This window comes from Thamnophis sirtalis, unplaced genomic scaffold (genome assembly GCF_051295495.1).
Source record: "Thamnophis sirtalis isolate CommonGarterSnake01/CBP01778 unplaced genomic scaffold, rThaSir2_p1.2 scaffold_7, whole genome shotgun sequence".
Lineage (NCBI taxonomy): Eukaryota > Metazoa > Chordata > Lepidosauria > Squamata > Natricidae > Thamnophis > Thamnophis sirtalis.
Genome location: NW_028261387.1, coordinates 49,680,001 through 49,810,181, shown reverse-complemented (window position 1 = coordinate 49,810,181; position 130,181 = coordinate 49,680,001). Strand labels below are relative to the sequence as shown.

The 130,181-nt window shown below is 38.5% G+C and overlaps 1 protein-coding gene across 1 annotated transcript; it reads right to left on the bottom strand.

Annotated features, from left to right (window-relative positions):
* Positions 1-70,256: 70,256 nt before the first annotated feature.
* Positions 70,257-121,144, bottom strand: MDFI (MyoD family inhibitor). The gene is made up of 5 exons (XM_014064170.2): positions 120,864-121,144; positions 120,419-120,634; positions 84,801-85,025; positions 74,594-74,869; positions 70,257-71,729 (listed from the first exon to the last, which is right to left on the bottom strand). Exons 2-5 carry the CDS (start codon positions 120,513-120,515, stop codon positions 71,473-71,475), a joined length of 855 nt encoding a protein of 284 aa, XP_013919645.1. The 5' UTR covers positions 120,516-120,634; positions 120,864-121,144; the 3' UTR covers positions 70,257-71,472.
* Positions 121,145-130,181: the final 9,037 nt, after the last annotated feature.

The window sequence follows — 130,181 nt, the reverse complement described above, 5'->3', positions numbered from 1 at the left end:
AGCCAATCAGCTTCTTTTGAGCAACTCCATATTCCGAACATCTGTCTGCTAGAACAAACTTTTTATCTGTATGATTGTTCTATTTTGCTTTGATCAATTGAGATTGCCTTATCATCTCTGTGGTTTTATAAAGAGTGAACCTATTAGGTGCATAGTATGAGTTCAAAGTTCTTCTATGAAGATTCTGACTCAAGTGGAAGCCAAGATACATGCAAATTGCACAAAAAGGTTTTCTTCTTCTTGTCATCTGGATAGCACATATGGATGTGTACAGGTATCTAATATTGCTGGAATGATGTCAGCAGGGGTAATGCTTAATTTTCACATACTTACAATGATTAATATTTGTAATATCTGAATGAGACTAATGATTAGTTGAAATGTAGTTCTAGTCAAACTCTCTGGAGAAACGGAATGAGTCTGTTCCATCTTCTGAAGACAGGCTTCAGATACTTGAAGACTGCTATGATGTCTTCCTTAATTTTCCTCTTCAGGTTGAACATATCAGATTCTTCCAAATATTTCCAAGGATATAATTTTACCCTTTTTAAAAAAAGGTAAGGTGGGAGAGAGAGAGAGGGAGGAAGAGAAGATTCTCATGAAAGATACAATGCATTCTTCCGGATATACTGACAGTTAAATTACGGGGGTGGGGATTGAAAGTGTGTATTAAGAGCATTACTTTATACTATCTTACAGTAATCACAGATACAGGTGTTCCTGAGGAATAATTATAAATTATTTTAACTGCAACAGAAGCTTTGACTATTTAGAGCTCTAAATGGCCCCGCTAGGCATTTCTTCTTGCCAAAACCTTCTGAATATTGTAGGAAGTCTTTCAAATCATACAGGTTTGTGCTGAGACAGGATTAATATTACAGTTCTTCCTTTTCTAATTAAGGGGATATTCAGTATGTTGCCATGCATAGAATACCAAAATGGGGAAGGGTTTGATAGCTAAGGAGGGAACTATTCAAAAAACCTTTCTGCTCTATAATCACTCTTCCTTCAGCCTATACCAAGAGGCTATACGTGGATGTTTTTTTCATTGTCTTGGGCTCACCAATGTACCCTTGCCTGGAGAAGCAAGATTTTGTCCAGAAATTCATACTGAGAGCCAGTGAGAAAGAAGGCCAGGAGGACGGTTTGTCCTGGACTTCAAACTCAGGTGGGTCTCAGGTTAGACATTTCCTCTTTCTGATTTCTTATTTTGTTCTGTGTGAGATCATTTCTTTTAATAGACACGGCGGAGGAACTCAAAACCTGGAAGTGATCTGGGATTCTGTGAAGTTCTAAGAGGATCTATTTATGCTTTAGTCACTTTGCATCTAGATTACTGTAATGCTATATATGGGGCTTTCCTTGAAATGTATTCAAGTAAAAAACGTAACATCAGCATAAGATCATGATGATGTCTGGACTAACTGTACCCTTTTAATGCATATGGAAGGTGAATAAAAAGTTAAAGTTGAAGCACCAATGGCTGTAGCTTCACATAGCTATCTCTAGCTACAGCTTGAGAAAGTATATTCTCCATAAATAACATTATTTGGTGCTAACTTTAAAAATAGACATCAGTAGAGTTATTTAGATTTAAAACAGTAAGTCTTAATATCTCTAGAATTCATTGTGATTTTCCATTTTGAAATTAATGATATTCCACCCTGATCAGTCATTACTTCCTTCATATGTTTTGCAATTTACTATTTTGCATAAAGAATGTGATTAATACCTCTTTGAGTTCTTACAGACTGGAGAAATATATAGAAATATATTATGGAAAGGACAGAACTACTTTTAGAACATGAATCAATGTTTCTTAGCTTTGGATGGCAAATGAGAATCCCTATAAATAAGAAATAACTGGATAGTAATATTGTAACATTGGCTGATTCCAAGTGGGACCTAGAAATTCCTTTTTAAATTTTAAGTTCTGTAACGAGAGGAAAACATCATTTTCATACACTAACCCTAAAAAAGGTAGATAGTATGCAATGAATATTGTTCATTTTTATATAACTTAAATACACACCTGATTTGATAATATCAAAAGGACCATGTATTAGATTAGGCCAAAGGCACTAATGGAAAACCCATAATTAGAAGACAATAGGTGAGCCATGGGTTGAAAAACAACATTGAAATGATATTAGGGCTGTTCCTGAAGTTTTCCTGGTATAGTTTTATCTCTTTATTATGTATTACATTTATGGGCTGCTTTTCCTTCAGGAACATATGGCACCACCTATAGCACATTCCTCCAGTTTTTACCCATAACAATGTAAGGTAGGTTGGACTCAATGTCCCAAAGTTATCCAGTGAGCATTTGTTGTTGAGGCTGGATTTGATTCTGAAATCTTCTGGATACAGGTCCAACATATTACCTATTACATTACACTGTTTGACTTGGGATTTAAAATATCGACACCACCCTGCTATGCAGCCTTTAAAGAAAGAGGATAGGAAGAGAATTGATGTATTTGAACTTGATGCCACAGAAGACTCCTGCAAATACCATGGATAACCAAGAAAACAAATGCATGGATTTTTGAACAAATTCAGGTTTAAATTATCCTACTTCAGACACTTTCTACTGAACTTTTGGAGAAGAACTTTTGCTTTAACTTGAGCAAAACATCTGAGGTCACTATCTGCAAAAGACATTGAGATATTCTCATCAACTCCCTTCTGTATTTGGGACATACTTATCATGTCCTTAGTTGATATACTTGCCTCATCCCCAAAATTATTAGAATAGAAGGTAATCACATCACACTCCATGTACATCAGGACTGACATCTCAAGTATCTATTGAATGAGGAACAGAGTAAGGATACTTCTTAAGGCTGGATAGAACTGATTAAACACACCTTGATTATCCTCTTTGTAAGTGGGATTTGGCAACAGGCATTAGGAAAGTTACTATGAAGGATAGTTTGACAGCTATGTACATAAGTTGATCATGTATACATTGACAAACAACAGAAAAAAAGACAACTGCTTGGCATAATATTTGCAAATGCTAGTTTATATTGTAGTATGTCAACTTAGAAATAATTAGAATAATTTACTTAGAAATACAATAATCAGTGCAGGGAAGATGATTAATATACTTATTCCATCTGCCATTAATGTCTGCTGTTAAAGGACAGTTTCAGACTTTCTACTTTATAATTCTTGATTTTGTGAAATTTTCTTCTGGATATCAAATAGCTAGTTCTCTACTTGACATCTACTTTTTCAGAGATATCCAGCGCTTAAGGGTCAAAGTGTGCAATTTAGCTGACAAACCTTCCCCAGCGGTACAGAAAATCATTCAGGATTTTAGAAACATAGAAAACTGATATCAGAAAAAGATTTTGTGGTCCATCAATTCTACCCTTTGAGGGTTTTTTTTGTTTTTTAATTTATGTATTTGTAATTATTACTTTTTATTTATTTTTATTTTAGTTTATACTTTTTGTTGGGTAATGGCAGTGGTGGGTTTCAATTTTTTTTGGAACCTATTCTGTAAGTGTGGCCTGTTTTGTGGGAGTGGCTCAGCAGTCATGTGACTGGGTGGGAGTGGTTTGGTGGTTGTGTGACTGGGTGGGCGTGGCCAACTTGGAAAAGGTGGTGAAACTCACTTTACAATGCTCTTGCTTAGCAACCAAAACTTTGGGCTGAACTGTGGTACAAGTTCTCTTTCTCTTTCTTTCTTTCTTTCTTTCTTTCTTTCTTTCTTTCTTTCTTTCTTTCTTTCTTTCTTTCCTTCCTTCCTTCCTTCCTTCCTTTTGTGCCTCTGCCCCTTTTTCTTTCTTTCTTTCATCTCTCCCTCCCACTTTCCACTTCTTTCTTTTTCTTTCTTTTTTCTTTTCTTTCCTTTCTTTCTTTTTTCTTTATTTCTTTTTTCTTTCTTCCTTTCTTCCTTTCCTTGTTTCTCTTTCTCTCTCTCTCTTTCTCTTTCTATCTTTGTCTCTCTCTCTTTTTTTTTCTCCCTCTCCCTTCCTTTCTTCCTCCCTCCCTCCCTCCCTTCCTTTCTTTCTCTCTTCCGTTCTCTCTTTTTTTCTCTCTCTCTGCCTCCCCACTCTTTCTCACATCCCTTCAATTATATTCGTAGATATATTCTATGAACTAAAACCCGTGCCCAATAAATCCTATGATCATGGCATTCTGTGTCCTACAAGCCAATTCACAGAGCTCCCAGTTCTGCCTCTTACTGCTCTGGGGGTTAACCGAATATGGTTAGTCGTCCTGTTATATCTTGGCCTTGGTTCCCGCCTTTTTAGCAGAGTGGCAGAGAGGGCTAATTTCAAATAGCTTTTTTTACTTTTGCCGAAGCCAGATTTCTTTGCTGCTTGGCGGGTGACCTGGTGGGTGTTTGAAGGTGTTAGGCATGCCATGGAAGGCACGCATGCCACACACACAGACATCACACAGACACACCGCGCTTGCCGCAATGCAAGGCACATGTGTAAGGGGGACTGGATCAGCTGGGAGGCTGGCAAAAAAGAAGCCTCTCTTTCTCCGCTGCCGCGGCTCGCAAAAAAAAATAGGCAGGGATGCTGGCCAGCACTCTCTTCACTTACCACTCGCCACCACTGCCCCCATGGCCCACCAGCTGCAGCCCTGCCTGGCTAGGTGGCTGGCCGGGAAAGCAGCGAGGGGGCGAGCGCCGGTCATCATCCCCACCTCTTTCCTCTGCAAGCCATGCCAATGGAGAAAGAGGCTTCTTTTTTGCCAGCCTCCCAGCTGATCCAGTTCCCCTTACACATGTGGTGTGTGTGTGTGTGTGTGTGTGTGTGTGTGTGTATGACAGTCGCCTCATTTCCAATGTGGGGGGGGGAATCCATGCAGAGGGAGGAAAAACACACGGATTTCTTCCCCATCCCCATTGGAAACCAGGTGGCTGTCAAAGAGAAAGGAGTATGCACTATGTTGCCTTCTCACAACAGCCAAATCCTCGCCTCCTGTTCCTTCTTCGGCTGTTGGAAGAAGCCCACGTGCTGCGTGCTGCTCCCTTCTCTTTGACAGCTGCCTAGTTTCCAATGGGGGGGGGGGGAAATCCATGCAGAGGGAGCAAAAATGCATGGATTTCTTCCCCACACCCATTGGAAACCAGGCAGATGACAAAGAGAAGGGAGCGCATGCCATGTGGGCTTCTCCCAATCCTCCTCTCCAGCAAAGGAAGTGGGTGGGCGGGGCAAGCCTGGTGTGGACAGGCGGGGCGAGTGAGTGAGTGGTGACTGGGTTGGCGGGGGGGCAGGTGAGGGGGCAGGCCAGGGGAGGGAGCGTTCCGGGATGGGGCCTCTGGAAGCTCAAGTACGGGAAGGCATGCTAAATTTCATGAAGGGGTACGTGCATGATTGACTTACTACTTGGCTGGAAACCATCACTGAATGTTGAAAGTGAAGATCACATGACCTCAGCAAGTCGCCTAGCAATGCAGCAGCAGCCATTACCCTGAAGCAGCAGCAGCAGCCTTCTCAACTTGCATTGGGAGTCATCATGGGTCTTGAATTTTGGACTTTCTGTAAATTAGCTCATTTCAAATACCTTTGTTCAAAAATTGTTGCCCTATAATGCACCTTTTGCTCAGGTAAAGGCCATAATCAGGGGTGGGTTTCAAAGTTTTTAGCAAGGGGTTGTCTACCAGGTTTCTGGGTGGGGGTGGCCATGGTAGGGGTGACCTAGTTGGTATCCTGCACCACAACAGGGGGAAAAAGTTTTTGCCCTCCTCAGGCTCCAGAGGCTTTCCTCAAGCCTCTAGAAGGGTGAAAACGGCCTCCCGAGGCTCCAAGGCCCTCTGGAGGTCAGAAACAGCCCTGTTTCTGGCCTTCCCAAACTTCTGGTAGGCCCATTTTTCACCCTCCCCTCCCCTCTGCACACATCCTGCACTTATCTGCATCCAAAACGGGTTGTGTGGGGACTCCTGGGAGGGGTGGGGTGGGAGGGGCCATCAGGAATAGGATTTGTGGGTTCTCCGAACTGCACAGAGTGTTAGCTAGAAGTTCTCCTGAACCCCTGCAAACCCCCAGCAGCCCACCCCTGGTTATAAAAACAAGAATTTTATAAGCGTATAGATAGATTTAGCACCAGTCTGAAAGCCAACCCTCATCAGCAATATCAGATTTATTTCTGAATCAGCTACTGCTCTGTTGTGAGCCTGGAGCCAATAATCGACGCAAGGTGGTTGGAACTTAACAACTCTTTATTTAGCAACAACAACAATACAATGAGAACTGGTGGGGGCTCGTCTGACAGCTATTTATACCATCGCCGTCAGACAGGCAGCCAATCGGATAGCTGTGATTTTCCTGCTGGATGGCAGGCGCGTCACAGCCAATAGGAACTGCTTCTGCAAAACCCTGCAGCCGGTGGATATATCTCCGAGGACTTAACAGCTACACTACAATATAACTGTAGCTGTCACAATGTTAGATTTGGGGCTGTTTGTTTGTTTTGGAAACCCTGTGTTTCAGTTTCCCCACTGGAGGGAACTCTTGCTCCTCTTCCTGATCTCTTGCTCCTCTTCCTTCTCCTATAGCAGTGGTTCCCAAACTTGGCAACTTTAAGACTTGTGGACTTCAACTTCCAGAATTCTCCAGCCAGCAGAGCAGACTTCAACTCTGGGAGTTGAAGTCCACAAGTCTTAAAGTTGCCAAGTTTGGGAACCACTGTCCTATAGCTTTGACTCCTAGAAGGGAAATGCTTGCTTGACATTGGCAGCTTTGCAGCTCTCCTTATTTTGGACCAAAAGAGCAGGGATGAAATTGACAAGTGTTTTGTTAGTTTCTCCCTTCTCTTTCCTGGAGGAGCAACCACCCCCCAGAGTGCCATATGGTTCCCTCCTCTTTCTCTTTGCCTTTTGTGTAGAGCTGTGGAGATCTTTGTTACTGCAGGACCTACAGCAACTCAGGGCAGAACAGTGATTTCTCGCTCCTTTTTCTCAGCTTTTCAAGGCCACCTAAGTGAAGACTGTAACAGATCGCCTTCAAAGTGCTTCTGATAAATTGGGGAATGAAAATGCTGGTGGTGTGGAAGTGCCCTGGGTGCTGTAGTCATGACAACAACTTTTTCCCCCAGTAACAATCCTCTAATTAATTGCTCAGTATTGTAATTAAACCCTCAGGGAATGTACTGGGTTTATGTCTGACACTAACAGTTCAGAGACATAGCAGAGAAGCCATGTATGGATCTCACACCATCACAATATTTCTTAACAGGGAAGACGAAGAACAGGAATCCTATGGCCAATTATTCCAGTTGGGATAAAATCATTCAAAAATGGCTGGTATATGTGCTATGGCTGTGCTTTATTTTCCCATCATTTTTGTTTTTGCTGTAGCAGCTTTTCATCAGAACTGTGGTGTCACCACCATTGATCTATGAAGCATTCAATATTTGCTACTTCACCTTTTTAATTTGGGGACATTAGGAGGTGTAATCAAGACATCAGGTTTTAAGGCGTAAACTGTTTCAGTAGTTTTAATTTGATGGGATACTATTGAGATGAAAGGCTCCTTGGTGTTTTTTTTTTTTAATTGAAGATACTATGGGCTAAGTTTCCTATTTATTGAAGATTTCCTTGGGAAAAATTATATATGGGAAGTGTATTATATTAAATTGATTCCCCTAAATTTCTATTTTAATGGGGATACAATGACAAGTTGTTGAAATTCATAGGCTAAAACATATTCTCTCTCTCTTTTTATTACTCTGTTTTTGTTGTCACAAAATTGTCACTATGGGCTATTCCTATACCATATATAAACATTTGGGAAAAGCAGAAAATGTTCAGTGAACTGTGTCTTATTCTTATAAAAAGTCAGCAAGCTTCCAAAACAGATTTGCTAGGATGAGGGTAAAAAAACAACAACCCAGACTATCTTGGAAACTTTATTAAAGAAAAAGAGAGTGAAAGAGGGAGAGAGTGTGTGTTCAGACACTTAAAAAAAACCCTCATCCTGATTTGATTTATCTGGGGAGTGTGAACACTAAATAGAGAACAACGCCTGAAGTGTGAATTATTTCCTATATTAACACAGAGGAAAAACTGATAGCCTTTTCATGTCAGGAGAATAGTAAGAAGGGGAGGAGGGAAAGAATGACATTGTTCAATCTCAGGGTTTGCTCACTCTTTATCAGGCAGAGATCAAAATTTATTCCCAGGATGAGGCCTGCGGCCTGACTGAGGCCCTAGAGATTTTTAAGGGCCTAATTAAGAAAACAGGATGAAAATGGTGAAATAAGAGGCCAATTTACTTCTTGCAGAATAGGGAGATCAAATCAACTTATGAGCAATTAATGTGCACAAGGAGAGAATAAAAGAATGCTGGGAGATGGTAGAGGGCCTCATTTTAATGACATGCTCTGGTGTGGGTATAAAGGATTACTCTGAAGGTCAGATGTAGATTGAAACGACCTTGCAAATTCTTAACCCTCCTTCCAATTAATAGAACCAACTCAGAAATGCAAAAGACCAGTCTAACGTTCCTTTGCGATCAGAAGGGAGAAACAGAGGACGAAAGGGGGTTTCCTTCAGTTCAACAGTGGTCACAAAGGATGAGGTTTGGAAGGGCCGTTGATTACAGAATACAAGTCACCCAAGGAGGGGAAATTTGTGTCAAAGCTCTAAGCAAGATATAAAAAGCCAGGTAATATTACCTGGGGTTGAGTTCATTATTAACTCTGCAGAATAAGCCAATAACCTATGACACTAAGAATTGCTACATAGGAATTTTTATCCCCCGGTATATATATGAAAACCATGAAGTTGACTAAATTAATATTTATATTTTTTGAATAGAATGTTCATGAATTTCATCTGCAGCCCATAGCCACATCATATGCGATACTATTCAAACAATAGTGCTGGATGAATTTATCCAAAACATTTTAGTTGAATTATAGATATTTTCCCATAAATCAAATTCTCTTTTTTTGTCATTTTATAGGGAAGAGAGAAAGGTTCATTTGCAAATCTTACTGAGAGGTATATATCCTGTTGAATTTTCATATTAAATGTATGTGACTTATGAATGTAGTTATGCACACTTTTTCTGAAGACTTCCCTTCTGACAACAAATCTTAAAATGATTTGTTCCTAAATGTTGCCTTCAGAATGATTTACTGTAAACTATTTAGTAGATTAACTATGGGAATTGGATTTGTTACTTCTCAATCTCCATTAAATCTAAAAATGTATCATTTGTGTCGATTGATGATATTTGTGCAATATTATACAAATGATGCAAATTACGTCATTTGCATCACATCACTGGTGTAATTACATCATTATATAAATGATTTACATTGACACTAATGACATCACACAATATAAATTTAAGTGCCTTGTCAGCTGCATGATGTATCAATTACAAATTAAAACCCATTATTTAAAATGGCTGCACACAAAGAAGAGAAAGATTTAATATAATTAACAAACGGAAAAAATAATATTACTTTTCTATGTGAGTTTTCTACTTCCAACTGCCCCATTCCAAACTAGCTTGTTCAGTTCTAAAACGTTCTGCAGATTACTTTTTCACATTTTGTATGTAGCAAATAGTTTGGTTGTAATAGCTTAATACTCATTGAGATAAACTCAATTAGCTAGGTGAAGTTAACAGGGGAGATGACCATATCAGCCAGCTGTGATTCAAGCAAAACTTGTGAAAAAAGTGATTAACTTAATCAAAGTCATTTTATTATGATCATAGTCCCAAATAGGATTGCTTCTTTTCTGGGAGGATTGGTTCCCACAGTTATACATTAAAAAAATATACAGTTAAAAAAATAGATTGGACTCCCCCCGCCCTCATTCTACTCATCTTACCCCTGACTCCCAATGAAAGTTGATGTTGAAGGGGAAGCTTGTATGGAACTTCCATGGCCACAAGAGAGAGCCAGATAGTTACTAGAAAAATAAAGTGAGGAGACAGAGTGTCTTGATTGATTCTTAACTAAGTAACTGCTATCACAGCTGAACTGAATGGTTGCAGAGACATTTGTATCTGACAGATTTAGTGGATTTGCATTAGTGGCAATCTGGACATGGTTCTTAATTATATGAATTTCAATTACAAAATGTGAATGATTAATAATTTTAAAAAGTAGGTCAGGAAAAAACAGCCAGAATTTTGCACTTGCTTACTTAATGAATTGAGACAGATTTACTGACATGAAAGCTTGGATGTGTAACAAAAAGTAGATTCAACCCAACATACAATTTACTTCATTATTGACCAGGGAGAGCAGCCTTTACTGCAGCCAAGGTGCACAACCAATTTTGAGGGTGTAGGATGAGCTGTATGATTCCCGTAGCTCTGCACCTTCCAACATTTAGCTACTAGTCCTTGGTCAGTATCTGCTCCAGGTAACTGCCCTGTTCCATCTAATGATGCATCTGGCCACTTTTGAGGGTTGTAGGGAAAGGAAGAAGGTTGCTATAGCATAGGAGACCATCACCTGTGTGAGTGAATTTCCTTCAGATTTCAGTTTGGTTTTGCAACTTCCATATTTATAGACAATAAGATAATGGGGAATGCTCAACTGACTTCTGTCAGTGAGAAAGCACCATTCTTAAATTTCAAGTATTTTTTTTCAAAGAAAGTCTAAGAATCTTGAGGGTTTGAAGATTTTCAGTAAAGGCAACTATTGACCAAATTATATTTGGGAATGAGAAAGACAATAAGACATCCTACCTGTGATAGGATGAATCATAGCAAAGAACTATTTTTTTACTCAAGGAATATAATGCTAGTAGAAATGTCTCAAACTTTTAGTCACTTTGCATTTTACAGAGAGAAAAACAAAATTACTCTGCATTCTATGTAATGGATTACATGCCAAAGAAGATGCATTCCCCCCCCCAAACAAAACAGCCTGACAAGTTCTCTAAAAGGCCTATATCAAGGGTATCAAACTCGCATCGTCATGGTGTTGTCACGTGATGTATTGCAACGTCCCCCCCTTCGCTAAACCGGGCATGGGTGTGGCCAGTGCATAATGCATCTGGCCTGTAGGCTGTGAGTTTGACAGCCCTGGCCTAGATGGAAACTAGAGCATCCTGCTGAAAGAACAGTATCATTGGTGTAGTATAAGGACCTGGATATCTATAGCATATCTGTAATCTAAAGGGCATGACTATCTTCATACAATAAACTTTTGAAAGATTTGCAGTTAGAATAATTATATTCCTAAAAGAATATTTGAAAAAGACCAAATGGCTTAATTTAGATGATAGAACAATGCTCAAGATAAAACATGGTTATAGAGTGCCTTCTCTCAGTTTCTCTTTCTCTCTCACTAAACAATTTTCTTCGTTCATTTTTGTTTTTCTTAGCTGTAACTTTTCATTATCCAGTGATGGGATTCAAATAATTTAACAACCGGTTCTTTGCCCTAATGATTTCTTCCAACAACCAGTTCCCCAAACTGCTCAAAAACTTAACAGCCGGTTCTCCCGAAGTGGTGCGGACTGGCCGAATCCCACCACTGCTTATAGCCATCTTGAGCCAAGAAAGATTACTGATAACCAAGAATGCCACTCAAACCATGATTCATAACCATGATTTGTAGTAGGTTTGCAGGCCAATATTTGGAAAGAATTCTATATAGTTCTAATCATGTATTAGATTCTGATGTTGGCCAACTATAATCAGCCATAACAAGAATAGGTGGAACTACTCTGATACTCTATAATTTATTTTGAATTCTATACATAGTTCAGTTGGAAGGATTTGAAACTGGATATCTGGTTTGTACCTGGGTTTTAGTGTCCTGTGTAAATGGGGATTAAGTAATAAGCTGTAATATTTGGCTATCCATAAATGCTAAAGCAACAAACTGTTGTTTCTACTTCATAGTCTCTTTTGTCCTGATAAATAAGTATCATCAGTATTATCTTTTGGTTGACTTGAGAAATATATAATCACTTATTAGTTCTATAACTGTTGTGAAAGCAGCAGAGTTCATCTAATGAAGGTTACAGGTTCCTGTGTGGAATATAGAAAGAGGCCAGTTCAAAATTTAAAAGATGGAAAATATATTTTCATGTAAATTTAATTGACAGAAATTTATCTAAGAACAATAAGGTTAGATCCACCTTTTGTGATTGTTCTTTCACTTTTGCAAAAGTTACACCAAAAAAGTTATGCCAAAAATGTACCATGTTTATTTTCCAATCTTTGGTATTTAAAAGCATTTCCAATAGAGCTCATAGATATTTCATTGAAAATCAAAATGACTGAGACTGGAGAAAACAACAATATTTTCAGGGGTGATGTGGACATTTTTGAAGGTAATAAATCTGTGAGAAGAACATATTGCATTAGATAGTTCTCAAAATGGGGGAGAGCAGAATGGCTGTTCATTTGGAACATGGGATTGTTATATATTTTTATCTCTGTGAAGATCCTGCCTACAATACAGTGTCACATACCACAACATTCTCCCCAGAAACATTAGTTGTCCCATCTCATAGTATGCAGGCAATAAATGTATATTACTGAATATAATGTAAATTTAAATGAGGAAATCAATGTCTTAAATTTAAAGAGGAAATCAAACTTCTACTTCATGAATATTTTGTATAAAGTGAAGGCCTATCTTTGGAAACATTGGACTCTGATCTCCCAGTAAGTCCCTTGTTTGGCTTTCTTGATTACTGGATGGATTTAGTAGTCAATTACCAATGGAATTACTAAATTACAAGATAGTCATAGCAGTAATATTTGGGTGGGGGAGTTTGAACCAGTGCTTTCTGGAGATTTAAAAAAAGTGTTTTTGTTTTTGTAAAACTAGCACTATAACATACTATTATCCCATGATTTTTACAATATATTATTTGGCTAGAGTCATTACCATTCTAATTTTATCTGTAATATGCTACATAGCTTGGACTTAAGTTATCTGAAGAAACATATTTTCTCATATCAAGGTACCCAGTCTCCCTTCTGTTCTATCACCATATTCATTAGAAAGCAGCTTGTATCTCCTAGAAATATGTAGGTCTTCCATTTCTCTTTAAGACATGTATGACTTCAGCAGTGGTGGGTTTCAATTTTTTTTAGAATCTATTCTGTGGGTGTGGCCTATTTTGTGGGCATGGCTTGGCAGTCATGTGACTGGGCAGGTATGGCCAACTTGACATCACTCATGCACATTCAAGCCATGTGGCAAAAAATTTTGGAACTCCTATGAAGGGGGGGGGAGAAGAGAGGGGAAAACCTCCCAAAAATAGACAACTGGAGGATTAAGGGCCAAAATTAGGGAGAACAGAGGAGGCAAGACAGAGAGGAATCCAGTAGAAAGCTACCACATGCTGGAGAAAGAACTTTGGGAGATCGGAGGAGGCAAGACAGAGGGGAATCCAGTAGAAAGCTATCACACTCTGGAGAAAGAACTTTGGGAGAACGGAGGAGGCATGACAGAGAGGAATCCAGGAGAAAACTCCTGAGCTTGCCTCTGCTGTCTGGTGGATTGTGCTGCTGGACCTCTCCATGCTTCTCCGTTCACCACCTCCATTCCCAGGTATGGGACTAGACACCGAATTGGGCTAGGATAGTGCGAATGGGCAGGGGGAGCAAGCGATGGAGTGGCTTCCGGACGGGTGGGGGTGAGCAAGGAGCGACAGGGCCGGGGCGGGTGTTCCGGAAGTAACTTCTGGGTCCATTGGTCGAACCTCCTCTCACTGGATCGGTAAATTTCACCATCTGGTTCTCCCGATCCGGTGCGAACTGGCAGAAACCCACCACCACTGGACTTCAGGTACATGAAGTAATACTGCTTTCAGGTGGCCTTTGTTTTTCAAAGAGAAATCTTCTCTTGTATGATTCTAGAATGGCCTTTCAATTTTAGAGCAATGAGAAATGTAAAAACCTGGAGTATTCATCTTGAACAACAACAACAAATCAGGGGGTTGGGGAGAAAGTAAAGGAAAAGGAAATGATGGTGCTTCAAGTTACCTATCTAGTTTTGCCATATAAGACCTGTGAAGATGTTTCTCTTTTGATCCAACATGTTCTTAAACACCTGGAAACTGGGCCTAGAATGTTCAGTTTAGCTTTAGGTAATTTGGGTTTTAACTTTCTGGGGATGCTTTCTCTGTCTTTTTATCCTTGATATATATGTTGGAGTTCACAGTTCACATTTCTATCCTTATATATAATCTCAGTTTGAACTCAAATCCTCCCCTATTCAAGAGCCATTTTAGACCTCTCAGAGTTTTCATTTCATGCCTTTCTCTCTCTCTTTCCCCTTTTTAAGGGGGCACTGAAATTTATACAATATTTAAGTAGCATAGCGGAGTCCTGGAAGATATTATTAATGTAAAAGGGACAGGCTGGAAATGCACTTGAACCTGGTTACAATTAGAGGGTGATTTTTCTAAAGGTCAATGAATTCAGATAATATCCAGGGGGGAAAAGAAATTTAATACCTTTTTAGTGAATTAATTAATTATAATATTATATCGGCTTGGGGTTCTTTTCCAGAGTGATTAAGGGAGCGATCTGTCTTCGGAGAGGCTGGGGGAGTCAGCAAGTGAGCGAGAGACTGACAGAGAGAGGGAGAAGGGGGAGAAGTACTTTAATGCAAGAATAATGGAGCCTTTTCTTTCCTTTAAAAACTTACTGTATTTCAAGGCCATGCACTCCCTGCCTTCCTGGATCTATTTCTTTCTGCTCTTTGGCAAAGTATTATGATTATTGCACCAAAACCCATGCAAAGCAAAGGCCATTGTTTCCATCACTATGTGGGTCAAAAGCTCATTATGAAATATGTCTGTGTGCACATTAATGCCTTAATCAGAAATGGATACTGTATATAGATATTATAATACATACATGGCTGTATATAAGTTTGTACACATGTGGCAGATAATGTCCAAGAAAGGGAGAGCCAATCCTTTAGGCTTCCTGACCGGTCCAGGACTCAAACTTTTACTGAAGTTTTGGTTTATTAAACCTCTTCCTTTTAACTGATTACATTGGAATAATTTGCATAGAATCCCAATATAAGCATTTTTGAGCTGTAGAAAGCAGTAACTTATAAAAAACCAAAGCCATCATCACTATTAGAATTAAAGTCTTTTTTGAGACTGTCTCTATTTATTAGCTTCAACAGACAATTATATATTTAATTCTTAGACCTACATATTAACATTTGCTTTATCTGATTATTAACTAAGGTTGTAATCCTTACATCTACATATCTACACATATCTACAAAGCATGGATTTCAAAGCAGTAAAAACGTGTGTGTAATTGATAAATCCATCAACTGAACTAATTAAGGTGCATTTTAGTAAGAAATATTCATAAATCAGAGCTGTCTTCCTAGAAAACATATTTGATTGCATTTTGTTTGTAAACTTTGGAGTCCAATTCTATTTTTCTAATATTGTAGAATCTTATTAATGTCTTCTTTTCATATTTATGATAATTTATATATCTCCAGATATGCTCTGATTGATCTTGCCTTAACCTCTCATGACCATGTCAGGCTGAGAGTCTTCCAGATCCAATTTCTCTCTCATTGGCATCCTCTTTTAAAAAAATTGTGAAGTTTCAAGAGAAATCCCACTTTGCAACTTGTTAATTTATACAATAAGCTTAATGCTTCTGGGGCTATTAAGGTGGTTCCTTGAAGAATGCAGGACTGCCTTGAAATAAATGGTTTCAGAATTGCATTCAGAGTGATTTGATCTTATTGGGCATGGAATGTCTTAGGCTAAGTACCTATTTCAGGTTGTTGCTCCTTAAGTCCAGGATCTTCAGGTAACTCAAAGCAAAATAGTATGGTCATCAAAGTCAATAAGACTAGTAGCAGTCTTGGTTTGGTTTGGTTTTATTAGTTTTGTATGCCGCCCACTCCCGAAGGACACCGGGCAGCTTACAATAAAACAGGGAAAGGGGATAAATAAGACGATACAACAAATTAAAATACACAACATTCACAATTGAAGCGGGGCTGGGTATTTCAACAGCCCCCAGCCTGCCGGAACAGCCAGGACTTAGTAGCTTTACGGAAGGCCGGGAGGGTAGTAAGGGTCCGGATCTCACGGGGAGCTCGTTCCAGAGGGCTGGAGCAGCAACAGAAAAGGCTCTCCCCCAGGGGGTCGCCAGCCGACATTGGCTAGCAGATGGAACCCGGAGCAGGCCAAGCCTGTGCGATCGAATCGGTCTTTGGGAGGTAATTGGCAGGAGGTGGTCTCTCAGGTACCCAGGTCCGATGCCATGCAGGGCTTTAAAAGTAACGACTAGCACCTTGAAGCGTGTCCGGAGACCAATGGGCAGCCAGTGCAGCTCGCGGAGGATAGGTGTAACGTGGGTGTACCTAGATGCACCCACAATCACTCGTGCGGCTGCATTCTGGATTAGCTGAAGTCTTCGAACACTCTTCAAGGGCAGCCCCATGTAGAGCGCGTTACAGTAATCCAGTCTTGAGGTGACGAGGGCGTGAGTGACTATCTGAAGTGCCTCCCGGTGCAGGTAGGGTCACAATTGGTGCACCAGGTGGACCTGGGCAAAGACCTCCCTGGTCACAGCTGACAAATGGTGATCTAAAATCAGCTGTGGATCAAGGAGGACTCCCAAATTGCGAACCCTCTCTGAGGGGCGTATAATTTCACCCCCCAGACTGAAAGATGGAATAGTTAGCCAATCTTTGGGAGGGAGCATCAATAGCCATTCAGTCTTGTCGGAATTGAGTGCAAGCTTGTTCGTTCCCATCCAGACCCTGACAGCCTCCAGGCCCTGGCACATCACTTCTACTGTCTTATTGCTGCTACTAGCATGGGGTTGTCTGCTGTATTCATATTTTAGCCATTTATACCCTCAGACCACAATGCAATGATGCTTGTCTTGCTTAACCAACATTTTACTGAAATTGCTGTATCACCCTCATTTTCTCTGTGACCATGACTGCTGAATTTGAGCTTTGATGGGAAATCCTTTCAAAAGGGGGTTATTTATATCCTCACATAGTCTTCTCTTCAAAAGGGAGAGGCAAAATATTTTAAGAAGGATATCATACGTGCAGTTAGTACATTCAACATTAATTATGATGTTGTTATATGTAGGATACAACTCTAAACCACTATACAAGCTTAGGAAAATGCTTGAATCCAAAATGGCTTGTATCACAATGTTTCCTGGCATAGGTTTGTGTTTGCCCAAGCCAGACTGAAATTTATAGGCTCAGTTAATCTACAAAGCCAGTGAAATTAATTATAACTTTGTATATGAAAACTCAACATAATCTTTCTAGAGATATATACTTGTAAGTAGAGGAGCATGCTGGAAATCTTGTAACTACTGTAATTGGAATTGCTTTTTCCTAAAGCTTTCTAAGAAAGAAAGAAAGAAAGAAAGAAAGAAAGAAAGAAAGAAAGAAAGAAAGAAAGAAAGAAAGAAAGAAAGAAAGAGACAAAGAGAAAGAAAGAGTTCTATATTTGAACTCATTAATCATAAATCCACAGAAGTTGATAAGAGTTTAAGAGCTTGTAATTGTACTCTGTCCTGAAGGACCTGGTTTATGGGGATAAAATAGGGGAATGTCTTATAACTCACGAGTATTCAAATATTCATGGAAGGTGGGGTTCGGAGTTCTAATCGATTGCCTCATTAGACAACCCACCTATCAAATAGAAGCTTTGAATAGGTGGCACAATACTGAAGGTCTATGACTGATTAAAGTACAAAATTTCACACGTTTCAGTGAAGCACTTACCAACTATAGTTGCATCACATTCAACAGGCACACAGGAATGCTCATGATGGCCTAGTTAGTCATCAAATGATTGCTTCTTCTTCACAAATGGTTTGTCATTCAAGCCCCTAACCTACTAGCTCACTCTCCTAGCAATATATAGAGCATTCTAGGCTCTAAATCATCAAATAATTTCTTCACACAGGGTAATCAGTATAGTAAATTCTCCTTCAAGTTGACATTATCTTCTAATGACTCAATGGACACATACTTGGCTAGCGACATGAAAGTGGCTCACCACTGCTTTCTCCCTGGGATGTTTAACAGCTGCTGAATCTAGCCTACAGCCTTGGGATTTCTTGGTAGTCTTCCATCCAGGTACTGAGAGGATTTGACCTTACTGGATCTGACCCTAAATTCTTTAAGAGCATCCAAAGGCAGTCAGGTTTTCATATTTTAATAGTTTTCTAGCAACACTTCATCATAAATATTTTTCAAGCATATATTTGAAAAGCAAAGAAATTTCTATCAGGTGATATTGCTCTTCCAAGAATCCACTAATGTATGAGAATACTGGTTATAGACATATACAATGCAACTTGTCTTTCTTTGAACTTTTTACTGATGTTCCTATTTATTAACAAGGAAAAAGTCATAATTTTACAAGAGGAATGTGGAAAATAGATATGATGCTTAGCCATTTTTAAATGCACAATAGGCCCAAATTAACAAGAATTGTTTTGTGACTGATATCAAAGATGATTACTGATTGGAGACTTTTGAAGTTGTGAAGAATGCTATGTAAAATACTTTCTGAAGATACAAATGGTGTCATTGTAAGAATAAGTGAAATCTCCCTTCCCATTTGTAATACTTTCTACATGCACTCTTTCTATATTCTGTCTAGCAATATTTCTTACACAGTACTTTTTTCTTTCATTCCACCATTCAAAGTTTTTCTTAATATTGTGCAGGGTTTCCCCCCTTTTTATAAGATACACATAAAGGTAATTAGTTGTTTATAACAGTAACATTCCACCTTCTTCTTACACCTTTCATGGGATAGAGACTGAATTGCAAAATTGCTTTGTACATATAACAGTTCTATATTATACTTAGAAATACATCTTATTGAATTCAATATGACCTAACAAATTAGTTTCAAAGTTGATCACAATCAGATATTGAGTTAATATCTTAAATAAATCCTGTAAGCAAATACAATGTGTCTGGAAACTTATTTTGGATATTTATATAAGTGGATTTCAAATGACAGATTATATAGATGGAAATCACATAAATGCTTCTTGATTCTGCACTCACACTCAATGAGTTTCAACTTTAAAGTTTCAGTTTAAGGACTTAATGAGATTTGATTCTTAAATATGCACTATATTAATAGGAAAGCTCAATTCCTTAACTACACCTTTCACTTTAAAACTAGTTCAATAGGGGAAGTGAAAAAGTACGGCAATATCATTAAGGTATTAATGTGAATGATATTGAACTGTATTCTTCAACCAGATGCCCGCCAGATTTGTGGGACTCCAGATTTTAGTGCGACTAAAATTTTTGGAAGCTATAGCCTCAATACATTAGGGGGATACTAGGTTGTAGGATGGTTAATCTTGAAGAGCTATTTATAAAGTGCTCTTTCAGCACTGGTTTCGAATTCTATGTTCTATAACATAATAAATAACTTATATTTTCTAGTCTTCTGGGTGAAATTAATAACAACATCCAATGGGCTGCTCTGGTAGCCTCCATGTTCATTCAAGTGTAGAAGACTGGAATCCAAAACAAGAGAGATCTTTTGCTAACTGGACCAGAGAGAGAGAGAGAGGACAAGAAATCTGATAGAAAAATTCTGATGACGAAGAAATAATGTTTGCAGTCTAGCCAAATCTTGATATTTATTGAACATGGTGTGTGTATATCAAGGAGAAGTAGTCACAGAAACCAGGTTGTATTTTTATAGTATTACTCTTAAATTTCATGGTGAGTAAAGAAGCTTTTTTCATTGGAAATTATTAAATGAAAATTTCATGCGATGAGCAATCTTTGGTACATATGATTCATGTAGTGAAAGATTCAGGCACAAATTATTAGAGTATAGCCTCTAGCCTCTTAAGGATGGCTTGTGTCAATCACCTGACATTTAAGGGCAACCTTGATTCCTTGAGCTTTGTCTGCAAAGTTTTATGCAAAATGTGAGGTACAAATTCTTACTAAGCACAACTGCAGTGCCTTATGAGTTTTTATCTGTGTTGGGATAGACATAACACTTCCACCTCACTCACTGTAAACTATCCTTCCTTCATTTCATCTTCTCAAGACAAAGCCCACCATCTTCCTGCACACAATTCTGTTCTTCCTTCCCATCCCCTGGCCTCTCCCTCCTTCTGCCTACATGGCTGTGAGAGAGAGAGCTTGCTTGTTCCCATTGTGCTATCTTTGAGTCCTAAATTAAAATTTATGACATCTTGAAATGAGCAGTGAGGGTAATTTTGCTTCTGAGTGAAGATGCTAATGAGTCTCCTTAATGGCGTGAATAAGGAGTTGACGGGTCGTGTGTCACTTTGCGCAGCCCGTGCCGGTGGTGTAATGGCCACAGTAAGTGTCTGTAATTATACCCTGTCTTGCTGTATTTTGGCAGCTGTTGTGGGAGAACAGGCGGCTCAGTCACATACATGGGAGGAGGGGGAAAGAGGGGGAACAAATCCCTTGTTCTATGGCACCTTGGACTAGCCCTTCTTCCATTCAACATCCCTTAAGCAGCAGGTTTCCTGGACATGTCCCATAGAGTAATTCAGCTTTGGAACTTGACATTGACTTCTCATTCAAGTTGTCTTTAGGCCTCACAGAAATGGGACACTGCATGGATAGTTGGTAACATCTGCTGTCCTCTTCTTTCACTCCACTTTTCATAAGAACATCTTGTTTTGGATACTGAAAGATCAGATGTTCCAAAAAGATAACCTGAAAAGTTACAATTCACAAGAGAAATGAACCAAGAGAGGGAAAGAAACCTTGATTATAAAGTAGGAGGATGAAGCTATTCATCAAAAGCTAGAAGTTCACTCATCTACTTGAATAGAATAGAATAACAGAGTTGGAAGGGACCTTGGAGGTCTTCTAGTCCAACCCCCTGCCTAGGCAGGAAACCCTATACCATTTCAGACAAATGGCTATCCAACATCTTCTTAAAAACTTCCAGTGTTGGAGCATCCACAACATCTGGAGGCAACTTGTTCCATTGATTATCGTAATTATTCTAACTGTCAGGAAATTTCTCCTCAGTTCTAAGTTGCTTCTCTCCTTGATTAGTTTTCACTCATTGCTTCTTGTTATACCCTCAGGTGCTTTGGAGAATAGTTTGACTCTCTCTTCTTTGTGGCAACCTCTGAGATATTGGAACACTGCTATCATGTCTCCCATGTTCTTTTTTTATTCTTTTCTTTTTTCTATCCTATACAATGAACAATTACAATAACAGCATTTCCTTTGCACTCTAGTTGTTTTGCTAGAGCCTTTTTTAGTTATCTCTGATATAATTTACTCCTTATCCATTTGTTGTTAATTGTTATTTGTATTTCTGCTCTCTTTGTAGCAAATAGAAAGATAGATTGGCTGCAATGTACATATTGGTTTTAGCAAAATGGCTTTTCCCATTTTTTTGGGTGAATAGCTTTCAGACAATACATAAACCAAGCTAACATGTATTACAGTCACTGGGAAAAAAGTGTTCCACATTTCACCTAAACCAATACATAACTATTCTAAGCCGTTCTCTATATTGTTATAGATGGTATTGTGTTCCACCTAACTCAATTTCTTGACTAATCTATGCTCAACCCCTTTGGGAGAGATTTTCTCTAACTCTAATTCCGAGCTTGGTTTTTCTGCAGGCCAATTTTGCAGAATGTATGATTATACAACTGAAGGTGCTGATCTCCCTGATGAGTTTCACGCTTCTAATATATTTAAAAATGCTTATTGTTTTCTTTTAATTGCTTTGCTTTGTCTTGCATTAACTAGTAATTCCCAATCATACTTTCATTTTTTAATATCTTTTCCAGAGTATTTCCCGTAAATGAAGGCTTGCATATTTATTGGGAGAAAAGGCGGAGCTGGAAATGGCTCAACTACTAGGGGTTAGAAGGAGGAATATGTTGCTGCTCCTTAATGCTCAGAAGTCACTATTGAAAGGTGGATGGCATGACAATAAATGTGTCTTGAGGGAAATGATATGACTATTTACCTACTTGTGTTAGACATCATGAGAGAAGTAGATAATTACTGTCACAATGACACCATAACAGAGATGTTTTAATTTTGACATCACTATGGCTTGCTATGGACAGCCAAGCTGGGGCAATATAAACCAAAACTAGTTTTAACAACAAAAAAAGTAAAACATGCTTTAAAGAAGGATACAACTTTCCTACTTTCAATGTCTCTCAGGTTACAATACAAATTTAGTTGTGGATGAAATCTAGGGCAAATATTGATAAGAGAAAGAGAACATTTTTTTTTTCATTTGAAAACTTATCATATGGTCCTAAATCTGACTATGTAGACATATAAAGTAAGAAAGGTGGAGAAGTGGTCCTCAAGGTACTTAAAATGCATTTAAGGCTCAATGTATTTGCGGTCAGAACAGAGGTCGGTTGCTGCCGGTTCAGCCTGGATTGGCTGAACTGGTAGTAGCAGTGGTGGGATGCTTTCCCCACCTACCCAGAAGCGTTTGAGTGCGTGCGGAAGTGTGTCTGAACGGGTAGTAAAAAAATTAGTAACCCAATCTCTAGGCCAGAAGGACTTTTTGCAAATACTGGCACTGGCACAACCAAGCTTATTTTAGATTAGCAAGCTTTAGCAAGCTGAAAAAAGTTATTTCAGGCATCTGTGCCTTTAAGATAAGATCTATAGATCTGAAACATACTTAACATGCACTTTTTCAGAAAAGATGAACCTTTTAAAGTGTCACTTTTACTTTTGAGGCTCTGCAGCACATGGTGACAACAGATGCTGCACAAAGTGCTCCCTATTGCTACCAGTCATTGACTGAATTTTTGATTGAATTGCAATTGATTGTCCACACTTCAAAGGCCTTTCAGGAGGATGAGGGGATCTTCATGTTTTATGTAGAGGGCATGGCATAAAAGTGAAGGTGTGCTCATCCATGATGTCCCAACTAGTGCTAGGTTGCTCCTGTTTCAGTCTGGTTTGGCTGAACCGGTAGTAGCGATGGCGGGAGACCCTGCCCACCTGCCCAGATGCCTCTGCGTATGTGCAGAAATGTTGCATGTGAGCCCACTCGAGCCAGTAGTAAAAGTATTTGCAACCCACCACTGGTCCCAACTTTTAGAAAGCTGTGATTCCCAGGCATCATTTTGACAGCTTGCTTTTTATCTGCATGTTATCATGGTTTTTAAAGTTATACATGTACAGCTTTAATAAGAGTTTCTGCAGTAGCAAGCAGGGAAATTGAAGACGAAGTTACTTCTTAGTAAACTCCACTAACCAAAAACATCTAAATAAATTATTAAGTTACTGCATTTATAGTCCAGTTTATGTTCCGTATTTACTTATACTGTAAGTCCCAATATTTTTTATCCAAGAAAATCCAATCTTTAAAGTTAGTCCAGAACTAATGAAATCAAAGCCATCTAGTTTGGTTCAGTACCAGATTGGAAGCTTCAGGCTTAATTTCTCCATAACAAGGCAGTCTCCCTTTCAGGATGTGCTAGAACTGAATTCTCCTATCTCTATGTTCAAAGAGATTGTATTTCTCTTTTTCGTTAAAGGATTTCCTGTGGACAAAGAGCTTGAACATAAACATTCACTCTTTCAGAAAGTGACAAATTGGCTTAGGGAAATCTCCAGATATGGACCAAGTGCTGAATCAGTACATTGATCTTCCTTTTCTTCCTCCCTCCCCCTGCTACTCTACAACAACAGCAAAGCTCCCAGCCGTTTCCATTACAGAAATGGGAATGCTCTCATAAAGGGATTTCTGTCAACATGAGCTACAACAGAGCCCGCCTCAACTTATGCAGCACCATCCCTTAGCTGTTACGCACTCTTTTTGATGTCAGTGTTCGGCATTCCTCCAATTGTCTTGGCATGTTGTCAGCCAGAGCTTTCTGAGAAGCAAAATTTGGACAGCCCTCTGTTTTCCCTGCCCCACCTCCAGGCTCTGCAAACCAAGACTGTATCAGAACAATTACCCTATGAAAACCTCATTCTACTAATGCCATCTGTCGTGGGAAAACGAACGTGTCAGTGGAATCATGCCTCGACTCTTCAGCACATCAGAGAGCAGGCTTCTTGCAGAATCAATAAAAGTGTCTGTTACAGAGATACAAGCCGCAGTTTTAGAGGACAATATCAATAAACTCTGGAGAGCTGCTCATATACTCAAATCGGAGGTTAGCCAGAAGATTGTTTCCCTGCGCCAGGGAGATCATGGCCATTGAAATATTGAAGTACTTGTATATAAACTGTTCTTTCAAGTATTTTTGACAAGGGTGCTAATTAAATCTTAATTGACACTGCACTAATTAGCTTCTTAATTACACAGAACCACATAATTAGCAGCACACTCTGTGCTAATTGTTAATTAGGAAAACCATGCTTCTCCCGCCCCACTCCTCCTGTTGCCTTTTTAACTGAAGGGCCTCTTGTAGCAGAGAGGCTCTCATAACAATAGGACTGGTAAATCCCTCTTCAGAAAGGCCCTACCCTGGCTGCTGCTGCTGCTCCTCCTCTCTCCATCTAATACTCCTCAGCCTGGCCACTGCTGGTTTGAAGGTTTACACTCAGAAAGAGGAGCTCTAGCTCAGGAGACTCCCCATTCTATGGAGCTGTTGGCAGCCTACCAGAAGAAGGTGTTTAGAACACTTTCCAGCTGCTAATTAATTAATACAGGATTATGATTTAACAACATAACAAAGTAAGTTCATCATTTGGCAAGCTGGCCAATTAACCCCCCCCCCTTGAGGTGTTCTCCATGCAGCCTGAATACTATCCCCCTTTTAATTAACTCTTTCTAAAATCAACAGACCTCAGCTACTATGTTCCAGATTTTATACTTCCTCTGCATTTCTGATCTGGGTAGGATTAACCATTTGACCAAGTCAGAATGATGATGATTGATTTTTCTATTGCTACCCTTTTCTTACTCCTAGCTCTGCTATGTTTTCATGCACAGTGCTTGCATACATGTGTTTTATAGCAGTTAACACCTTATATACCATGGTTTCACAAAGTTTGTATTTGTATTTATTAGTTTGTCAAACATGAACAAGCTAGCAGGTACAAATATAAACATGGATATAAATGAAAGAAATGAATACAAATAGATGGGAACAATAGGGCAGGGACGTTAGGCACGCTGGTATAAAGCTTTGAGCCAGGAAACATTGGATCCAATTCTGGTAGTCAATTTTGGAGGTGGAGAACCATAGCAAGATAGGAGAGGATTTAACTACACTTTGCTATGGGACAGAACACTTCTCATAGGACATCCCTGCAGTGGTTCCATTCTCTTCCTAAATTCCCATCCTAGGATCTCAGCTGAGCAGCCAAATGGATTATTATCTGCCTCAACTGCTTGAAATCTCAAGTGACAAAATTTCCATTTTGTAATTTACAATTTAAACTAGTAAAAATAAAGTTATCACACCAACAGGACTTAAGTATCTTCATAAAGTATAGATTTAAAGGATTAGATTTGATAATTAGAATGCTTGAAGTTTCTGGACTGAGATTTGTGGCATGATTAAAGAAGAAATAAACTAATACCTCCAATTATCAAACAAAACAAGACAAACAAAAACCAAAACTCCCCCACAAAAGTGGCAATTGGTGATATGTTGAAAATAGCTGAAGAATGGCATATAAAAAGCTAGAGAGAAGGAAATTGATTGAGCTAAAAACTGAGTTCCAGAAGAGCAAATATAGACAAGGAATGCAGTTTGAAAGAAATTAAGGATAACAAATAATATAGAAAGGAAAATATATTTTAAAATATTCCAGAAATCAAGTGAATTTATTATGCAAAGATGGGTACTTTTCATCCTGAAGATGAAATATGGAAGATGTACAAATATATGAAAGAACTGTAAATAAATAAGTCCCTTATTTACAAATGTTTCACTGAGCTAGAGACAGATTTCTAGGGAATGAAGTAAGTGCATTTTAGAAAACATTGCTGAACAAAGCTACAAGAATTGTGTGGAAACTTATAAGATGATTGTCAGCACTTCAATAAAGCAGTGAAATGCTACGTGCAATTTTGTAAGCAGGTATGGAAAACATAGCAGTCATCAAAGAACTGGAAAAGTCAGATTTCATTTTAAAACTAAAAAGGACTGTACTGTGCTAAAAGCGCTTGCATAAATGCACTTGTGTTTCATATTCCTAAAAGAATGCACAATATTGTGCAATCTAGACTTCAACTTTGCACAGAATGAGAAATGCCAGATATACAAACTGGCTTCATAAGAGGCAGGAGTACTTGAGATCATATTGATAACTTTTCACAAATAATGTAAAGAGGCAGGTCAAAGAAGTCTATGTTTGCTTACTTAATTACACAAATCCTTCTGACTATGGTAAGTCACCTTAAATTGTGGAAAGCCCTTGAAAATATAGGTGTACCAGGCAACTCATCTGTCTCGTGAATAAGTTTTAAAATGACCAGGAAGCAATATTTTTTTTTAAAAAATGGACCAAACAAAGGTTCAGATTTGGAAATGAGTGCATTAAGTATACATACTGTCCATTTCTATATTTAAGGCATAAAGAAAATATATAATAAAAATGCTGGACTAAAAAAAAACTAGAAAATTGAATTAAAATTGCTTGGAAGAACCATTAGAAAAAGGTTGATCTTTGTCTGAAGTTCCTGATCTTATACTAGCAATGTATCAATAGATCCAAAGCATTATTTTTTTAACTCCAGAAAAGCAGCCAAATTAGCCTATGGTAGCAAAATAAATCTACATCAACTTAATGACTATCTATGTATAATATATTTTACATAGACTGGAACCTCTTCTGGTAGATGCATGAACTATTTAGTTGCAGTTGGGCAGGTATCTATATATGAAGAAAAAAATAAAATTTATAGACAGTAGACCCAAATGCTCATGAACTGCAGTACTTAGCAGTAAGGCAAATGTATTCAAGATAACAGCATTGTGATTCTTTCATTAATAAGAATACAATTTTTCTTGCTACATTAACTTTGTGCTAAAAGAGAATAGTTTAGAATTGCTTCATTAGAATTTCCACAAACTAAAGAATCCAAAGTGATAATTCTGTAATCCAATATTAAGCTTATTAAAATACACAAACAACTGCTTTTTTTTAAAAAAATTAAGAACATTTAGAAGTGTTCCTCTAAAGAGGAGGGAGAAGAATAAAAAGAATATTTAAATAGTGTTTTAATAATGCTTCTAAAGTTCATTGCTAATCCATGGAGGGATAAATGAAATTGCAGAGAACAACTTCAAGCATATTACATCAGCTATTTGAGAAGGAAGCTCAAGATCTGATGACTATTCTCTTCATTCTAGTGGTCATTAAGGGAGGACTGGAAACAGTCATCTTTATCCATGATAAAGGAGTAGTATAAATGTTCTGAATAATGGACTACTGGCATAGAATTGATTGCATCCCATAAAGATGTGTTTCTCAAAGCACTGCAAATTTGATGAAGAAAATCTAAACTCATTTCTAAAGTTCAAACTTCAGATCAAGACCTGTATATTGTACGAGAAAGTGATCATATTGTTGTGATGATTCCAATTAAACCCCTCAGTAAAAAAATCAAAAATAATATTCACAACTGACTTTTTTATCCAAGTATACTGTAATATTCAAGTACAGGAAACAAAGTTTAATCATGATTTAATAGGAATAATGAACATCTGGTAGATTGTCCCCATGACTGAAATACAGTATAAGAATTGAAGAACATACATAATTCAAAAGGAATAGAAGTAACAGAAATGGAGGAAGAATGGCACTCCATTCAAAATATCTACACATGTTCAGAAATGCAAGTGAATAAACTTTACATCTGGTTTGCAGTTGTTGGCATCTACTATTGCCCAATCAAGAAGACGTGATAATGCTTTTCAGAAGCAATGTTCAGCTCTTTCAAAATGACATGAAATAATAGTGAAAGGGTACTTTAATTACTCTGACAAATATTGAGAAACAAAGTTTGCAAAGGAGTTTCTGATTTATACTTCTGACTATTTTCTTCTCAGAAGGTAGAGAAAAGTGCAAAAATATTACTTCACAAGAAATTTAATTCAGATAAAGAAGATTTTAACAAATGCATTAAAAGTTTCATTAAAATCAATCTCTCATGGATAAAATTGCATAGAAAAAAAGTTAACTGGAATCAAACTGCAAAATAGGTCAGAGTTTCTAAAATAGGAAATGCTGAAAGCAAAATTGCAAAAATAAAGGATCACAGAAGAAGCCATTAGCTGCACAAAAGTCTTAATACAAAATTGAAGACAAGAAAATAGACACATAGAGAAGCAGTAAAAGATACAGTTCACCCAGGAGGAATGCACACAGGAAAGCTAACTCTCAGAATGAGCTTAGTTTATCAAAGGATGAGAATATTAGAATAGCTTCTTTATGTATGTTGAAAATAAAAGAAACAGAAAAGAAACATTATGCCACCTTCTCAGTGAAAACTGAAATGCTGCCAAGTGGCAAAGAAAAGGCAAAGCTACTTAATTCCTATTTTGGCTTATGTCTTCTCTAACAGTAGAATTTGTTTTGTACCAGGAAATTGTGCCCAGAAATACAGGATGGGCACTTGAACTAGATTAGACATATAATCAGGTTTAGTTGGTTTATTCCAGCATTCAAGACAACTTCTAAGTCACATCCACAAAGTGACTTGTCCATACTAATACCCTGGAAATACAATTTGAAATCCACACAAATTAAACTAGAACGTTCCCTTTAACTTTCTAATGAGGAAATTCTGGCTTTAAAATGTGTTTTCTCTAATACAGTAATCATTGTAGTTTATCTTTTCCTAAGCAAAAAACGATATTAAAAAGTGGAAATTTTTCATTTGAGAAGGGAAGACTAATAATAGTCTTCAAGTATCACAAAGAATTTTACTCAGAAGGAGAATTTTAATACAAGAATTAGGAGAGAGGATAAAAAATAAATTTGCAAATATTTTAATTTGTTAATTAGGTACCTTCCTTGGCAAGTTGTGGGAATGCTACAGACATAATATATACAGATACACTTGCCTTGATAGTAGTTCTTGGAAAAATAATTGATTACATATTGAATATGTATCAGCAGCATAAAACAGCTGCAAAAAAGACAACGTACTGTAACTTTAAGCTGTGTCAACAGGAGAAAATTGATCTAATTACAGAAAATAATAATTCCTTTTTATTTTGTACTAGATAGAATCCACCTTGTATATTTTTAAAAAGATTCATACGAACTAGAAGATGTTATGAGAAGAGCAATGATCATCAGAGAACTAGAAATTAACTCTTAGGAAGAAAGATCACAAGAACTGAGAATGCTTAATTTGAGAAGGAAAGACTAGTAGTGTTTTTTTAGATATTTGAAAGGATTACACATAGAAGCACCTGTTCTTCATTATTCCAACATGCCTGGTAGAAAACAATGACATTAAGTAAGAGAAAATCAGATTCTGCTGAAAAGTTCGAAAAAGCTTCCTAAGAGTAGTTTGACAGTACAACCAATTAGCTAGCGGGTTGGTAAGCTCTTCTTTACTAGATGTGTTCAACAGAGCTTAGACAGTCAGAAATCCTTTAATATGGATTCCAGCATTGAAGAAAAGGTTGGATTCAATGGCCCTCCAAATCTATGATCCAATTATTCTAATGTCTGGGGACAGATTTGTCAAAGGAAATCTTAGAGTCAGTAGAACAGTCTGCTTATTTTGATGTTTGGTCAAGATTACGGTGCATGCTGAAAGTCCACTTTTCACAAAGATCTGTTGAAATTAAGGGTAGATTACATACCTTCAGATTGTTTGAGGAACCCTGGTCTGGTCTGACAATATTTTGAAAGGAGTGTTGATGAACCCCCTAAGATTCAGAGGAGAGGAAATTGTTTGGATAATTCAATGCAGAAGATCACATATGTTCACTTTTGAAAAGAAGGCAATGGCTGTTACTGATGTGTCAATGGTCTCTTGCATCTTCCTTAAAGGATATGGAAGACATAGATGGATATTCAAATTTTGAAATGTAACACACACACAAACAGTAATTATATAGATTAGTTCTATTTAGTCCTAATACTATTTATTACCTCTTTCTTCCTACTTGTTTGCTATTTTGTATGCCATCTACAGATGCAATCACACAAATTTCATTAGTATTTTGATTAAGTCAGAGGTCACAAACACATGAAAAAATAGCTTATTTAATTTTTTAAACCTGTCAAACTTGCCTGTTGCAGCCAAGTTCCAACCTTTTCAATAGCCTGACTTGAGAGTTTTAAACGGAAAACCAGTTTCAATTAATGTTTCATAAAATGCATTGAGAAATTTTGATGAGGCTAATGTTAAGATTCATAAGCTCTGTAGGAAAACCTATTGGCCAATAACAGAATAAGAAAAAATATAGAATCTTCATCAACAAGTATTTTGATGAGGGATATCATGATTAAAAATAGATAATCTTTAATTTTAGATTATATTAAATCTCTCTTCTTCATGATGTTCATATGTGTGGATTCCCATGCTGACTGAGGTGTGTGGGATTTGTCCAATACACATGGACCAGTTTAAGAATGGAGGGATTGAGGGGGCATTGGTCCCCCTTACATGTTCAAAGTTCTATATTTTAGGTAAGCATCAGGAGAACATTTGCATTTTCTTTCTCTTGGGATCCTTGTTTGACTCCCGTCTTTCTTTAGAGCATATTTTTTCCCATGAAATATAAATGTGGCTTAACTCCTGTCATGCAGTTCAGCTGTCACAATAACTGAACTAATGGAACTCTGGAAGAAAAATGCAAGTGGGAAAAGCCAGACCTGCTTTGCAAGGAATGGGAGGGCAGGCAAAAAGGAAACAGCTAGATTTTAAGTAAAAAGAAGAGTAGAAATCAGGAGCTAAGGAAATTATTTGCATTTGACAAATCTTTCTAATTAAGAGGCAATTATATCCTCAGATTCCTAATTGGGATTCTGGCAGTTTTTCAGGCTTGCAGGATAATTGCAGTCTGGTAATTCTATTAGGAGGGAAATTTGGGAGAAATACCTTATCATAACATTTAGCTTTTGCCATCTGTGCTGATGAGCTACAGCAAGGATGGGAGTGTGGAACTTCTCCATTGGGGTGACTGGCAGATATGCTCAGAGAGACCTAGGGCTGGTGTGAAAAGCACTCTTTCTGCAGCCATGGGAAACAGATGCTAAGTCTTTTGAATGTGGGAAAACCATGCTCTTGTACTTGGCTCAAAGTATTGATTTTCCTCATGTTTTCTATAGGGCCGTGATGACGAACCTATGGCATGCGTGCAACAGGTGGCATGTGGAGCCATCTCTGAGGGCCTGCGAACTGTTGTCCTAGGTCAGCTGCAGCGCACGTGTGCATGCTGACCAGCTGATTTTTGGGCTTTGAATGGCCTCTGAAGGGCCGGGGGAGGCTGTTTTTGCCATCCCCAGGCTGCAGGAAAGCCTCTGAAGCCTGAAAGGGTGAAAAAAGGCCTACCAGACCTACCGGAAGTTCGGAAATGGGCCGTTTCTGGCTTCTGGAAGGCCTTCGGGGGGGGCTGGGGGAGGCTGTTTTCACCCTCCCCAGACTTTAGGAGGGCTGGGGGGGGGCGTGCATGCATGCATGGGGTGTGGGACAGCAGGGGGGTTGTCATAGTGAATGTGCTGGGGGCACGCAGGGGGAATTGAATTATGGGTATGGGCCCGCACACGCACGCTATCACACACATAAACATGCTTCTGGCACCTGAGCCAAAAAAGATTAGCCACCACTGCTACAGGGCAATTGGCAAATCTAGAACTACATCTAAATTAGCATGAATGTTAGACCCAGGTTAACAACGCTCCACAAAATTAAGCATATATTATCCAACTATAGAGGCATAGCTTTATTGCAAGATCACAATCATGTATGTACAAAATAGGACATGGATATTTTTTCCCATGTAATAACTGCATTTAGTTGGAGAAATGACTTAGAATTGATTTGCCTGCCCTACTATTGCTAGTAACAATATCATTTTCAGCATGATCAGCTGAATCAGATTTTAGAACTTTAGTGAAATGCCTTCCTGTTGTGGTTACTGTTTAATATGGCAGAAATTGTCTTCCTCTGTAATAACATATCACAGGCCACAAAGAAGTATGGTGGTAACCTGGATGATTTAAATTCCTGGAAATTGGTCATTATCAGGAACACCATTGATGAAGAATAGCTGAATGAAAAGGAACATTTTAGGAAATTGCTATGTACTTTGCTAGAAAGGAACTAGGATCAGTCCAATGGGAAATTTTTATTGAGTACTCATTAGGCATAGAACCATTTAAGAAGTTTAGATTAAATTTGTTGAAAGTTTGAAGTAGGCGAGACCCATTAAAGTTCCCCAACTTATCTGCTAATTTATCTGAGAAGTGGTGGAATGATATCTATATTAGAGGATAATAATGGCATTTAGTATGAAGCAGTTTATCAGGGCAACTTGCCCTTGCTTTGAAATCACCTGTGAGAATTTAAAGGCATTTATAATTTGTATATTACCAGCAGACAGCTCTAAGTACAATAGCGTGATGTAAATACTAGTAAATAAATATATGAAATTGTTAAATGTAATACAGCTATTACTTTTTGTTAAATGTAGTACAGCTATTACACAGCACTCCAATGAAGTGCAAAGGAAATCAGCAAGTTAGGCTACCAGATTGCCCTCACTCAAAGGGATTCAAATTCTTGAGTCGTCAGAAAGCTTATGTTTCCTGTAATTAAAAAAATGTCAAACCTTCTGATGTAATTCATAAATGAGATGTCTCTGCTTTTATTCTCCCATCCAACTAGATTTCTGGAGGTAGCCATCAATGAGCTGCAAAGCTCAATCATTGAGATATGGAATCTGCTCTTCATGTTGTTCCTCTGGGAAGGTTGGATAGGTATTACAGTATAAAGCTGTCTTGAGACACTTCAGAATCAACATTATCTAACACCAAGGGCTTTGAGTCATGTTTGCTATTGATGGTTTTACTTTCTTCACTTAGGTAGTTTTTCCTTTAACTTCAGGTTTTTTTTAGCCCCTTTCTCCTTTTTGGAGGCTACAGTTTTTTTGGCAAAGGCCCTAGGGCTCTTGGGGACCTCAAGGTCATGTTCTTGAGGTTGTTAGTTGGACTTTTTGACTCCATCTTCTTTCATTTCTTGGGCCAGGCATATTATTTGTTTTTGAGCTCTGTCCTCCGAATAGTCAGGGTACTTTAGTGAGGTGTTCAATATACTATAGTGTTTTAACAGTCTTCTAGAATGGTGGAGGAGCAGTGGTAAATTAAGACTCACTGGTGCCCTAAGCACTGACAAATCTTGGTGCCCTTCCTCCTTTGTACATACTGTACAAATCTTCATTGGTTTTTTCCCCCCTCAACTTTGTGGTGCTCCCTTTGGGCTTGGTGCTCTAAGCACGTGCTTAGTCTGCTTAATGGTTAATACACCACTGTGGAGGAGGCAAGTCAACTAAAGATACAGTTATTACATGTGATACAGCATTCGTCCAAGATCTTCTTAAACTTGCAGATCCATGAAGGAACTAATGTTTTAGTTTTTAACAAAATAGCCTCTACCTTGGATGATTGTAAAAAGTGAAACACCCGTTTGAACGTGATGAAAAACCAGAGGCTGGGCTGTGATGGGTGTTGGCTTGTGCTTAGGTTTCCCAATGTTTATTTGCAGGAGTACTTAATTGACCCAATAAAATGTGGGGATTCTATCATATGTATAAGTGCCAATACTGAGAAAATCAGTTAGTTTGCCTTTATAAGAATTAGCTTTGCTATGAAACAGTTTCTATTGCCAGTGATCATCTTATAAGTAGGCTCATGCCAGTTGATGCACTTGAAAAGGAACAGCTGCTAATATTACTAACATAGCCTTATTTTCACTTATCTAATTAAAAATTGTATTTGCCGTTGTGGCATATAAAATGTAAACGCCACCAGTAATCCTTAATTATGGGATACAGTAATGAGAATTCCAGGCAATTCAATGAAAGCAACAGAAAGCTCACAAGAGGCAAACCAGATGAGGAAAATAGCTGCTATAGCAAGTTCAGATTCATCCCATAATTTATCTGTTTTTAATTATAATAGAAGAGTAGCATAGTCCACTGTGCTTTTAAAAATAAAATTAACATCTCCCACCCCAGTAGCTGAACTGGTTTTTTTTTTAAGTGCTAACCAAAGCGGTTAACCACTATATTCTTAAAAATTATGTATGTTGCTGTGAATTTTTTTCTAAAAAGAAAGAAGAAATATATACTGTTTGGGAGTTGGACCATACTCCTGAGGATGTCAATTTCTCATGCGGAGGTCTGCTCCCTTGTTCAGTGCCTCTATGTTTGGATCTGAACTTTTCCCTGTGCTCTCCCTAATGGGATATTGTTTTAGTCTTGGTCTTCTAAGACTAAATATTCTGGATCAACTCATATTCTAGAGTTGAATATGACCAGTGAGTTGATCCAGAATATGAAATAGAAACTTTGATTTAGGCTGCTTTGAAACCAACCATTCTCCTAGGATAACTGATTGATGTGTGATGAGTATGCCTGAATCATTGTCTGATGATACTTCGAAATTCAGTACACAATTGAAAAAAGAATAGCAAATTCACAATTCAGTTGACTGTAGAAAAGGCTATCTATCTATTTAGGATTGACTACATTTTAAAATTGAGATGTATCTTGAAAATCTTAAATTCTCAAAGCGTAAGTTGTGCCCCTTAATGTTCATAGAGAAAATTACGACAGTGTAATCTAGGAATGTAATTTCCTAGAAAATTATATTTCCTTTTCTCCTATTTTATTATTTTTATCAGGTATTTTGTAAGTACTAAGACCCAATTTTTTGTCTTTTAAACTGTAAGCTATCCTGAGTGATGGATATGAATCAGAGGAATGAGATACAAAAACTTTAAATAAACCAAAAATGAAATTTCTTACTATACAGGTATGCCAAAAGCATAGAATTGAATGTGCAGATAATTTTATTCCCTCTTCTTTTTTATGCTTCTTGTTGTTAGTTGCAAAGTCATGTTCGACCCATCGTGACCCCATGGACAATATTCCTCCAGGCCTTCCTGTCCTCTACCATCCTCTGGAGTCCATTTAAGCTTACACCTACTGCTTCGGTGACTCCATCCAGCCACCTCATTCTCTGTCATGCCCTTCTTCTTTTGCCCTCAATCTTTCCCAGCATTCGGCTCTTCTCCAGTGAGTCCTTCCTTCTCATTAGGTGGCCAAAGTATTTGAATTCTTTTTTTTAAATACTACTCATGATAATAGGATAAAATTCTAGACCATTTTATTAATATATTTTTAAAAATTGTAAAAGATGTATGCATTTGTCTTCATTTGAAACTTTATGAAAGTACTGAAATTTTATATATAGCTTTTTCAAATGTACTAGATGGTTCAAACACTTTTTTGGGGGGATTCATTTAAATACAAAATTTTCCCATACCTATTCCTTGTTAAATAAATTTCTCAAAGAAGATTTTGTAATCTCAACTAAGTTTTAAAATAGAATCACCTCTTTTCAGTCACAGTTTACAGAAATACATGCGCTTCTGTGAAGACAGCCATTTTTTTTCCTGCAGGTTTTTGAGTTGATAAAGGGAAATGCTAGCACAGTTTCCTTTCAGTACTGCATTTTGTATAGCAACTGACTCCATCTTTGTGCATCTTTTTATTTCTGCTCCTGGGAAAATTAATGGGATTTCTAGTGGAATTCCTTTAATCCCAACTCCAGAGGCTTCTGAGTGATGGGTTACCTGCAATAGTACCAGATGTTTCAACTGTTGTGATGTGGGTCTTTTTAAAACCAATGTATCTTCAGATGTATCTTAGAAGAACTAGCCCTGCATTTCTTAAAGTACAGGATGAGCAGTGAAACACCCACACCATATAAAGCTAAACATCCTTGATTTGTTTTCTTCTGCGAAATTCTGTATTCAGCTATCAACTATAGGGAGTGCAGAAAACAAAGTCATTCTAAAATTATGGTGTTTGATTCTAAAAATCTAGAAGTGTTGACAGCTAACCAATATGAGCATACAGATCCAACCATAGCAATAGAAATCCCACCCAGCACCCTTCTAATTATAATTCAAGTCAATTATTTTTCTCAGCTGCATTGGGGACTAATTCCCTCCCAAAGTCTCCCCGTAAACATTTTCCCAGTGCTATCAAATTTGCTACACAAAGGCAAGACTGGGCTGTGGCTTATCTTGGCTGAGTATTATTCCTCTATCTTTCACTATGTAAACCTACTCGCCTGCTGATAAGAGGCCTTACACAAAGGATCAAAGGAAAGCAAGGCTCTTGTGGAGAGGAGGGGGTCTCTCTGTCCCCTCCTCATGCTATTATAAATTTGCAGACACCGAAAGAGCTGCTTTCCATCTCAATAACCCAGATTAAAATAATTACCCCAGGCAAGTTTCATTAGCAAAACCCCAATCCCCATGCTAGTGCTGGGATAGGATCCTACATGTTAGCTGCCTGGCTGCTTGAAATAACTTTTCAGGCCAGGCCCTGCACTGAGGCAAAGCAACAATTTCATGTTCCTCTTATCCTCTCTTAAAGGGGCTCATTAGCCTTTCATTCTGATGTCATGAAAATAAAACACCACCAGACCCTGAAATAGGATATAAATAACACAAGTAGTATTTGTTTCCCTGGAGGTGTTTGGACTGCTGGGGTGGGTGGGAAATACCCCAAGACCAAGGCTATTCCTGCTATGAGCTTAACAGGTAGAAATTTGATCTGCATGATGAGCCAGTCTCAACAAGTCTTGAATGAAGTTTGCTCTAGTCATGGCTGAGGTATTTATAAGGACTTCTGGCTTTTGAGACTTTTTAGTCTTGGTGTGTGCTTTGACTCTCTTGTGATCTTTAGCAAAACTCTGATTTGTGTCATTTCAACTGTGTTCTGGGAAAATCAACGCACTTCCCAAAAGCAATCAGAGGTGGTATTCAGATGGTTCAGACCAATTTGGGTGAACTGGGAGTGGCAACCTGCAGGTGGGTCTGCCCACCCGCCCCGGATCTATGCTGTCCTTTTCGGCCATGTTTTTGAAGCCATGCGCATGTGAGCAAACCGTGGGCGTGAGCAAAGCGTATGCACAGAAGGCGCGGAGTGGTAAACTTCTGTGAAACCCACCTCTGATTGCAATAATATGTTTCTGACTGTGTGGAGGTTTGGTAGGTGATGCACAGGGAAAATGAAACGATAGGATCTAAAACAACTGACAACATTTACATTTAGATATCAGGTAACTAGAATGAACAGTCTTTTCTCATCTCAATGAGCTCCCTCCCATTATGATTCTTGACTAGTCAATTTCACTCTCTGTATTTTTGGAAATACAACTGTATTTTTTCTGGCTCAAGGTTATTACTCCACTAGTATTTTACCTTTTTAAAGAATGCTCATAGACTTGTATTATGGCAAATTGCATAGACAAATTGTATAGAGTAGTGAAGCATGATATGTTCCATTGATCTGATAATGTTGGTACTTCAAATATTCAGCCCTAACTGCATACCCGAAATATCTACAATGACCCTGAAAGACCCTTTGTGGTTATGAGAAAACATACATTCAGTGTTGTTTGGGACAGAGTATATTTTGGTGTGATTTTCTTGAGCAGAATGCAGTTGAAGAATTTGATGACATGTCAAACAACTATAAGAATGCGGAGAACCTAATCTGTCATTTTTGCTGCTGGCACTGATATGTATGTATGTATGTTTATGCACGTTTATGCATGTGTATGCATGTGTATGTATGTGTATGTATGTGTATGTATGTGTATGTATGTACACACACACACACACAAACACACACACACACACACTGTGTACATACTGTAGAACTTAAACTGTGCTGGAGAGACGACTAAAACATTTGTGAAAATATGCCACAATATAATAAAGAGATTATAACTTACTAATGATTCCTATGACCTGTTCAAATGCATAACTTCAGTAACAACACTGAGAAATTAATGTTTTTTGTTCTAAACAGCACCTTTTCCCTGAATTGTGGCAGGTTGATGCCATGTAATGAGGTTGATGGAGACCAGGTATAAAAAAAGATGGACAACATTGGGATAGGAGAAGCAATATTGTATGCATGATGGATGCCCTTTTGTATTTTTTGTGGGGAATGAGTAAGCCAAAGGGGCCTAGAAAAGGACTTTAAAAAGTATCAAAAGAAATTTCCAAACTGTTCTGTCAACCTTCCTTCAGCTTTCTTAGGAAGGACATGACTTCATCTTAAATATGAGCCAAGAGACACTAAAGGTGAGGGGTGGGGGGAGAAAGTTGGATGAGGGGAGAGTATAAAATAGCCTTCTGCTCATTCTCATTGTAGCATAATCGGTTTCCTATTAATCGGGCATTATTATTATTGTTATTATTATTATTATTAAACATCTCTCCTTTCCCAAATAATCTCTGAGCTGCAGCGATGTCCCCAGTAATAGCTCCATAAATTTCAGCCATAAAAAGTAATGGAGGGAGACAAATGAGATAATTAGGAATAAATCTTAGCGAGGTCTCTATTCATCAACATCCCCCGGAACTGGCCAATATTCCAAATCATTAGCAAGCCCGTAATTAACAAAGAACCCAGGCTTCCAATGTTAATAAAGCTTTTCCTGACTCTATATTATCAGGTAGTGGCTGACGAATCGGCCCTGTTAATATTATGGCCTTTGTTAAAGATCTCACTCTCTTTTCCTCTCACTGCTCTTTTTTTTCAACCTAAAAAAAACCCATGTCAGTTTCCCCCCCACTCTTCTGCTAAATTTTAATTAGATTTTGCATGTGCATCTGTAGAGGGCGAGTGTGGGGACAAAAGGACAAGGGTTTTCCTTTCATACTCAGCAATGCTGGCAAAAAAAAAAAAAGAATTCGAAATGCAGGCTCCTCTCCTCCCCCACTGCCCAATCTCTTTCTTCTGTTTCTATTCAGGAATATAAACCTCTCCTTGGGGTGCCTGTTTGAATCAGGTACCATGGCTCATCCTGGAGCCTTCTGGAACAGAGAATCAAAAAGGCTCAAGATCACATTTCAAGGACTCACTTCCCATTCAGATCTAAAGTTATATGCATCAAAATGACTAATCAGCTAGATGGTCTCATAGTTTCTTAACTGCCAATTTTTTTAGAGATGCCCAGGATGTCTATGAAGATTCTCAGTCATCCAGGTCATTGTTGAGCCAAAGGTGCTTTTTCAAAAGACTGGTTTAGTTTTCTTTAACTGACTGACATCAGTAGGATTGAGAATAGTTAACTACTGGTATGTCATAATTTGTATTTTACCATACCAATATAGATGAAATACAGATGGTGAACTTTTTCCTGGTTTTAAAATGTAATGCTCATATTGAAGAATCGCTTTAATTTTAATAAACATTTTATCCAAATATTCAAAGGCTATATGTGTTGAAACATTTTTTAAAAAACGTTGTGAAATCACTTTACATTTACAAGTGAACTAAAAGTATCTGAAATACAGATATTCCTTGTTTAACGACCACAATTGGAAATGACAACTTGGTTGTTGAGTGAAGCAGTCTCTAAGTGAAACTGTGACTGTGCATATGATATTACTTTCACTTGCTTTTGCTCTATATGCCTGCAAAGATTAAAAATATGAGGATTGGTCACAAGGTTATTTTTTCATTACTGTCATAACGATGAATGTCATTAAATGCGGCACTCACTAAAAAGGATTGCTTGTATGTAGATTAGTTAGATACTTGACTACATTTTAGCTCAGTGGGAATGTACAAATATTGTCAAATCGAGGTATGTTGGATTTTTTTTCTTCCCCTATTTCTTCAGCTGCATTTTTTTTTTTTTTACTATTTAATGCTGAAAGTAAATTTTGGCTCCTGAGATCCCAAAGTTAGAATGATTTATTTGAGGACAGGTAGTTTTCTCAGAATGAGGCATAGATAAACATTGTTTCAGTTTAATTTGTTTTTAAAGAAGAATTGGGCTACAAACTAAAGGAAATATCTATCATTGATCTAGAAGTGGCATTTGTTTAGGGCTTTTTCACATCCTCCATATTGCTCTGATCATCATTTCTGAGTTTAGATGTGTTGGAAAATGAAAATGAATTCAAGCTTCCCAGCCAGAGTGGGTTGCAAATGGTGGCGCTACCAGTTTGCTCACTCGCGCATGTGCAGAAGCTTCTACACATGCGCAGAAGTGTCCGGGTGGGTGGGTGGGGCCTCCTACCATCACCACTACCGGTTCGCCTGACCCGGACCGAACCAGGAGTAACCCATCTTTGTTCCCAGCACATGTAAGCCATAGGTTAAATATTTAATCTCACAAATTATTAAACATAAGAGGATTTTGAGGAAATCAGACTGTGAAGTTTAAAAGCCCAATATCATGTATCATTATCATCAATATTAGTTCCAAAATGTCTTGTTGTAGGATTTTTGCACAAATTAAGCATTAGATTTTTGTTCAAAATCTTCTTGTGCTAATTGCAAAGCAATCATTTTTATCATTAAAATATTTAGTTATTTGATTATGTTGCATTTTTTTTCATCAGAAGTTTGAGTTGGAATACATACTAGCTGGTGTACGTACTAATTCTTCTTCCTATAAATTTTCCCTAAGACAACATTTCTGTAAATTTTCATAGGCTGAGAGAAGGTGAATTGTCCAAAGTCATCTGATGAGCTTCTATAGCTGAGACTGGATTTAAATCTGGGTGTCCCTAATTCTAATCCAGCACCACCTGTTTGCCTGTCTGTCTGTCTCTCGGTAAGTGTGGAAGTGTAGTTTGCTTTGATTCCGTGAAGCTATTGCTCTTATATGAAAGGCTTTCATCCTGTGACTAAAGCCCACAACACAGGGGTAGGTTCTGGCAGGCACTACTGCCAGTTCGCTCATGTGTATGCTGTGTGCATGCTTGATGCACGCTGTGCATGCACACACAGTGTGCATTCATGCATAGTGCAATAAAAATTGTTCTGTGCATGCTCAGAAGCAAAAACAAGATGGCGGCGTCTATGGCGCTGCCCAGAAACCAGTTCTGGGGTGTGGCAGGCCTGGGTCGCTGCCAGTTCCAGCGACTCATGCCGCCAAATCACTACCTGTTCAGCCGAACTCGTCCAAACTGGTAGGAACCCACCACTGCCACAACAGAGTGTTTTACTTCATAATGTTACTAGATTGGACACCTGGCTTAGTGAGCAATATGAAGTTTCAGGCAATTCTCTTCTTCTTGAATTTTAGTCATTAACAGCTACTGAAAATGAAGTATGGATTGTCAAGACTTTAACAGCAGATGTTTTTGTAATGCAACACATGAAGCATTAATGAGCGGGTGATAGAGGTGAACAAAGAAGATCTTAACAATTCATTGGGTTCTTGTGAAGCATCCTCCAAATGCAACCTTCCTCACTTTTTACTTTTCACAAATCAAAATTAATGCTGGGATATTTTACACTCTAATAACCATCCCTCAGTTGACTCAATTGTGGGACCATCTCCTTCCTCCATTCCTTTTAACCCTGACTCAGCAGAACGTTAGGCAATGTCTGTTTTTACAGAGCAGAACTCTAACCTGAGCAACTACTGAAGCAGCTCTTTAAAACTTTAACAGAAAGTAAGTTTATTACAGGAAATATAAGGGGTGGGGATCAGCAAAGCTTAGCTAGATCTTCTTAGCAGGAACAAAGTCAGTGTGGAAGAATCCTGAGATTAGAAAAAGAAACACCAAAGAGGGTGAGAGATGAACAGGGAACATAGAAGACATTCTCAGCTGTCTCTCTACACCCCTCTACAACTTGTGACCTATAGCTTGTGTAGAGTGCAATTCAAGTCACACTTCCAATGAGAATGAGATTCCTTGGGATTTCCTGATCTCCTTCTTCTTCTCCCTCCACTGTTTGTGAATAATCTTAGGAAATGATCAGTTCACTAGCATACAACTATGCAACAACTAAAAAATGCAAGAATATTGACCTTGGACAATTCAAATAAGAATAGGTTTGTTGCAACCAAAACAAAAACCACTGACTTTTTAATAAATGTTGTGTGTGTGTGTGTCAAGGCAAAATTTTGCTTTCTAAGATGCATTGGTTTGAAGGCCAGAAACGCAATTTCTCCACCATTTGAACCTCAAGAAACCAGAGAACAAGACTCCATGTTTCAGTCACCACATTTGCATATGGTAATAAATTTGCATCAGTCCGTTGTACTGTACTTACATTGGATCCAACAACCTGACAACCCAAAAAAGAAGCTGAATACATCTTGTGCATGGGAAAAACCTCTTTGAAATGGTTCAGTACTGACCCAGTTGTTGTGTGGACTGGCTGACCTCTTAGCATGATGGCTACTGCCTGAAATATCTATGCTGTGAGGAATACCTGCCCATTTTGCACACATGAAAAGTGAGAGCAATGCTTCTTTTTACACATGCTTTCTGATATGTTCCAATGAGACAGTTGTTTGTCTGAAAACGGGGTTGACTTTTACTGTATTCTTTTTCCACAAATACAATTCAATGATTTAATTAATTAAATGATTGATGTCAAAAGCCAATGTGATTACACTATTATTTTGTTGGCTTCAGGCCTTGCAATTTTTGGTTTTTTTTTTTAAACATGTGCCTCTACAACTGTGAAGTTTATGTCAACACTATTCTAGCTCCACTATGCAAATATATTGTGCATTAATCAGGGTACCACTTTAGAACAGTTTGGAAGAGGAATAATAACATTTCACACAAGAAGTAACTGGATAGAGTAATTTGCTACTTTCCTGCTATTTGTGAATAGAGATAGGAGAGAATCCTGAAGTTTTTCTAAAATTTAAAATACAGGATTCAATTCAGAAGTATAAAGTGCCGTACCTGCCTTATAGAAACCACATGCAAAACTTTGCATGTAGAAAAGTGCACAGAAAATATATTAGAGTGAAACCACTCAAAAAAATTAAGCCAACATTTTGCTCAGTATGGATAAGATAAGATATTTGATATAAAATATTGGCAAATATGATGTAAGCTTGGGTACAATTAAACATTTCCCTCCATATTTTTTATACTTTGTAAACTTAACTATTCCAGACTATTTTTGCAGGTGCTATTAGTAGATTATTTTTTTTAAATAGAATATTCATTTGATATGATTCTTCTGGTAACATATAAAATGAAATTTCTCCTACTCTGGGGCAGATTAAAATGTGTAACTACTTGATTCCAAATTTTAAAAAATTAAAAATTGCAAATTGTTATCAAATGATAAATCTAAAGAAAAGATATTCTAAAATCCTGGATGATATGGGGATGTTCTGTACGTCTTGGGTGGCATTTATCGCCACTGATCATTATCACTTTGAATTTTTTAAAAGTTTGTATAGCAAATTTACAAAAGCTCCATTTCCTCATCGTACTCTGAAAAATTCTTTGCATTTTTCCTCTCTTGCTTCAGGTAGGACTAAAGCCTGCATTCCAGTGAGATTATCATGTGCTTGGACTAGAGCCTTTGTTTTCCCCTTGGAAGGCCTGCCTGGGCCATAGCCCCTCCCTCTGCCCCATCCCACTTTCCATATATCTTATAACACAAAGTATATAATACTTGACTCTGAGCTGTGACTGGCTGAAGTAGTTCTCATATTCTCTCTCTACAAGCATATAGACTGCATTAAACCAATGTATGGAAATCACGAGTGGGTTTTAAACATTTTTGCGAATGAGGGGGCTGACAGTGTGGCAGACCTCACTGTTCCCTTAGCTGCCTGTGTGAGGATATTAGTGAGAGCTTTTGGTCTTGAGAGACACCATCCTTTTCCAATTCATTTTTCAGCACAATTTAAAAACCATTTTAGGAACCCAATTTAAAAAATATGTAAGCCGTGGCTTAAGATTCCCCCGCTTATCCCCAAATTTTCAGATCCTTTGAAATTTAACTCATATTCCAGGTGAAGGTAAGAAGGATATTTAAATTATTAAACATTTAATGATTAATAATAAATTAACAATTACATAATTTATCCTATTCAGAGTAAGTTATAAGGAAGCCAGGTTCTTGCTTTTGTCTCCTAATTACCTCAGACTATGAAAGCTCTCAGACAATTTACCTTTACAGAAAATGTACAATATAAATTAATTCAGTTAAAGACTAAGACTCTAGAATTTAGAAATAGCTTAAATACCAAAGATGCAGTTTAGGGTAATCCAACTATCATGAAAGATAATAGGCAGATCTTAACATTTCTTGTAGAAACTTTCTGCAGTTTCTGCTGCTTTGTGAGCCACTCAAGATAATCTCAACACAAACAAGGGAAGCAGCAGTAAAACGTTTTCACAGATGGAATCTAATTTCTGTGAAACTAGATGACATAAACTGTGTTTCTTCTCCATAATGCTGGTGAGGTTTGGGTATTTCATGTCTATGTGGCCTGTGTGACAAATGGTGGATGATTTATGAAAAATGGAATCCAATCTATTACCAGCATAACTGGCCCAGCTCTTACTTTTTGTGAGGCTTTGATTATCTATATTGGACCATGAAAATGCTAATTTCATGCACAAAGAATGGATTTGTTTACTTTTCAAGTCTGCATAGAAGAAAATGGTTTGAAAAGAATGGAAGAAAATACACAATTTTTAACTGGAGAAAATTAGACATTACATTTTGGATTGATCAAAACTCTTTTGGGATACAATATGGTGCCATTTTATTATTTAATCCAAAAATATTTCTCTGCCAAGTCTTCCTATACCTCAGGTAAATTTTTGTAAGGAAGATCTTTATGCAGAATTGATTGATTCTCTTTTATTTTGAGTTGTGTCCCTCTTCTCATCTAAACAATACTTACCTAAAAACATAAATACAGGTGAAAAGAGCAATGCTGACTTTTATATACATCTCCCTTTATATATATCCAATGGTAATAACATATTCTCCATGAGTCTCAGGCTAGCCCTTGACAATCTTTTTTTTAAACATAATTTTTTTAAAAATTGAAATTTGTCTTCCTCTTAATTTGTTGTCTTCCATTTGCAATAGGGAGGAACTATAGAGTCATGTTATAGTTATGCACTTGAGATTAACACTTCCTCATTTCAATATGGCTCATGAGGAGTCATTCCGAACATGAACGAACATGAACATGAATAATTAAAATGCAGTGAGCATGAATTTAGTTAGTATATAAAATGCATGCATTTCATATTTCTGTAGTATATATTTCAACATTTGAATATGAATGGTACATTCATTCGGAGATTTGTCAGAAAGATCAATTAGCGATTTGTGATCTGTTTCTAGTTATAAAGTATTGTAATTTTTCACAGACAACACAAACCATATTCCTAACAATTTCCTTTTAAATGTAGTTCTCTAATTGCACCTGTTAACACTTAAGGTAAGCGTGTATAACTGTCATTGCCTTAGATGAGTTAGCCAAATATTATCATGTTCTGTAGGGCTTGAAGAAGCCTGTGAGATGGGAAAAAGAAAAAAACAGAAGAGATATCAAGCTTATGACAACATCCAAATAAATTAAAGATCACAATTACTAGAAGCAAAAGAAAAGAGTAGAAAGTTGATTTGTTTTACCAAGGTTAATCTAAAACATGTTCCTATAAAATTCTGTCACTTTTTGCTGACACCATGATTTACGGATCTGGATAAGGGATAGATTATGGAAGAAGAGGTACTTGCATGTAACCTTGTGCAGGTGAAGAATTAATAAGCTTGTTTGTACTTGTGATGAAGTGACTTCTTTAAATATTTCTTTTCTCTTTTCTTGTTATTTCTTTCTCTTTTTGCTTTTTTTTGTAATAATACCCTAGACACTGGATATATAGAATAAAAGTTTTTGTGAATACACGGCTGGGTACACGGCTTTTAAATCCAACTATTTCTGTCTCTCTGGTCACAAGTATTAATTTAGGTCTATAGCTCTGTAAATTGAAAACTTTCTATAGAATTCAGATCAGATGAGTCCAGTTTTCCCAAGAAGAACCCAAATCAATCAGCACAGGGGTCAGTTCACTTCTTGGCTTTGTGATTTGATTTCTTTCTGGCTACATGCAGGAGCTGTGGTCAAGAACTGAAGGTCCCGTTTCAAATGGCAGGGTCAATAATTTGTTCTCTATATGAAAGAGGATTGAATTAATAATCAGCTGTGAAATATTGTCTAAATGTTGGGAAAAATATGTGTCCTGCAGAAGGACCCAGCAGAAATGTTATTGATCCTACACTAGTTGATGAGACATTGCTGCAACATGGTGCTAGCTCTGGGAGATAAGGGAAATAGCATGTTTAGTGAGTGTGTGTGGGGTAACAAGAAGAGTACTCAACTCCTCTGCTCATAATAAAATTCCGTATACCACCAGGCTTGAAATTTTAGGCCTGGGTAACCTTGAACTATACCATCTACATTCCGACTTGAGCTTAGTGCACAAGACAATCTGCCATAACGTCCTACCTGTTAATGACTACTTTTACCGGAATGACTACTTTAACCGGAATAATACAAGGGCTATCAATAGATAGAAACTAAATGTAATCCGCTCTAATCTTGATTGCAGGAAAAATGATTTCAGCAATAGAGTAGTAAATATGTGGAACTCTCTACCTGATCCTGTTGTCTAACCCACATACCTTTTACCTTAAACTGTCTATCGTGGACCTTAAGCATTTCTTAAGAGGTCCTTAAGGGGGCGTGCATAAGTGCATCAGCGTGCCTACCACCCCTGTCCTACTGTCCCATTTATATATACTCTATTTATGTGTTTATGGCTATGTTTTGCTTATTTTTATCCATTTATTTATACCATTTTTCATGTGTTTTCATACTTGTTTCCTTGTACTTGTTGCTAAATAAATACATAAATAAATGTTTGTGAATGCATGGAGATCAGAGAAAGAATATGCTGTGACTCAAGGGCTTCTTGGTATACTTAGCGCTGGGGTTGTAAGAAACAATGAAGGAGAATATTTATAGCTCAGGGTTGAAATCAGGGGTCCTTGGTGCTCTCTGAGCTTCATTGTTTTCTTGCAGACATTTTATTACCAAAACTAGGTAACATCATCATCATCAACCAAGCTCAGAGAGCACCAAAGACCCCTTTCTGAAGAAATCCCTGGGCTGCTGTGCAATGCAAAGCCACAGCCATCCCTACAAGCCTCAGCTGCCCTAGCCCAGCCCAGTAGCGTGGTGCAAAGCCGCTGTGTCCCGGGAAGCACAAAGGGACTTCTTGGGGTGCTGCAGTTCTGGGGTTGCAAGAAGCTTCTAAGCTGCAGAGCAGTGCAAAGCCCAGGCCAAGCGGTGAGGCACAAAGGGGCTTCTTGCTGCCTCAGGAGGTCCATAGCCTTTTCGGACCAAGCCCCAGTTACATTCACCACCATCAACCACTATTCCCAGATCTCTGCTATCCTGCATACCCCATTTGACCTTCATTGTTTTCTTGTTTCTGTTGTTGATGAGGTGGGTCTGGGCTGGCCCTTTACAAGTCAGGTGTTGTCCCCATGATTCCACCTGCCCCAAGTTTTGCAGGGAAACCATTCTGCATGAACCGGGGAAGAATTTCCCATGTGCCAGCAGCTGAATGCCTGTGGAGACCCAACAAAGGAGTATTTATATCAAATGCTACTTGTGACGGCGTATTAAAGTGAGAATTTGAATGATAAAGGACATCCTGATCCAGTCCAATCTTTTAATTGTACCATAAAATATGTCTTTAGGTGTTCCATAAAAATGTAGTATATGACATTTGGCTGAGTGCTGCTTTTCTTTTCTTTTTAATTTTTTTATATTTTTAGTCTCATACACACATTTATCTTAGATATTATTCTTATCATGTTTTAACACTTTTAAACAGTCATTTTTCCATATAAAAAATTAAAAAATATGACCGGGATTGCTTTGCTTAGCATCCCATATACCTACTTTGTTTTACCTCCATCCTACTTTTCTTTCCTTTCCTTTTCTCCCTTCTTCCCTTCTCTACTTTCTTCTCCTCCTCTCCTTTCCCTTTTCTTCTTCCCCTTCCTCTCCCCTACTCATGTCTACCTCTTCTCCATCATACCCTCTCTCTTCCTCTGCCTATCCCTCCCCATCTTCCTCTCCTTTTCTCTTTCTTCTTTCCCTCTCCTTCCTTCTCTTCTCTTCTCCTCTTCCTTTCTTCCTTTCATCTTCTATTGTTGTGGTTGCCTATTTTCATCTTCCGTCTAGTGTATTTTCCGGATGGTATTCCAGAAAATCCGGTTCTAACTTTATTTGCCATTTTATATTCCCTTTTCCTCGTTATATTTTCCAATCTGTTTTTTTACCTATGTCTCATTCTTTGAACATATCCTTTTGTATTAGTTCTTTACTGAGGGTTGCTTTCCTATAGTTCTCTACAATATGAGGTTTTGAATGAGGCTACTATAACATCTCCCCTCCAAGGTTTCCCCCCCCACACACAAAAGGGCATCAGTAAGCAGCAAATGCATCTTATATGAGCAAGCTCCAAGAAACGCCTCAAACCTCTTAATTTATAATTACCTTAGGCCTCAACCTGTTCTTGCAAAAAACATTCTATGGGTAGAAAGAAAGGGAACGTTGTGAGAGAGTTGTGAGAAAAGAACCCATCCCATGGTGCACACAACTCCAAGAAACTAACAAAAGAAATCCAGAGTCATCCTTAAAGCAGGAACTTTCAACGGGAAGAAAATACTAACTGCCTCTAGCTAAAAAGGAATAATTTGGACTTCTCATGGAACTTTGATGGACTGGACTAGGCAGCAAACTTCTTGATAAAAAAATACTCAGAAGAGTCTTAGTGTGCGACATTGACAGCACTTCTAATGTCGCTATTAAAGGGGGAAAGTGGTGGAGGACAGCCAATATATATAAAATAGAAGACTCAAAACTAATTTATAATTAGTGTCCGATTTTGAATAGGCATATTTTGAAAAGCTAACATTTTCTTCCATTTTGACTGTTTCTATCAACCTATGAACTTTTAAATGTGTATAATTGTTTACTATGCTGGGAATTAGAAGGGGCAACTGCAGCCCAATATACTCAGAAGGCACCAGGTTAGAGAAAACTGGCTTCAACATTGTATAATTCTGTAGAGTCCAGATTGTCTTTCCATCTGAATGGATTCATAGTGTGGCATCAAGGAGCACAATGCTATCACAGTATTTTTTTCCACTGAATTGTAAATGCAGATCTCAAAGACATTCTCAAGATTTACCATAGAAAATCTGTGTCAGAGAAAGAAATGGGGATTTTTTGAAGTTTCTTTTAAAGCCCTTCCGCCCTCCCTTCCCAAACCTCTTTCTACAGGAATTTCCATTCTTCCCAGCAGCAGCAGAGGGCAGTAGTGTCTCTCTCTGGTATGCAATTTATTGGCCAGTTTATTACAATGTCAAGAAAGCAGGTATTCAAATAGGAAGAAACCATGATAGAAAAAAAGCCCTCATAAAATAGCTGGTGCAGGTATAAATATCACACAGAGGCTTACTCTTGCTCTCAGTTACAGCTATGCAAACTTTTGAGTTACTATGGTTGTGGTAGAGTAGTTAAAGTCTGTTTTCGGCCAGTTGCCTTGAATTAGTAAACTATGATCTAATTTAATTTCCAAATCCTTCCAAACTTCAAAAGCAGTGTATACATTCAGTCTTTAGTATTTTTCTTCCCCTAATAAATCCTGTCTGCATTTAAACCCAGTACTAATACTTTATATGGTAGGACTAAGTTCACAAGTCTCTTTAAATAGATCATGTTTGTCACAGTTGAAATGGCCATAAAAAACTTCTAGGGCAAGCACTTAAGATACAATGCACATAGGGAGGGGGAAGGCGCAGAGAACCGGAAAGGAAATTATACAAATCCCTAAGGAAAACTCTAACTTTCTGGCAGAGAATTAGAGGTGGGTTGCCAATTTTTTTTACTACCGGTTTGGGCACGTGACACTTCTGCACATGTGCAGAAGCTTCTGCTCATGCACAGAAGAATCTGGGCAGGTGGGCGGAGCCTCCCAACGCTGTTACTACTGGTTCGGCCGATCCAGGCCAAACTGACAGCAACCCACCTCTGCAGGGCACTAATAGCTTATACGTAGGTGGCAACCTAGGTTGCTGGGACAAAGAATCAAGAAATGGCTCATCTTCATTTTTAGAAAAATTCAGCCACAATCAAAGAATCCAAGTTCCTTTTCAGAATGTAAAAAAACAGGTCAAGAGAAACGTAGCCGAAACAACTAGGAGCAAAACAAATAGAAATGACTAGGAGAACAACTACTGCATGTACATAGGCCATTCTCTAAAAACATCAAGTATTTTGTGCTATAATTCTCATATTTTCTTGGGTGCAAATAGAGGTTGCAAATTGTAATCCAACACTTGTTCACAGCTTCGTACTATGGTTGAAAAGACCAGTTAATATTTTAAGTTGGATCAATGTAATTATAGCAGAACCTGACAAAGAACAATTTTCCCCCTAAAATTTTGGAAATGCGGCATTCATTTCTAGAAGCCCAGATTTACAGTAGACACTGACAACTTGACAGAAAGAAATGAAGAATGGAAGTATTTTCTGTCATCAAATATTATATCCCTTAGTTCTGCTTTTTGACACAAGGCAACCAGCCACATACTTTCCCCTCCTTCTCTCTCTTCTTTTGTATTCTTTTTTAGACATGCTGAGACAATTAGATGCTTGGTGATCATGATGCTTTTTGAGAGGAAGAAAGAGGCAAATTCTTGAAACATACAAATTATTCTACCATGCTAGCTATAGGCTGGGATGGTTAAGATTCCACAAGGAATACCTGTCCAAAATAAGCCATAGTAGATCCTATAGTATGTATCCAAAATGCAGATTTTTTCCTTTAACAATTTCCATTATGGGACATCTGACCATCTTCCACATCAAAGCAAAATGAACTTAAACCCTTAGAAACTGTGGCACCCTAGTTTGTTTCTTGCAAGATTTTGATTGCAAGAATCATAAATATGCTAGGAAACTTCAGCATAACCTACAAAAAAATTCACTTGTTGCGAACACTCCATACACCACCATTTGCATATCTTCACCCTTGGCCAACTGCAGTCAGTTTTATTGCAGCCTAGCAACAAAGCAATTCCTTTGTCAATGCTTTCATTTTGCAACTGCAAATGTGCATGGGTTCCATTGGTCAGAAGCGAGGGTTCCTACCAGTTTTTACCTCAGTGTATTATGGCAAAGCCTTCATGTGCCCTGTTCTTGCAGCCCAGCAGCTTTGTGTAGGCAGAAAAGGTTACTTTTATCTTGCCATGAAAAGGCTTGCAAGGGAGTAATGGTTAAAGTGAGATAAGGATGCTGTGGAACTGTGATTTCAGTGCTCCCCTATTACTCAGCAGAAGGGAGTGTGTCTCCTCAAGAGGAGTTCTTATGATTGTGAGGATGGGAAGTGCAAGAGTGGGCAGTGAAACTAATGGCTATGTGGAAAAGTCCAAAGAGTTGCAGTCTAAGTTAAAATAGCATTATTCTAGATCCTGGGAAATATCTAACATCTATGCAATAAATGTAATGTAACATAAGTCTGAATCCTATCAGTCACAGCCAGCAGAAGCAGCCTAACTATAAAACTGCTATATTAAATCTTTCTGCAACAATAAAGCTCACCTTTTATTGGGACAGAAGCCAGCGTGGCAGAGGGAGATAATCTGATGCCATGTTTGTTTTGGGATGGTATCTGTGCTGGGATAGTATTAAAATCCATTTTGGAGGAGAAGGCGGTTTGTAAATAATCTAGCTTCTTGGAGTAATCCCATTGACAAATGTTAACTGAAGAGATAAGGAGAACAATCAATTATTTAAAGAGCAAAATGGCCTTTAGCAGGCCATCCAATGACAAACAAAAACTGTCCAGGCTCATTGACTTGGCAGAATTTCAGCCGACATCTGAGCTTTTCTTTGATATCCTCAACCAGAGAATGATGAAGGCTGGTTTGTATTATCAAAATTTTCATTTCATCTAAATGTGACCAGCAAAATATTTCCAGGTCTTTCTATGCTTTTTTGTCTTACGTGAATGCCTTAGTTCTCAAGTTTTACTACTGACATCAAGGAAGAAAGGAGAGAAGGGTATGTATTTATAGTTTCACTCCCTGATGCAGAAAGCTGTAGGTCCACCCTCAGCACTTCAAAACCTGAGGCGCATCTCCTTAAATCTCTAACATTTATCAAAATATTTTCTTTAATGTGACAGAAGGGGAAAAACAATGTTTGGTTTTAATTAATTTCCAAACAAAATTGAAATTTAGTTTTCATCTTGGCCTCACCCCAAATGTGAGCCATTTTGCTGTAATGGTTAAGTCACCAGGCTAGAAACTGAAAGGCTGGAAGTTCTAGTCCCACCTTAGGCACAAAGCCACTTAGGTGACCTTGAAGCCATCACTCTTTCCATCAGCCCTATGAAAGAGAAAACGGCAAACCACTTCCAAAAGCTTGCCAAGAAAAGCTGCAGAGATTAGTCCAGGTAGTTTTGTCAACACTGACTTGAAAGCATGCATCAATCAATCAATCAATCAAATCAATTAATCAATCACCTAAATGCAGCCCTCAACATCTTTTCCCAAAGCCCAGCCAAAATTTTACATGTTTGCTTTGCAGATCCTACCATACCACATGTGTGGGCAGCACACTGGATGCTACCTTTTCCTGCCTTCTCCCAACTTCCTTTCCCACCTTTTCCTGTCACTATCCAGGGTTTACTGAACTCATCAGGTTTGGCCACAATGCTGCCACATGTGTGGGGTAAGAACTGTACTGCACCTCTCTGCAGTTCAGACTAGAGGGTCACAGTGATAGGTAGAGAGTGGGGGTGGTTGGTTTCTGATGCACTGCATATATACGTTGCACACGGCAAGCTGGCTCCTTCCTGCCTTCTCCCAACTGCTGAGTGTAGACAAATTCGTTTATATTGGCAAAAGTTTGCAAATCAACCATTTGTTATTAGAGGAATGTCTGCACCTTAACCTCTGTGTCATCCTGGTATCATCACATTTTTCAGTCCAAAAGAAATGATTGTGTTCTGGCGATACAAACATAAATAGGGAGTTGTGTAGAAGAAAAAAATGAGCTTTTTTCAGTTTGCATGTATCTCCAGAGATGAAAGTGACTGGTGCCCTTTCTCTTACTCTGCATCTGATTTTCTTAAGGGTGAGGGGTTTCTTTCTAATAATTTTTCTTGTTTATTTTTTTAAGAAAAAGCAAAGCAGCACCAGAATCTCCTAGTTTCTTCTTAAAATGTGTATTGTTTACCAGCATGGGAATTCTGAGAGTTGAAACCCACACATCCTAAAGTTGCCAAGTTTGAAAAACACTGGTTTACAGTCTGTTTGTTTATTTTTCCATTGACTCACCAATGTTTCTTTTTGAGTTTTTCATCAAATATTGTCTTTTATCCTGCAAAACAGAAGCAAGTCCTTGCTTGCACGTAACATTGCTTGTCATTTGTCTGACATTAGAGATAACCATTGAGTTCTTGTGATAAGGTGATGGCTGCCTTCCCAGATCTACTATTATCACAATCAGAGGCTCTCCAGATGAGTCGGAACTAAGCCTGGCAATCACTGGCCAACATGGGGATCCTGGAAATTGTAGTCCATCTGATCCAGAGAGCTGCAGTGGAGACCAGTAAGCTGTTCTCAGGCATAGTTGAACACAAGTGTGTTAAATGTAAGAGGTTAGAAAACAGCAGCTGATCTGACTGTCTCTCCCTGGGGAATTTCCAAGAGAGAGGATGCAGGAGTAGATAGGTCTGATTCCAGAGTCGATTCGGATGGTGTTTCCTTTGCCATACGTCCTTTGACACTGCTGGCTGTGATTGGGTGTTGGACAACAAATGCAGTTCGAGTGCCAAGTAACACTTCTCCACAAGCCCTGAACTTTAGAAGCACTTTTTAGAAATCAATCATGAGTGTGAGAAAATTACTTTAGTTTTATGAAGTTATGCAGATAGTTTATTTGGGTTAGGATAGGAGGTTTTTAAAATAAAAGATATGAATTAAAAAAAGAAAAAAAATCCATATTTTCCCTCCATAGATCCAAGACACACGCCCTTTCAGTATATTTTCAAAGAGGGTTAAAGGTATGTTCTTTAATTATCCTCCCAAATATTCCCAGTTAATGGCTTTCAAATGTTGGCATCTGTCCTTTCCTTGTGCACTTTGACTGCTGGCTCTGTCTCAGGCACACAGCAACTCTTCCAGGAGCGAGATGTTTAAACACCATCTCCTCTCCAATTTCAGCAGTGTGTTATAAAGAAAACAACCCCTGCCAGCTGGAGCAGGAAATCACTATTTGGTTTTATGAGGCACCTCTTCCTGACAGTCTTTGCCGAAAAGCTTTTGCTCGAATTACAGGGCCTGTATTTTATAGTCAGTCAGCACAGTCTTTTCATTCTCCTCAAAAACCCTTCTAGAAAAGGCAGGTATAGTAGGAATGTGGCGTTTTCTTGGGCAGGGGACCCTCTGCTTTCTTAGGTTTGGCCCTGAATGCCCTGAAATGAAATTGGAGGGGGGGGGAGACCCTCATTCAGCTGGAGAACCAGGGATCAGAAGGTATGGATTTGACAAATGGCAAAGATAAAATATTGCGTAGCTGAAATGTTATGTCCTCTGAGTTACGACCGGAAGCTGCCGAAGGAGTAGGAAGAAGCCCTGATTAGTGCAGACACGGCTGCCAGCCGGCGGGAGAATTGCTGCATTCCCATTGGTTCCCCGCCTGACAGCTACAAGTGTAAATAGCTGTCAGGCGGGCTGTGTTGCTGTTCCGTTTTAATAATCTACTGTTGTGAGTTAATAAATAGTTAGTTGAACCAGCTGTCTCTTCAGTTATTCAATCGCCACGAACTTAAAACTGGTGACGAAGGCTTGTGAAATGGACCTGACTCAAGTACCGGCTATGGCTACCGCCACGATTTTTGCTGCTTTTTGCCCTGAGGCGGAATCCTGGGACACGTTCCTTGAACGCTTCGAATGTTTTCTCCAGGCTCATGACCTCACAGAGCTCTCCCTTGACAGGAAGCAGGGAGTTTTTCTCAATTATTGTGGCCCCGAGATGTTCGCCACGGCTCGGGTGCTATCCTTGCTGATGCCTGTCCACATCATGCCATGGGATCTGCTTCTCGCAAAGCTGAAAACCCATTGCGAGCCTAGATAAAATATTGCGTAGCTGAAATACCCAATTAAGTAAACACATATTGTACTTCAGGAGGAACAAAGCATCCAAATAAAAAAAGCCCAACATTTATTTACTGAGCCAGGAAAAATGCAGTGTATCTGGAAGCTGTCCACTTCTCAAATACAAATCCAACCTGCAAATGACGAAACAGAAGCTCATGAAAGAAAAAGATCTTACCTCTTGCTGCTGGTGTTGGGATGCCCCGCCTCCTGCCGGCCAGCTGGTTTTCGGGTCTTCGCTGTGCATGTGTGCATGTCCATGCATGTGAGCATTCACACACACACACACACACCTTTCAGTTTGGGCATGCACACACACAGTTTGGGCACTCGGTGTTTAAAAGGTTCACCATCATTGCTATAGGCACTTCTAGAAATAAAGGTCTCCCATCTTCTGCAAATCATAGGACACCGTGAAACTACTCTGCCTTTTTTTTTTCTTGGTAAGAAAGAAAAGTGGGGGGGAAAGTGGGGACGCTCGGGAAAAACTTTCCAGCATAAAAGTTCACAAAAAAGTTGTGATGGGGGAGGAGGGAGGGAGAGCGTACTTCTTGCCATTGGATTATGAATGGCTATTGGGGGTGAAGAAATGTCCAGATATTGCATGAACTAATCATGAATGGAGGCATTGTAACTGAAAGAACTTTAAAGTTGATGATTCTGATTGTGGACAGCTGAAATTTTAAAATATATGATTTAAATATATTGTACTTCTCTATAATTGTTTTAAATATAATACTTATGCAGGTAGTCCTCAACTTACAACAGTTCATTTAGTGACTGTTCAAAGATAGGTCACTGAAAAAAGTGACATTTTTATGACCATTTTTCACACGTATGACCATTGCGGCATCCCCATGACCACCTGATCAAAATCCCAGGGTCATGTGATCCCCTTTTACAACCTTCTGACAAGCAAAATCAATGGAGAAGCCAGATTCATTTAACAGCCGTGTTAGTAACTTAACAACTGTAATGATTCACTTAACAACTGTGGCAAGACAGGTTGTAAAATGGGGCAAAACTCTCTTAAACAAATGTCTTCTTGGCCACATAAATTTTGGACTGCTTTGTTGTCGTAAGTCGAGGACTACTTGTTGCTTTTAGTTACATTTTTCTGGTTGTTTTTTTTAAGTATGGAATTTTATAATTGTGCCAATAATATGCTGGGAAGGATTTAAATACCTACATAATTTATGGCTTTAGTAGAGGTTGTTGATTCAAGGATGTGCTATGCCAGTGTTTCTCAACCTTGGCAACTTGAAGATGTACGGACTTCAACTCCCAGAATTCCCCAGCCAGCATTCGCTGGCTGGGGAATTCTGGGAGTTGAAGTCCAGACATCTTCAAGTTGCCAAGGTTGAGAAACACTGTGCTATGCTGCCTTTTTATTTCACTTCTTTCTATGGTCAAGTGTGGGTCAGCTTGTTAGAATAACAGTCTCGGCACCTCCTTAGAACCTCCTAGAGACTAAAACACATGAAGAATGGCTGCAGAAGTTGGGTATGTCTAGTTTAATGAGAAGAAGGACTAGGGGTGATGTGATAGCAATGTTCCAGTATTTAAGGGGCTGCCATAAAGAAGAGAGGGTCAACTTATTTTCCAAAGCACCAGAGCGCAGGGCAAGAAACAACAGGTGGAAACTAATCAAGGAGAGAAGCAACCTGGAACTAAGGAGAAACTTCCTAACAGTGAGAACAATTAATTGTTAATTAATTAATTCAGAAATTGTGAGTGCCTCATCACTAGAGGTTTTTAAGAAGAAACTGTCTGATATAAGTAGATATGGTATAGGGTCTCCTGCTTGAGCAGGGGGATGGACTAGAAGACCTCCAAGCACCCTTCCAGCTCTATTCTGATTGATTGATTGATGTATCATATCGTAAAGCAATTATTTTTGTATTTGAGGCCTTTTGTTAGCATACTTACTCAAACTATTTTTAATCAGCATCTTATGTAAGACTTGTGTAACCTTGAGGCTTTTGCTTTTGATTTATCTGAGGGAAGAGACCAGCTTCAGAAAATAAAATGATTATTGCATCCTTTCCAGCTGTTGTCATTTATTTGGGTAAATTTTCCCTGCCATACTTATAAACAAACTTAGTTAAAGTCTCTGTCAGGTTTTGGTGATTTCATGCATACATCCATGTTCTTTTTGTGCAAAAAGACAGATGTGATTTGTTGCTGACTTCTATTTTTTCCTCTTTTTTTATATTCCAGTTTCATTTCACTCCTGGGATTTCTTGGTGATCTATTAACCAACCAATGACTAAGTTTGAGCCTCTTTAGGTTTTTTTAAAGAAACAAACCAGAGGTGGGTTCCTACCAGTTCGCACCTATTCGGTAGAACCGGTTCGTCAAATCTACCGAACCGGTTAGAAGAGGTTCCACCAGTGGACCCGGAAAGCAGACCACACCTATAGAAGAGGTTCCAAACTTTTTTGAAACCCACCACTGGTCCTTCGATAGGATTATTCTACACTATCATGCTCATATTTATAAAACTCAGTGCCCCTGTGAAAGGTAAGGATGACTACTGCGTTTGTGGTGCAATCAGAACATTGCGTGTGTTGAAGTTGTTTTAACGCAAACCAAAGATGCCTTTTAAAAAACAAGTTTACATCATATTCTTATGCATGCCAGTGCTGTGTGTGAGGTAATTTAAGGTGGTTCTGACAAGTGTCGTCGGCATCTTCATATCCGGTCACATGGGCGGCAAGCCACTCCCATCCAGTCACATGGGCAGCAAGCCACTCCCACAAAGGAGGCCACACCCACAGAGTAGGTTCGAACAATTTTTGAAACCCATCACTGAAACAAACCCAGTTTAGTTAAGTACTGCCCTCTGAGAAGACTGCACTAAAACATACAGACAAATATAATATCCACTTTCATTTTTGCACACATCATTTAAAAGGTTATTTTCAGAGAAAATGGAGAGTGAATAAGAGAATTCTATTATCCCCATTTTCCTATCAGACAACCTTACTATGTGCAAATATCCAAGGAGGAATTTACAAATATCAGCGAGTCACAAAAAAAACTATTAGCTCTCTTAAGCTAATAAACTATACACCTATACTACCCACATACAGTCTAAAGAAAGATGGTGTGGGGAGTCCAGAACTGATTTTTGTAAATCCTCATGATCTGATTGCTTGTGAGTAAAACCAATATCATATTTGTTCTTATCTTTATTCTTTGGACAGAAATTTTCCATTGGTGCTTGCTCTGATATGGATAACTATCACTTGTCCGCCAGCTGGTAACATCTATAGTCTTATAAACCTGTATATTGCATGAAAATGTTTAGCCCCATAGGGATCTGAGCAATTGACAGCAATGCAGAATTTTAAATCACATAAAATCACATTTAGTTTTTTGATTCATCTCTGCAGGTTGTTTTAAAGAGAACCAAATACATAGTTCTGGTGACTCTGATCTGATTTTCCCCAGATCTTATCAATGTCACTGAAATCCCCCCAAAAAAACCTTAGTAAAACAGAATGGAGATTTACACTGTCACATTGTCACATGAGGGAATGCCTTTTGCCAAACTAGAGGGAATATGACAATATTTAAATATAGCTCAACAGCAGTTGAGCTATCAACAAATCTGGAATTCTAAATTTGAATATATGTATCAACACAAAGACTTTTTCTTGTCAGGTAACCCTGTTAGTAATCTAATAAAGTGGAATTATGCTATCTGGGTTCCAATTCTTACAGAATGAATGTCATATATTCTGTTGGAAGGTCTGGTTTTATATGAAGGAACAGGTGCAAAAATTGGTCTCTCCATATGAAATTTTCTGGATGGCTTCTTTTTACTCTTCCTGTCTTACAGGTTATGTTGGTCTATAAATATGCATTTGATTTGACATGTTGTAGGAAGGAATCCCATGAGATCAATAAAGTGTATTTTTCATGGCTACTTCATTCTGGCTTATTACAAGCAACTGGTAGGCAACAATGGATAAACCTGAGGGAACTGAGACAGTCAGGATATGTGGCATTCTACCTTCTACCTTTTTTATCTTCTCTCACTTTGCCATACCAAATATTCTTTACATATAGGAACTAAAGAAACAGCAGTTGAGCTATCAACAAATCTGGAATTCTAAATTTGAATATATGTATCAACACAAAGACTTTTTCTTGTCTCTTATCCTAATTATTCTAAAAGGGTCTAACTGGTCATTTAGGGGTGAAATTTAATTATATGAAAATTGAGGGTGGAATTCATAAAATTAGAAGGTGGGATTAAAGCTTATGTGAGACGTAAGCAGAGGTCACATAGCTTTTCATCAGTGAAAAAGCAAATAAACACAATGATAAAGGTAGGAAACATCTGTTGCTAGACATGTCACAATGCAATGATAAGTTTTATAACAGGAAATGAATGCCAATTCGATGTACAAACGTTCAGGATAACCAATGTGAACTAAGCTACAACAACCTACGTTTTATTTTGGGATGGGGAGAATTATGTTATTTATTATATGAGCTTATTTTTATAACTGCAACAATGAAACACAACCATTATTCAAACAAGTTTGCAATATCACTAAACTGCCTGAGAAATTTAAATCATTTCCCTATTGTTTATTTAAAACAACTTTCCTGAAACTCCCAAAGTGTTAGATCCAATCCTAGGCAGTTGGGAAAGCTCTCAGTTATGACTGAAAGGGAGCAGCACTTAGCTGATCTTAAATGAAAAGACTAAGCAGTGTTGAACCTTGGAATACATTACATTTATTCTTCAGCAAAAGATGTGATACTCAGAAGGAGCAGCTAGTGCAGAATACAGAATCCATAGGAATGCTATAGCATTCTTGTGCAACACCTCTGCTTTATTTGGTTACTAGGTGGCTCAGTGGCTAAGACGCTGAGGTTGTCGATCAGGAACGTTGGCAGTTCGGTGGTTCGAATCCATAGCACTGCGTAATGGAGCGAGTTCCCATTACTTGTCCCAGCTTCTGCCAGCCTAGCAGTTCGAAAGCATGTAAAAATGCGAGTAGAAAAATAGGGACCACCTTTGATGGGAAGGTAATAGAGTTCTGTGCGCCTTTGGCATTTAGTCCTACCAGCCACATGACCACTGTGATGTCTTCAGACAGCGCTGGCTCTTTGGCTTTGAAACGGAGATGAGCACCACACCCTAGAGTTGGGAACGAGTAGCACATATGTGCGAAGGGAACCTTTACCTTTACCTTAAATGCCAGATGCAATTCAATATGCTCTTATGAAGTCTTTCACAGTATAAGGTCTTGTTATTTGACAGATCATCTACTTTTTGTAGTTTCTGGTCATCTTGTACAATCAGTTAAAGTCAGCTTAACTTAAATCCATCCATTAAACAACATCACTGTTAGGATCTAGGGCATGTCTCATCTCTATCATAGCACTTGCCCTCTGGAGTATCTCAGAGAGTTGTTGCCCCCCACATTGACCTTATTTAAAAGAGGCTTTAAACCTGGATTTTCCTCCAGGCCCTGGGCTAGCAATAGCAGTTAGACTTATATACCACTTCACAGTGCTTTACAGCCCTCTCTAAGTGGTTTACAGAGTCAGCATATTGCCCCCAACAATTTGGGGCCTCATTTTACTGACCTCAAAAGGATAGAAATCTGAGTCAATCATGAGCCAATCAGAATCGAATTCCTGGCAGTCAGCAGAATTAGTTTGCAATACTGCATTCTAACCACTGTGCCACCATGGATTAGAGAGAGTTATGGGTCTCTTACATCATTATATGCCCCTATGGACCAAATAGTCAGACATGCACTGGTAGCATTTATCAGCTGGGTCAGATTTTCAGAAGAATTCAGTATTATAGAGATACGGGGGCTAAATTCCTGGGGAAATTCACCAAAACAATAGTTTCATCTGCCAGTTTATAATTGAAGATTATGGCCAAGGGCAGTCACACTTCGGAACTGATCTGTTTCTGGAGAGAGAACAAATTCTTACATATGTCTTTGGATAAAATTTCCCATAACATTCTCAGAAGTACTCATTTTCTTGGCCTGTATTATTCTCATTATATTTCAGATTTCTCTTCACCTACAGGGATTGAAAAGTTGGCATCACCCAGAAGTTTCAATCCATACCTCCTACAAATTCTTGTCATTGCTGGCTTGGGCTGATGAAAATTGAAGTCTAAAAATTCTGGAGAATCCCAGAATGTTCATTTTTTGCACCAACCAGACTTAACTTCAAATGACTTGCATTTGTTCTCCTCAAGTCTAATAGCAAAACAGAATTTATAAAACTGTGGTTTCTTTTCTCTCAAGGCTGTGCTGAGAGGCTAAAGTTTCCAAACAGATTGTAGTTTGGCACAACCTTGATGTCAGTCTGCCAATTTGGCCTTGTGTTAAATATTACAGGAACCAAAGTGCTTCTGTTCCCACAAGACGTTATAAGATAGCAATGCAGATCAGATTTGGAATTCTTCCACTCCTAGTCAATAAAAATGCAAAGGGTTTCAAGACAGAACTAAAGTCATCAAGTGGGGAGAAAATGGAGGTGAAGGAAAATCTGGTAAAATGTAAATCTTTAAATTGCAAAGACAAATTAGCGTCTCTCTTTTAAAAGCACGATTTACTTATTTCTTAAGATAATTCTATTTATTGCAGTTCCTCAAGCAGGGTTTAATATTTCTATTTAAAAATAGAAAGAGGCAAAGAATGCTTTATTTATGGCTGTTGAATATATTCAGGGGATGTAACTGTCTTGCCATTGAGTATGCTCTTATGGTTAAAAGCCCTAGACAGCCAGAATGAAACAATGGATACTGGTAGTCCTCAAATTATGACTGTAATTGAGTGTGCAATAAGTAATGGCAGTCATAAAGCTGGTAACCCCAATTTCATGATCTTTTTTATGGTGGTCATTAAGTGAGTGCAGAAGTCATTAAGAAAATCCATTGTTTGCTCTGGGGCATTTTTCCCCAGAAACTGGAAGCAAATGCTGCTTTTCGGGGGGAAAATGTAATTCTTGATCATATGACCACAGAAAACTGAAAACAGCTGTAGATGTAGTATTTTGCTGAGCACCAAAATGTGTTCATGTCACTGCAGGGATCCCTGGATGTTGGAACTTCAAATCGTCCATTTTTGGGGTCCATTTTGGGGGTCCATTTTTGGGTCCATTTTTAGGATCCATCGTATCTTCAGATGGTTGCAAAGTATGGTAATTGGTCGTAAGTTGAAGACTAGCTGTAGAATGTAAGAAGTTACAGTCAGAAGTCCATGTTTAGCTGTATCCTTTTGTGATGATTAGTGGAAAGCTTTGAGGATATCCTCTCACATGATTCCACACTACTGCCATACAATTAAAAAACATTTCAGTTTTTTGCTGGATATAAGGTTAAACAATTTTTGTCTGCAAATCATTGGCCATCTTCTTTACTGATGTTCCTTTTCTGCTACCTGAAATATTAACTTTTTTAAAAGAGGTGAAGGCAAGAAACCTGAGTTGATCCAAGTCAAAATGTTCTAGAATTATTCCTTAAGCAATTCATTCAGTGACACTATAATTTTCTCTTTGATATTAAGTAAAGGTGTTTTAATTTTCTTCCCCCCACCAAGTTTCTTAATTTTTTAAATATTGTATTTCAATTTGCATACATCATGTTTATTTTAACTAAATGTCCATTGTATTATGCTTCACCTGTTAGCAGCTCTTGGAGCCATCTCAGAAAAACAGTTGAAACAAATATTTCTAAAGTAATAAATGCAATGTCATGACCAATTCTCTTAACTTTTTTGAGTTATTGAAGAGGACAGCGGTTGATATTTCAGTGGGCTTGAAGTACTGAAGAAATTTTGTTAGTGTTTTGTTTGCTTCTTTGCCTGGGCTATAAATCTCCCTTGGTACCTGTTTATCCATGTCAGTGCAGATTTCACAGAAGCAGGCCTTCCATGAAAGCAGACCTATAAGGACTTTTCAATCCTTAGCCCCCTTTACTGGGTTGGTCCCCCATGTCTCCCCTCCCCCCATTATTTGTTTTCTTTGCAGGTTGAGGAGAAGGTGATAGAAGTTAAGAGAATCTTAGAAATGCAAAACCACGCCAGCAATTGTCCGAAGTGAGCAGGACAAGGAGAAACTGCCAAGACTATAGCTGTCAAGCCATTTGTTTTCTGGAGGGAAAAGCAGCAAAGTTGGCTGATGGATCTGAAATGTTAATTTCTTCCAGCTGTTGTCAGTCTGGCAGGCTCTCAAAGGAAGTTTAATAGACTGCAGCCTTCTCTGCGCTGGCACTGCTTTAACAGAGACAGCCCAGTGCAGCCTGGTGATTAAACAAAAGTCTTCATCTCCCATGGATTTATTTTTCTTTTTGGCTTGGCTCATTTCAGTGCCATGTGTTTCCATGCTTTTTCAATGTTCAGCTTGTTATAGGGGAGGAAACCATCTTTTTGCTAAGGGGAGGTGACCAACAGAGGCCCTTGGAGATGAGAAGCAAGTCAAGTGACTGGCCTCGGAGGCCATTTCACTGCACTTCACAGCAGGCGCCAATCTGGTCCCTGACCAACCAGGAAAAAGTCTGTGCAGTGGAAAAGAAAAAGGTGTGTTTTATTGCTGTTCTGAAACTCAGAATAGCATTGGAGGCAGAAAGCAATGATTGCCTTAAGTGAAAGAACGTGCCAGATTGAACTAGAGCAGAGAAGATTTTGGCTGTTATCCACAAGATGATAGTATAGCAGTGCTAGCCACATCCTATCACAGAACAATCACCACTTGGGTTATTTGTCATACGACCATTCCTCCCTGAAAAACTGGAAAGAAATGCAATTCCAGGTGACACATAATGGGTGTCAGACCATGCAGAGGATGTCCATCCCAGCCAGTCCTGATCCAGTTAATATTTCCTTGTTCCTAACTTCCAAATGTAATTCAGAAAAACACTCTTGGCTTTGTTAGGACCATTTTCTTTGCAATATTAAACAAATCTGTTCCTCTTGCCCACATCCTCTTTTTTTATATATATTTGTGGAGAAGCGGTTGGGCTCCAGGCATTGCAGTGTAGCCTGCTTTTTTTCTCCCCTCTTTCTTAGCCTCCAGTTTCCCAGAAAAAGTCTATATCTGAGACCACAGAAGCTGCCTCTGTTATTATGAACCGGTAGAAGCCACTCTAGACTCCAGTGCAGGTGTGTGAAATCCATGGGACACATGCAGCGCACACACACACACACACACACACACACACACACACACACACACACAACATCTCTTTTGCATCCCCCTAAGGATTCCAAGATTGTGCCTTTGAAATTCAGTGGTATTTTGAAAATTTCAAGAGACTTTAAGAATGGGATTGGAATGGAAACAGTTTATATTCTACCCCCATCCCCATTTTATCCTGCCCCCACAATTTAAGTTAAGTTTAAAAAGCCACAAAAGAGGCCAGATAGTTTTAATCACTTTCTTCAGAAATTGGGAAATTTCTAAAATTGCCTGGGCAGGTCCTGTAAACTTTTATTAATCATCAGCTCTGTTACACAAACATTGCACAGATAGATCATCCAGAAGGCATTTGAGACAGTTGAAATACACAGCCAAAATCACTGGCAGGCAAAAAAAAGGAACAAGAGTCATTTTTGGCTAAGCACTACCTTCCTTCAGAAAGTCACAATGCTCCTGCCTACCTACCACTGATCTAGAAAAGATAGGAGAATTGGCTGTTTCCCTAAATAGAATATAGGCCATTGCAATGGTTTATTCATATCCCTCCCACATCATTCCAATGCAGATAGCAATTTAGAAGCACAATCTGATTGCAGCTTACCTTTTCACAAGCATCATCCTTACTTAAGCAATCCAAAGGATGTTCAAGAGGCCAAGTGCTTATTAGTCCCTGCCTCCACCCTACAACACATTGTGACTGGATGGCTAGTAGTAGTCTTGAGTGAAGAGGTCGTCCTCACTTGAAGACATAACTGATTCGAAGCTATCTCTTCCCTTTTTTTCCTAACAAAACATTTTTTGCAAGTGACCCAAAGTTTGATTCCTCCTATATTTGAATGTAACTGCCATCACATTTGCCATTTTTATGGTCCCTAGGCAATTTAGCTTTGCCAAAGTTAAAGCGTTGCTTAGCCCTGTATTGGCCCTTTAAATCTCTATTTCTTATGTTCTTAGAGTGACAAAAATAATTTAGGGGATTTACAGGCTCTGGGGATATTTATTTTCCTGTAGTTATGATCTCTCATTTGTCTATGATGCTGACCAAGGCAATAAATATATCGTCCATCTGGCTGTCTTCTCTTGATAGAATAAGCACTGCATGGGGGAAAAGCTTTCCCTAAGAGCTTCTTGCATGTGAATGTATATCTATTTGCTATAGTGCTAGGAGACCCTGTGGTTTCAACATGTCCTATCTGTTTGTTGAGTATCAATATTGCTATTATATAAGAGTAGATCAAAGAGGAAGTCAAACCATAATCTCAGTAAAGATCAGATCTTTTGACAAATATCATACAGTAATTCCTTTAGTTTGAAAGGGATAAAAATTAGTTTCAGGATTTAGATCTTGATCTGATCTTGGCTCATCAAGTTGCACTTGAAATATCAACAGAATTTTACTATTAAGAACATTTCTCCTGGGAAAGAAATAAAAGGGATACCACACCGTGTGAAATTTTGTATGGAAATTGTTTCACAATAAACATATTTGCGGAATAAATTCAATCACTCTTTTTATATGTATTCAAGTTCTTCTGCCTCCTTGTTTTTGTTCTTCATTCTACAATTTTGTTTCATTTCATCCTCACAATTTTAATTTGTTATTTGAAAGAAGTTCATGCAACAAGAGAATGACAATATCAAGGCCATTCACAATGACTTTATAATGTGTGACTTAAATAAATTTTCACACAGTTAAATCAAATGTTTGGCTGCATTACCTCAAATTATTCTACTGTGGCTGCAATCCTACATACAGACCAGTGGTTGGATTCACATTTTTTACTACCGGATCTGTGAACGTGGCTTTGTGGGCATGGCAGGGAAAGGATACAACAAAATCCCCATTTCCTCCCCACTCACAAAATTTTTGTTACCAGTTCTCCAGAACCTGTCAGAACTGGCTGAATACCACCTCTGATACAGACACTGGATGGGAAATTCACATTAAATATTCATAATATAGTGTGACTATATTGTGCTGCTGTATTGTGGGGGGAAATCTGTTTATGTTTTTAAAAAATAAATTATTTTGACTCCTGCTGACTTCAAATAGCTTTCTTAATAACCATAAGATAGTAACTTGCCAAGAATTAGACAAACATAATCCTGCTTACCTTCCAAGTTCAGGTAAGGTCAAACATGCTGCTACCTGTAAACTCTAAAAGATAACATGTTTGCGGTTTACCCTTAATTATCATATTTGTTTACATTCTCCTTTCATGAAACAACTGCACCTTAAACACTTTCAGAAGACAAGGGGGCAAACTTTTTAAAAATTATACTGTTTAGGATCACAATAACATTACTGTAAACCTTAAACAGAACAAGTAATTTAGGGCAAGCATGTGGAGTGGCTGGGATTTATTGCTACTGTAGTATATGATACACTTTTCTAAGGGTGCTTACAACCAGTTTGGTTCCAATCAAAATTACTATGAATTTGTGGTCTATTTTTCTGTGATACACATTGACATTCAGCTCTATGATTCCAGGGAATTTAGCGTCTGAGATGGTTTAACTTTATTTTGTCAAAGATTGCAAATTAAAAATAGAAATGCATAAGTAACAACTAGGATAAATTAAAGACACATAGAAATGAATAAGATTTATGCATACATTCAAAAAGTAAATGAAATACTAATAAGCAATAAGGCGGTAGCTGACATTGGAAAAGTACGAATTAGTCCCATAAATGACACTTGGCCAATCCAAGCATGGGTGGGGTTGAGCCCACTGATTTTTGATGGCAACTGCCATGGAGAAGAATCTAGTGACTTTTTTGGACATTTCTGTGGAAATATCTGCTAATAAAAACTGTACAGTTTTGGACTCTGCACAAACACAGACTGGATGCAATACAATACTGTAATAAAATTGCCAGACCTGATATAGTTCACAAAAATGTGAGGTGTTGTTTCAGTTATTCCACCTGAACATAGGCAGTGGCAATCTAGATAAAGAATGCTACTGAGCTGCCTCTGCACTAGATTTAGGGTCAGGATATTAAAGTTAGTTAATGTAAATGACTTTTTTTGCTTGAAGCAAAATAATCTTTAAAAGGTAGTTTGAAAAATGAAGATGGGATAAAAGTTGTCTGATGCATAATTTGAAACTAGATCTTTTTATCTTCTATCGTGAAATCAAAAGTGCATTATTTGTGTTAGATGTAGCTTTCTCTAAAGCCATCATTGATATTGCCTGAATAAAGCCACAGATAGAAGGAAGAGTTAAATTATGTATAAGCTGAACGCAGAGGTGGATTCCTACTGGTTCGGACCAGTTCGGCTGAACCGGTAGTTTGCAGGCCTGGGTTGCCGGAACCGGCAGCGACCCAGGCCTGCCACGCCTCTGAACTGGTTCTCCGATTGGCACCGCATGGTTTTCCCCCCCACTTTATAATGTTCTGCACATGCACAGACCTATTTATGGGCAACTGTGCACGTGCGTGGAGCACACGAATGGCATGTGCATAAGTGAACTGAGCAATTTGTGCACACACTGAACTGTCAGTAATGCCAGTAGCAACTCACCTCTGGCTGAACCAAAGAATGACTTCCAGTTTAGTTTCAGTATCTTAGGTGGCATTCTAAGAATATTCTGGATATTCTTATCCAGGAAGCTCTGGAAGGAGATCCTAATTCAAGTCTCAGTAGGGCACTGGGGATAAACTAATGGGCATAGAGCAGCGGCCCCTAAAATTTTGGGCACCAGGAAACTGTTCCATTGAAAAAAAAAATTCCATGGATGGGAGGCGGCATTGTTTTGCATACTGCCTGCATCCTGCAGATGGGACTTCACTTGTTTGCGGGGGCAGGTTGCTGACATATTTTGAACTGGTCTCGGTCCATGGACTGGGGGTCAGGGACCCCTGGCATAGACAATGATTCAATTCACTATGGACTACATTGTTTCTAAAGGTGTTGTGTTTTAATAAGGGTATCTCCTTGCTTCTGAATAATCTGCTCTTGTCTTTATTTGTAGATCAAAATCCTTTGGAAAGAAAACCTATAATCTAAAGAGTTTATGTCTTTTCCTCTGTCTGCATCTCTGTATAACTGAAGAAGGGGTTGTGCCTAATCTTCTGTTGCTTTATGAGTCTATATGCCCCAGAGTTATTGGTTGTCCATTCCCTTTTTAAAAGCATCTTCCCACCCCAACCCTGTGAGACTAGTGCTTACTCACATGCTATACATGTGAACCATCAGTTGAAGATAAATAACCTCATTTTTAAAAAAATAATTTCCTTACAAATCTGTGAATCTGTGCCTTCCTTTCCTTTGTAATTGATCAAAACACTACATTTTCTTTTCTAATACAGACTGAGTTTTAACATCTCCAAAATCACAGTACCAGGTGGCAGTTATTCCTGGCCGCTGACCCATAAATCCTTGGGAAATTGTCTGTGAAGCCTGATGTGCAATGCGTCACTTCTGCTAACATCAGGGGAAGTCTGTTTGTCTGCTAGCTGGCGCAACACAAATATAAGAACAACAAACCCATTTACTCCCTGCCCAGTTACTACGTGAGCCACCAACCCTGTAAGCACTGAGCTTGCCTTGGCATCTGAACAGCTGGTCATTGCAGAATGGCTTTCCAGGGAACTGTAAAAACCAAATGTGGCAAGACATTAATTAATTGAAACTAAAGACATCTGTTGTTAATTAATTCCCTAAACCCTGGTTAACTCTTCCCTTGCTCATGTCTGCAGGATTCCAAGACAGCAATTCTCCCAGCCATATGACCAAGCTTAGGACATGCCTATAGTTCAGGTGAGTAGCAAAATTATATTGGGGGAAAATTAAGTAATTAAAAGAAATGGAAGATAAAAATCTTATACTTCTACCCTGTTTCCCTGAAAATAAGACCTCCCCGGATAATAACCCCAATAAGGCTTTTGAGTGCATGCGCTAAAATAAACCCTCCCCCCAAAATATTGCAACACAGCAGCAGCTATGAGGTGACCATGCTCACCACCTCCTGCACCTCAAAATAATAAGATCTCCCTGAAAATAAAGCCAAGCGCTTATTTCGGGGGTCAAAAGAAAATAAGACAGGGTAACACAGTAAGAGATATAAGGTGAATTGCACATGAAATATCCTTTTGAGTGGTAAATAATGTGGATGTTGGGTCTACCCTTTATTCATATAACTCCCAAAAGAGAAGAAAAATTTCTGCCCTTGAAAGAATTTGATATTTAAATGACTGTTTGCCATTTATTTTTATTTATTTTATTTATTGGAATTTGTCAAACAAAAATGATAACAAGAATAAGAGAATAAAAATACAATGACAAGGACGATAGGCACATTAGTGCACTTATGCACGCCCCCTCTACAATCACTTAAGTATGAAGTAAGGTCCACAGGAGTCAATTTGCGATTGAAATTGTGAACAATTGTAGGTGAGACAATTTAATTGTCTCAATTAAGACAATTTAACATGATTTTATTTTCAAAGTTTGAAGTTGATGTATATATTTGTGTTTGCATTCCTACTCCTATTCTAGATAACTGATTCACTATTTAGAAGCATTTCTGATTCTTGCAAAATGTATTAAAACAATATTTTGGGACACATTTTCAAGACCCATTATTGATGGATAGCTGCAACTAGAAGCAAATTAAAAAGTTCTTTTAAAGCAATTTCATATGCTGATAATATAAGAGAAGTATGTGTAAATTCCCCTCACAGACCTGCATGTTTACACTATAAGGAATGTAAATTGTTGAAGTTTGTACATTCTAAATTTCAACAAGAAGCATTCTGTATGTATATTTTGTATTAAGGCATTATATTTATGTATAAAAACATTTCAACTGAAATGTATAGTACTTTCAATTCCCAAGCCAGTACACAACACTGAACAATTTAAAGTCAAAAGTGAAAAATATTTTTATTTACAGTAACAACAACAGACAAAATATAAAACTTTTCCCAGACTACAAAGAGGCAGAGGACTGCCTTACATGCTACAAATTGTCTCATCCACTCGCCCAAGATACTGGATGTCTTGATTTCAATTTTCTTTTAAAAAGGATATGATTTTTTTAAAATAGCAAGTGACTCATATCCGGTGTCTTTGAGTTAGGTTTAGTGTTTTCCTGCTGTGAGAAAAAGCAAAGGACAGCAGTTTCCCTTGTCTTCTTTTAGACCAATAATCTCTTCCAATCTGTTCAAAAGCTTTTTCCTGACAGATCTCAGCGGTGGCAAAAAGGCCTTCAACATTGTACATTGAAAATGAAGAGCGCCATGTTCTGGTCACATGGAATGATACAATGCCAACATTGACATGTCTCTATCAAAAGACAAATGGCAGACGGAGCAGCAGGAATGAGATATGGGTCCCACCCAAGAATTCACAGGAAAAATCCACTCCTAATTGCTGACAGATACCAAGTGGATCTACATTAGTATGGATGAATTAGGGGCTGTTCCTTGCATCACGTTACTGGAGGAATTTAGTTGGTGTGCCAGGGATAAATCCAGAACAACTGCATGAAAACATTAGGTAAGCTGCCATTGCTTTGGATGCTCAGGAGACAGCTAATTACCACCTAATGGGCATCAGATAAGGCAGCAGTAACAATCCATGCTGCTGGACCAGTAGTATGACTTATTGTCATACTAAACACAGCCTGGGCATATCTTCAATGATCTTTGGTGTTGTGTAATCGCTTCAGATCTTAACCAACTGGCATAGCTAGTCGTGCAACTATTCTTCTCTGGTATTTGGCTCAGGCAGCAGGAACACTGCTATTCCCCAGCCTCCATGTGGAAAGTTCTGATGGGAGGGCAAAGAGAAATAATAAAGACTACAACTCCATAGAGATATCCTGCTATTTCTTCAAACTGTTCATTGCTGTCTTGGGAAAAAAAGAACCACATCTTCTAAACAGTTTCTGAGCCCAGAATCGAATTCAATAGAATTAACTCTGTCAACTCTTCTATTCAGGTTTCTGGTTTTAAACTTGGATCTTCTCAAACCTCAGCCATCTGATAACTAAAGAAGAACAACAGAGACTTAATTAGCATAGTTTTCACCTAAGGGTCTCACTCCAACAGCTTCTGTTGAAGGATCAAGATTTGGCTTCAGGAAGAAAAACAAAGGCCACAGCACTCCATGCAGATCTCCAGGCAATCAGCTGACTCGCAGCAAGCATCAATGATGCCACAATCCATGTCACAGGGCAGGTCACAATCAGCACATTCCCCAGAGCCGCAGCAGCAGCAACAGATGCAAGAATCCTCAGAGCTGCAGGAGCCACAAGTGGCACAGTCCAGCATGATGTTGCAGAGGGTCAGGAACTCACAGAAGAGGCAGGAGAGAATACAGTGGACGCAGCAGTCTGGAATAAGAAAGAGACAAGACTATCAAAAGCAGCCACAGATAGCCAAGGACAAGAGGCTGAAATAGGGCAGGAAGGCTGGATCAAAATGGGAAGGAAGAAGAGAAATGATGGACCACTTTTGGCACAGCTAGAGTACAGCACGATGCTGCAAAGGCATCACTCTGAAGCTCTAAGGATGCCAAGAAGAGCACTAATGTTGAAACAAACCGATTGCATACCAGCATCTGAAAGCTCCTAGGACCAATCTTAGGAGATTTTGTAAATACCCTGCAGATGCAGATGGAGGTGGCGGTGGCTGGGCCTCATAATATAAAATTTTAGCTTCCATGGATCAGAATATAAACTAGTGGTCTTTGAAGGGGCTGTATGAGTGAGTAAGTGATTATTTGGGAGGCAAAACAAAAATCCCCTCTAATAATATTTTGGCAGTTTTGATTACAAGTCTGGAGTACTTTCAGTTGCACAGCTCATAGTACTATCAATCAACAGTGTAGCTAGTCCATCTTTCTATACTTTACAGATTTTCTTTGAAAGGTAAACAGGAGGGGGAGAAATAATAAGAAAATGCAGGAGAGTATCAAATAGAAGATAATGCCTTCTGAGCTCTCAATAAAATTCCAGAGATAGTAGGGTTTTTGATGAACCCATCCTGGTCTCACTATTTATAGCACTGACAGGGGTATTTGTAGTCCACCTAGATTTTTGCAGAACTAAAGCCCCCCCACCCCATGTCCCTAGCATTAGCTTTTCTGGTAGAATTCCCCAGACATAATTTACAGAACCCTGAAGGCATACAGAGCTTTCCTTTTGAACATATCACACATTGTCAAGGGTATATAGCAAATTTCATGATGGGCCAGATGTCCAACAATTCTCAGATAAGAAAGAGTCCTTCCATCAATTTCTTGGAAACAACTGCCATTGGGCTTCTCTGGCAGAATAACCACTAGCCCCCCAGTAAATTCAAGAATGAAAGTATGTCTTAAAAATACCTTGAAACAACATTAAGGTTTACAATCAGTGCTTTAAAAAAAGATTGGGGAAAAAATTGGGGGAGTACTGACTACAATGGATGATGTGATGCTGGATGAGATCCTTGTGCAGAATGTACTGGGTTCTTTTCCTTGATTTTGAGGGAGTTTTAAGGACAAGTGGCTATAAAATCTCTACAGGATGTACCAGATAAGCCTTGTTCTTCAAGGATATTGCTCACATAACACTGATCTCCTGCAGGAAGAATCCAGGCTGGCTGGAAACTCAATATAAAACTTTCACTTTTAGTTGATTTCACTTAAGGTCAGGACCTTAGACCCTAGGTGCCTTATTTTTGGAACCCTTGAATAGAGATGATGCCTATATTAAGATTTTCATAACAGTTTTATTATACAGGTAGTCCTTGGACTTGGAAATTCGGACCGGAACTGCTGTCACTAAGCAACATAGTCTTAAAGCATGATGTCATGTGACTGTGCTACCACTTGACTTGTGGGAAATCGATAGGGAATATTTGAAATTGTAATTACTGGGCTCCTGCTCACTGTGATACCATAATTGTGAGGCACATGCCAAACTCCCAGACCATTGTGGGGATACTAGGATGACTAGAACTCTAGTTCATGAGTCTTCCCTATTCAGCATTGTTGCAAGTTTGAATGATTGCTGCATGAGTGGCTATAACACATCTGCATTCCCCACATTAAAATGTCAGGAAACCATTCAAGTAGCTTTTGGGAATTGTGGTAGGAGAGAAAGGCTGCAAAAATAGAAAGATTCAGGAATTGTGGAGCTTCAACTGCAATTCTCCTAAATCGTCTCATAAATAAATGAGTATTTGCTTACAGTACTTACTCTCTTTTTAACTGTCTTCCCCTATTTGCACAAAAAACCATTTTTTTAAAAAACATAATGCACTCAGGAATGCAATTTGCAAGGGTGAGGAAAATACACAGTGAAGCAGGAGTTTGGCATTTATATTGAAAAACAAAATGCAAGTGTGTAGACAAAACAAAGAAAGGAACAATGGAATTCAAACTCCTGACCTGCCTAGTTTCAAAAACAGAAAACGTTCCCCCAAACTTATGTTTATATACAGCAAAATTACATTATCGTGATTCCTGAAATGCTATTCCCAAACAGGGACACAGAAATAATCAAAGATAAAAGAATAAAGGCATGACTACCCAGAACTTTCCTATTTTGAATTAATGCTTTCGAAGACAGTGGACATATAAATAATTCCCTTAGCCCAAAAGATACAGGATATCTTACACCACCCTTTGGCCATGTCAGTGGATAAAGCTGAATGGAAAGGATACCAATGTTGTGGGATCAAGGACTCGTGTTTTAAAAAGCAGGTCCAGTTCTTAATAATCTCCCAAGGTGAAGAACCAGTTGAAGACCTACAGCTGATAGCCTATATTAATTATACAAATTCTTAAAGGGATCGAAATCCAAAACTAATGTAAATGAAAACGTTCTTCAGTCTTAGATTGGATGAGAACTATGCTTCCCCCCCTCTCATCTTATATGCTTCATTATAACTCTTCTGCCTCTATTCCTCCTGTTTTAAGTTTCTGCAATCATCTGATTTCCCTCCAAAGCAGTTTTTTTCAACCGTGGCAACTTTAAGATGTGTGGACGTCAACTCCTAGAATCCCTCCACCAAACATGGCTGACTAGGGCAAGCCTGGGAGTTGAAGTCCATGCATATTAAAGTTAAACAACTGCCTGAAGGAGATGGGGGAGGGGCGTTCAAAGTATAACCAATTTTACAGTCCTGGAGACTATTCTTGGATTATGTCACAATAAAAAGACCAAGTAGGAACATGGTCTCTCTCATTTAGAGGACCAAGTGAAGATACCTTCTTGTGCTTCAGTAGGGATCTGAGAGGATGCTGATTTGGAGCTGCTCTTGCTTTTTTTGCTGATATGGCTGTTGATGGAGTGATGGGACTGCAGTTTCCGATGAGGCTTCTGGGAACTTGACAGTGATCTAAGTTCAGAACATAAGATCCCATTGCCAGTCTCTCCCTTAGAATTGCTGAGGTCATCTGATAGATATCCAGCACCATTTTGTAGCAACGGGATACAAGTCAAGTCTGAAGGAATCTGGACAGTTACACGGCTTTGAGGCTGACCTGTTGGAAGAGGAAAGACAATTTTTTCTCCTAAAAAAATCCTAATTGTTTAAGGCAATGTAAGAAGCTTTGTATACATCTTGACTTGATAGATAACATAAACTGTTTGAAAAAGAAATAAACTTTAAAACAGCAAATCATCTTGCTTTTATTCAGTGTCAATGAAATGCTCACCATCTGGATTTCTTTCAATTTCCTGGGTGTATTTTTTTCTTTTCCAATTATTATCACCATTCTATACAGAATTTTTAGTTAACTCACCAGTTGATGCACTGATCTTTTAAAAAAAATGAAAAAGAATCTAACCAGACTTTATGTAATATCTATACCTCTGCAAAATTGGGTAGAAGCAGAGTAATCAGTAGAATCTGTGTCTAATTTTTTTAACCCTTAGTTTCAAAAAACAGGAATGATATTTTGGAACGCACCTGGATAAAAACAGATATACAAATAGGACAGCATAAAATTGTAACTGTAGCTTTCACAAGATTAAGTTGGGAGTAGATGTACACATGAGATTTATGTCTATGGGGATTCTCAGTCATCCAGGTCATGGTTGTCCCAAAGGTACTTTTGGATACTCTATCTAATTTTCTTTTTAACTTTTGTAATATGTGTTTTTTTTAATGTTGTACACTGCCCTGAGTCCTTTGGGAGAAGAGCGGCATATAAATCCAATAAACAAACAAACAAACAAACAAACAAGAGGCAACAAGTGAAAACTTACACCCGTCAGAGAGGGCCCGCAATTTGGGAGTCCTCCTGGATTCACAGCTGACACTGGAACATCATTTGTCGGCTGTGACCAGGGGGGCCTTGCCCAGGTTTGCCTGGTGCATCAATTGCGACCCTACTTGGATCAGGAGGCACTCCAAACAGTCACTCACGCCCTAGTCACCTCAAGGCTGGATTACTGCAACGCGCTCTACATGGGGCTATCCTTGAAAAGTGTTCGGAGACTGCAACTAGTCCAGAATGCAGCCGCGCAAGCGATATTGGGTGTACCTAGGTACACCCACATCACACCGATCCTCCGTGAGCTGCACTGGCTACCTATTGGTCTCCAGACGCAATTCAAGGTGTTGGTTATTACCTTTAAAGCTCTACATGGCTTAGGGCCAGCATACCTCCGAGACCGCCTACTGCCACATTCCTCCCAATGGCCGATGAGATCCCACAGGGTGGGCCTCCTTCAGATGCTGTCAGCCAGACAATGCCGGCTGGCGGCTCCCCAGAGGAGAGCCTTCTCTGTGGCTGCTCCGACCCTTTGGAACGAGCTACCCCCAGAAATCCGGACCTTGCCCACTCTCATGGCCTTCAGAAAATCTGTGAAAACCTGGCTATTCCAGCAGGCCTGGGGCTGTTGACCTCATTGTTGAGGTCTAGCCCCGATCGTAACGAATGTATGTGTGTTGTTTTTAACATGTTTTTATTGTCATTTTTTTATTATTCTTCTTTCTTCGATGTAAGCCGCCTGGAGTCCTCTGGGATTGGGCGGCCTATAAATCGATTAAATAAATAAATAAATAAATAAATAAATAAATAAATAAAAATAACTAGACTTTCTGGTTATTTTTTAAACCAGAAAAACTAGAAAGTCCAATAGCCTCTTGCAAAAAGTATATTTGGGATATGAGAGTTATCTTATCTTGAATCAAGATTTTATGCTATCATTTTTGATAATAGCATTTTATTATTGGACCAAAAGAGAATAGATTTGTTAGAATTATTTCTATTTCTTAGAATTACATCCATTTCTTCTTATTGTTTCTCCTAAGCATAACTTGCACCTGGAGCAATCATTTTATTGGCTTTAAAGTCTCAGAAAGCATTCTGAGAAATAACTCTATTTTTAAAGTCTGCTTTTACTCTATAGTCCTTACTGCAATTAAATCTTTTAGCTAGGCATGTACTGAAAATGGTCCCCAGCAATGTCCTTTTCTGTGACTAAGATCTTTATGAATTTTAACTCATAGATGAAGTAAAGCTTTATAACAATGATTAAAAGTTTCCTCATGTTATTGTTTCTGTTTCAGGGCAACTAAGGGATTAGCAATGATTTGTTCCATCATGAGTCAGCTCTCAGAGAAGTAGTTTCCCATATTATCAGCTTCAATTGTGAGCAACAAAGGTTGGTCACAAGTTAGCAGGGATAGATTTATCTCATGATAGATGCAAACAAACATGATGTAGTAATCAAAGATAATTATTATGTTGTAAGGTAGGACAGCAGCTGTTCCTATGAAGAGGAGTAAAACAGAAGAAAAAAAAAGTAGCTAAAGATGAGGTTGTTTCTTTTCCCTTAACAATAATTGCCCTTGAAGTTTGAAACAGCTATAAAGCCCTTCAAACCCAGGACAAAGTTCCCATATTCTACATATGCATAGAAATTTACTGTCTGGAAATATTTTCTGCAAAAGTTAAAATAATATGGTCTTTTAAAATAGTGACTATGCCAAGTGGGTCCATCAAATCTCAAAAAAGATCCTACAGGAGCTCCTCAATAACAGACAACACAGAGAACAATAAAATAACCAAGTTGTCATTCCATATGTTGCAGGAATATCAGAAAAGCTCAGGAGGATCTTCAGCCAACACAACATACTTACACACTTTAAATACACTAAGGCAGAAGCTTGTCCACCTCAAGGATAAAACACCCAGACACAAACTGAGCAACATGGTATATGTAGTACAATGTATTGAGCCATGTGCAGATCAGAACATTGGGAAACAAAACAACCACTTCATAAACGCATGGCTCAATGTAGGAGAACAAACCCATCAGGACTAGATTCGGCAGTCCAACTGCATTTAAAAGAGAAAGGCCACTCTTTTGAAGATAGCAAAGTCCACATTCTGGACAAAGAGGACCACTGGTTTGAAAGAGGGGTTAAAGAGGCCATCTATGTTAAAACTAAACAGCCTTCTCTCAACAGAGGGGTAGTGATACAACGTCATCTATCTCCTGTCTACAAGACAGTCCTTTCAATATTTCCAAGAAGGCTCCACACCCATTTACATTACTCAGGTAACACTGATGACACAGATGAACTTCCAGGTGGCCTCAACAACTCTCTAAAAGAATGCAAATGACCAGCTGTCTGGAAGAAGTATAAATCCTTCCATTCCTCACCATCCAGTCAGAGCTGAAGAGGTTTTTTGATGCAAAGCGAAACATCTTTGAAGAAAAACCAGAAAGTCCAGTTGCCTCTTGAAAAAGCACCTTTGGGACAACCATGATCTGGATGACTGAGAATTTCCATAAATATTTTTAAAATAGGTTTTAGACTTTATATGACAAAAAAAGCTAAACTAAACATGTAGATTAAGGTATGATATGTTATTTTTCTGCATTTCAACAATTTCTAAGACCTAGAACATCTGTAAATCAACAGGACTTTTAAAGAGCATTAAATCATTCATTCTCCCTTACCTTCAGTCTCATTGGGGCCTGCTATCAGGCAGAAAGGTGGAATAGAAGAATAGTAAGCTAATAATAAATAGTAATAAAGAATCAAATTCTGAGTTCTTAAGAATGATTTATGAGTTTTAAAACTTAGAAAATTGTATTGACCACATGCCAAAATTGAATCGATGTAATGCAACATGTTTTGCATAAAAAGTGTAATTTAAATACTCATTCTATGCCAGTTTTTTTTTATTAAAAAGGAAATACATATTTGGAAGTATTTCCATTCAACTTTAATTGTGTTTATATACTAGTAATTGTACTCAAGATCACAGCAGAAGTCCAAAACAAACAAATAGAAACCCCTTAAGGAAATTGAGTTATCTGGGAAAAACTGCTGATTTTAAGTCTTCTTTGCTGGTGGTGATGAGAGCAGAACTCCTTCGCTGTATGTGATGCCTTGGGGGAGTGGCCTTTTCTGTGTTAAGCAGCTTTTTTGTCTTCTCTGAGCACTGCTAGACAAGCCCAGTGCTGGCTGACCTGTTATTCAGCTCTTTTCCACTGCAAAACCATGTGACAATAAAAGAGCTATGATTGTAAACTCCTGTCTAACTGTAACTGTGTGGCTGCATTTTCTTCAATGAAACTTTCTAAGAATTTATGACTAAGAGATCATATGTATACATGATTAATTTGCCACATCACCAGCATGCTGGATTTCAAATGATATATACCAGCCCCTGGAGGAACAAGAAGTAACCAAAGCTAAATGGCAACCACTCTGGTGGAGGCAACATGTTAACTGATTGTGGTTTGGCTGTGAATGCTCAAAACCCCTTTAAGCATAAATTCAGAAAAAAATCTAGTTTAAAGACTGAAAACTAATGGCAGTGCTTTAGCTAACCCCTTTTAGGGCATGATATTTTGAAGTCCATGTTTCAATTCTGCCATGTATTTTCAAATCAGATATACTTCTATGGGTTTTATATAGTAGTACACGCAGATGAGGTTCTAATGGTGCATACATTTTCTACAGTCTATATTATGTCTGGAATGAACCGGATATACAGAAAATGACCTGGTTCCCACATTTACACCATGGACTTTTACCAAGTGTTATCAGACACAATTGGCTGGGTTCACATAATGCACTAAACCAAAGTTCACCAAAACACATTGTTGCTTCAGTACAATATGTGAATTCAGAACAAACTGGGCTTCTTAAAAAGTGCTACTCAAAATAATTGGGAAAAGGTAAAGGAGCACTTTGTACATTTTTAAAGAAACCATCCCAACTTTTCCAGTGTTAGTCAAATGTTTAAACTTTCTGAAGACTCTAATTAAGCAATGTCTCAATGTTCCTGTAATCAGAAGAGTACAGAATGATCCTTGGGTATACAAAATGTGTTGGAGCAGTGTTAAAATTGTTGATTTAATGAACAATGGACAGATCCATGGAAAAAAATAAATTATCTTGGCCAGGAAATATATTTGAAGGAAACAAAGCATAATTTAAACAAATTATGAACTATAAATACATATGGATTCATGTATGTGAGATTATCTTTATCCCTCTCAACGTTCTGAAAATCCCTCAAAATCAGGCTACATTATCAGGATTTGGGGTCTGATATGGAGAGATTTTGTGATATGACCTCCTTACTGTAATTAATATCTCCCCCACTTTTTTAAACTGACTTTTTATAGTTTTTAAATTAAGTGCTATATACCATCCGGAGCCACTTTCATGTTAGATGGCCTGCTATATAAATATGATATATAAATAAATAACATAATCTTGTTAGACCAGAGCCAAGCAAAAGGGTGGGTTGGTTAAAAAGCAATGAACCAGACCCCCCCCCAGTAGATCTTGTATTTGGGGGGGGGAGGAGGTAAGTTTTACATTTCCTCTCTCTGATTTATAAAGCAGCAGTGAATTAGCAGAAAGTGTTGAAAGCTAAAGAAACGACGAGCCAATTCAAGAAACAGAAGCTATATTCTTTCTGGGGTGTCAGTTGGACAGGGCTCCTGGACTTCCCAGATGAAAAAGGCCACACTGAGTCATACTGAGAGCACCATGCATGGCCTTCAAGCACAAGATGCTCCTTGTGTCAAGATACTGTGGAGCCAGGAAATGCACAGTAAGTAGATGCCTGGCTGTACAATCCTAGTTTCTTTAGTTACGGGTAACCTATCAAAAGGGTGCTACTCATACTCAAATCTTTATTATGAATACTGGAATCAAAGAACACAAGTAGAATGGAATGTGCAAGGACACATACCGGTAACTTGTGGTTTCCATTTAAGTATATATCTTTTGGTAAAGGCAGAAAATATCTAGTTGCTTTGATTTTGGTTTGATCAATAAAATTGGATGCTCGGTCCTGCAAAAGCACTCTTTGCAAGCAACAAAACTGAACTACTCTCCTTCTACGTGAGTCATCTATAAGCAGAATTTCATTACGAACCCAGCAACAAATACATAAGAGAATGCTAAGCTAGACAGATAAAACATCAAAAGAATTTTTTTAGCTACAGGCCAGAGCTGTTGATGATCAATAATGGTTGCATGAAATGAGCATGAAAGCATTCTGTGAATATTTCCCCCTTTAAAGAACGGGACAGAATGGAACAATAATTTGGCTTTCTATAAGGATTATTTTCCTGGAGAATAGATAGAAACAATTTCTGGCCAATGAGTACTTGTCATGATTATGAAACACTCAACTTTAACAATTTTCAATTTTATTTTGAAGATTTCTAGAACAGCAGTCTCCAAACCTTTGGGCACCAGGGACTGCTTCTATAGACAGAGGTGGTCCTGCAGACCAAAAGGGGTGTGGTTTTGTGTGCTGCCTGCATACTGCGGATGGAGCTTCAGTAGTTTGCATGCCCTGGTTTCTGGCATGCTATGGCCCAGTGCCAGTCCACGGATTGGGGATTGGGGACTGGGGACTTCTAGAACACTTTTCAGTTGATGATCTCAAAGCATTCCAAATCAAAGTTTGGTTGCATTTTATAATATTGTCCTTAACCTCTTAGCCACCACTATCTTGTTTAATTCATAACTATGAGGCTATGAACTAAGAGGCGGTATGTACTGCTGCATATTATTACATATATCACCTACACCCTGTGTATAGGTAAAGGTAAAGGTTCCCTCACATATATGTGCCAGTCATTCCTGACTCTAGTGGGCGGTGCTCATCTCCGTTTCAAAGCCGAAGAACCAGCGCTGTTCAAAGACGTCTCCATGGTCATGTGGCCGGCATGACTAAATGCCCAAGGTACATGGAACGCTATTATTTTCCCACCAAAGGTGGTTCCTATTTTTCTACTTGCATTTTTACATGCTTTCAAACTTCTAGGTTGGCAGAAGCTGGGACAAGTAATGAGAGCTTAGTCTGTTACACAGTGCTAAGGATTCGAACAGCCGAACTGCCCACCTTTCTTATCGACAAGCTCAGCATCTTAGCCACTGAACCACTGTGTCCCTCCCTATGTATACTGTATAATAATTAAAATTGAATCAAGTTTACATTCCTTAGGCTACTTGTTAGGAGTACAGTCTCCTCTCCCCTTTTTTGGAAATAAATTGTTTCTTAAAATACAATTTGTTTTTTGACCCATCTATGACCCAGGTATGCAAACATCAGCATTCTGAAAACAGTCTGCATTGTGGTTTCCTTTCTGCCTTTTTGTGACTTTGGAATGGCCGCATTAGCATCCTAATAGCAATTTTTCATGAACATTTGTTACTGATACAGTAATGGTTGCCAAGATCCAACTATATCTACAGCTATGTCTGCAGAATAAGAAGAGCGAGTTCTGTCTTTGTATGTAAATGCTTTCTGAGAAGAAAAACTTTCAGCTTAAGTTTAAGAATGGCTTTTGCTGGCTGAGTTCAGTGGAGCCCAAGAGAATATGGGTTCACACACCGACATGACTTTAACTGCAGTGGTATGAGTGAACTATTCTAATCATCATTATTTTAGGGACAAAATTATAGAGTGGGGACTCCCCTAATAAGATAATTACAGGTGGGGTTTTTGCTGATGATAAAGAATTTTGTTCCCAGCACACTATTACAATTTTTCTTGGCCCTCCAATAGTCTCCCTTTTCAGACCAACACCCTGTGCTCCACTAGCAATCTCAATTATTTCTAAAGGTCTCTTTGATTCAGATTTATGTGGTCAACAGGCAGCTCCTCTCAAACTAAAAAGAGAGTTGCATTCAAACTAATAGATTTTTTGGTTTTGTTTGCTGAAGAAACAAAGTAAACAAACCAAGGACATTTATATGCCACATTTATAGATAGAAAATGTAAGAAATATGATTTTTATTATTTGGGGAAAAATAGATTTTGTAGCAAAAAGTTTTAACTCAAAGGCTCAGCCAGTGATAAAAATGTCACTCTCTGATATTTGGAATAGCAATATGACCTTCTTTTGACTTGGCTTCAACTACATCCATACTATTATAATGTAAGTTGGGCTATAAAAATTGTTTTATTCCTAAACTATACTAGCAACCAAGTAAAGAGAATTGGTTCTTATATTAAGTTGCAGAGATACTATGATTTTAGAACTCACTCAGTCTGAGAACTGCCCTTCAGCTGAGCTCAACTGACAGCTACACGTACACTAGAAGGCGGTTTTCTTAGTAAAAATGGAGGAAAAGATTACCACTGTTTGCTTCCAGTTTGTTTTTTTTATTTCCCAATTTAGCCTACAGTCCTGACAGTTATCTAACATTACTGCTAGTCTCTCATCTGAGAACAAACCATGTTTGTCTTTACTTCAAACCAAATAAGCTTCCAGGGAATCTCATCTCAATGCTTCTACTTGCTGAAAAGCTCACCTTTTCACTTTCGTTACATGTTGCAAGTGAAAATTCAGTTTTAATAATTAAACATACCTACAGTATTAATGCAATATATCCGAAGCACACCTGATATAAAAGTTGGCCAACTGAAGACATAGGTTTGCCATAGGTTTGAGTATACCTAGCCAATCAGTCCTAAACTGCAACTGACATAAAAGGACACCATGAATAGGATCAGGATTGGAGCATCTGCATTTTATATTTTTCTGTGTATTGATGAAATTAGATAAATGAACATTTCTAAAAAGCAAACAGATGAATTTCAAATCAGAGAAATTCATTCATTTCCCCACCTAAATTATTTAAATCTCATCCATTGAGAGAACATTTGAAAAAAGTGTATGTTTAGTTCTGTTGATAGTGAGAACAATATCTTAATATTACAATGTCATATTAAGAGTACATAATATAGAATGTGTTAAGGTGAACAACAACATGCTCTTTTGCAATGGTTAAGAAGTTCAAGGAGGATTGTATGATATGAACCCTATGTTCATTGGAACTATTTATAACATAAAACTGCATTCAAATGTTGTACAGCAGGGGTGTCAAACTCAAGGCCCAGTGGCTGGATTTGGCCCATAGGGTGCTTAGATGTGGCCCGCAGGGCTGCCCTGGAAACAGCAAAGGACCGGCCCGCAGTACCTCTGCCAGGGAAAATGGAATTCGGGATAGCCATGGGCGATTCTCCCGAGCTCCGTTTTCATTGGCAGAGGGTTGTAGGAAGCCATCACAGCCAAAAATGGAGCCACCATAGGCATCCAACATGAGTGACGTCAAGCTCGCCACACCCACCCTGGCCCCCCAAGGTCAAACACAACCCTGATGCGGCCCTTAATGAAATTGAGTTTGACACCCCTGCTCTATAGCATGATACCAAGAATTAAACGTCAGCATAATTCATAAATAAAATTGCCACCTACAAAAATTAGAAAATACAAATTGTAATGTTTTTTCAAATATGTTTGGGAGATTGTAAATATATGTGTTTGCGTTACCATCTTTACTGGCTGTACGAAATTCGCATAACTTTTTGGTCACAAGCTTTTGAAGAAATTGAAAAACTATCTTTTGTAATCAATCCTGCTTTTGAATTATTGACCTTATTTCCTGTTGTATGATATTCTTCTACTTCTTTCTGTAAATATTAAGAAATAAATACTATTAAATACAAATATTTAAATAAATAAATAAAAATTGATTCAGTTGCCTGCCCAGTTTGTTATCACTACTAAAATGTAAAATTGAAATAAATCTTTCAGTCGATCAAAGATATTTAAATTCATGGGAAATTGCTTTAGTTGAAAATTTTCAAAGGGTCTTTAAAAAAAATCTATTATAAGTGACTTTTTTCCAAGTTTCATTATGGTTTTTATTAGCTATATTAAAACTGTTTTCCCTAAAAAATTACCTTGTTTGTTCTATATAGAAATATTGAATATTGTTGCTTAGATGTTTGGGACGCTTCCATTCACTCACTGTTTTACATACACTTGTTTTCATTTTTTAAAACCTTCTTTTGCCACAATTTATTTTTCATTTTGTAACTTTGTTTTATTTTATCGTGATATTTTCTTTTTCAATTTAAAAAAAGGAAAGGAAAAAGTCGATGTGATTGGAAGGAAAAAACATACACGTCACTGCCTCTGCTGCTGTGAAGTTGCCCTCGGATTCTGTGTTGGATGAAGAATTTCCATTCATCAGGGATCTATGAGATGTTGAACGTTCTTCCAGTGAGATTTCGTCTTTCACAACTGTGGTCTGATTTTGAGAACTAGAAGTAGAGGTTACGGAGTGTGAAGTTGCTGATGCTACCTCTGAAGTTGGCCTGGAGGAAGGGCATGAGTTTGTATCTTGGCCTGCAAGGGAAAAGAGTGTTTCAGCATGAATATAGCTTACTTATATTATGGGCAGCATGTGACTTCAGAAAATCCAAGCTGATAAAAGTGTCTCTCTTTTACGTATACATGCATGTAGAGAGAAATAGAAAAGTGAACTTTCTTGTCTGTCATCCTATTATATATTATCATGTATCAGCAGTGATTGTATAAAGAATAAATGGGTTTGTGAACCTCTGTTATTTGGCATGAAGTTCATTTGCCATTTTGTGCATGAGCAAAACTGCCCCCCCTTCCTCAGAATCTCCCAGTGACAACAATCTGTAGCATCCCGATTTTATATTGGCTGTCCTCTTCTCACATACTTCTTCTTCCACAATGAAAACGAGAAACTGCGTAGCAAGAAAACAGTCCTGCACTTTTGAAATTGTATGACAAATGCATTACTGCAACTTTGTTTTGATTATGTATTTATTATTCAAGTATCCCTATTTTGGGTACTTTTTTGTGTGTGGGGGGGGGGGCTCTATTAGACCAGCTTTCCAAATTCTATAGATGGAAGAATTTGTTAGGCTGGTATGTAAGCCTCACAAATGAAGGCTAAAACATATGAAGGACAGTTGCAAGAATTGGATATTTCTAGTTTAATGAAAAGAAGGAATGTTCCAGTATTTAAGGGGTGCCACAAAGAAGACGGGATCAACCTATTCTCCAAAGCATCTGGAGGAACACAAGCAGCAATGAATGGAAACTAATAGAGAGAACTAACCTAAAACTAAGGAGAAATTTCCTGACAGAACAATTAATCAGAGGAATGACTTGCCTCCAGTAGTTGTGGGTACTCCAACACTGGAGGTTTTTGAGATTGAACAATCATTTGTCTGAAATAGCAATAGTACTTAGACTTATATTTTGCTTCACAGTGCTTTATAGTTCTAAGCGGTTTATAGAGTCAGCTTATTGGCCCCAACAATCTGGGTCCTCATTTTATCGACTTCAGAAGGATGGAAGGCTGAGTCAACCTTAAGCCTGGTGAGATTCAAACTGCCAAATTGCAGGCAGCCAGCAGGCAGCAGAAGTAGCCTGCAATACTGCATTCTAACCACTGTGACTCTTTGTTATAGGCCTTCCTGCAGAAGCAGGGGGTTGAACTAAAAAACCTTCAAGGTCCCTTCCAACTCTGTTATTCTGTTAAATAAGATCCATCTGGACATGCTTTATATACACACGTGACAGGATATCAATTTAGGTTAGAAACAGACTTATGTATGAGCCTGAGCGCTTCATCCTCCCGTCTCATGATGTTTCCCCTTTTAGAGCATTGCTGGAGTCTAGTGCTGAATCAGGTTAGAATATCATGTGCTTCAGACATCATGGGAAATTATGGCCCAGTGTCAAAAAGAGAAAAGGAAAGGATTTGTGTATGGCTGGACTATGTACGAATACAGTATATACTAAGAAACATATAAATCCACATGTAAAAGTGGATTAATGCGCTACTATGTCCAAACATTCTTATAATTAGCTTTAATCTTGTTGTGTTTAGATTTTAGGACTACTATTTGTCATTTCTCTGTTGAAACTTACTTAAGTTGGTCACTTTTTTGGTCCATCATTTTTAATTTACAGAAGACTTAAAACTGTATAATAAAGTGTCTTCTTTCAAATATTACCCCAGCCATGTATGTACTTCAAAGCAATTGCTCTCTTTTCCTTTCTGGCAAAACACGCACCAATTAAAAAGGCATTGAAGTCATTTGTGAACCAACAACAGTGAATTGTATATAATTGGGGGATACCTTAATGCAGTTGTTGAATTTTATTGGGTAGAAATGGAACCCGTTGAAAGAGAGGAATATCAGCGCATGAGAAGAAAACTGAAGATTCACTGAAATCAGTGGACAAATTCCCATGCAGACTCTGAGATGGCAGGCTGACAAATCTCTCTCTTCACCCCTAAAACCTCTTCAATTTCACCACAGCACTATTGCTTCCTACTCCCTCGGCTCCTTCCTGCTCCTGCTGGGCACTCAGAATAGCAACAATTTGCACACAAGATGAGCAGCTGGATGCACCAGCTTTGGAGGGGGTGGAGTCACATTTTATATAAAGTAAATTACACCTTAGGTGAAGAGAGTAAGACCAAACACCCATAATTACACTGCCGGTAACAACAAGCTCTCCTTGCAGCCAGGCAGGGGGCTGAAGGCAGGAAGCAAGAAGCTTTGGACCCATCATTATTCTGAATAGAACAAGTGGTCCTACATGCAGGCAGTCAGGGAGGAGAGAAGGAAGACCGCACATACATAATTTTAGTCATTGTAACACAGGGGCCAGTATGAATACTGAGGTATAGAGTCTAGGGGTACTATAGTTAACAAGCTATTTTCTATGTGATTCAGAAACATCTGCATAAACAAATGATCTGAGGTGACTCATACAGCAGCATTGTAGAAGCTTTCCCAGAAATGATTGTTTCGTTCAGTATCAGAGAGTGCTCTAGGAATTGGCAATCTTCATCAAACAGAAGCCATCACATTGTAATTTAGTGTATTCTCTCCCTTCCCTGAACATTTACTTTAAGAAAGAAAAGCTGGCCTTTCCTTCGATATACTAAACAATCGTGATATTATTATCACACTGGAAACTTCAGCCATGCCTTTGCAGCTCGTGGGAGAGGTCTCTTTTCTGTGTGAGGAATTTAATAAACAAATAAAAATAAATTTCCAAAAATCCCTCTCCTCCCCATCATCTGTTGCCTCTGCTCGTGTTCCACATTTCATTGATATTTACAAATAATCCTATCCCCCTCCCACCCCAATAAAGTATGGGGACAAACTAAATTGGGAAATTACCTAATTTCAAGAAAAGCCAGACCCCATTGTCTTTTTTAAGTTGACAGAAGGGAAACCAATTTAATACATTCATTTGTTTATATCAGGGGTGTGAAACTCAAGGCCTGTGGGCCACAACTGGCCCAAAAGGTGCTTAGATGTGGCCCATGGGGCTGTCTTGGAAACAGCGAAAGACCAGCCCACAATGCTCTGCCAGCAAAAATGGAGTGTGGTTTGCACAAGCTCCATTTGCACTGGCAGGAGGCTGTCACAGCCGAAAACAGAGCTCGGGGGCTGGTTTTCGCTGGCAGAGCTCTTGGGCCATCACAGGTGCCCCCAACATGAGTGATGTCAAGCTGGCCATGCCCCCTAGCACAACCCTGATGTGGCCCTCAATGAAATCAAGTTTGACACTCCTGGTTTATATGAACTTCAAGTCTCTCCATCTCCCTGACACAAGTGGTGCATGATATTAAAAAATAATAAATGAACCAGCAAAATAATAAGAAACATGTTGGGAGTGCAATTATATTAATTATGTTTTAATTTTAATTAAATGAAAGTAACATAGTTGAACCTAGCATTTGTACTGCCCACGGCCATTATTTTTTAGGGTACGGTTTTAACTTGCTATCCAAAGGCCAAGTATGTTCCTTAGTCCTACAACATTTGTGGACCCTGTACTGTATGGACCCAGTGCTTAACTAAGATATTTCGGAGGCGATAACTTGTGCTATTTACTGTACCCTGTAAATCCTGAATTATTATCTGAAATACAATGTTAAACATGCAATTTTATAAAAAAAATAATTTAACTGACTCCATCATTTTAAAACCATATGTTTAAATATAGTATCTTTAAAACTTACATGGCTAATAGATTTTTAGTGTGCAGATTAGTGCTAAAGATTTCTACTATTGTAGCTATTATAGAAAGTTGCTTCCTGTAATTTCAACAAGTAGACCAGACTAGAAAACCAATGCCATGCAGATAAGTACTACTTTTATTGTAAAAGCTATAATGACAAAATCTTGCACATCTGAACGTGCTTCCGCCTTGCTCCCTTTAACATCCTGTAAGGTAGGGCCTCTCATTTGATGGAAACCAAGGCACCAACCCTCCAGTGGTGTGTAAAGGTGTGCTCCAGTGGTGGGTTCTGGGCAGTATGACCCAGTACAGCCGTACCAGTAGTAGCCAGGAGCAGTGGCCACCATACAGGTACAGTGGCTTGTTTGGCCCACCTGCCCACCCCCGTTCCATAGTTGTTTATAACACGATCGGCCAATTGCGCAAGCGCGTATAGCGTGCAGCACCTGTGCAACCACCACCGAGCAGCTGGGTGTCGCAGGGCGGTGGCGTGTGCCCAGCTAGAACGCCTGGCCCCATGCGCAGTGTACCGGTTGTGATGGGATCTGGAACCCACCGCTGGTGTGCTCCATTAAAATAGCAAAGGAGTGAGAATGATTTAGTAAAGTATTTCCTACCAATTTTAATTTGGTAAACACCCAGTTATAAAGCATTAGGTGTTTTGCTCACATTCAAAATACTTTTTATTGCTGTTATACTTTTTTCAGTCTAGAATCAAAGAGTAGAATAACCACACTGTTGCATCTGGTTTCTCTTGTATCTAGGATAAAAAAAATAAGTAAGGTCTTCTAATCCCAATATTTTATTTTATGATTATGCTCATAACTTTGCAGATGTTGCTATCTTCCCTGCAGGATCTTATTAACTGAATCAGTAACACCTTGACTCTACTCAGATGTCACAACCAAAACGTCTTTTGCTCACTTGCCTTTCCCATTTCCATGCAGTTGGTCGTTTTCCAACAATTACATATTGCCATAAAGCTTGAATGAGGCATATATTTATTGCTAAAAGGTAAGAACCTGTTGAGTTTGTTTGTTAGAGAGAGAGAGAGAGAGGGAGGGAGAGAGAGAGAGAGAGAGTTTTAGTGTTTTTTTTACTCCTACTCATTCAACATTTGGGGAGGAGAACAACAGTTTTGTTTTTCTTTAAGGTAAGAGGAAGGATATGTTGGGAGTTTGGGTATTTTTATTTCATTTATGTTAATTTGGACATTGTGAGCTCAGTTTCAGAGAGCTGCTGTTTACCTTGCCTTCATTGTATTGTACATTAACTTCTGCATTTGTATTGTAGTTTACAAGCAGCTATGGAGCTATTTTGAGCCAAAAAACAAACCCAGAAATATGCTGCAATATATATTACCTGCTAAATACAACTTGCCTCTGTCATTAGAAACTATACTTTTTAGTATTTTTCTAATTTTGAGTTTGAAGCAAACTGGTTAGCAGTAACTACACAAATACAGTGAGAATCATGGATTATCATCCAAGATGGAGAACCTGTTGTCAGAAGTTGGCAAATCTATACCTTCAAATCTCCTTCATTATTAGCCATACTCCAAGCCAGGGAGAGGCTTGGAACTGCTATTTGGCAAAACATGGAGAGCTACAGATTTCCCATCCCTGTTTCATGTTATTTAATAAGATCTATTCTGATTTACAGAATGCCACCTATTATCAAATAGATGAATATTCAGACATCTTCTGAGAATTTATGTGGTCATAGTAACAGCCAGATGTTCCATATTCCTTCTGCCTCTAACTCAAAAGAGTGGATTATTTACTTGGCCTTCCCTGCCCCACAGATTCTCTTATCTGATCTATTGTGCATAGGTAACAGTATAAATTGCTTTGATTTTATCAGGAGCAGCACAGAGGCATAACTTATTTCAGCTAAGCCCACAGGCTCATGCAGTCTTTTTACATACACAGATGGAACAAGTCTTTCAAAGAGGACTGAAGTGTTATTAAAGAATATCACAGATCACACAGATGTGTTACCTATACTGCAGTATATCTCTTAAATAACACTCTCCAGAATAAGAGGAACTCCAAGAAATCTTCAGCTTTGTGGAAGAGAAAAAGACCAAGTCATGCATTAAAATACCTTGCACTTTTCCTGACCTGGTTCAGCTGTACTTAAAGTAATGCACTCAGTCATATTTCAAGAAGGAGCTCTCTGAAAGACTTCACACACATGCAGCTTGGTGTCTAAAAACAGGAAGACAAATATTGGTTTGGCCTACCATGTCTTCCCTCCTCAATACTGGGATTATTCTAAGGCAACCCCCCCCCGCCCCCATTCTAACATCTTTATCAGTGAAAGATTGAACAGATCTTTCAACATATTGATTCTTTAAGATTACTGTAAGGAATACCAGAAAGTTCATACAATTTAAAAATATTTTTACACTCTACAATAATTTCCTGAAAGGTTTTATAGCACATACACAACACATGTACATATATAAAACATATACATGCACATACAGTACACAGATAGGGATAGTATAATTTGTCCCCAAAAGTAAGCCCCATAGTTAATTAATTATGTATTTTGTCAGACCCAAAAACCAAGAAAGCCATGTCCTCTAAGCAGTGTCCTTTATTATCTTCTAAGGAGTGTCCTTGAGGGGCTGCCACAAAGAAGAGGGAGTCAACCTATTCTTCAAAGTACCTGAAGGCAGGACAAGAAGCAATGGATAGAAACTAATCAAGGAGAGAAGCAACCTAGAACTAAGGAGAACTTTCCTGACAGTGGACCAACTTGCCTTTAGAAGTTGTGGATGCCCCAATACTGGAAGTTTTTAAGAAGACATTGGACAATCATTTGTCTGAAATGGTATATGGTTTTTGCTGAGCAGGGGTTGGACTAGAAGACCTCCAATATCCTTTCCAACTCTGTTATTCTCTTATTGTTCCTTACTATACACAGAAATCATGCCAAACTAAAGCAACTGTTGGCATCACTAGAGATACAGTCTGGAAATCACTAAGGAGGATCTTCCTTCCTTCCTTCCTTCCTATGTACTTTCCTTCCTTCCTTCATCTCAGAATAAGTTTATTTTAAAAACTAAACAATGTTTGGAATTTATATTAGTCATTCTAATGTTAAGTCTGCTCTTGAACAGCATTTGGAAGTGTCAACTGCTGTGGAACGTGGAAGCATGGGTGGCAATTGTTGCCAGTTATTCAATATGTGTAATACCTCTAGTTTATGAGCTGCCACTGTGCTTCCGGGAGCAATTCAAAGTACTGGTTTTTCACTTTAAAGCTCCTAGGGACATGCCTAACATTCTCAGGATTTGATATTCCTAAGTGTGCCTCAATGGATTTCCATAACATCAAGAAATGGTGAATTGAAGATGGCTTCACTCAAAACAAAACCAAAAACCATAGTAGAATGAAGAGCCAGCAAGTGAAGCCACCTCTTCATAATTCTCATAATTATCTCTGGGAGATAACGGAATAGTCATCTTCTCAAACCACACTCGGTGTCTTAAAAGGACACTGAGTTTGCATACTTCCTTTTATAATTACTTTTGGAAATTGCTATTTCTGCTTTTTCTGTAATGGTATATAGGAATAACTTTGAAGAAGGGTTGTTGAGGAAGAGATGCTGCCTAGAGGATGATTAGTAAAAGAAAGGGATAACCATGTGAGGTTCTTTGTTTTTCAAAGACTGGGCAGACCACAGTGTAGCAAATCTGTAAACAATGCTTTATTGCAGCACACATGTTCCCAAAGTGTGTGCTACAGGTTATTGTTCTGGGTCAACTCCATTCTTCTACATGGGGCCACATATCCCCCTGCCACATACATGTCTTTATACTTAGTCTTTTAATATTCAGTTCAAACATGAATCTCAAAGTCTGTAAAGTATCATAAAACTTGCTGTTTTTCAAAGGTTCTTATACTAATTAAGATAAAATGCTGTTTTCCCATGGTTGTTCCTTTTCTACTTGCTCCCAGCAAAGCTATAACTCCAAACAGGATTCCCACTATGATATGCTGATAACTAATTTTTGTAGTCCTAACAATTGAACGATAGTCCTCTTGCCTGCTTATAATAGCTGTGAAACTCCAGATATTGCCTCCACTTCTCTGTCTGCATTCTGTTTGCTTATTATCTTTCCTTCTATACCCCCTTTCTCCTCTGTCATAGCATTTTTTTAAAAAAAATATTTCATTTAGTTTGTCAAACGTGTACAAGGTAACAGGTGTAAGTATGAACATGGACATGAACAAAGGAAATGAGTACAAATAAATGGGGACAGTAGGACAGGGACGGAAGGCACGCTGGTGCACTTATGCATGCCCCTTTATGGACCTCTTAGGAATAGGGTTAGGTCCACAGTGGACAGTTTAAGTTTGAAGCTGTGGGGCTTTGAGGATGTAACAACGGAGTCAGATAGAGCATTCCAAGTGTTGACCACTCTGCTGCTGAAGTCGTATTTTCTGCAATCGAGTTTGGAGCGGTTTATCTTGAGTTTGTATCTATTTTTTGCTCGAGTATTATTGAGGTTGAAGCTGAAGTAGTCATTGAGACATAGGACATTGTAGCAGACAATTTTGTGTACTATGCTTAGGTCAGACCGTAGGCAGCACAGTTTTAGATTGTCCAAGCACACAGCCAATACCTCAGCCACACAGGATATTACGAAACAGCTGACTAATCTGCAAACATCAACTCCATCAACTAATCAAGATATTACAACACAGCCAACCAATCTGCTTGCAGCAACAGAGCCAGTACTCCACACACACCCCCACACCAGTATTTATAGAGGGACGGCAGCTCTGATCACGCTTTGCTCACACAGGCATGAGGCCGAAGACACCAGCCTGAGGATGACGAGTGGGACCTCGTTAAAACGTTGCCAAGATACTCTCAATCTTACACAGGAAAAGACCCGAATACACCAAAACCTGCATACATACATACATACATACATACATACATACGTACGTACGTATGTATGTATACATACATACACACAAACACACATACATATACACACATACACACATACATACATACACACACACACACTGTATATATATAAATAAAGATATTTTTAGGTAACAAAAATTCACAGGAGTCAAGATATAATTATCTTCCATTTTTAACAGTTCTAGACTGCCACAGCAAAAATGGCTTTTAGAAATATCACATACCCAGCAATCTGCACATAGGGGAACAAACATCAAAGATCAATAATTTAGAATAAACAATATAGTCAATGATGCAAAGGAGGTCAATCAGAAACATATACACAAAACACAACAATATTGATAAAAACAGATAGAAGAAGCTGCCACACATAAATAGCCTGTAAACCCAACTTTTGGTTCAAAACACAGACAATATAACTTTGAAAATAGAAAAAAAACAAGCTCAGGAAACACCAAAAACCCCAAATTCCCTGGTCTCTTTGATTTCTGGTAATATCACTCGGATGAATGTAGATGTCAATGAGAAATTAACTATAATCATTTTGCATTCTGAGAAAAAACTATATTTGGGAAACATCTGCAAAACGTGTTGATAGCACTAATTAAGATGATTAATCAGTGTGAAACTCCAAAATTAGAGGAAGATAACAACACATGCTGCTCTACACCAATGCTTTTTGAACCGTTCCATGTCCTAAAGAAATTGACTCAGTGTTGCAATACAAGTTTCAGAGCTAGAAGGTTCAGAAAAATGCCTGGAATTAATAGCATCATTCAAAGATCTGACCCATTTTGACCACATGCTGATTATCCTACATCTCAGTCTCTGGAGTGTGTTTTCAAAATGCACAGAGTGCTAAATCCTGGTAGAGAAATTGATAGGATGAAAAGTTGGGTGAATGGTACTTACTTTAACCAAATGTGTTAGCAGTGCTAAACAGCCTGGCAGGTTTTTATAGCTATCATTTTTCAATATAAAAACTATCTCTTGCTCTATCCCTTGAAAGAATCAGAAGAAGACTAATGAGACTAAGGAACTGGTTGGATTGCTGCATGCTTAGCATTTAGCCCCACCTGTTTCTGGATGGATCTTCAAATGTGCAGTGACAGTAGCTCATTATAGTCGTTTAATGGGGCATCTAGGCATCACCATTTTCTTTTATTCATCTGCTCATGTTTTAGCTTCCTTTTTTGTATATCTCTTAATGGAAATAATCCATTTAACAAAAAAAAAATCTGGATAGAAATGCAAATCCCACAAGGTATAATAAATCTGTGTTCAGTTAAATACACTGTCTAGTAAATGTGTTTCGGCTTGCAGTGTTATAATTGTAATACAGAACTTGTCATTTATTTCCTATCTATGCGATATACTGTATACCAGAAAAGGCTGCCAATGTATCAGATGCCTCTAGGCAATGTTGTAATATAAATATTTATTATTAGTGATGAACAATTTAACCTAATTTCTGGATTCAAGCTCTTAAATGACAAATTAAATGGCAAAAAGAGGGGGGGGGGACACAATTGAATATGTAAACAGAGCACTTTGTATCAACAATGAAACTTTCCCAAGTTTATCTAGATTTTGCATCTTTTTTTAGTGAAATCAGTTAAAAAATAATTCGACAAATGGAAGGGCATGTTTTTGGCAGCAGCTGGGTTCTCTGAATTATCTTCAGAACTGGATATTTATAGACAGACACTTGGGTCTTATAATAGGGAGACTGAAGCAATAGTTTCATGAGTTTTATAACTAATTTTGCAAGCACTGTATGAAGGCCAACATCCCATTATTATTCTTAAATGAATAGAATGAAAGGAAAACTAAATATTGTGCTTTTGTCCATAAAGTCTTCCTGATATAAGAAATGGACCACACATGCATATACATATCTGAACACTAAGGAAGTATCAGTTCATACTGTAATAATGCAGGAATGTACAGCTCATAACTATAGGCTGCACAAGGTCCCAAAATCTTTACTGCACTTTCTAGAGCCAAAGTTTATGCTGCATATTTTCACTGTCACTGAAAATCGAAAGTGTGATTTTTATTATTTTATAACAATAGCAAATAAGACAGGCAAAATTTTCCAATATGCTTAATGAAAGTAAACTGAACAAGAAAAAATATGAGAAATTCTTTACAAGAACCATCAGAACAGCCCACAGAACAAAATACTGGAAAAAATAATCCTGCCATTTCTTTGACATAATGAAATCTACAAATTTCCTGTAGAATAAACACCATATTTCTTAATATGAAGATTAGAGATTTCCCTCCCTCCAAATTAGTCCATTTAGATAAGCAGGTAAGAATGCAAAGAAACAAAAATGCCCAAGAATTTCAAATGATTGCTTGCTGAAAATATTGGATGACTTTAAAAATTAGCTTTTGTATAAGAAGGCTGTTTACATGGTGAATTTTAAATCTTTTTATATCTAAATAAAGTTTTGCTCTCTTTTCATTTCTTCTCTATCCAGTTATTTCTTCTCATTGCCTCAACTTCATCAACTTTTACTTCTTTATCTTCCTTTCTCAGAGTTGAGCTTTCCATATCCCTCACTCCATCATTAGGGGTGCATGGTGTAAGAATGGTTTGTTTATGTGGAGAGGAATAGGAAATTTCCTTGAAAGACAAGAGGAAGAGCTGCTACCAAAGCAATAGTCAGATAATATTAGGGCTAATAATTAGGTAACTGATGATGTTACCTAGTTGGGTAATGAAATGACAAGTGAACAGCAAGCTCTCCTCATCTCCTCTACATTATGTGTGTGAGAAAGTGACTTGAGAAAATGATTTGTGAATCAATTTTATAAACAATTTTTAAAGGAAATTTTAATTAATAGATATGAATTCCAAATATATTCTCTTTCATTTTTGGAATGTGGTTTTTGGCAAGTATATATGCACACTATTACATAAGTATGCAAACATAGGAGATGTGTTGATATTTAGGAGGAAACAGAATCTCCAGGACTGATTTCAATGTAAATTTGGTAAACCTAGGTTGACAAAGTGTTGATTAGCCCAGCCAAATGCTGGATTTGTTCTTCCCTGGTGCAAAGTAGCCAATTATCACATAAGGCAGGAAATTTCAGCACGAAGGTGTGTGCTCTCTGGTCTAAAACACAAATGAAGAGCCCTCAATGCACAGGTTAGCATAGCTTTTACACACTTTTGGAAAACAGAGGCACATGATCCTTAGCAAGCAATAGGCAACAAGCAATAAAATATTTACACCCATGTATGGCCCACCCAGCAGGTGGGTTCATTATTAAAATATTTCAGACTTTGCCCCTCTGTATCTAACTGATAAAGCTAGTAATTAAATATACAAAACTTTCTAGCTAATTTATCTGCAACAAGAAAAGGGGAGTTAGCACGTTCTAACTAATCTGTTTATAGCAGGAAGAAGGGACCAGCTTTGTTTTCACTGCTGTCCTCATTCAGAATGGTACGTGTTGTTTGATAAGGCTATCACGTAGCCTTCCAGGAATTTTAGGGCAAGGATGTTAGGATATGAGGCCCAAGAATGAGAGGCAAATGTCCAAAGTGAAAACATTTAGGAACAGAAATGAGCAAAATGAACTCAACAAAATGGAGTTTCCCTGGCAAACACCAGCCATACCAGTCCTAAGTACAGGAAAACTAAGCTAAGGAAAGCTAGGGTATTAAACAAGATTTTTTTTCTTGTTTAGTTTTTCTGTTTACTCTTCCTTTGGAGATGGATGTCAAATTAATATTTGTCTTCCTTTTAGTTAAATACTGTAGTTTTAAAAAGTGCACCCCATATACTATAAATATACTGGCAGCGACTTATTGCATGTGCCATCATTTTGTCAGTGTTAAACCTATCTTTCATTTTTATGGAAAAAGGCATTTATCATACATGTACCCTAAGCAGGTTGTATTACATTAAATTTGTATTAATATGGGGAATGAAATTAAACAAACACATGGATTTAAGCAAGATTGTTATTTATACATTTTAAAGTTTCTCCCGAGTGTTCATTGTATTCTATAGCACTGAAGAATTAGCAATTGGTTCTTTAACTAAATCACTTACAGATGACTTCAATCTGAAATAATCAGGCTAGCACAACATTCAAAATATCTAGAAAAGGGGCAGTAATGGCTAAGGAGTTCATTGCTATGTCTCCTGGCCAAAACCTGGCTTACCTAAATCAACCACATCATTTTGAAGATGCAAAATAGATTTATTAAGTATGCAGACAACTACAGTACCTACTAGATTCCCAGCAAAGCACTGGCAGTCTTGGATAAAAGCCATGGTTTACATATCTTTAGCTACTACAGTTCAAAGGCAAGACAGGGGCAGAAGCATTGTAATTTATAGGATGATATTGGACTGTTTTTGATAAATCTGTCCAGGTGGCCTTATTATTTATTCCTTCCTACTAGGACAGCATGCTGACTATACCATCTTCAGATATGGACAACCAATATAAATGATGTGGTTTACTGGGCCATTGTTTTCTGTCTGGTTGTTCCTTTTGTCACTCCTCAGGGTCAATTCAGTGTGCTGTGAATGTTTTATTATAAAGACACTTTAAGCAGTTCACACAGGTGGGAGCATCTTATAGGATTGGTAGAAAACACAGCTCCCAGCTTCTTTTACCACCAAACTATAAGAAATCACATTTACTGTAGAAATTCTGTTTTGTTTTTTTTAAATCCTCTATTTTGGTTGGTAATATTTAGGAAACCCCATTACAGGACACAGTGGTGGGTTCCGGACTCCAGAGCAGCCAGTATGCTGGTAGGGCATCCACCACCCTGTGACACCCAGCTGCCTGGTGGAGATCATGCAAGGCGCCACATGCTGTGCGCGTGTGCGCAATGAGCCGGTCACAGTATTAAATGCCCATAGAACACGGGCAGGCCAAACGAGCCACTGGACCAGTACAGTGGCTGCTTCTCCTGGCTACTCCCAGTACGGCATACTGGGCCTTACCGCCTGGAACCCACCACTGACAGGACAGCATAATGCTTTCACTTTAAGACAAACTGACAGTTGCTATTGGAAGTTACTTCTTTAAGGAAGGAAGTGAAATGGCAATATATAACTTTGTTTAATGAATAAAAATAAATATTTCTATATTTCATTTTGTTTCTATATTAATACAGACATGAGCTTAAAGGCTGAGAAAAAGCACATATGGAACAGATTTCAAACAGACCATCATGCTAACAAAAATTATGGCAAGTCTAATCAAGGACATGCTGGTACAGTAATTGTCTAACCTTCTCAGGTCAAACCAGCACAGGTTCTTCAAGAGGAAATTGTGCTTCTCTAACCCTTTAAGAGATCTTTGGAGAAGTTAATTGAAGATTAGATATACGGGAGCTAGTGGACATTATTATTAATGAGAATTATAATTTGAATTTATCTGACTCCTTTTACTGTAAATCATAATAATCCCTCAGTGTAGATCATAGAATATCATACAGTGACAGATTTGATTGGTTTGACAAGACAACCTTTGATTTTAAATGAAATTACATACCTGAATGCTCATCTATAGAAATTTCTAAATGCTCAGTCTCTGAATATCGGCCTAGATATATTGCAAAAATGTCTAATATTGTCCTCTTTTCCCCTTATTTTAGTTCCCAAATAACTCCAATTGTATTTATTTTGTGTATGAAATTTAAATTGCACAGGATTCAAACTCTGTTGATAAAGATCATAACTGTGGAAGAGAACAAAAATGGCAACGAGAAAAATTCCAACATTTCCTATTACGATGCACTAGCAGATGATTTAATAGAACTGGTTCCCTAATGGTAATTTAGTCTATTTATTTGTAGAATAAATAAAAAAGTTATATACCACACATAAGAAAAAAATGTCTATGGCAATTGTTTATCAATCGTGATATAATGGTAACATTTTGCATTTTTTAATAACCATATAATATATCATGTAGAATATTGTTTGGCCTGAAGTGTGCATATCCCCCTAGTGGCTTCTGGGATTTCAGCATTTATTTCCTATATTTTGAAACATATTTTTACCAGAAATATATTTCAAAATAAGAGGAATTCCACCCATCCTCTGTTCTTCAGATCCCAATTCTATAATCAGAATTAATTTCTTTTAATCCTGTAATCATGGAATGCACCAAAATATTAGAGATTCTGCTTAGCTTCTCTGCACTAAACATCTTTCCCGTCACTTCTGAAATCTGCCTAGAGTATTTTAATCAACTCTGCAACTGTCTTAAGATTTAGACTTTTGCTCTGATACAGATACACAGGTTTTGTATCATCTTCTGTTTCAAAACCCTATTCTATACTAAGATGCAAACCAAAGAAAGCCAGATAACAGCATAGCTTGCTCCTAAGTCACTGTGTAGTGATTGAGCTTCATAATAAATATGCAAATGGGACACTTTTGTACCTACCATACTATCAATAGCCACAACTATGAATAAACAAAATTGTAGATAGAATCAATCAACCAGTCACAAAATCTGCAATCAAAGCAAATTATAAGCCACACAGGCTCTAATCTCTGCTTCCATACAGATTGTAGGGTTGATTGTTATCATTATCTTCCTGTAAACAGGGGCAGCTGTAGTCACCAGCTTGGTGGTCAGAAACTTCAGAGGAAAGAGAAGTACCTCAACCACAAGTGACCATTGGAGCAAGCTGTAAGCTATCTGTAGGTAGCACTAGTACCTAGCAACACAGTCAAGAGGCCCCTTTATTGAGAACATAAAAGAGCCACACAGAGCACAGAAGTCATGAACAATTCCCTCAATCATTAGATGACAGATTGTTTCAAAGCTGGGTAGCTGCCCTGAGGAAGACCAGGCTAATCCAGGAGAGGGTGTGCTTACCCTAGCCAAGTGAAAGAAAGAAGGTGTAGATACACTGAACCTTAATCCTTAAAAAACATCCTGAAAGTCCATCAGCCATTTTGCACCATGCATAAAACAACAACAGAAAAGACCCCAAGAGCAGTATTGCAAGAACTGGATTCTGTTCATCAGCTGAGGAAATTGAAGATAATGACAGCAGAGTTTATAAGGACATAGATAGGTGCAGATACACATGTCTCTATGTAAGATACAAGCAATCTGCCATGAATGGCTCTAGTTCCTTTGCATTTGCCTCCCTCTTCTCTATGAACAATGTTTGTCAAACTTTATAGTGTTTGGGACACACAATACTGAACAAAAGGTCAAAGATTTTGATGTGCAAAGGCCAGTTAGCAATTTGCCTGTGCAATGTATCTACACAACAGAATTCTGAAGAAAATAGAATGTTTAGCAACAAAACCAATTCTCCAGAGTAATTGCTACTGCAGGCATTAGTTAAAAAAATAGATAGACTTGCTTGGAGACTCTGTAAAGATCAGTAATTCCACATTTTTTCAATTACTACAAAACAAGGCTAGATTGGGAATAACAAAATAGTAGCTATTTTGCATAAATACATGTAATGGAAAATGTATGACAGTATTGTTTGAAAACCTGAGTAGAGCAAGTTACTAGTGCCAACCAGTGTTTAAAAAGTTAGAAGCAAATCTTCAATATAAACTTTTTTTCAGCCTAAGATGTCAAGTATATATTATGTCCCAAGCTTTGATTTACATATACAAAATGAACAATTGGGGAGAGGAATTGGTTACACAGATTCAAGGCTTCCTGAAACACTCAGACCATTACAAAGGATCTGAGATATACAAGTTCTCCTCATCCCCAATGATTAAAAATTGGAAACATTATTTTGAACATTTTGAGACAAGAAGCATACAAACAAAAACAATAGCATAAACCTAATCTTGTTAGAAAAATACCTTCCTCATTCCCTACCCTCTTAAATTGTAGGAGAGAAAGAATATTCAAGGCAGTGATATGGTATTACCACTTTGCATCAGCTTTGTCATATCCAGATACTCACAACTCACCATGCAGATCTCTTTCTCTCTCCCTCTCCCTCCTCTCCCCCCTCCCCCCACACCATACACACACATCTGAAATCAAAATAGGTGGTATAGTCTATAAAGTCTTCTTTAAGTCAAGCTTGATTTTTGGTGATTTCACGTTGCACTGTTTTCTGGGAAGATTTTTTCCCCAATTACCAGTTTTGCCCACCAGCCTTATTATTTCCTGGTAATTTCCTCTCAGAATTCTAGAAAATTGTAGAACAGAAAGAACAAGTGGGAAGCTTTCAAAGGAAATATATATAATGACCTTCTACTGCTCCTCATTTCCATCTGCTCCCTGAGGCATCTACCTTTCTTTGTTTAACAGTGAGGCCAGGCAAAGCATTGAGTATGGGATAGGTATGTTTAAACTCACAAATGTTTCAACTGCAGCATGGAAATGTGTCAGATTAAAAAAATGAATCCAGAGGATCTTAAATACAGATCTGTGGCTCTTGGTTAATTATTGATTGATGACATGCCATCAAATCAATGTCAGCTTTTAATGACCTCAGAGATACGTTTTCTCCATGGTGGTCTGTTCCTCACCTGGCCCTGCAGTGCTTTCAAAAGTGCCCCCTATCACCATTGTAATAGATATTATAATGTTACTTCAAAAGTCCCTTAATGAGGAAACTGTGCCATGCCAACAAGAAATTCCCACTGAGAAGAAAACCTTAAGCATATGGACCCTAGACACAAGAAAGCAAGCACATACATAAAATCTATCTACTTTGTGAAGATTAATAGAGTTAATGATATCTTGCAAAATCCTTACATTCCAGATGCTGTCACATTGCCTTTAATCTTTACCCTCCTTCTATTGTCCATCACAGCTCGCTTGGAATTTATGAGACTGGCTGATGTGGACATAGGATTTTTGTCTGTGCAAAAGTGCAATAAAATTGCGTAAATCAAACTGGGTTGGTAAAGACATGTTCCAGGTGCTTTGAGCAATCCTTAAGGATTATGGAGAAAAAGTCATATTACCCAAGATTAGCTTGTAAAGAACTGGTCAAGGATCAACAGTGCTTCCATTTTCTTCCCTTGTCTTGAAGGATAAAATGCAACTGCTTTTAAATTCTTCTGCAATCTCTTATATCTCCCAACAGGATAAAATAGTTTTGCTTTGAAATCAGCACCATTCTCCCCTCCCACTACCCATATTTTTAGGGCAACAGCATCATCTGCCTCATTGGATTCTGTTGCAGTCTTCCTTGATCTGGCTCTTCCCAGATATGCTGGATCAGGGGTGTCAAACTCAAGGCCCATAGATCTGGCTTGTGGGGCCACCCTAGAAACAGCAAAGAACTGATGCATGGTGTCTCTGCCAGCAAAAATGGAGCTTGGCAGGGCCACACCCCCAAGCTTTGTTTTCACTGGCAGAGGGTTGCAGGAAGCCGTCGCAGCTGAAAATGGTGCTCAGGAGGCTGTTTTCACTGGCAGAGTGCTCAGGCCACCACCGGTGCCCCAACAAGAGTGACACTGAGCTGGCCACACCCATCCCAGTTCTCTCGAGGTCAAACACAACCCTAATGTGGCCCTCAATCAAATCAAGTTTGACACCCCTGTCCTAGATTTTGAACTCCCCATTAATGAACAACTAGGTGAGTTGGCTAGGTGAGAGTCACTGTATTTGGGATGGTAGCTATTAAGGCCGCAGCTCTCCTTATATCCCCAGTCAGTATGCTAGTATAGATAACTGAATTTATTATCTGAAAAGATCAAGAAGGCACCTATTTGTTCTTTTACTAGAAATCCAAGGTCAAAAATCTAAGTCCAGAATCTTTTCTTCGGAATTTTCCCAGCTCCTTCTATAAAAATGTTAAATTATTTTTAATATAAATATGTCAGCTTTCCGACCATTTGAAAGTTAATGATAGGCTTATGTGGATATAGATATATAATAATTAGACATCTATTGTAGATTTGTATGAGACTATCTAAAAATAAAAAAAACACATTATGTCAAGCAAACTTTATGAAATCGCTTGTTTTATTGTGCCCAATTGTGTACTTCCATTCTTAGAAGGGAGGTGGGTTAATCTTTGCTAAATTGGTGTTGCCCAGATGTGATGGACTATAATTCCTATCATCCCAGACAGCATGATGTTGAGAAAAGTGACACACTAGATTATCAATGGCTAAAAGGATGGAATATATATATGTGTGTGTGTGTGTATACATACACACACACATACACATATACATACATATATATCCTTGCTTCAAGATGGCATAATTTAGGCTTCTCCCCAATATTTCTTAGTTAGGCCCTGATCTCAAAATTCTACATTGTATGTTTTATTAATTTTATTTCAGCCAATGAAAAATTATGCAACATATTGACAACAACTGTAATGCAAATCTGCACAGCTGGAAATTTTAAGTAGGGTCTTCACTGGTAAGATCATAATTGTGGTCATCACGATACAAAAAAAGATGTTGAGACTCTAGAAAGAGTGCAGAAAAGAGCAACAAAGATGATTGGGGGACTGGAGGCTAAAATGTATGATGAATGGCTGTGGGAACTGGGAATGTCTAGTGCATCCAGTCCTTCAAAAGAAAGATTAGGGGTGACACGATAGCAGTCTTCCAATATTTGAAGGGCTGTTCACCCTTTTCTCCAAAGCACCTGAGGGCAGGACAAAAAGTAACAGAAGGAAACTCATCAAAAAGACATCCAATTTAGAATTAAGGAGAAATGATCTATTGGTGAGAACAATTAATCAGTAGAACAGCTTGCCTCCAGAAGTGGGTGCTCCATCACCGGAGGGTTTTAAGGAGACTGGACACCCATCCTGTTCAAGGCGAAGGTTGGACTAGAAGACCTCCAAGATCCTTTCCAGCTCTATTATTCTGTATTCTGTAAGTCACTAGATGGTCTTTGCTAGCTACCATCTACTATATGTTTGATTGTTTGTTGTTAATCTCTTTTTAGATTGTACCTTTAACCTTTTGTAAAAGGTTTCTTTACTTGCTTTTTGCATCATCCATTTTATGGAATTTCATAAATAATGTTTGGTTCAGACAGTTCAAACTAGATCGGATGAGGGAGTCTATGGATGGAAAGAGTATAGCCTGAAGCTGGGCATGCACGTGATTTTACAATTCTGGGAAATAAGAGAATATGAAACTCAAGAATACCCAAATGGGATGCTGTTTGGTGTCTGTAACGAATACAATCTAGTTAGGTAATTTCAAAGGAAATCCAATTAAGAATAAGTGCAAGAATGCAATGCTTAAGCAGTAGAGAGCAGATCCCAGAAGGGGGATTTGTTTGTTTTGCTTTAAAATTCAAACCTTTGAAAAGGGCAAAAGGCAGCTTATTGTGTTTTCCCCCCTTTCTTCAGCTTATTATTATTTTAAACATATATAGATATTTCATAAGTTGCAATGAAGCTAGAAAATGAGATCACTGCCTTCTGAAAATAGTTTGAGGTGGAACTGATAGATATGGTAAGTACAGGGCTTTTTTTAAAGCTGCTTACAACTGTTTGTCTACTCTGTAGTGATATATTGACACAAAACAATTAATGGATATATGATTACACTCCAAGTAATTCTTCTCAAGTCTTGACTTCTATACTGCCCTGTTTTCCTGAAAATAAAATTGGGCTTTTGAGTGCATGCACTAAAATAAGCCCTCCCCCCCAAAAAGCCCTTGTAACACAACAGCAGCCATGAGGTGACCACGCCTGCTGCCTCCTGCATTTCAAAAATAATAAAACCTCCCCCAAAATAAGGCCAAACACTTATTTGGGGGAGGGTGTCAAAAGAAAATAAGACCCTGTCTTATTTTCAGGGAAACACAGTATACAGTATTATAATTTGGGGATGGCATTAAGAATTGGTTATTTTAAGGAAAACCTGGAAGGTTGGTATAAATCCCACCCTTGGATTGTGTTTGAATGTGGTGGACTTGGTTGCTTTCTTGCTAACGTTTATTGACTATCCTGTTACCATTGGATGAGTGGAATAAGATATCCCATCTGCAGAATTAAAAAACAACAACCAGATGTTAATCCAACCACAATAGATAATGAAGAAGCCATCTTGCTCTTTCACTTGGACAGCAAAATCTCTTGAATAAGCCCCAAGTCCTCCTGTTTAATGAAATTTAACCAGAGGCTCGAGGGAAGGGGACAGCACTCTGGCTCTTTAAAACTCTGTTCCCTGTGGGGTTTGCCTATTCCAACATTGTTCCAGTGTTTCTATTCAAGGGTTTGTTGCAACCATTTAACTGCAGAAAAAATTGTATTTTCTTTCACAATGTTTCTGTGTTGCTTTTGGTTAGAGTTGTAATTATATCCAGTTATATCAGTCTATGTCTTATTTCAGGGCAAGCCACTCGGGGAACATCAAGATTTACATTTTAAAAGCAATGAAAATAAAAACAGCCATTGATGTATGTGACATAGCCCAGACAAAATGAAGTGAGGTGTGTAGTGAATGGGCAGGCAAGCTCTCCCCTACTTATTCACTGACAGCCAGATGTGTAAGTTTCAGTCCACATGCAAATTCATTTCAGACATGGAACTTTTATCTTCCTAAGGGATATTTTACACTCTGGGTCATATGCAACATCATATTACCTCCCCCTCCCCTTTGTTATTAGAGAGAAAACTGGTGCTGTTTAAAATCTCAGATGGAACTTGGCCGAGAAGAGAAAAGAAACATCTTCCATCTTCTCAGCAGCCTCGGAATTAAGTGACTGGAAACTACAAGGATCTGGATAAGAGTCAAGGAGAAATTGAGACAGAGGAAAATCTGTTTCAGGGAAAATTGCTATCATTGAAAGGATAAATAACAAACATTTAGGTGGAATTGTTGCATAAAATTATTTTCGTCCGTTAATGTTTAACTTGCTTCTATTTCTATACAATTATCTTATGATGATTTTTGAGCAACATGGATCCTCATCACATTATTTATTTATTTATTTATTTATTTATTTATTAATTACATTTTTATGCTACCCATCTCCCCTACAAGCTTATAAATTATAAACATAATCTGTATAGAAGAATTTTCTCTAATTTAGGAATAGATCAGTGACATCCTGTGGTCTGTATTTTTTCTGGTTTTATGTATGTATGTATGTATGTATGTATGTATGTATGTATGTATGTATGTATGTATGTATTTATTTAGTGTCACAACCCCTGGTATGCCCAAATATGGGAGGAAGCAGACTGCTTCCTTTCTCTGTCTATCGGCTCGTCACAAGAGACCATCATTAGCAATAGCAGTAGACTTATATACCACTTCATAGGGCTTTCAGCCCTCTCTAAGCGGTTTACAGAGTCAGCATATTGCCCCCAACAATCTGGGTCCTCATTTTTACCCACCTCGGAAGGATGGAAGGCTGACTCAACCCTGAGCCGGTGAGATATGAACCGCTGAACTGCTGATCTAGCAGTAGCCTGCAGTGCTGCATTTAACCGCTGCGCCACCTTGGCTCTTATGTAGATCTGGTTCTGTCTTGTTTTCAAATCAATCTTTTTTAAAAATCTCAAATCGATCATTTCTTAATTTGCTCACAGATATATGGAATTTTATTTTTTATATTTTGAAAATGAAGATAACATTTGCATTTCTTTAGTGCTTTGGCATATCAACTATTGTTTGTTTGTTTGTTTGTTTAGTATCCTGACTGTATTATTTTTACAAATAACTGAAGGAGGCAAACATATCCAACACACCTGCCTCCTTCTATATTCCATACTATAACAACCAGCTGTGAGGGGGGGTTGGACTGAGAGAGAGGGACTAACCCAAGGTCACCTGGCTGGCTTTCACAGCTAAGGCAGGGCTTGAACTCATGATTTCCTGCTTTCTAATCTGGTGTCTTAACCACTAGATCAAATTATTCTCTAGGATTTCTCAAAAGTTTAACCAAACTATTAGTAAGTCATTTAGTAGTACCCTAAATAAATTTCAACTGGCTCAGGAGATGCATTAACATGTTCAGAGTAAATAAGTATTCCCTAAGCATGTTTCTCTTAATCTTCATCCTGACCCCTCATCCCTCTTTTTATAATTGTTGGTAAAACATATATCCTACAGTATTCTTACAAAAGACTGAACCCCAGGAATCAAGTTTCGTTATTGCTGTTGTTATTATCTTTTAGCATTTTGTCATCTTCACTGACAAAAGTTGGCATGCCAATACCAAGTCTTTTCTCTTTCTCTTTAACATTCTTTTCTTGACAATGTCAGCTCATTCTGAGCTTTGGTTTCTCTAATACCCCCCCCCCACTCTCTTGTGCGCATGCACATGCACCCACACACTCACACACGACTACATTTAGCCTTAGAACTCAGTACCACATAATAACTTTTCCCTCAATAGATCAAAAATAGCTTATTTTCTTATAGCTGAGGAAGAAAACTATCGGTAACACAAGCTAGATATTTTCTGAAAATAACACCTTTAAAATAAAGACCTTTTCACAAATAGTTATTCCTCTCAGCAAGATTTGCAATTTCTTTTTGAAACATTTCATCCACATCTTTTCTTTAGAGAGACAGGTGAAGAGGTAGACATCAACATCATTATTGCTTTTTATTCTTTCCTTCATTGAATTTAGCAGGTGTTCCCTATGATATCTCCAAGTTCAGTCACATGGATATTTTCAACTTGTAGTACAGCTTCTCCTTCCTTTTTATCACTTCAGTTCCTTTAGAACAAATTGTATCTTTCAATTTTTTTGTATTCCAGTCATAGGAATCATGTAATTGGGTCACTACCATGCCTATTAAATTAATCTGTTTACTTATATAGAAAAAGGGTTTGCTCGGTATGTGGAAGATTTGACACAAAGCAAGCACTGACAATTTAATAATAACAGGAAGATATTTAGTTTTATTTTTTTAGTTTTATTAAACATTTATAGGCCGCCCTTTTCCCTGAGGGGACTCAGGGCGGCTTACAATAATAGGAGAGGGGAGTGCAGGACAAAACACAAAAAGAAAATGTGAGTAAAAATAATTAGCGGTAAAAACACAACATTCATTCAACATTCGGGAGGGGCGAGAGTAAAGTCTTATCCCCAGGCCTGACGGGATAACCAGATCTTGAGGGCTGTGCGGAAGGCCTGGACGGTGGTGCGGGTGCGGATCTCCACGGGGAGATTGTTCCATAGCGTCAGAGCTGCAGCTGAGAAGGCTCTCCTCCGCGTAGTCGCCAGTCGGCACTGACTGGCGGATGGAATTCGGAGGAGGCCTACTCTATGCGATCTGATGGGACGGAGGGAGGTAATTGGCAGAAGGCGGTCTCTCAAATAGCCAGATCCACTACCATGGAGCACTTTGTGAGTAGTAAGTAGGACCTTGAAGTGCACCCGGAGATCAACAGGTAGCCAGCGCAGCTCACGGAGGATCGGTGTTATGTGGGCGAACCGTGGTGCGCCCACAATCACTCGCGCGGCTGCGTTCTGGACTAGCTGAAGTCGCCGGATGCTCTTCAAGGGCAGCCCCATGTAGAGCACATTGCAGTATTCCAGCCTAGAGATCACAAGGGCTATTGATTTGCTATTAAAACTGGGATGTATCTCTTACAGGTACAGAGAGACATCCAGTAGTATTTATTGATGGCACAGTAAACTAAAATATGTATAGAATTATATTGGCTGATAGCAGTAGAAAGGAAGAAACATTGAAATAAAGTCAGCACATCAACTCCAGGCCTGACTAACATTTTCTCTCATCTGAAATTATTAATTCAGCAGATTCAAAACTTCCCAGCATACATTTCTGTCTGGTTTTGCTATCAAAACATCAGTGTCAGAGTAGGGAGCTAATAGAATCACCTTCTCCATCTAAGGACCTGGATTTAACATTTCAGTCCTCCTCCAATCCTACCTCCACTAAAAACCACCAAAGATACATTTAAAAAGTTATATACTGCACACCAGCAAGGGAATTAAAATTTATCTGAGAAAGGAAGTGAGTCACAAAATTACAGAGGGACACAGTCTGAAGTAAATGACTTAATTTCAGCTTAGAGATACCAGTTTAAAATCATACATAGATTAGAACCATAAATTATTTCTTTAATTTTTTTCTAAGAAATATGTCTTGCAATAGGTGTTTCATAACAAACAAACAAACAAAAAAACCAGTAGATACACTTGTTTCCCAATGCTTGGATTATAGTTAAGCATATGCATTCTGAAGGTTGAATACATTCTGCACATTAATTTTCACTCTTTCTCTGTGTGATAAAATGATCAGCTCACAAATCAATGAAATGGGGATCCTTACACACCAATCTTAATTAAGTCCCAAATCACACAAAAGAAGTTGGAAGCAGACTCCTCTAAAGTGCTTGCCTGTGCATGTGTTGGTTTATTCATTTTATTCAATTTATATAGCCAACTATTTCAAACTGAGGCTATATACCATCCAGCACTCCTAATAGCTGAATATAGTGAGATTTATTGCACTTAGTATAGTGTATTTCGCTGTTCATAAGGAGAAAACAATAGAGTGGTTGCTATGAGGAGAAATTAACAACAGAGGTGAGGTTCCTTCTATTTTTATATTAAAGTCACTCTGAGCTGTGAAGCCAAAAGAATAACCCATTGGCATTGGCATTTGCAATTTTCAAAATTGCCTTAAGCAGAATTGGTGGGTGAAACAGCAAGAAGGAAGGAATGCACTGAGCTGTTTTGACTTTTTGTGGGGCACTTGAATGAAATTCTTCTTGGGGAAAGGGAGCAGAGGAAAGGGAGCAGATGTGAAACTTGACTAGGATGCTCTCTGTTTTTGTCTTCTCTTCATAGAACAGCTGGCTGCTGCCAAACTGATGTTGTCCCCTCCATCATCTCCAATCAGGATTCTTGAAATAAATATTTAGCAGATTTGCTCCAAAGATAAACCCTTTTGAGAAGGGAGAATGACAATTTATTGAGTCCAGGAAATAGGAGGCAGAAAGTAACAAGAGTTCCCACCAAAGACAGTAATAGTTTAGATGTGATCTCAAAGTCCTTGTAGCTGAGTCAGAAATGAACCAGCTCAGATCCTGAATATATTGGGCTGTGTGGGATTACCAAGAATTGGAGCAGTTTTAGAATCCTTGTGTAGAAGCTGTTAGTGAAGAGATTGGAGGAAAATAAGTGACTTTATGTTGAATAGTGGTTTTGAATCCTTGCTCTACTTTTGATTCTGAGGACAACTCCCAAGATATTTTAAAATTTAAAAAATCTCATAAAACAATAAAAACTGAAAGCAATAAACTCTTAATATCATCAGAAATGTGTTAAGCAGAGAATTAACATAATATTTCAAAAACCTTAAAAGCATAAACATTTCCGATATTTACATCTCCCATTCTTTGGGAGCCACTCAGAGTTCGATATGAGATGGGCAGATATGTAAATGTTTCAAATAAATAAATAAAAAACATTTCCCCTGGGAAAAATCAAAGTTTAGGGATGGGAAATCTTTTGTATTTGGTTTATTTGTATGCATTGTATTTGGTTTATTTGTATGCCGCCCTTCTCCAGGAGATTTCAAGGCGAAACTAAGTGCACCCGAATAGTACCTTCATCTCCTTAAAATAGCTGCATCTTTTCTCAAGACCGTACAGTTGCTGTCTATAGCTGCACAATCTCAGGAACTGAGAAGTTTAAGTTTCGGAGTTTAGAAGTTTAGGAGTCAAGTGATCCAGGGGTGGGTTCCGACTGCTTCACTCAGGGATGCGCTGCTCTAGTGCTTGCTTGATGCGCGCTATGCACACAAGCACAGTACTAAAAATGCTTCTGCGCATGTGCAGAACCAAAAAACAAGATGGCAGCGCCTATGGTGGTGCTGAGAGAACTGGTTTGGGGGGCGTGGCAGGCTCAGTTATTACCTACTTGGCCAAACAGGTCTGAACTGGTAGGAACCCACCTCTGAAGTGATATGTGTATACACCTATGTGTTCCAAAGCATTTTTTGGCTTTGAATTTGAAGTATCCTATATTAGTTCACCCAAAAGAGTTACACATAACTTCCTCAAAACAGAACTGAAGAGAGCATGCCCTGGTCCAGTGCTTTTCAAACTTGGCAACTTTTAAGATGTGTTCACTTCCGTTCCAAGAATTCCCCAGCCAACATGTCCACCCACCTTGCCAAAATTTCAAATTTGAAGGACACTTCCCTAGTCATTTGATTTCAGAGGCAATAATGCATCCACTTCTGTTATTAAGATATTGCTACCAGCTGAAGTTTAAATAGGTTTCAGTAGCTATAAAACCTATGGTTTATTGATTTCCCCCCACTTTGGTATTTTAAATGAGCAGATCAAAATAAGAGCAAAATGTAAAGTGGGTCAGATCAATATCTATGTGATACAACGTTGTTAGCAGCTTTCCCCCAAAGTCACAGATGATCACCCTGTCTGCTTATTCCACCACAGTGGTTCTTGCAGTCTTGTACAATCAAACTTTGTGCATAGATGTCACTTTCTGCCTCTCTCTCCCTCCACATCTGGTGCCAATAGTTGCAGTACAAAACTTTTCCTGCAAAAGGATAAAGACCCTGTTTGCATTGGCACAACACCTTCAGCCAGATGCTGTCTGGAAGGTTCCATATTTAGAAGAAAAGAAAACATATCATACCATAACAAGAGTAGGACTGATCTCTGAGGGAAAGAATCAACTTAGCTTCTCCTTTGCTATACTTAAATTTTCTCATTTTACCTGCTGCAAAACCCAGATTGTGTGGCCCTAAATATTAGGCAGATTTAAGCCAAGAAACTGACAGATAAAATTATGGATATCCTATGTCATAAAGGGTCACCAATTTAAAAAGGCTAAAGATTTAGGCTGAACAATGGATGGATCAGAGGCCAGATACATGCTCTGCTTGGCTCAACAGGCTTAAATCTGAGCAAAGCCCCAGTATTTTGTAAAAGATGCATTGTTTGGAAGCATTTGAGGGGCTGGACAACACAACTAAGCCAGGATCTGGATACAGAATAGCTTTTAAGACACACATTATACCCCAGGGCAAACTAGCTGGATTTGGTTAGAAAGCTGTACTGTATGTCTGTGACAACTTAGTGCTGCCATTATGCTTTTTTTCTAATCAGGAAAAAAAAATACCACAGAGCTCAAAACAGGAAGGCAGGAGCAAGAGAGCTGAAAAATAAAATTCTAGGAATAGATGTACATCTCATGCAGTTCTATGTAAATCATAAAGCAAAACAGAATTTTGATTACAGAAAGATGAGTGACAGGAAAAAAAGAGAGCAAGAGACACTCATGTCAGAACTGCCAAGGTTTGTTCGGCTTTGTTTTCACATTTGCCTATGAAGTAACCATTTCTTCAACTACATCTATTTTAAGAGACTGTGTACTCATTCCTACTCCACATCAACACATATAATAAATGGCCCTTTTTCTTATTTCAGAGAGGACGGGGAGTGTAAGAATGTTTTCATTTGCTACTGAGCTTAGTTGAGATCCTCTACTTTTCCTGCTTTTGTGAAAGCCAATGGTTATCCAAAAAAATGCTCTAAGGAACCTAATGGGCAACAATTCTTCTCTAATTCTCTAATTAGTGGCCCAGATTGGCATTCATAATTATGACTTCATTAATCATAGCTTAGAAAATAAGTGCTAAGAATGCTGTTTTCTCCACCTTCCCACTTCAGGACAAAAATCCTGACAATACTAGTCAGTCCACCCAAGTAAATCAGACAGGAAACACAACTAGATAAGCTAATTCTACTTTATTGTAAGGCTACATTAACAGAATCTTGCAAGTCTGAAGGTACACATTCCTTCCACTTCTTTTAATTACCTTAATAAAAGTTAGGGAAGTTTTTCCTAAGACTTTTTTTCTTTGACCATTAAGCTGCTGGGGGCTCCTGCCTCTCTTGTCTGTTTGTTTCTTAGGCATATCTCTTCCCCTCATCCTCCAAAGCCATCCACACATTCTATTGAAGGTATTAATCTAAGGTCTGTTGGTTTTGACTCCAGCTAGGATTTTTTATAATGAAGTGGGAGGACAAGAGAAAATGAGGACATCATTCATAGCTTCATTAACCTTAATCTGTGGCTCTATTTCCTACACTGCAGCCTTATGACTTATATTGATTCTCTCATTGCTTAGACCTGCTGATGATTTTTTAAATAGGGAATCAAATGCCTCTAATCTCCTTAGTTTGTTGATATGGTTAAACTTTACAGCAGAAATACCTGAATACTTTGGATGAACTACTTGTTTAGTGGACTGGCAGATTGGCTTTTTATTCAAATTTATTGTTGTCAGAATCAGAACTACATTTCAAGGAAATATCATTGAGACTGCAATGGACCTTGAAAGTGCCAAGTTTTTTATCTAGAAGTTATAAATCATCCATGAACCTCTGTCTCTCAGAATCTGATAGTGCTGAAGATTTGCTCATGGGTTAGTTTAAGCCTCTGAACGATACAGTGATGCCATGACAAAGCTTACAATCATCCTTCTTTTCTTTGTTGCATTCTTGAACTTTCCTTCAAATGGGGAACTTTCAATTCAAGCTATGACTGCCACTGCATAAAGAATAACATTTCATTGTGTGGTAGTACCACAAGGAGATGCTCTGTGAGGTCCCTGGAAGGGACATCTGGCTTGCCAGACCTCCCAGCTCCTGTTATTTCTGTAAGATGGATGCATATCATGAGAAGGCCTCAAACACCTAACAAAATAAGGCGTTTGATGCCATTCTATTATATGAGCAGAGACAAACTAGTTTTGTATTGATTTTACAAAGAGAGCAGCAAGTTGGGATACAAGATTAAGAGGGCAGGATAAAATATTCCTCTGATAGTTGAGCAATGACTTGCTGAGACATCTCTACTTAAGAACAACTAGTATTTAATTAGCTGTCAGTTCTCTTTGAAGACTGAAAGCCTTCAGTCAGCTAAACATTTCCAAAGTGTACCTACAGGTCTAGTCAATCCTGCTTTGTTTTCTGAAATCAGAAATCTTGAATGATGCAAACATTGGTGAGAAGCACATGCCTTTTCTTTATGCTAACACAGAGAGGCAGAAATGGAAATCAGTTTTCTGATTGGTGTAGAATTTACATTTGCATTGGTGTCTGAAATAAAACAATATAAACAATCTGCATTCCTTCACTGCAGTTTCCTAAACAACTTTCCTGGAAATTAAGGCAAAATTAACGACTGCTAAGTTTGTTAGACTGGTGCCAAATGCATTACAGGATATATCCACTGCTTAATTGCACCACATTCCTGTCTTATGGATGATGAAGATATATTGAAATAAGTAGGATCTATAAAGGCAGCATCAAAATTTAAGATACATCTATGCAGGGAATATACATGAACTAGCAACCTGAATATTCTTGAATTCATTTCCATGATTTTATCTTGTATTCATTAACTTATTTGCACAAATCAACATGAGACTACCAGAACAGACTGTCCATACATAAACTTTCATTATCAGAGATTTGTGACAAACAACAGGGTACAACCATTATTTTCCTAATGTCCACTTTTCCTATGGCATAACACGAGCCACATTTTAAGATAAAGTGCTAGCCTTTGATTTCTGTCTTAAATGCATCGGGGAGTAAGTTCCATTGCAATCAAAGAGAGTTATTTCTTAATAAATATCTGTCAGATTAATTATGCCAATGATTAATTCCTCGGGTAATCCAGAAAGACAATACTTACAACATTAAGTCTGCCCAGGAAATAATAACTGTAGAGAGAATCCAGCATATGCTTCTGTGAGGTGGCACTCACAGTACAGTAATAGTTTGCAGAAAAATATGATCACTGCATTTCTCTTGGGGATAAAGAATTGGGTTTCCTATACAAATTATTTCACAAAAATGTAAACTATATAGAAATCCACCAGAAGAACTCTTACTGTAGGGCTGGCCATCTTTTTGGTAGCCCAGAAGCTATATTTTATTTAATGGGGGAGGTGGGGAGGTTGAGGGTAACAGAAGGCAAATTGATTATATCATGACATCATGCAAATAGTGACTTCTGGGTGTGTATATTCGTCTGTTTTGGCAGGATTGCAGACTAAAGTTTATTTTCTATAAAAATAGGCAAGACATTATCCTCTGTTTGTCAGGAATTTCTAGCCAAATTATGGAGACATGATTTTGGGAGGCCCTGGGGATTGCAGAAAAGGGCTTTGATCACTTATGAGCAACATTTTTTTACATTATAATTCTAAATATACTTTTCCAAAATAAACCCGAGTAAATTCAATAGCACATATTTTCCAAAAGAAATGTACAGTATATTTCATCCTATATCTAGCTCTTGCCAGTGTTCTTTAAGATATATAATTTATATCTGGCCATGTGGCATTCACATCTCCATTTCATGAAAGTTTGAAAATAATAGTGCTTATAAAAATCCAGGATAATGCACATTTGTTTTTCTATGCAACTTTCCCTATTCATAAAATTTTTATATTCAGCTTCCCCCAACTATATCCCCTTTATGTTTATTAGAGCCTTTATGGTGTAGGAGATAACCAGGCTAAGTCCAAGGGAGGGGTCAAATGCATCATCAGTCATGAGTCCCTTCATGCCTACAAGAGATCTAAGTCAAGCCCATCTTGAATCCTTTGAGGCTTATCTACCACCAATTTGCTTTGACCATTAATAGTTCAGATTCTTCTAGAGAGTAGAAGTTTGCAATACATCTTTATACTCATTTGAACTGCCTGGATCTTCTGGTTTTTCTGGAGCTTGACATTTTGTTCTCTACTATCTGTGCTTATAACTGAAGCCTTGGGATCAGATTGAAAACATAACTATACATAATCTTGTACAGTCTATTTAAATTATCAACAGTCAATATAAGTCAGCAACCAGGAGACAGTGAGTTCTAGTCCTGGCTTACTGTAGACTTGATAGGCAGCTGGATGACCTTGGGCCAGTCACTGTCGTTCAGTCCAACCCACCTCATAGGGTGGTTGTTCTGATGGAAATAGGACAAGGAAGGAGTATTATGTATATTTGCTGCCTTGAGTTGTTTATAAAAAATTATAAAGGCATGTTGAGGAACATAGCAGGGTGGAGACTTCAAAAGTAGCCACCATCCTTGCATTGCTGCAAGAGATCCAGAACTGACCTCTCCCTCTTGTAAATGCCATCCATCCATCCATCATTATTATGGTCACAGTCCAGCAAATGCGAGCATTAAAACAATAATAGTATACAAATAAAAGACAGTATGAACCATACTGATTTGAAATTGCCTTCTATAAGGAGAAAACTCAACCCTGCAGAGGAAAAGAGTAGTTTTAACCCATGTGCAAAAATATAAATCCATGCACCAGTTTGGATTTTGGCTAGTCCTACCCTCCCTCCTTAGTACTGCATTTGGGATGCAATATGCTACCTAAAATATGGCTCTTAGGAATTTGGATTCCACCTTTTCCAGAGGAGTAAAAGAGGAGTAAGATCCCAAAGAGTAATTGTATGGGAGCCTTAGATGAATATAACTTCAGTGCTGCTGGAATATATTTTGTGCTCCTCTGGAACCCTTAATCTCCATTGAGCCTTATTTATCTGTTCCCAGGCTGAGGCTGACAATCTGATGAGATTTCTGTATAATAGAATGCAATAAAGGACCAAGTTTGAACCCTAAAATGTAGGTGTGTTGCTTGTGCCTGACAGTGCATGATAATTTTTTTTTAAAGCCATTTCTCTTACAAACTAAAAGATTGTAGAAGTTCCCTGAGAATAGCCTCCAGCACAAATCCAAAAGCTCAGAAAACTAAACCTTTGGTCCCAGTGACCGACCCAGATTGGATCCTACAACATTTTAACCCTTTTATTCATAATTAACCTACACAAGCAGGTATTCATCGTCCAGGTCTCAAGGTCAGACTATCTCCTTTCAGGTCTAATAAATCCTTTCCTTTTCTTGCAGTTTCACAGGAATACAGCATAATTTATTTTTATTCCTTTCATTATTCATTCATGGTTTTTCTTTCCATTTTGTTCCTCTTACACCTGAAGTTGCAATCTTCCATCTACCATGTCTACCAGAAGGTCCCACCAATATTAACCTCTGCCTCATGATTTTCATCAAAAGAAATTTTACATAATTTCTTTTAAATATGTTAGTGAATAGGCTAGTTTATTAAGATTACCGCAATTCCACTACAACATTCTCTGCTAATGGTAGTGCGCAGTGTCACAAGCACAACCAGTTTTTTTCTCCCAAATATGCTCACACTACTGTATGAAAGCTGAGATCGCAAGTCTGGAGAAGCCTTGCACACCAACATGTTGTTGCCTGTAATCCAATCAATTCAGATGTGAATACAGTACCTACTGACCCTACCTATATATGCATACAGCTCGTGTATCAGCACGCCTCCAATCTGTGCAAAAAACTAAACTTTTATTTTAGCCAGACAGCTCACACAGTAAATAGTCTGAGTCTTGTATTTATTTAATTCAATATCTGTGTTTTAGTTTTATCCTAACATAGAACATAAGAGTTGAAACAGCATGGTAAGTCTAAAGCCTGTTACAGAATGGTAACTAATGGAATAGAAATGGTACTTAAGGGTGCTTGCTGAAGTTTATAGCTTGTCCTACAATGCAAACATAGCTAATCATTTTGTTTAAATCTGCCTCCAGCTCCTTTCTCTCTTTTATATCTAATATTTCTTAGTAAAATAATAATATAAACAGTAAAGTTTGAGCCAAATGCGGAGTTCTTATGACCCTCTAGGCCAGGGGAGTCAAACTCAAAGCCCATGGGCCAGATGGCCCACAGTATCTCTGGCAGCTAAAGTGCGGCATTAGGAAGCTGTGCATGCCCCCCCCTGCACCCCGTTGTTGACTCCTGCAGCACTTTACCAGCCAAAACAGGGCACAAGTGTGTGTGCACCCCTCCTTTTTTGTCTAGCAGGGTGCTCAAGGAGGTGTCTATACCTTTTCCCCCACCCGAACCGACCCGCGGAATAGATCTACAATGCTGATAAGGCCCTCAAAGAAATCCTGTTTGACATCCCTGTTCTAGGTCACTGGAAGTTGTAGTTCAGGCACTTCTGGAAAGCTACAACTTCATCATAGATTGGGGAAAAGAAGAATTCATGCTTTTAAAAATATTCAGAAACTTACTTTGGAGATAGTTCACAGTGTTATAATTTGGGAAATACCCCACAGTAAGACTTGTGGCATGATGGTTGCATAGCAAAACAGCTGTCCATTCAGAACTGAAATTCAGCCTTCCTTCTCTCAATCTGCCCTTTCCACTCTTGTGTGAAATGACTGTTCCACTTAGTTCACTACACTTTTAACTAGAATGGATGTTGACCCAGCAGAAACATTCATGCCACAAATTATATCTTGGTTAGAGCTTTTGTGACTTAGGTTAATTAGCTGAACCTAGCTGACTTGATTGTCTCAAAGGAGCTTTTTCAAAAGGCAACTGGACTATGTTTTTTTCTTGAGTAAGAAAGCATTTTGCTTTGCATCCAAGAAGCTTCATCAGTTCTGACTCTGATGAACTGATGAAGCTTCTTGGATGAGAAGTGAAAGGTCTTCTTCCTCGAGAAAAAAAAAAGCATAGTCCAGTTGCCTTTTCAAAGAAGCAGTTAAGACAACCATGACCTGGTTGACTGAGAATCTCCATAGAGTACAGCTGGCTCGATTATTCCAGTGTTTTATGCAAAGCCAGAAAAATGGTGAATTCGGTAATGGGGTTTTTGCATCTTGTGTGAATAGAGCACCGTGGTCTCTTTCCAAACCCCAAAAGCTATTTTGGCTCTAAAAGTTGCTGCCTAGATGGTGGAATGCAACCTCCTGGTTTGGAGCACCGAGCCGATTTCCCCGCCCCACTTCGAAGCCAGATCTGCTGAAAGAATTAAAGGGAACAAAGGGAGACGTTCTTTCCCCGGCTCCAGTTTGGGCGAGAGGATGCAAGCAAGCAACTTTGAAAAACTCAGGACGGGGAGGCGGGGCAGGGGAAGAACCAGGACGGGGCCCCAAAGGAGCTGGCCCAGAATCAACAAGAGACGGTGCCTGAAGGCAGGAGACCTCCGGAGAAAAATTGGATTCTCAGCTCCCCTCCCGAAACTGGCCAAGCCCAGCGTCCGCAAGAGCCTCGAAGTTTCTTGCAAAGCCAGCTGCGCCCGAGGAGAGCTTTCGAGAGAGAAGGCAAAGGGGAAACGATCGGCTTCACCTCGCCCCTTGCCCTCAGCCCTCCTTCGGCTCTCCAAGGGTCTCCCCCGGAACCAAGCGCTGGCGGAGCTCATCCGCAGGCTTTCAGGGGCAAAGTTGAGGCTGAGACGAGCCGGAGCCGGGGGTGGGGGAGAAACCCAGTGCAGCCCCAGCGCCCTTCTTTCCTCGGAAATGGAATCTTGGGAGGGGGAAACGGCAGCCCCAGGCTGGGTGGGTATGTCGGTATGTGTACAAAAAGCACAAAGCGAGGGAGCCAGCAGCTGTGGGTTAAGGAGCTTTGTGAAACTCCATGCCTACACGCAAAGTTTGGCGAGGGAGGGGGAAGAGATACATACTTTCCTCTCTCGCAGTGTTTTGTTTGAAAGTGTTTGAAAATCCGAGCAGAGAGAAGGGGTTTGGATTTCCATGCCTTTCGTTACAGAAAGAAATAAAGGAAGGAGGAAGGAGGAAGGAGGGAGGGAAGGAGGAAGGGAGGGAGGAAGGGAGGAAGAAGGGAGGGGGAGGGAGCGGGGAAAAGGGGAGGAAGGGAGGAGAAAGAAGGGAGGGAGGGAGGAAGAAGGGAGGGAGGAAGGAGGAAGAATGGGGGAGGGAGGGAGGGAGGGAGGAAAGACACTCACCTGTACTGGGGGCAGGGATGAGCTTCGAATCTCCTTGGGGGTCTCCATCGGGCAAGTCAGTGGAACGGCTCGAGAGGTCGCTTCGCACCTGGGACATCGGAAGGAGCCCTGCGAGGAGACGCCGCTGCCGCCGCCGCCGCTCGCAGAGACAGAGACAGACAGGGCGAAGTTCATTGAAGACGCTCCCTCTCCGGCCGGCCCACAAGACGCTCACCCCTGGGGATGAATCAGACGCTTCGCTGGAGAAACCGCCCCGCGCCAGCCCAGGCTTCCCAAAATCTCTCGCTCCCCAGATCGTCCCCCTCGCGAAGAAAGCCCAACCCCACGCAAACGCCGCCTCCAGCCACCTCTTCGGCGTTGTGAAATTCCGCAAGCCCACCGCCCTCCACCCCGCTTCCCAAAACGGACGTCTTAAAAAAGAAGTGGGAGAGAGGAGGGGACTTACTTTGGGATGAGCCTTCAGCCGCGCTTGAACCAGCGGACGATCATCTCGCCGCCGCCTCCACGTGCAATTCTCTCCCGCTGCTTCGCTCCACGGCTCCTACCTTCGCCCTCTTGAAACAGAGCTCAGAACGCAAAAGGCGCGAACCTTGGATTGCCTGCAGCCTTTTTATAAAGGCTTTAACTTTTCTCCCGGAACAATTCTCGAAGTTTTCCGAAGTAAAAGAAAGCGAGAATTGGGGAAACGCGTCCAACCACCGGAGCTCTGCCTTGCCTGGTTCTGTCTAGAAAGTTTAGCAGCAAACGGGCAAGTTTCAGCCTCTTCCCCTTATCCTGTAAGCTCTGCCTCCCATCGGTTATTTTTTAAAACAGGAAATTGCATCCAGTCTTGATTACTCAGTTTCCTTTGAGCATGAGATATTTGGAGTCCCTAAAACCCGTAATAAGTAGCTTGGCACAAAGTTGGTTCTCTCTTTTTTCTTTTGAAGCACTAAAAATAAACAAATGCACTCACACACATCCTATTCTCCTCCCCACCCTCAAACCTGCTGCAGCAGTTAAAACGGGACAAGATATTATGAAGACAGTTTATACTTCAGGAAATGGAATAGCCAAAATGACATCTCCAAACTAAAACATAAAATCAAAGCAGTCTGTCGATGGTGCAACATGAATATTAGATTGCAGAATTATTTAGGAGTATTTTTTTTTTAAAAAAAAACCTTGACTTAGCTGGGAAATAAGTTTCCAGGGGGAGGAAAAAGCACTTTTACTGAGTTTAGGCTACTGCGGATATATTCACATTAGCTTAATTCAAAAGAAATCACACAGGATTTTTTTGGGTAATAAATCCCATGCTTTCCAAATAAAGAACTAATTACCAGTGTTTCTCAGGCATGGCTACATTAAGATACAGTATGTAGACTTCAACTCTTGGAATTCCTCATCTACATCAGCTGGGGAATTCAGAGAGTTGACGTCTACACATTTTAAAGTTGCTATGCCTGAGAAACGCTGAACCACACTGTTAAAAAAACACCCACTGTTTTTGGAATTACATTCTCAGTTGCTAATATTTTGTTGCTGGATGTTGTGTTATGGATAGTCTTTTGACACTGAAAAAAGGCGGAGTTACATTCAGATGGATAAATTTACAATTGGCTACAGAAGAACCTAGTTGGGCCATAACCAGAATGAGAACTTTCATCTCGGTGATGACATTGATCTTACATTTCATGGTAGTCGGGATTAAACGTAGCCTTCTGATAATACAACTTGGAGGATGATTGCCTGCAGTGTGAAGAGGACCCATTTCAGTGCAGAATGCCATTTCCCTTCAGTATTATAAATGGAGAATATAGTGAGCCTTTGATTATAATTAATAAACAAATTGATGCTGATGGTGGTGGCACAGGACTGTATTCAGCATCTATAGATTTGCAGTCAACATGCTGTGCTTTTAGTAGGCAGCTGACCTTAAAAAGGCTAAGCAAGACCACACCTGGTTAGAAAGGAGCTCAAAACTCCCAGAAATCCTAGGGCTGTAGGCTATACTGGGAAGCTGAAAAAGCATCTCAGAATAAAGCAGTGGCAAACCAGCTCTGTACTGTTGCCAAAGAAAACTCACTAATGCATCGAAAAAGCCAACTAACATGTTTCCTTTTTTTGACAGGTACATAACTTTACTTAAGCTTCTATATATTTGCTGCTGTGGACTAAGCAACTAATGGTAAACAATGTACCGGGACTGTTAAATCAGGACTTCTAATAATAACAAAAATAATGTAGAATATTCTATACTCTATGTTCATACCTGGATAGTACAGAGCCCTAAATGATTACTCTAGAAGACAAAACAACTTTCAGAATGATCAGTTAAAGTAGGCTCAAAATAACATAATGAAATTTCATACAAACTAATGTCAATCAGGAAAAAAAAAACATGTGGGTCCTTCTCTTTGAATACCAAGGGGAGTCCATGGGGATCAAAATAAATGTAATAAATAAATAAAATCCACAGAAGTCATTGAAGCAATAATTCCAAATAATTGATTAGGCCTATCTTCAGTGCTCTGTTCAGTTTAGGAATTTCATATTTTAGAAAGATTCAAAAGAACTGAAATGGCAAACTCAATTCTTAATAGGTTTAGTAGTTTACCTTACAAAACCTACCTAAGCCTTCCTTGACTGGATGTCATGCATTACAATGTCCTTGGAGAAGGTTTGCTGGGAATTTTGCTGTTATAGATTGGCAGTTTTGGAAGATTTGGGATTGAGAAGAATGCTGCACTCTTCTCCACCATGTTCTTTTAAGACTCGACCAGGCAGAGGAAATTCTCATAGAGCCCATGTTCATTAAACATAGCATTGTAGCGTGTGATGGCCATCGGAAAGATCCTGCCACTTTTTTCGTGTGAAAGAGCTGATTGACTATGATGAAAAAGTTGATCTGATTTTTGACATCCAGCTAGTTGCAAGAATGTCCTTGTGGGTGTGCCTTGGCTTTTCTGACTACTAGTCAGCATGGGCTATGAGTCACCTTCTAAACATGTCAGTGCAGCCACTTTGGCTATTTTTTCCTTGTTTGTTTACTTGTCAGCCCCAAGTGACTAATGTATTTTTCAAGGTACCTGCCCATTTCTGTTCTTTCCTCTCCTCCTTTGTATTGCTGCTGGCTGGAGCGGACAATTTTTTTTGGAAAAAATGACTTCACATCACATATTTGAACTGAATTCCTTTTTTTTTTAATCTTCTCAGGCTCATAGGGGAAAGTTGCCTGCCCTTTGGTAGCTATAGGAGGAGCCCAAGTCCCCATGAATTAAAGCAACTGCTTTGATGATAAAATGCCAACTCATCCTTTTCATTCCTTCTATTAAGATCCATACTTGCAAAGCAGATGATAAGATAGAATCTCTCTCCTCCCCCATACTTCATGGTTCCTTATTTGTATTGAACCAAGGAGAAGTTTCTTCTCTCCTTTTCTGCTTGTAGGACTTTTAGAAAGCACTTTGCATAATACTTACTTAAACCTGCTGGCTCCTTTACAGGGGAGGACAGAGCTCATCAGTCTGGTCCATATGAACTACAAGTGGATTAACTGGAATGTCCAAAGCTATGCATGAACTATTAGCTTCATTTGTATCAATTCCCATCAATTTTACCAAATTTAGAAGGTATACAAAAGAGGAATTCCAGATTAGAAAAAACAATTTGAAAACATTTATTATAGTTATTATTTATATAACTTTTTACATCCTTAAAATGCCATTTTTCCCTTGAAAGCACCATGTAAAAAAAATTAATCTGGGCAGAAATCAATTTTGTGCAATATTTGAAGCCCCTGATAAATATACAAATCGATGTCTATTAGAATTAAGTTCTAGAAAAAGTCCTTGTATAGCATTATTTCAGTTATCTATTCTTCTTTGAGTGATATGATAAGACAATACTCCCAAAATAAATGTATTGATATTATACTGCAAGTAATAGTGATAATGAAAGAAGGAAAATAGAGTTTTGAGGGAAATGGGGCAATGTCTCAGAAGTAGTGAGAGATTAATTTGCTAAGTGTAATTTGCAAAGTATTTGGCTATTTTCTGATAGAAAAAAATAATCAAAGAAATAATGATGATCAAAATTTGGGAAGTACAGTGTGACTTTGTGCAGGACTGAGGTAACTCCAATTAGAGTTTTGGTCTCTAGCAAATCATTGAGAAATTTATAAATGTGAGAAAATATATTGCCTGATTGTTGATTTAGAGAAAGGATATCATGAAGTAAATATTGTTGGCTTGAACTTAGAAGTTAACAATTGATTGCTGAATCTCACCGGCTCAGGGTTGACTCAGCCTTCCATCCTTCCGAGGTGGGTAAAATGAGGACCCAGATTGTTGGGGGCAATATGCTGACTCTCTGTAAACCGCTTAGAGAGGGCTGAAAGCCCTATGAAGCGGTATATAAGTCTACTGCTATTGCTATTGCTATAATGTGCTAAGAGCAGTACATAATGAAAGTAAAGACCAGGCGAGAATAAATAGAATGCTCAGCAAATGGTTCAATGCTGAGCAAGAATAAGACAAGGATTAATGATTTAGGAATAAATCAGGGATGGGTTGCTATCGGCATTACTGCCGGTTCAGCACCCAAAAACTTTGTGCACATGCACTCTCTTTGCTTGCTTCATGCGCATTTACAGCTAAAAAGATCTGTGCATGTGCAGAACATAAGAAAAGGGGGGGGGAGTACATTTCTGCAATGGAGATTGTTCTGCACATGCACAGAAGCAAAAAATAAAGAGGGCGCTGCCGACAATAGAACCAGTTTAGGTGCGTGGGCAGCCGAGTTACTACCTACTCAGCCAAACCGATCTGAACCAGTAGGAACCCACCTCTGGAGTAAATGTATAAAGAATACTTGTATTGATAGTAGAAGTTGTCATGTGATTGACCTTTTGTGTGTAAATCTTAGTGTGTTGTTGGCTGAGAACCCAAATAATTTGATATGATTAGACTATAAGCTGTAATGAGCAATATGGCTTGCAAAAATAGTATATTGAAAACTAACAGGGGAAGTGAAGTGTTTGATTGTAAATTACACAGAAGTGCTCTGTCCCCCAAAACTAGTACACTTAGAATAATTTATGTATCTTGATAAAAATAGATAAGCAGATACAGAGATTTTAAAACATGCAAATACTGAGAAAGGCAGTGGATAATACCGGCATGTAGTCAATTGCAATGAATGAATACTGTATTTATCCAAAGTGGTAAAAATCAATATGCTTTAATTTGAGCTTCTGCTCACCTGAGAATTAGGTCTGCTGAGGGAAATAATAAAGTAAGTTGAGTGTCTTATTTAAGTGCGTAAAACAAGAAGACACAAGGTCAAGAATGAAAGAGCACTGAATAAATGTGAATTGGATGCAGAAGAAAATGATCAGTAAAATGGAGTGGTTTGGTCTTTCTGAGAGAGGGAGAGATGGAGAGAGAGGGAGAGAATGGGGATGGAACTGCAAAATAAAGAGAAAGTCTAAGTTGGGTGGAAGATGAGATTCTAAAAAAAGGAGAGAAAATGAGTATGTATGGAGAGCATGTAGACTTGATGGAGAGCATGTGGATTGAGGACTGTCTTAACACATGGGCCTGATGGGCACTTGCTCGTGAGCCCCACAAGCATAGAGGCCCCACACTAATCTGTATATGTTAACTATTCAATGCACCTGTATGGCTTACTGAGTATTATTGTGTTTTTCAAGCCTCGTGTATTGTTCAAATGTTGACCATGTTGATTAATTGTTACTGTACAGCATGTTTTTAATGTTTCAACACTGATTTTGTTGGAAGTGCCAATAAAATAAATATGTGTTTAATTTTATTGACCATTTACATTTTTATTCCTGTGAGTAGTTGTCATAGGGGGCCCAGTACACTGCTTTGCCCGGGACCCATTATGCTGTTCCCATAATGCTGTTAAGATGGCTCTGTGTGGATTTGCTCACTCTGAAAGAGTAGCATGATGGATATATATGTGTGTATATGTGCCTATATCCTCCTCCTCCTCCTCCTTCTCGTCCTCCTCATCAATCCAAATTAGTTAATTATAATTAATACAATTACAGTTATATGATTACTATAAGTAGCACTTTTCTTTTTGTGTCCATTAAAAATTAGAAGCTGATACCCCTTTTTAGAAAGACTCTAGATTCTGCACACAAACATTTCATTAAATGAAATGGCCCATGGCCCATGGCCTACAATTCTCTATCATTATATATTTACCTAGCAATGAAATGAAAACTTCAGCTGTGAAATAAACAAACTTGACAGAGTTTAGTAATTGCTCAATTACCTGGATTCCAAGAAAGAGCATTTTAAAGGAATGTGTCTGGTTAATCTTAAAACCTGAAAATCCCATCTGCTGTAGTCATGACTGCTTTTGGAAATTTAAAAAAAATGCTCGAATAATATGTACAAAATATATACAATGTAAGCCAAAGTGCCCAGATTTCTCGAGAATGCATACTTTATTCCAATTCTTCTACTAAAAGATTGGATTAAACAATAACACATTCTGGGGACTAGATATCATAATCAGTTCCTTTCTAACTTCAGAGATTTTCCAGGATGTTGTCCATATTTTATACACTAGATGTTTTTCTGGATTTGGCATCTTTAAAATCAACCAGTCAATCAATCAAATACTTAAAAGTGTTTTATTCATTGAAAAGCTCAGTTACAGAGTATTTCTTTTGCATGTAAAACACTCTAAATTCCATAAGAGACAAAAGATGCTATTTTGTACATCTAAAGAGCACAGGGTATGTAAACAATAATCTCGAGGTCTCTTTCTAAGTTTATAGGGCAATAGGGCATAGCCAGAGAATTATGTTGAAATGCTGTTCCATGAAGTGGCAAGAAAGTATGTGACCATAAAAACTATTGCTTCAATTGCTGTAGCTGATGCTGCCCTGACTGTTGTAATGGAGGACAAATTAGACAACGCAGTTAATAGATTCCCTCAACTTCATACCAAGAATTGCCTGCTGGTAAGAAAGCATCCTAAGCTCTGTGATTAATATGGAGCGGAGTGATGTGGGGTGGGTTAGGAGGAGGGTTGGTGGATCCTTAGAATGGTGTGATTAGGCATTTGACAACTTACCGCTTGCAGGCATAAAGGTACTTCAAGTGTTTGACCTATTAGTTGGACTATTTCTCAACACACGTCTAGCACTCTAAAAATATTACCCATATTCTGAACCAGTCCAAATGACAAATGTCAGGCCCAGAGAATGAATGTGGATTGAAGCAGTAGGAGGTGATCATAATGAGTGGATTGCTTAACTGGAATTGCCAAGGGAGGCAGTGTTGACAACAATTCCAGTTCTGTCCTTGCGACTAGCAACACACAGAATAGCCATAGATGGTCTTGGACCAAGAATCAAGAAGTATTCATCTACCCAAATAATAAAAACAAAGAAAAAACATCTCCAGGCAAGTCCCTTATTGTCAGAAACAGTAGAAAATCTGCACCAACAGTAGAACCATCTGCACAGCATTGAAATTGACTCCTGTGAAGCACAGTGCTAATTTTACCCCCCCCAAAAAAACCTGTATTTTAAACAGCCTGATAGGTGCTTTGGAAAGCACAGGTAAGATAGGAAGCAGATGGATGTCTATTGTCTCTTGCAGCCCAAGCCAAAATGGTCATGCAAGACCATTCCTATTTACTAGAAAAATGGGAATAGACATACAGAACCAGAAATGGCTGTTTCAGTGAGCTGGGCAGATCCTAGTTCTAACCAGTCAGCAAACACATTATCAGTGAAATGTGCTAGATTGTACAAAGAACCAAATTGTGCTAGAAAAAACTGAAAATGTTACTGTAAAACTGGAACAGCCAAAGAAGACTTTACATGATTTTTTCTGTGTGACCTAAAATGGTTAATAGGACATATTTGTGTTACAATTAAAGTGATGTAAGTATGAGCCCAAAGTTAACCAGATCTATCATCTATCTATCTATCTATCTATCTATCTATCTATCTATCTATCTATCTATCTATCTATCTATCTATCACATTTCTGAACCATCCATCTCCCTCCAACGGCAGGGTGTTGTTATGAAAATGCTTAAGTCACTACTAGCGAAATGGCCTGAGATCTGAATAAGGCAACTACACATGTCCTTGTAGACCCAACTTTTCTTCACTGCATCTTTCTGGGGATTCTAGTAGAGGCCTTTCCCGTTACTTGCTATTGCAACTAGAGAAAATGGCAATCAGGATTCTTTGCCTGCAAACTGAAGTTATAACTGGTGCACAATAGGCAGATACTTGCTTTTTAAAAAGACATATTAAACAATCTGAATTTTGATCCCCATAACAAATTCTACATTTTGATATGCCAGTATACATGCAGCACTGTAATATTCATTTTCCATTCTTTGTAATACAACCGACTGTTATTTTAAAAGTGGAACAGCCAAAGAGATCTTACATGCTTTTCCTATAGGTCTAAAATGGTTAGTAGGAAAGTCTGACTTGCTCCCTGATATATCTCTGTTTTTGCCTTTACAGACAATAAAACTTCTGTTTTAGAGAAAGTTTGAAAAGATTCCCACATAATTTTGAAGGAAGCGTTCAAGATCTGCTCTGCTCTGTTCTGAAATTTCCAATTGCACTACACACACACACACACACACACATCACAAATTCTAGATCTAAAGTTGATTTTCTTCATTGCATCAAGAATTATATACTATTCTGATTTGATCTGAATAAAATTTGGCTTTAAGTAATTGAATTATGATACTTTAACCAATGCTTTTGCCCCTTGTTTAAATGCATGCATTGGCACGAACACAGTGATTGCACCTCTGGCACATTATTGTGAATCATGCGTGCACACAGACACAGAATATGTGTACAGAATACTATCCTAGCAGAGAGGAATTTAGCATTACTATAACCAAAGAATAAAGAGTTTGGAAAATCTCTCTAGCTGCAATAGAAGAAGACAAAGAAACGTGTATATCTTGAACTCCTTAGGCAGCTAGTGAGCATATGCACAAACCTGTTATGAACTGAAGCAATGTCAACAACATTATGCAGTACTACGTGCTTGAGCTCCAATGTAAGTGTGCACACTTCCATCAATATTATGGAAAGTTGGCCTGTGAAAAGAGCCACTTTCTTCACTCCTGCCATTCCAATAACTTTCCTGTCATAAAAGTCTTCCCTGCTGAGTCAGTAATATATCATTTTGCCACATTAGTGCAAAGGTATTAAGTGGGTGGAAGTGGATAAATCAGTCACTGGGGGGAAAGTACATGAAAACGGGACCACTCCTGTGCAACTCTGGGCTCACCTCAGAGTGAGCAAATTGGCCGAAGGCCGAATGTTTAACAAGGAAAATTGTGGCCCAGGTTTCCTTCTTTGTGTTTATCTGGGTAGTACCCAGACGGGCTGCTTGTGTGAAAGAGCAGAATGGTTGGGCTGTTCTGAACATTTATCCCACTCCTTTAAATCAGTCTGATTCAGTTTGCTGACAGAAATGGTTTTGTCTTATTCTTTAAAGGCAAGAATTTCACTAAAACCCTCATGGGATGGAGTGACTCTTGAGATGTCAATGGATGTATCTAAGCACCGTCTCCTTCACTGTACATATTTCTTTCCAACATCTTCAGTGCTCCTGGATGGATGTGAAAGATTTAACACTCTTTTCTGGGCTGTTTTGACCATTTATTTCTCTAGTGGCTACACTACTATGCTGAATACTGCTAAAACAGTACCTCCAGATGGGCAACTAAGAGACAAAAAGGAAGA

Bases quoted from the DNA above. Each gene is read 5' to 3' on its own strand.
- MDFI (XM_014064170.2), bottom strand. From the start codon at position 120,515: ATGTCCCAGGTGCGAAGCGACCTCTCGAGCCGTTCCACTGACTTGCCC. The intron at 85,026-120,418 runs GTGAGTGTCTTT...TTTCCCTTGCAG, and splicing joins CATCCCTGCCCCCAGTACAG to GCCAAGATACAAACTCATGC. The intron at 71,730-74,593 runs GTATCTTCACTT...TTCTTATTCCAG, and splicing joins CCCTACTGAAGCACAAGAAG to ACTGCTGCGTCCACTGTATT.